This window comes from Triplophysa dalaica, chromosome 11 (genome assembly GCF_015846415.1).
Source record: "Triplophysa dalaica isolate WHDGS20190420 chromosome 11, ASM1584641v1, whole genome shotgun sequence".
Lineage (NCBI taxonomy): Eukaryota > Metazoa > Chordata > Actinopteri > Cypriniformes > Nemacheilidae > Triplophysa > Triplophysa dalaica.
This window is the reverse complement of record NC_079552.1, coordinates 22,531,801-22,675,979: the sequence shown is the minus strand read 5'-3', so window position 1 is coordinate 22,675,979 and position 144,179 is coordinate 22,531,801. Positions and strand designations below refer to the sequence as shown.

At 38.5% G+C, this 144,179-nt stretch overlaps 5 protein-coding genes across 7 annotated transcripts; 3 read left to right on the top strand and 2 right to left on the bottom strand.

Moving 5' to 3' along the window:
• Positions 1 to 2,199: 2,199 nt before the first annotated feature.
• fam120b (family with sequence similarity 120B) lies at positions 2,200 to 19,970 on the bottom strand. 2 transcript variants are annotated; one of them, XM_056761478.1, is made up of 11 exons: positions 19,834 to 19,970; positions 18,468 to 19,509; positions 17,919 to 18,099; positions 16,877 to 16,978; positions 14,085 to 14,257; positions 13,648 to 13,740; positions 10,047 to 10,253; positions 7,811 to 7,919; positions 6,187 to 6,297; positions 5,996 to 6,050; positions 2,200 to 5,068 (listed from the first exon to the last, which is right to left on the bottom strand). In XM_056761478.1, exons 2-11 carry the CDS (start codon positions 19,470 to 19,472, stop codon positions 5,047 to 5,049), a joined length of 2,058 nt encoding a protein of 685 aa, XP_056617456.1. In that variant the 5' UTR covers positions 19,473 to 19,509; positions 19,834 to 19,970; the 3' UTR covers positions 2,200 to 5,046. The 2 variants fall into 2 exon arrangements, with proteins under 2 accessions (XP_056617456.1, XP_056617457.1); XM_056761479.1 differs by lacking the exons at positions 2,200 to 5,068; positions 5,996 to 6,050; positions 6,187 to 6,297; positions 7,811 to 7,919; positions 10,047 to 10,253 and adding an exon at positions 12,737 to 13,290.
• A 3,064-nt stretch (positions 19,971 to 23,034) lies between these two features.
• On the top strand, positions 23,035 to 28,217 carry dld (deltaD). The gene is made up of 11 exons (XM_056760724.1): positions 23,035 to 23,686; positions 23,816 to 24,118; positions 24,489 to 24,549; positions 24,636 to 24,893; positions 25,494 to 25,554; positions 25,663 to 25,793; positions 25,881 to 26,050; positions 26,143 to 26,359; positions 26,449 to 27,250; positions 27,332 to 27,434; positions 27,525 to 28,217. The coding sequence occupies exons 1-11, from the start codon at positions 23,639 to 23,641 to the stop codon at positions 27,528 to 27,530; spliced, it is 2,160 nt and encodes a 719-aa protein (XP_056616702.1). The 5' UTR covers positions 23,035 to 23,638; the 3' UTR covers positions 27,531 to 28,217.
• A 25,760-nt stretch (positions 28,218 to 53,977) lies between these two features.
• Positions 53,978 to 64,244, bottom strand: phf10 (PHD finger protein 10). Its single transcript, XM_056761362.1, has 12 exons — positions 63,349 to 64,244; positions 62,895 to 63,001; positions 62,662 to 62,792; positions 62,498 to 62,581; positions 62,252 to 62,394; positions 61,933 to 62,082; positions 60,123 to 60,232; positions 58,350 to 58,500; positions 57,998 to 58,132; positions 54,723 to 54,831; positions 54,346 to 54,534; positions 53,978 to 54,239 (listed from the first exon to the last, which is right to left on the bottom strand). The coding sequence occupies exons 1-12, from the start codon at positions 63,427 to 63,429 to the stop codon at positions 54,154 to 54,156; spliced, it is 1,476 nt and encodes a 491-aa protein (XP_056617340.1). The 5' UTR covers positions 63,430 to 64,244; the 3' UTR covers positions 53,978 to 54,153.
• Positions 64,245 to 64,378: 134 nt separating this feature from the next.
• On the top strand, positions 64,379 to 84,352 carry actr2b (actin related protein 2b). Its single transcript, XM_056761363.1, has 9 exons — positions 64,379 to 64,527; positions 66,886 to 66,996; positions 75,705 to 75,920; positions 77,752 to 77,824; positions 77,978 to 78,114; positions 78,364 to 78,513; positions 79,548 to 79,693; positions 81,478 to 81,610; positions 82,690 to 84,352. The coding sequence occupies exons 1-9, from the start codon at positions 64,480 to 64,482 to the stop codon at positions 82,858 to 82,860; spliced, it is 1,185 nt and encodes a 394-aa protein (XP_056617341.1). The 5' UTR covers positions 64,379 to 64,479; the 3' UTR covers positions 82,861 to 84,352.
• A 1,921-nt stretch (positions 84,353 to 86,273) lies between these two features.
• Positions 86,274 to 115,087, top strand: spred2b (sprouty related EVH1 domain containing 2b). Of its 2 annotated transcripts, none has more exons than XM_056760642.1 (6): positions 86,274 to 86,776; positions 101,900 to 102,077; positions 102,255 to 102,423; positions 103,164 to 103,228; positions 110,018 to 110,158; positions 111,443 to 115,087. In XM_056760642.1, exons 1-6 carry the CDS (start codon positions 86,751 to 86,753, stop codon positions 112,106 to 112,108), a joined length of 1,245 nt encoding a protein of 414 aa, XP_056616620.1. In that variant the 5' UTR covers positions 86,274 to 86,750; the 3' UTR covers positions 112,109 to 115,087. The 2 variants fall into 2 exon arrangements, with proteins under 2 accessions (XP_056616620.1, XP_056616621.1); XM_056760643.1 differs by lacking the exon at positions 86,274 to 86,776 and adding an exon at positions 94,508 to 95,052.
• Positions 115,088 to 144,179: the final 29,092 nt, after the last annotated feature.

Below are 144,179 nucleotides of genomic sequence, written 5' to 3'. Positions count from 1 at the left end.
TAAATACTCAAGTGGTTCCGACCATGACCAATGCATTGTAATGCATTATAGCAAGAACAGTACCCCTCTATCTACTCTTCATTTGCTGTGGTATGATTCACTATACATGAAAAACTATGGTATGAAACACTATATATCCGCATTATAGCATCATCGAATACTACAGTTTACTTTAGTAAGTAATAAATATAGGCTACCACAGTATTTTTCATGTGGGGTGGCAGTTTTTTACTGCACTTAATCCACAATAAATTACAATTCACTTATTAATGCTACACATACATGCTTTGATGGTTGAATGTTTCACTTTAAGCTAAGAGGTGATGATAAATGGTTATATCACCTGTCAAACGCCTATTTGATAATTAGATTCAGTCCTTAACATTATTGTGGAGATGGTGGTCTAGTGGGTTAAACCACTGAACTGGTAAATCAAAGGTTGCTGGTTCGATCCCAGCAGCCACCACCAGTGTGTCCTTGAGCAAGACACTTTACTCCATGTTGCTCCAGGGGGATTGTCCCTGTAATAAGTGCACTGTAAGTCGCTTTGGATAAAAGCGTCTGCCAAATGACTAAATGTGATTGTTTAATTTTTAGGTTATTGCCCCCCAAATTTTTTGCACCAGCCTCCAATTTAATTTAAAACAGTACTAAAATTAAGTAGTAATTAAATCTACAGTACGTTACTGGCAAACCTGCTGCAAAATGACAGCAAAACTTTACAGTGTAGATGTATAGAAATATACACTGTAAAAAATTCAGTAACAAAAAAAATTGAGGCACCAGAAATAAACCGTTTTTCCTGTAAGATGACATGCTTTCCATGTATTTTTTGTAAATTGCAATTTTTATCTGTAATTTTTCGTTTTTCAAAAATACATGAAAAAACATGTTTCGTGACATTATACTTGGGAAAAGCTGAAAAAATATGTAAAATTATGTTTTATAGTGTATATATATAGAAAAACATTAAGAGTATGGAGTTGTAAAATGTAAATTGTAGAGGTAAAATAATCTGGATTTGAGTAAATTTGATGAGAAATGTTCATATTGAGAACTTCAATAATGCTGACTTTTGATTGCATACTTGACGAATCTAAGCTCAGTTTGAGACATTGTTGACATATCTACTGGAAACATTTGTGACATTTCTGTCTCTTTTTCTCATGAGAAATATCTGAGATGTGGAAGACTCAGATACAAAGTTTCCATTTTCTCTACATTTTATCTCATTGATGTCTAGAAGAAAAAATCAAGACTTTCAAGAGATCTCTTTTCGAGCAGATCACCTATCAACCAAAACAACTGATCACAGAATCTAGAATGTCACACCCATATGGTTTCTGTTTTTGTGGGTCTCTTTGCCCACAATCTCTCTTCTCCATCACAGCCGAGACCCAATGCAGACTCTGAACCCAAAGCATCAGCCCCGTCTGCCTTCAAATCCTTAAGGAAAAAGTAAAACATATTTCTGTGTGTGTGTATGTGTGAGAGACGGAGAGGCAGATAATCGTTGGCTCCGTCGTGCCTGCTGTTTCTCCATTAAGCTCTCTCGTGCTCTGTGAAGGAAATGGCGATGACAGGGTGCCAAAGTCTGGCTTCTTGTGGCAGCGTGCGTCTCAACCTCCACCCCACAGCGCCTGCTGCAACAAACACTGAGGCTGCGGAGACGACCGCCTCCCACCCATACCCGGCCGGCACGCTAGCTCCAGCGTCAGCCCGCAGAGCCATGACCGCACGGCCATGAGAATAGAGGCTATATTTACCATTAGCACACACACATTCGAATGTATGCTATAATTAAACAGATGAAAAGGACAATGTGCTGTAGTGTTGCTAATCTAGTGCTAGTATTTACTCAGTTTAAAAATGAACCGGGATACACAATCAGCATGCGGCCTGTGCCAAGACTGAGCTGTCTGAACAAACAGATTTAGAATTGAAGCAAAACACTACTGCGGTAATGATTGTGTACATTTATAAATAACTTCATTCAACATTATATTCGCATAGGACATCTCTTTACCTCGTCCTGTCCAGTTGCTTTAGGAAGTAAAGATCTTGTGAAATCAAAATGAGAGTTAGTTGGCTCTCTAAGTTTTTTGTTGAGGAATGCTAGTGCACTCCTTATACTTGACAACATATTGTTAGCTACTAAATAGCAGAATCATGCTTCAAAAGTGGAGCAAAAACATTAAAGTGGCCATAACTCAAGACAGTTTCTGCATATCTCGTGTTAATCTTGATTATTTACAGAAAAGTATCCCTTCAAGTATCCGTAGAGTCTTTAGTTTGATCACATTTATAAAAGACTGATACAGTTGTGCAATTATTTCCGAAAACATACAACGCATGCTGGAGGGATGGGGGGCATAACTAAAGCACATTGCCAACAAAACACAGATATATGACTTAGTTTCACTTACTGCATGTGTATCATGTCCGGCATCTTATAGTGGTAGGACAGCCCCATCTATCAGTTTCAAACGATCTCCAAAACCGTTAATATAACATACAACTCTTAAATGCCGTGGGCAAACAAACACATCTCAACTTCTCTCACTATGGCAAGAGTAACCAGCTCCAGCTTTGCCAATCTTGACACAGCGCAGCCAATCTTGATGGTAAGCGGGTCTTTTATCGCTCGTCGGTGACGCGTGGGGGGGCTATTTCTTTCCCCTTGCGGTGGGTGTGCTTTTCTGGGAGAATTGTCCAATAAGGGACTAAGAAAAGTCGTTACGAAACAGATTTTCATGTTCAAAAAATATATTCTGAAACCTATAAGAAACCCTGGGGGCGTGTATCGGGCACAGAAATACTACGTCATATGTCACAATCGTTTTTTGACAAGTTGACCATGTCAAGCAAGAGAAGACAGCTTTTAACATTGTAAATAACTAATAATGTATGAGACACCGTTTCATCACCCCTTTAATGAATCATCTAGCGCTTATTTGGCAATACACTTTTTAATGTACACAGCAAACATTTAAATATACATTATTGCGACCAGATACTCTAATAGTTTTGTAAACACTCTCCAAAAGGTAATGGCAATTTCAACCCATTACATCAATTGGCTATAAATAATACACAGATTGATGAGAACAGGTAGGGAATTTTGTTGATAATATATCCCAGATGTCAAACTTTAAAAAATCGAATAAAAGAAACTAATTTTCCGGCAGCTGGTCACTCGAAAAAACGTAAAATGACAGTTTTGACATGTTTTTCTTGAAAATTTGCAGTCTTTTTCTGTAATTTGGCGCTTTCTTTTTTACAGTATTCAACAAATATGTGAAAAATCTGTAAAAAAAAAAAATTATACATTTACATTATACCTGAAATGTATTTCTGTAAAAAAATGTTTTACAGTGAAGCTTTGATATTCATAGTATTTTGATAAAGCATAAGATCTATAGAACTAAAGATTCAATTCAAAGGCTGGGTTAATTTGTACAGTATTATAGATTTAGTAAGCACTAACTATTTAATTTGAGAAGAACACTGGCCTGGTTTCTTTAAATGATTTTTCTCAACTTTAACGCCTTTCGGAGTTTTGATGTTTTCCACAGTCACATTTGGCTGCTCATTGGTGGACTTATTGACAGCTATTAAAACACATATATTTCTTACTTTAATGTATTATGCAACTGATTAGCTGAATGTCATTTAATGACAATTATTAGTCGTAGTGTCATTTATGATTGACACATTGTTCTTCAGCGTGAAAATATTTTTTTGTGAGAAGCACTGTTAGAATAAAATTGTATTGATAACAATTCATTTGAAATTAGCCAATCATAATCAACTGGTTAAGTTCTATAGTATGTGCCTGAGCAGACTGAAGTTAAGCTTGGCCACAAATTGCTAATACACAAAAAAAAGATGGTTAAAACTGTTTTTATTTAATATAAATGCTGCATGTTATTGGTGTAAATATTATTCTGCTCTTATTTTGAATAAATCTTTTGTCTATTTCCTGCTATGCTTATACTCTATGCTGGCATCCCAAGCCAATTCATGTGTTTATCTATCACTGTTATTCATTCTTTGTAGATAAGGGGAAGAGCTGTGATTCGACCACTTAAGCTGTGGAGCTTTCTCCATATCCTATTTCCGCTCTTTAACAATACCCAACATAGGAACATATGGCCATATAGGTACAGAGAAGAACGACTCGACATCATACTAATAAAAGTGCTGAACATATAATAAGATACATTCATTACACGTTTCACAATTATGTTATCATTATAGGAAAGAGTCTAAGCTGATCAAGGTGTTTTTATATGAAACGAGACACTGACTGACGAAAGAATGAAGTTATTTATGACAGATTGACTAAATATCAATACAATCACGTTTATCATAGGAACATTTTGATCACAAGATGCCAAACCCACAATATTCTCCAGTCATCTCCACTGTTCTGACACAAACACATGTTACATTAATGCACATCTTATTGACTATCACTTAAATAATCTGTTGAGGCAGACGAATAGACTTTCAAATTGTGTTCAACTGGAGTCGACACCAAACCACAGTTGAAATGTAGGAGATCATCTGAGACTCAATAGGGTCTGGATGAATGTTTATCACGATTTTACATTTACATTTATTCATTTGGCAGACACTTTTATCCAAAGCGACTTACATTGCATTATACTATACATTTGTTTCTGAGTATGTGCAATCCCTGGGGTCGAACCCATGAGCTTGGGGTTACTAGCGCCACGATCTAACCACTGAGCTACAGGAAAGCATGGATGGGTTTGGTACATAGTTTTAGGATGCTGATTCATATCATCCGCACACATGAGGAGAAAGAAGACTATACAGCATAATTCAATTAAATAAATGGGTTATTATTGAGGAAAGGTGATGTTTAGGTGTAAACTGTTAAAAACCATAGGTCCATCATAGCGAATGATGTAACATGAATGACTTCATAAGATTTTTTTTCCCCGTAGATGACTGTTTCCATAGCTGTTTATACATGAAGATAGTTACTCACGACAGCAGCCACTGGAAAGCAGTTATTTAGTTTTGAGATTGAGGCCATCTATAACAAAATAAAGAAAAGGCAATACCGATGTCAAATTAAAACATTGATACTTTAAAATGACTAAAACTCAAATGACAATAGTAATGACAAAAGGAAAATAACAGTTCTGATGCTGGATGCTGATTGGTCAGTAGTATATTCACATTATAGCACAGCGAACATATCTTCATCTGTTTAAATGTGTGTCATCGTGCACCACCTAAAATGGACTATACTAAACTTTCAGTCACAATTCCCATGTCTTTCAATGACTACATTAACAATTCTAGTGACTTATTTAAAGAAACAGTCCACCCAAAAACAAAATGAGTATGTATTTGAGATTTCATTTCACGGATGCCAATGAGGAATGATTTTTGCATGTCACATGACCAATCGCATCATTCCAAGTTGAATATAAGATATTTAAAATGAGACATGAGATTTGAGGCAGAGATTATGATTATCATTGAACAATATATCATTTTGATAAGATATCGTATGACTTTGAGTTAGACGACTTTTATAATACTGTCACGGTGCTTTTATATAATTTTTAAACAATGAGCTTGATATTAATAATAATGATTGTTGATATCATGTTAATACTACACATATTATTATTACCATAAATAATTTGGCACCAGTATCTTGGTGAGATGTATGAGGTGGCGGTTTTGCACCTGTAATATTTGGTGTAAACAGTCACAACGGTCTCCCAACACATGTATTCTGAGTGTAATTCATTGGCCAAAAATGAAAAATGTTTTTAAAAAATTGTATTCGACTGATTGTCTCATTAATGTTAAGTTTTCAATAGACTGCAACAATACTGTTATCATGAAATGTTTTGGTCATAACAATCCTGATACCGTGGCAGCCCTATTATCTTTAAAAATGGATTCCAAAATACATATTAAGTTCAGTTGAACATGTCCAACTCACCTTGGTGCCAGATGATACCTTCCTCTATTTGAATGTCTTGGTCTTGACCTATAACCTATGGTAAAGATAAAATATCCAAACTTCATTAACATTTAGTAAAGTCTCAGATATTTATTTTTTGGAGCTTCCATAATTGCTCTTCCCTTTTATGTTAATATTGTGCAACTTGTGTCTTGTGTAATGTTCTTTACCTTGCTGGTAGCGTGCGGGACCTCCAGGCTGCTGGCTGAACTCCAGACGTGCGGCAGCTTGATGCTGGGGTCGTCTTTCTCCACGCAGATCATCAACATTCATAGGCCTCTCTGAGGGAACAGAAGAAATGTTTTAAGCAGTTTTAATTGAGGGTTTGACTCGCTCAGAATTAGTATTTGCAGCGGAGCATCACTGGAAACACAAAACGTGCAATTCTCTAAAGCACGAGCGTCACCGCCGCCGCATCCCCAGAAGACTGAGGCAATGATTACTGGCCAAGACGCAGACACAGACGCAAATTAAAACCAGACATTTTCATATGCCGTCCACCCCAGACATCATCCAGCAATTGACACTTTAGATTATTTGAGATTCAAAACAGTCCTCGAAGAGAAATAACAGGACAAATTAACTCTAAGATTAGTAAGTAGAAAAGATATAGAAAGAGAAAAACTAAGTGATCAGAATCACCAGCGGGAAACATAAGCTTTCATTTTCTCTGCTGGGCTTCGGTTACTGTCGGCATTGAAGAGGGACTGGGTTACTCACTCACTTAAATGTTATGAAGTTAAAAACTTGACAAAAAGCAAAAATACACAGAATACATTTCTGTTTTATTCTGTAAATAAAAACATAAGTATCGACCCACTCAGAGTCTATTTGCCTTTAAGACACAACATGAGCAGTTCATAAACTGTTCAACATCAAGGGGGGAAACCAGATGGAGACAATTTCACCATAAGGTCTCTTTTAATCTTAGGACAGAACCACAAAACTCTGCATGGCAGTAAAAAAGCAAAAGGGGCTCAAACGTTTGTAACAGTCACCACGTTATAATTTTGTTGTCTTGTTATGTTACTTAATATAGATCGCGTCCTATATAAAGCAACCCAGAATTATTCTTGTTATGACCAAGCATCTCCTCTATCTAAAACAGTGTGCCGGTCAGATTGTTTTCACTGTGACAGAGCAGATGGAGGTAGTTATGCTGGGTATTTATTTGTTTAGATGCAAGTAACCTGGACATCTCAGCGTGTCTTCCATGTCAGGGCCACACATAAACTGTGCCCACAAAAAAAAAACACTCAACTCAATGCCAGTCATGCACATATTTTTACATTTCCCCCATTGCTTGCGTTTCTTTATGAAATTCTGAAACACTTTTTATCATTTAACACACTTTACATTTCTAAATCAAAACAGAACATGTGCAAAAACATAGGGGTGGGACCCGATGTTATGGCAGTCAGGGCTTGGTCAATTTTTGGGAGTGTTTTTGGGGAGAAAACATGTTTGATAACAGTTATTATTTAAGCGATACTGTTTGCTAATGTTAGTGATGCAAAAAATTACATTTTTGGGCCATTTTTCTTATATAAAAAAGACTGGAAGGTGGAGAGAGATGAACGGGATCTGAAAAGGACTTTGAGTAAGGAATAGAACTTTAGCAGACAAACAAGGCTTCGGGCATAGACAGAAAAGTAACACGATTTTTAACAATTTTATTTAAAATACAGAATTTACTTTCTGTCCATTTCTCCAACTGTGACTGAAATTGAAAGTTTTGTCAAAACTCCATGTGACAGAAGTTAGTTTAGTGTTATGTAGTGTGTATGGCCGCACCCTGGCTGTCCTGTAGTCTGCCTGGTTGGCTGTGGATGGAGGTGCCGCGCCTCCTGCAGGCTTCCAGTACCACAGCTCGAATGGACACGAACAAAGACATCCAGGATGGCTAAAAGACAACACACAAAATACATTTAATAGACAGTGTATATAAGATATTTGGATGAGTGCTTGTAACCAAATGAGCATTCTTCCAAATATCTTTCTGTGTTCATCAGAACAAAGAAATGTGTACAGATTTGAAGCAACTTGTGTAATATTTATTTTGGGAAGAACTGTCCCTTTAAATATATAACTCACAGTCTCAATTCAACATGCTGGAGATTGTTTTGTACATTGTGTATTTACAATTTATTGAAAAACTTCAGAAGCACTTCAGAAGAATTTTAACATCTTTTCAAATACGGCATTCACATTTTAATTTATCTAAATGTACATTATAACATTATGATGCTCAAAATAATGACTCAAATGTATTTAGACAATTTGGCTCCGACCTAAAATTCTGCCATTAATTACTCGCCCTCAAGTACTTTAACATCTGTAAGGACCTCCAATTTCCCCAGAAACGCAAAAGTTCCCCTAAATTAAGGGTTCCCCTTTAAAATTTAAGTTCCCCTTTAACATGAACAGGGCACATAGAAAAGTCTTTTTTTATCATGTCTGCATTTTTATTACCTTTGTTTTACACAATTATTCAATCAACTATCCCAATTCATCATTTTTAAAAAGCTAAAACACTCCACATTTATGTTCTAAAGTTGTTTTTGCAATCAATAAAATGAAAAGAAAAGAATAGGGGCGTATATAAGAGGTTAAAACATGTACGTAAATTTGAACAAGGGATAAAATAATAAACAAATACAATAAAAATGGGGTAAGCGGTGGCATGTGGTATTGTGGCTTGGGGTGGGAAGTATCCTGTGGGATCAGGGCGGGGGTCTATCTCTGATACGCCATTGTGGCGTGATTTGTGCTGCAGCCGGGGGGGAGCCGAGACAGCATTATAATGATGTCTTATATTATTATTATCATTTCAGTAGATATCTTCTTATGTACCCCTTATCCAACTCTCCTATACTATTTAAACACCTACATATTTATATAACTATTTACTATTATTGTTATAACTGACAGTATTACTGTATTATCATACTCCGCGCGCACACGCGCACACACATGCACTTATACACTTACAAAACAGAAGGATCTTTCCTATGCTGGCTGTCAATATATATGCCTGTTTGTTTCATGTTAGGCACATGCAAGTAGTCACACACTATATGTTAAGTACATTTAAACAAAATCGCTTTCTATGTTTGCATTATATAAATATAAAAACATGTACGTGTACATGTATCGGACCTCATAAATGTACTTAAATCATCTTTATTAAAGTAAATTACTTTATTGTTTTCTCTTATGTTTGGATAAAAGGAACTGCTAAATGCTTAAACATAAATGAGCTGAGAGTTAAAAATGACAGAAGTGAACATAGCTCTGAGAAAATCTCTAGGAGTATTCGTTTTTTCATGACTCACTTAACTTTTTAGGTGTGGCTCGTGCCCAAATTCTTTATGGTTTAATAAAAATGAGTTCTTATTTGTTTTCACAGAGCGTCTTAATGAGAACGAGTGTTAACCATGGACATCTTTCTCTCAGTTATTTCCTGTTTGCATTATTGCAAAGCAGTGTTTATATGCATGGATTAAAAAAATGTATTTAGATGTTGTGGTCCTTGGGTTCTGCCAAAACATTACAGCAAAGTAAAACAAAAGAGATTCTCTAAATGTTTTCCGGTAATCCACGGGCTAGTAAACAACAGTAAAACAAAATTGAGTAAACAAAATATGTGTGGGCCATACAATGACGACCTGATTTTAATTAACTGTGTTAATAGTGTTTTTTCATTAAAGCTGTATAGTCCTTCATATTCAGAATGCCAAAATATTTAAGATCCAGTCACTCAACATTCATTCAGAAACGCACATTGATGGAGACCGGGGTTGTAAACTTTTCTGGGGAAAATACATATGGCTTTAAATATCATATAAATCTGAAAGGCTATACAAAAGCATACACAAAATATACAAATCCATGCTACACAATATCAAGTAGTCACAGTAGACACATCTGAGATGTTAACAGCAGGTGTAAACAGTAATCTGTCTGAGATGACCATTTGTGATCAGAGTATCCAAGTGTAAACAAAGCCAAGACGTTTTTCTGTTCTTACTTTGCCCTCCAGAAGTTTCTCATTCGAAAAGCCTGAGTTGGATTGCAGATATTTAGAATGGAAGAGCAGGCCATCAAAGGTCTTCCATGGCATCAGTTCATCCATTTTAAAAGGTAAACCGCAAGCGCTGTTGGCTGCGATGAGGTAAGTCAGACCTCGCACAAAGAGAGAGCCGAGCTGGACGGCTCTGGGATCAACAACAGGGGTCTGCATTAAGAGAGGCAATAAAAAATAAAGGATAGTAGTTTATAAATTTAATGTAGAAGCAGAAGCTCAAGTAACAAAAACCTGAAAACATGTAAAGAAAACAACTAAAACGTTCATTCACCCAAAAAGGCATTTGAATGAAATTCATTTTCTAAAACCTTCCATGATAAACAAAAAAAGAAGCGAAACAGTTTCACAGAATGTCATGGATGCTCTTTTAAACAATTAATGTACATTTTGTTTTGTTTAATTTACAAAGTTTTGTTTTGAATTTTCTATCTTGAAATCACCACAGTTTTTACAGTCGCCATGTTTCAGACTCATCATGCTGTAAATACCCATTGTGTATTTCACCAGGTGGGGAGGGAGGTCGGGTGTGACCCTGTAGAGCTCACCTGAAGTGGCAGTCCGGATAATGGTATGTTTACCCCCTCCGAGCCCCCACCTACCTCTCCGCTGGTCACCTGGTCCCCCACCCCCGCCGGCACGAGATAAGAAAGGGACTGATTAGCTTCCGTGACATCAAAACGTAAAATTGGCCTGCCACCTGCTCGGCTCTCAAACACAGCTTAGACTAAAGCAAACAAAAGGGAGGCTGGAGATAAAGCCGAGGTGACAGCAGCAGCCCGTTGCCCGCGCCTTCAAGGCGCACGGATTGAGACCCGGGCCGCCGTTTGAACCATTGCTGCGTTTGCGCAGGCGACTTCCACTTTGGTTTAACCAGAGCGTTTAATGGTATTCACTTTTATGCATAGGTTTTGAGAGCGGGGATTGCTTTGATGAAACACTTAAGAAGCCACGTAAAAGTCTTAGCACCTTTAAAGCCGCTAATTACTCGGCGTGGAAGTCAATAGGCCTCGGGACAATGCTGATGCCACCCCGCTGTAAAGGTATAGAGTGGGACAACAAACCAGAACAGCAGCTGCTCTCCAGCATTTCAACAGTGAACAATGGATGCAGCTCTTGCCAGATGCCTGAAGGACTCCTGCACCCCCTGAGGACACGGAGCTCAACGTTAATGGCCCATCCTCGGCCTTGCGATCGAGCTCTGCACCTGTGCTGTACCTTAATACACATCTGCTGAATGTTACTACTGTAAACAGTCATGCACGACAGGATAGGACTTGCCTAAATATTGGTGCAGCACTTAGAATTTGGATGGACTTTCATTTTTAGATAAATAATAAACAAAATGGAATGTATGTAAACCCTTAGTTCCAGAAATAATTGATTGAAACCTTTTTATGACAATTTTATAGTTATTACGGTTATGCAGTTTTTTGTTGTAAAATTGAAAATTCATTTTATTTTCATTCATTTAAGTTAGATTTTTTTGCATTTAGTAATTTGCTTTTGTCCTGTTATCATTTATTTGTTTGTTTTTTATATTGAAATTTAATGTAAAAATAGATATTTTCATGATCATAAAGTTATTTCTGAGGCAACAATTCTAATTGTATTTAATTGTTTTATTTGATTTCAATAAACAGTTAAGTTTTGACAACTATATTAACCTCGAATCTTATGATCATCTTTATGTTGTGTTTTCTTTGCTGGTCGCACATCAAACAATGAAAACGGACACACAAATCACAAACAAATTCAGTACCAGTTAGAAACATTTTTAGATTTGCGTTGATTTGAAATCAAAATGTGCTAAATAAGTGCTTAATCTGTTGAATATATTTAATCTGGCTAAAATGTGTTAAAGCGAGTTTGACTCAGTTATGGGCAACTAATCATGATCAAATTAGCTAAATTATTGAATAGGAACACACACACAAGGGGATGCGCCGAATGAGTTGATACGATTATGAAACATCATCTGATTCTCATCCTCAGCAGTTACAGATGCTGTGTTGTGGCATCCTCCGCTTCCATTTACATTCCCTTACTATGACAAAGCAGCACAGGGTGAACAGATTAGAGGGGGGTATCAGGCAGCCCCTGGAGACTCTCCTGCCATCTGTCTATCTCTTACAGCCTCCTAATACACCCCCCAGCCCTTTTCACATTTCAGGCAGATGTGACAGTGTAACTCCCGATGGGAGGCAACAATGGCGCGTGTAACAGGTGCTCCCGCCACTCTGTGGCACATGGGAGGCAGGAGAGCTTTACAAACTTTCATCTGGCCAGCGGCAGGCTGTCGCTGCCGCGCCCTGAGCACACACGCGTCTCTGGATCAGCCCGCAATCTAACACCTGTTGCTTCACGCACCCTCTAAACACACAATCCCTCAAAGCTCTCATTCATCGCCCGACATACTGCGGACAGCATAAACTGAGCCGTATCACTTCACTGAACCAAAATGTAAACACACTGGGCCATATAAAAATACTGGGGCCAAGTTCACAATGAAATGCCACAGGAAGATAAATAAACGTTTCGTCCAGATCTGTTTAAATATATTCCTAGAACAATATCCATTATTTGTGTATTTTTATTATTATGAGGGCATCATGCTGTTAGTTAAGCAATATTTTTAATCCAATATTTCAAACTAATATTTGTGCCGAGTTGTTTGAAGACCAAATGTTAACAAATTCAGGGGGCCTAAAATGACTAGCGGCACCCATAAAAAATAGGTACGTTAGGAGGCATCATATTTTACTAAACTGCCGACCTTTGGGGAAACCCTATGTGTTAGGACCTTTAAAATGCCCATGTGGACAACTCAAGAAGATTCTGGAACAAAGTTAAAAGAAAAAAAACTTTCCCTGTGAACCTTTTTAATGTAAATAAACAAAACAATCTGCACAATCACTACTTAATAGTGCATTTGTATTGTCAACAGAATGACAACAGGGTGCAGATAAGCATCTGTATCTGAATACAACAAACACAACGTCAGGGCAGACTAGAGGAATTCACACCAGATGGACTGTTGTAGCACAGGAGGATCCGTAAATTAGGAGGTGGCTTCCTAGATATCTCCCAAGAGGCTTTAATTTGTCTTTCTATCATCCATTATCTGTGCCGTGGGGAGGGCTCTCAATCCAAGCACTGCAAAACCACAGGCCGCCCTCGGCCGCCATGTCTGAAATAGCACACATAGACGGCTTAAATTAGGGTGGGAGCTGAAATAGCCCTGTGGTCGCCGGCGGGGACGACGCGGAGCCCGTCACCAGAGCATCGCTCTCAGGTTTACACCACAATTAAAGTAGTTTTTGGGTGGAATGTCGCAAAGCAACCAAAAAGGATCCCTCCGTCTCTTTGCCTATTTTCTCTATTTTATTTTTTGAATAGAGAAAGAATCTGATGCATGTCTTAAAAGGAAAGAGAACTTGTTTTGATACATCTCTACAATAGGACATTCATGACAACGGCTGTTTTGTGGAAGACTCCAATCTAACTCTAGTCAAAACAGGTGAAAGTGTCAAATGAAATGACTCACCTCGATCTGTTGCATTTCTGTGAAGGACTTGAATCTGACACAAACAGCTTGGCTTAGATATGCATCTATGTCTTCCAGAGAAAGGTGTCTCGCCTGGATCCAAGAACAAACAGTGTTTTTATTCTACACACACAGCGTGAAAATCAAACTCAAGTATACAAAACAAGCATCAACCGTTTAGAAATACACCACCACACATTTATGCACAATGCAAGGGTAGCTGAGTTGTGGTTGGGGACACAGCAATTCTCTGATAAGGACTACACACAATAAACAGTGTTCGAGATACACCATTAATCTCTTTTGACATGCAACGAGTCAACATCATTAATAAATATAGGTTAACAGAACACATGAGGCCGGGATGGACCCAAACAAAGCCATTTGTTTACATTCAAGTGAGTTGTGTGGCATCAACGATGAAAAGCTAAACACACCCGAGTGGCGATGTAGGTTACAAGACAAATCACAGCAATCAAAGGAGCGTCAAACTGCTGAAGGTCTTCAGTGAAGTCGTGCAGGTCAAAGACACCCAGCAGTGTTGATACTTGAACTCTTTTCACCTCTGGATCCGTCCTGAACCACAGAGCCATTAGATCAGGGGGCTCTTCTGTTGATACATACACAGCACACGTTTCATTTGAGGAGAATAATGTGAGAATAATTTTGAGATACTGTTGAACTTTTAATTATAGTTTAACATCCTATGAAAACTTTAAAACAAAATATTTGTTTAAGCTTGTTCACCCTGAAGTACAAAAGTTTGTACATCTTTTGAAAAATGATTTTGTGACTATTCTCATTTAAATGATGAATATTATGTTTACAAATTAATATCATGTGAATCATACAAATGCACTACTGGTCAAAGGTTTTTGAACACTGGAAGAAATGTTTCTTGCTGTCTCAAAAAGATAGATTTTTATGTCTGAAATTAGCTTTATAGAAAAAATCGAACTGTGCAAATATATACTTTTTTTGAGAAAACAATAACATTGTACAAATTCATGCAGTCACAAATTCACTAGCATGTAAAATAGTTACACACTGCCATGCAGTCCTAAAAATAGTTTTTTTGTGACTACTGTAAGGGGCAATTCACATTTCGCGTCTTAAACTGAGCAGTAAACATAAGCTGCACTGCTTGATCATGTGGTGCACGTGCGTAATTCTGAAAAGTTTAAATACTTTCAACTCGCTGTGGCACTGACGAGCCTAGAAAAACAGGAGCGTATTTAGGTGCGTGTCTTCATTTAAAATAGCGACCAATAGTGTGCACAAAAGACGCGAATGTGAATCGCCCCTAACCCTAGTGAAAGGTGAGTGAAAGGTGTACAAATGGTTGTTCAGCAAATGGACAAATCAAACCATTTGGTCTGATACAAGTAAATACAAAAGAGCAAACATTGACAATTATTAACAGTACAAACAGATCATTAGTCTTATACATTTGGAAAAGAACAGAATCATGTAGGGCTGCAACAACGAATCGATAAAATCGATAAAAATCGATTAGTAAAAAAGTTGTCAACGAATTTCATTATCGATTCGTTGTGTCGCGCGACGCGGAGACGTTTGGTTATAAAAAAAAGCTTTATTTGAGCGCGGAGCGAAGTAAAAACACTCGGTCTCTCTCGCGCACTGATGCTAGCAGAGTTCGGCGCCTCATATACAGGGCGGAGCAAAAATTAAAAAACGAGCGGAGGAAAGATACATGACGGAGGCAGAGAAATCAGCGCGACCCAAGTCATCATAGGTGCGGGAGCATTTCACACTAAATAAACAGAAAAACTGTGTTAACTACAAAATATGCAAACGCGACATGGCGGGAGCAACGCGGCAATGATCCAGCACCTGAAACTCAAACATGTTGGAGTCTGTGATGAGGAGGAAGGGAGTTCAACAGCAGGTTAAGTCACTACAGAATCCTACTTTTGTTCCGTTTCGAAGTGAAGAACGTGATGTCTCTGGTGCTGGTGTTTATTCGTTATCCAGATTGACAAGCATCACAAGTTAGCATTAGCTCGTTAATAACAGTATAATCAGGGGTGGTGTAGTTACTTTGCGCTTTGCATTGTAAGACTAAAAGCACGTTTTTATTCACTCGCCTTTTTTGGACCGTTCATTTATCAATCTGTTGTCATGTATAGCTACACTGCAAAACTTCCTTAGTAATTTTGTCTAATTTCCAGTCCAAATATCTAAAAAATCTTAAATCAAGATTACTAGACAAGAAAATTAATTGATGCTTAAAACTTCTGTTTGAAATTATATCTCATTAAGATTATTTTTGAACCCCATTGGCAGATAATTTTTCTTGCTTTAAGCAAACAATCACTTAATTTGAGGTGTTTTTTCAGAAAACAAGACATAATTTCTTATGCTTTTTCATGTGTCTAGTACATGTTTCTTGATATAAGATTTTTTTTTAAATTTGGACTGACAACAGGACAAAACTACTAAGTTAGAAAAGCAATTTTTGCAGTGTATATTCTGTGCTTTGTCCCATATAGGTTATTATTGACAAATATATTTGTGTGTGTTGTACTTTTTAATTTAATTTTAAAGTTCTTTTATAGCTCTTGGTCATCTTAAGCTTTGTTAAAATGTGGTGTATAAATGAAGCTTGCACTTACTACAATGATGGTAGTAATTGAATGAATAAGCTTCAAGTGAATTTGAGAGAGAGAGAGTGTGTGTGTGTGTGTCAGTGTTTGTCAGTGTGTGCGCGTTTGCGAGTGTGTGCATCTGCGAGTGTCTGTCTGCAGTGTAGTGTAGAGAACAAGTTCTTACATTCAAACAAATCCTGTTAAGTTTTCTGATTTGTATTGTTCTTTAGTTTTTATAAATTATTTATTGTTCTGGCAGCTCAGGTGGCACTTTTATTTAAAAAAAGTCTATATATTTGGCAGATGTAAAGCATACATGTGTATGTTTTTTGTGTTAGTCCATTTTTATTTGATTTTATTATTTTTATAACAGCTCAGGGATGTTCAAGGAGCAACATGCTTGTGCACTTTCTAAAGATTTTAGTTCTGTTTTTGAATAAAGGGTTGGAAATGAATGCTTTTCTTGGTTTTTGTTTTTATCCGATTCATCGATTAATCGGAAAAATTATTTACAGATTAATCGATTATTAAAATAATCGTTAGTTGCAGCCCTAGAATCATGTATTGTATGATGCTTACCAGCACCTGAAACAAAGTATACCTTGAACTTAAATCTGTACCTCGATGGCTGGGAGGCTTTGGAGTGACTTTAACTGGTTCCTTGAGAGGATTTCCGGGGAAGACAAACCATTCCTTGACTGAGAAACTGTTACTGGAACAATCTTTAATAAACAAAAAGTAAATAGAAACCAATATCAAAATAAACAGAGAAAAACAAACAAATAAAGCAAACAGAAAGCTGCACTGTAAGGGAATGGGTTGTATGTTATGCAATAATATGACTGGCAGACATAAGTTATACTAAAATTACACTGCACTTTACTGTTTGATATCTGATATGTTTGTCTCCTCATTTTCCAATAGCACGTTCACCACATTTGCCCAAACCACAAATACTGGACAAAAAAGGGATGATTCCCAGAATACTACAGAGACATGAAGAGTTATTTTATTATCTAAACAAGACAACCACGATTTCTAGACCTTAACTCAATGCCTACATTTAAGACGGGAGAAGAATAAATCATAAGGATAAAGCAAATAATAACCATCTGAACCTGTGTTCAGCCCCATAGTATTTAATATCCATTTAATAAGTGTTTTTAAATACTACTTAAATATAGCTGCTATACTTTTTAGAACAATTATTATTGAGCTTTTGTCTTTTGAATTTCCAAAAATATTGTTTTAAAGACTGCACTTAAAAAGAACACTTTCTAACAATAAAAACTATGACAAATATAAAGAAAAATATATTTATATATTTTAGGTAACACTTTACAATAAGGTGTTATTAGTAAATATTAGTAAGCGCATCAGCTAACAATGAACAAGTTAGTTTTTCAGCATTTATTAATCCTTGTCAATGTTAGTTCAGGTCAATACAGTTATTCATGTTAGTTCATGGTGCATTAACTAATGTTAACAGTTCAGATGTTTGATATTACTAAAGTATTGTTCATTGTTAGTTCATGTTGGCTAAAGCATTAACTATTATGTTAAGTATTCTGTTAAGTGTTACCATTTTTTTAGCTCTAGAAATCACAGCAGATTTAACTATAACAGATAAGCAACAGAAGAAACATTTCTCACGCAGCTCACCTGGCTGTGCCGGCAGCAACAAGCCGTAGATGCGTTCCCTCACAGACAGATATAAGATGGCCTGTGGTGGTAACTCAACTTCATCCTCATCTTCCAATGTGTTACTGCAATCCACGACTCCATCATATAACACATTAAAAACCATGTGACACTCGGCATGGATGTGCTTCTCTTTAGCTGCCTACGACATGGAACATCCGCCGTGAATGTAAAATCAATGTCACATCACTTATGGTTTCTGTCATCATGGAACAAAATCTGTGACCACTGGTGAAAATACTTCTTTGTTGCATTTATTAAAAATGTTTAGGATTACAAATAAAACTACCATCATTAGGACAACAATCATAATGAATGTTTTTTTTTATTGTTTTATACTGTCTGTTATGTTTGAAGTTAAAGTTGATTTGTGATTTAGAAACAGTGTCTTGAAAATATCACCTTCAAGATTTTCACTACACTATTGTTTTCGACCTTTTGCTTTCCCACAGTGTTTAAATAACAATTTTCAAAGGGGTCTCAGAACAGAACACCACTTTAATTTATTACCTGTAATATATCCCGGGGTATGAACTTCTCCATCAAGCACACTGACTCCGGAATGGTGGGACTGCACTTTAACCAAGGGGATGTTTGTCCAGGTAGCAGATATGTGCGCATTCCTTTTTCTAAAATCTCTTTCTCACTGCCGTGTATTGGAAGAAACGAAAGTCCAAATGCTCCCTCACTGGGGTGATAAGCATTGATGAAATCTGCAACAGCATAGATCTTGCCTCCCTGAACCTGCCTGTGTTTCTTTCTATACGATGCCAAAGCAATATTCCGGAGACGCTGCATTTGCTGCTCAGACACTATATCGTTACCTACCATACAGGCCAAGAGAGGCAGGTCGGTCATATGAAGCTTTAGGACCTGGCATAACCTCTCTCTGGAGAACAACACTGTTGTCATACTGCTTAGATTGAGTTTACTAATAGACATGTATGGGACTGTGTTGTAGATAACAAAATCTGTATCTTGACCCAGGATTCCCATGCAGTTGTGAGAGAGGGCATAGTCAGCAATCTCATAATCTCCTTCACGGACTGAGCACCATGTTTCTTGGCCGAGATTTTTGAGGGCAAATCTAGAGAAGGTTGCAATTCCAGAGGGAAGGCAGAAGAGATCTCTGCTGTTTGGCTGCTGATTGTGACTTTTAATGTGCTGAAATATTTTTGCTATGTCCTGGTTGACTCTCAGACGCCTCTTCACCCATTCGGCCCGTTTCTCTTCCTCAATCGTGCCATCAAAGATAAAGACTAAGCGTATACCTGCGGCTGTAAACGCAGTGATAAATTCCTCCAGGATGTGTATGTACTCTTGCCACTGACCGCCGTGGACCCAAGCTTGACAGCGGTACCAGTATCTCAAACAACCCATTCCATCCACTACAAGTGTAGCATTGCTGTCAGGATAGGCTTTGCTGTGATTCAGTGCCATCTGTTTCAGGTCAACAGACACAGAGGTATCTGGATGGCATACCTCCATGAAATACTGTAAGCCCTTTACACCCATATTCACTCACATATGTGTTTTACTAAATGTCACCGACCTGAAACACACAAGCAAAGCTATAAATAGTTTGTGAACAAAACGGCATCTTGAAAGAAAATGTTCATATTAACTTATATAAGCTTTCATGTGGTTCTGGTTCTTGCTTTATATCAGCTCGGGAGAATTATTGTAGGTATAAAAAATATAAAATGGTTAATATAAATGAACGATAGTGTGTATATTATTGTGACAGCGTGTTTGTGAGGGCTAGGAATTTCAGCACTAATGCTGCGGTGCTACCGGAAGAGATATAAAACGTAGTTTATCTGTAAATGTCACAAAAACTAACGTCATGCTTTAAAAGACACTGAAACGGACTCACTATTTAACAAGATGAGATGAACAATTAAACTGGATATATTAGAGTAAGCGCATATAGGACGCTAACTTGCGCTGCCTGGCTGCTACAGAGCAGTCGAAGCCGCTTTGTGTTTACATTGTTTACATCGCCCACTTCCGCGTCGGTGAGTGACAGGCTCAGCGCCCAATCGGAATAATCCTTTAAAAAAACAGCCGTAAAGAGATGCGAAAGATCACAAATTGAACACGGTAATACGGATTTATGTACGACGTTTTATGACTCTTTGATTACTCTGGTCAGTAATAAAACATAGTTTTAAAAGAAAATATGTATCTCATCCTCGTTTATCATGTGTATGTTTAGCGAAATAAAATATAAAAAAGTAGCTTTTCAGAAGAAATGGCAATAACACGTATTTTTTTTAAAAACAAGACTTAAATGCGTGCCTAATGATCTCTTAGACAATGCGTAAAATGAAGAATAAGAATAATAGCCTACAGTTAGAATACAAACAGTTCAATTAGTTGTGCACATAAAACATGAGATTGAGATTCAATGTTTTAAAACAGCCTTTTCCCACAATATAACGAGCTTTTTCATGCTATTAAATTAACAGATGTGTTTTCACATTTGTTAGATGGAGGAACCCAAGAGTTTAGTGTGTGAGGAGCACAGGTTTTTCTCTTTTGGTGAACTATTGATTTTTCTGCTGCTTTGAACCAAGTTTCTCTCATAAACAAAAGCACCCTAGGGAAAGGGGCAGATGTCCTCTAAAGGACGATGGCACGCGACAGTCCTCAAGCCTGTTGAAGAATTCACCCCTCCTGCTCTCTCTTTCTCTCTCACACATACGCACGCGCACCTACACACACACACACACGCACTTGGTAAAGTTTCATCACTACTCTTGATCAGCACATACACAATTGCTCGTCTTCGCTCATATCCACTACAAGCGAGGTGGATTTATTTCCAATAATTCGTAGACCGAATGCAGTTGCGTTTCATTTTGGTTCTCGCTTGTTGTTGCGAGTGCGCCACCCGAGCCATGCACGCGACACATCCTTTGTTATTTTAATCAGTACAAGTCTTTGCTGCGTCATGTTGAGGAACCTACTGTTATCTCTCGGCCAATGAAAAAAATAAACTAGTATGACGCATTACGCGTTATTTCACTTACATAGTAACGCGCGCTCTCTTTTTAACAGGACACTTAATGTAGGCTAACTTAAAATCAAAATGTCTTGTTTGCGCTCTACTTGGCCTGACATTTCTGTACGGATACTCAGACACGCACATGGGCCGTTACTCTGATCGTTATTGTGAAGACGTACACTGATGCTGTTCCCACGGCCACTTACTCCAGCTTCCCCAACCATATGGCCAAGCACCATTCATGCGATGGTTCTTTAGCATGCTTCCAGTAATTTGGAGGAAGTCTGCGTGTGCGCACTGCCCGGAGTGGCAGTAGAGACATGCAGTTGTGATGTGAAAAAACGCCATTTGGTTGGGAGCAGATGGTTGGCTTGGGGGGCTGTCCGCGTCTTCAGAGAGAATCCCCGAGGGCTCCCCTTGTATTCAGAATCAATGAAAATTAAAGCGCAAAGAAAAGATGAAGAGTCAGACCTCGAGTCCCGGCTTTGTTCGTCGCAGCTACTGGTGGGCAGGAGTTAAAGTACAACAGCCCCCTATAGAAACACTTAAGTTAAACAGTCTCCCCATAGTCCACCTTCAGAAAGGAGGAGGAATGCGAGAAAGGAGCTTTCTGCTTGATTTCACCAGGACAGAATCGCGTGGCATAAATTATGCTTGAAAAGAATGAGCGAAGTGGGCATAAATCTGAGGCTTTTCAGTTACGCTTTGCTGCCCTAATCGGGAAATGTGGGCAACGTCAGTGTGAAGAATTGTGAGCGAAAGTGTGATGATAGCTCCGTGACATGCTCCCACTCTTATTTATGGTCAACAGTTCAATAACTATCATGGTGGACGGGCAGATCGAGCGATTCCCAGAGTGTGTTGCAATGACACCTGTCGCCTGATAACATCGAGAATTGCTTTTTGATCGCGAAATGAATTTAAAAAAAAAATGCGTTTATTATGAATTAACCACGTATTTAACAAACAGGACTGACATACTTGTTACCGAAATTAATCATAAAAAAGAACTATAACCAAAACATGGGACAAGACATTATACACAGGATGACCCGAAGCATCGCACCGCGTAACTGTGTCATGGCACAGATGCTTGTTAATAAAGCTGAGCTTCCATATTCTTGCATTCCTCTGGATTTAATGAAGGCACTAATGAAGACTAGACCACCCTCATACATAGGCTACACAAACAAATGCTCATCCCATGCGTGAGCGCGCATACGGAGATGGGGCGCATGCACAATTAATTTAACAATATGAATGATTAAAAAATACGTCGGAAAGAGCCTAACACAACTTCCTCGTCAAATTAAACGCAAAATAATTGATAAAACACCAAAACAACAGTAGCTGTTAGGTACTTTTGTCAGAGATGGCGTGTAGAGAGGGGAGCTCTTTCTCCCTGCCACATTGTGAGGGGAGCAGGTGCTGTCTGAATTACCATACAGCTGAGAGCACAGAGAGAAAAAAAACTTCTTCTCCCCTCACACAATAACAAAGTGCCTTAATGACAGCCACGCGAACGACACACACCAGTTCAGCTTTTACAATCCAGCTTAAGGATAACTCTGAACTTATAGAGTCACCAAAACTTTAAACTGAAATGTAGTGTGGTTGAAAGAAAGCGACGAGGCTGGAAAATGAAAGAAAACTTTATCAACTTTGCAAATAACATAAATTACCTTTTTTGCCAAGCGCCAGCTAATTTTGCGCAAGTTCTCAACTTGCTCACATATAATAGGTAAACAATATATCAAATTACAAAGTTTAAATAAACATTACAAATAATTTATATTCACCCTAAAAGCCCAAGCTGTAAACGTTTTTAAATACTAACGGAGATGTTGTCAGTAAACAGTCTAACTGTACGACATTTGTCTCCATGATCAGGAATGCGCCATGCGCGGGCAATGTGTGATGTAATTTGAGGTTTTATGTCATAGTGGGATGTACAGGATTCTTAAGGTTTATTTTTCCTGTATGTAAATGAGTTTTTCTCTCTTCCACTCTCTCCCTTTTAGAACTGGCTAAGAGTTGCACATTTTACAGCTCAGTGACCATTTGCCGATTTTTTTCTTGGGGGGTTGGGGGTGGTGTGGATTGAAAAGTGTCCCCTTTGTGACAACTAGAGCCAGATTGGGGAGTAGCTCATTTGCATCTCATTACCCTAGCAGGGGCAGTCTGTATATAACTGGCTGCAGGAGGACTGGGACATTAAACACACACAGTCAGTCAATCTCTTACATGGAAACAAGAGTACAAGAGAAACATTTGGATCAGTAGTTTTGGATCATCTCAACGCCAATTGTGCAAACGGACAATAAGCAAGACCAGCTCAGATAACCCTATGACTGGGTTTTCTGATTTTTTTCAACTTTTTAGACAAACCGCAAGTGGACTGCAAACTTTTGACAACTTGGAGTAACTGTTTTTTTTGGAAGGAATTTTCTGTCAAGTCTCCGTTGGTTCCTCTTTATTGTCGTATTTGGAATTTAATTGCTTGAAAATTCAAGGAGGACTTTGATGGGCTTGCAGATAAAGTGAAGACGAGAGAGCATCAGCCAGAGCTCCCACTGAGTGGAGAACTTCGAGGCTCAATGATTTATTGAGACACGGTCTTATACCATTGCCTGGCCCGTGGAAGCTACACAACACAGAGCAGATCTTCACCATGGGACGATTTATAATAGCTGCTTTCCTTTGCGTCATGATAAACCAGGTAATGAAAATCAATGTTTGTTTTACTATTACGCGCAAGTATTTCTCTTACATGAAATATGTCTAAACACGAGGAGGGGGAATCGTATGATGGCAATTAGTGATTCATGTATTTTCCATTGTATTTCAGTGTTTATCTTCTGGGGTATTCCAGTTAAAACTGCAGGAGTTTCTCAACAAAAAAGGAGTGGCAGGCAACGCAAACTGCTGTAAAGGATCCGCGTCCGCAGACGGGATTCAGCAATGTGAATGCAAAACCTTTTTTAGGATTTGCCTTAAACATTACCAAGCCAACGTGTCTCCAGAGCCTCCGTGTACATACGGCGGTGCAGTCACCCCTGTGCTCGGATCAAACTCTTTCCAAGTGCCTGAAAACAGTCCTGACAGTTCATTCAACAACCCCATTCAGTTCTCGTTTGGATTTACATGGCCGGTGAGTATTTCATATTTTTTGGTAATATGGTGGTATATGTTTAGGTATCAAGACGACTTAAAAATAATAGCAGTGCGCAGGATTTAGTTTTTTAACGGTTTTGGTGGGATGGAAAAAGTAACATCCCCTCTGTTGGAATATCATTGTCAGCCCAGTGTGAAATTCCGAAACCTTTCATTTTAGTGCAATGAGTACGTGTGAAATCGGAGAAATGAGGCTTGAATCCCCAGTGCGATCACACCTTAAGCAATTCACATCTTCCGTGATATGTAAAACAGAGCGGAACCCACGCGTGAAGGAATGGGCACCTTGCCTATTGAATACCTTTGTCCATTCATGTTATTTTAACGCGTCTTTTCCGATGTTTCAGGGCACATTCTCGCTCATTATCGAAGCGTTGCACACCGACTCCAACGACGATCTGTCCACAGGTAAGACGAACTGAAATCCATGTAGTGAAATGACCGCATCACCCCTACTTGCACCTGAAGACTCATTACAACTTTTCTATAAACAGAAAGCCCAGAGCGTCTTATCAGTCGCATGACCACCCAGAGACATCTAACGGTCGGTGAAGAATGGTCTCAGGATCTTCAAGTTGGAGGGAGGGCAGAGCTGAAGTACTCGTATAGATTCGTCTGCGATGAACATTACTACGGCGAGGGCTGCTCGGTGTTTTGCCGTCCCCGCGACGACACCTTCGGTCACTTTACCTGCGGGGAGCGCGGAGAAATCACCTGCAACTCTGGATGGAAAGGACATTACTGCACTGAACGTGAGTGATGCTTATTTTCATCACATGTTTGTGTTGCACTTTTCTCGTGTGTTTATGCACGGCGGATGTGTCTCGGTATTCCACAAGAAAAACAACAACACATTTCATCACTATGGTTGCAACAGGCGTTTGTGTGATTCAAATGAGGGACGTTGGCCAAATAATGGCACGCGTGCCATAGATTAAATGTGACGCCTGATTGGTTACTTGGCAGTGTGCTCGATGCTGATTGGCTCAGCGCAGTGAGGTATTGTTGGAAGGGGGCAGCTGCACAGTGAAGGTAGACAATAGAGCAGCTGTCCTGCACTGGCACCATGTACACCAGCTGTCCACCCTTATCTGCCCCGACTCTGGGACGTTATGGGGAGGGGGGTGAACAGAGTGAAAAAAGGGACTTCTGACCCACAGTTAGGGAAAAAAAGGAGCTTTTGTTTGGGAAGCTTTGTACGAGTGCAACTGTGTTAACCACAGAGTCCTTCCAATACTAGTGAAGAGAGCTTTTTTTGGTAACCCACAAAGTAACCAGCTTGGTTAAAATAGCCCAGAATAATAATGTTCAGAAAGAGAACTGTTATTTAAAATATATATTTCTCTCTACAGCAATTTGTATGCCGGGCTGTGATGAAGACCATGGATTTTGTGACAAACCCGGTGAATGCAAGTAAGTGATGGAGACATTTATTTTCCTTTTGAGATTTTAAACAAACAAACAAACATTCTCGCTGTAGAGGTTGCCAACATACTAACCGGTCCTCTGTAATGTTTGTAGATGCCGAGTGGGATTTAGCGGAAAGTACTGCGATGACTGCATTCGTTATCCTGGATGTCTACACGGTACCTGCCAACAGCCATGGCAATGCAACTGCCAGGAGGGTTGGGGAGGCCTTTTCTGTAACCAAGGTGAGTTTTTGTCCAAGAAATAACTGAGGTGTATTTGCAGTTAAACGTTGCTCAATGACAGTGACTAACTTGAATATTGTTTTACAGATCTTAACTACTGCACACATCACAAACCATGTCAGAACGGCGCCACTTGCACCAACACCGGCCAGGGAAGCTACACCTGCGCCTGCAGACCTGGTTTCACTGGGGCCAGCTGTGAGATTGAGGTCAATGAATGCTCCGGCAATCCTTGCAGAAACGGCGGAAGCTGCACTGTGAGTATTTATTCATCTAAAAATGATGGCATAGTACGAGTTGACATCATCCGTGTGTTCAATGAAAACTAATGATTTCTTTGAATCCACAGGATCTTGAAAACACCTACAGCTGCACGTGTCCTCCCGGTTTCTACGGACGAAACTGTGAGCTGAGCGCCATGACTTGCGCCGACGGCCCCTGCTTCAACGATGGGCGCTGTGCTGATAACCCCGATGGTGGATACTTCTGCCAGTGTCCGACGGGCTTCGCCGGATTCAACTGTGAAAAGAAGATCGATCACTGCAGCTCCAACCCATGCTCAAATGGTACGTTGAACGCTCCAAGAACTACGATTCAAAGGGCTTGTCTAATCTGAATCTTTTGTCTAATGCATTTTATTGGCTTTCGTTTCTAGGTGCCCAGTGTCTGGATCTAGTGGATTCGTATCTCTGTCAGTGTCCTGACGGTTTCACCGGGACTCACTGTGAAGACAACATCAACGAGTGTGCTGCCTATCCCTGTCAAAACGGTGGCACATGCCAAGATGGCCTCAATGACTACACATGCACCTGCCCGCCTGGATACACCGGCAAGAACTGCACCTCTTTGGTCAACAAATGTGTGCACAACCCGTGCCACAACGGGGCCACTTGCCATGAGAGGGACAACCGTTACGTTTGCGCTTGCGTGCCGGGGTACGGTGGCCGTAACTGTCAGTTCCTGCTGCCGGAGGGACACGCCCTGGTGGAGGCGGCAGGGAAAAGGTACTCTTACGACGAGGACGACGAGGAGACCTTTCCTTGGGCAGCGGTTTGTGCTGGGATTATTTTGGTGCTTTTGGTCCTGGTTGGAGGTGCTGTGTTGGTGGTCTACATCCGTCTTAAAGTGCAGCAGAGGAGGCAGCATGAGGACACCCATAGTGAAATCGAGACCATGAACAATCTGACCAACAACCGCAGTCGTGAAAAAGACTTGTCTGTGAGCGTCATTGGAACCACGCAAGTGAAGAACATCAACAAGAAAGTGGACTTTCAGAGCGACAGCGCGGGCGGAGAAAAGAACGGATTCAAATCTCGATACTCTCTTGTGGATTACAATCTTGTTCACGAGTTGAAGCAGGAGGACTCGGTAAAGGAGGATTCGGAGAAGAGCGAAATGGCTAAATGCGATTCTCTAGATTTGGACTCGGAGGAGAAACATAGAAAACATTTAAAAAGGTAAATATTTAATAGTTTTTATTAGTCAAAAATGAGATGATTTTATACAGTACTAATGTCTTTCTCCTTGATCTTTTTCAGTGATGCTTCAGACAAATGTACAGAATCTTTGTGCAAAGACACAAAGTACCAGTCGGTCTTTGTTTTATCCGAGGAGAAGGATGAATGTATTATCGCAACCGAGGTGAGTCAAAATAAACCAGCGCTCGCAATCTTAACATCTCAACGTGCTTGATTTCCGAAAGCTAACCGTGTGCCGTTTTGTGTTTGGCAGGTGTAACGCCACAAAAGAGCCATAGCTCGTGTTGTTCTACGGGAGGTTTTACTCCGGTAATGCTGCTCAAACCAGAGGGAAGGTTTCCTCCTTCATGTGACTGCTGCTGTGAAACTCATGTTGAAGGTGATATTCAGAATGAGCTGGTTCTCAACTGAAGTAAACACAGTGACTGCAGGAAAGGACGTTGGGCCACACTGGCCCGGACTCTCAAAGTTTGTTTCCCAGGAACGTGCCAGATGGACTCGCTGCACTTCCTGTAGGGACGGTTTTACCTCATTGCACTATGATGGGTTGTATTTTATTGTATTTAAAAGACGAATGAATCGAATACTGTGTATACTTATGCACTGACTTTAGTGTGTATCTGTTTGCTCTCGGATCCATGATGTGGATCGGATGAGGAGAAACACTGCCATCAAATATGTTTGTAACTGATAAGTTGTATCTCTTTTATTTAAACATTATCTGTGATCACTGTGTTTGTGGTTTCTTTTTTATTTGTGTGAAGTTTGATGTAATTTAAAATCTTGTTCATTTTGCAAATTTGTCTATTGTAAATAAGGCACTTCGGGTCGATGTGACTGTTTTCTGATGTAAATGTATTTAAATTCGCTGTGGAAACATACAGGAGTTGTTGTATGATTGTTGTCCTTCAAGAGAATCACCTTAATATTTTTCCAAATAAATCCTGTATGAAATATTACGAAACTGGTCGGATGAGTTCATGAATGGCAAGCGAAGTGATGTGAAAAAAAGACCTTCTTTGAATCATTCTTTTCATATTGTAGCAATCGCCAGACTTACATCGCAAATGTATTTTATTTTCCTTTCGGTATAAGTGAGATAAATACACACCCGGTAATCACAAATTACAGCCTTTACTTTGATGGCAGGATATTTTTGGAACTCTTTGGCTCTTGACAAAAACACGAGAAACCACTTTTTGTAAATGGTTTGGTGAAAGTTTCTTTTTGGTGGAACATTTTATGTTAAAACTTTAGCCAAGCTCATTAAGTGACGTAAATAGAGCAAAGGGAAAAAGAGGAAAACACCCTCAGTATCTTAATATGAAGGAAATATGAAGCCCAACAGGAAAACTTATAGTATTCAAAACAATTTTTCTAGGATAAATAGGTGAACTTCACCTCAACAAAGCTGTCCTGAAACGTCATTCTCAAGCTAATCTTTATCTTCATCTTTGATAAAATGGTTTGAAAGAATGATGTTTTATTCGAGCAGATAAATAAATAAAGAAGATCTACTATCTAACATGGTTATCGGTGAGCACATGGGCACCTCAGCTCTGTAAAGCAGAGCCGTCTTTGGTTGTAAGTTTAGAGAGGATAGAGTGAAAAGTATTTGCTGGTATTACCCCACTGTTGGACAGTTGCTTTCACATACCACGTTAAGCTTTTAACGTAACTTTTCACTCACACAATAGGATTTCGCTGAGTCGGAAAATATCAGGAGACAGGCCTAAAGCACCCCTTTTGTTTTCTTCATTGACAGGCCGGTGGCACTGCTCAGTAGCCGGTGGCAAATATCTTCCATTAGATCGTTTTCCAGTTGTATGTTTGCAACAGTGTGCTTGCTTTGCTGTAACACTTTCCTTTCATTCAAAAAAGGCACATCAGGCACAGAATATAAAAAAAGTGTCCGTATAATCATACATGGTTCTTCGTGCTTAATAACGGGGTAGGTTCCTGTTAAGTCCGTTTTATTGATATTTTATTGTTTATGTGTATTGTATTTCTGTACAAAAAATGGTGTAGGCGATATATTTCTCTTAATGTTTTGTATAAATGAAAATTCTGCATCAGCATAACATTAAATGTAGGTGTTACCTTTAGCCTACTTCAGTGGACATTCCACAGGTCAAGATATTTTTGAAAGTCAACTTCAGTATTTACACAGAAATACACTTTAGAAGTACCCTGTAAGTTCACTCTGGTCCTAGCTCAAAAATAAAACGCACAACTATTGAACTATTGTTTCCAAATAGAGGGGCATGTTGTCACATTGTACGTAAGTTGAACCTTTACTGAACTATAAAGTATAAGTATATAACACATCAAAGTGGCCAAAAAATCATTTGTTTAAAAAAAAAACACATATCTCTTGAAAACCCTGAAAATGCAAAGATATTTTTCATATATGCATATAATATATTGGTTAGGTGTTAGGTAGGACACTGGAAAAATTGATTCTTGTTTAAGAATAGAATGAGCTTTATTGGCCAAGTTTCCACATACAAGGAATTTGTTATAGTGACAGAAGCTCCACAGTGCAACAGAAAGACAGTAACAGGACAAGAACACAGATGATAAAAGAATATTATAGAATAATATACAGATAGGCAATGTACAAAACAGCAAAAACACAATATACAATATAGTCAGTTATGAATGTACAGGTCTGATATGTGCAAATTTGGTGAATAAATAATGTAAAAAAGAGTTGTGTGTTCCACGTATAGTGTCAAGTGTACATAGAAGGTTGCCTACGGGAAGAAACTGTACCTGTGTCTGGTTGTTCTGGTGGTCAGAGCTCTGTAGCGTCGACCAGACGGTAACAGTTCAAAAAGCGAGTGTTAGAATGACCCACTTTTATCTTTCCTGTTAAGACAGCCTGATGTTATAATTTACTAATACATCTATCTATTAAACCTAGAATTAAATCCAATAACAAACTGAGCCCAACTCACAGTTAAGTTTCATTGGTCCAAAATCCTGTTTCTGTTTTTTTTTTTCTGTGAAGGGACCTTAAAAAACACACTTTATAATTTTACATGTAAGCGATTCAAGCACCTAAGGATTTTTCTTGTTTTCTTTTTGACCTCTTATGAGCGCCACAAACAAGTACCACTACTCAGTCACCCACACACATCCATCATACATTAGGTGGCGCTATAACAAGACCATAGCACACAGCTCAAGAAACACAAGTGCTAAGGGATCTCAAAGCTTAGAAAATGCATATCCATGTTGAAATTTCCACCATTTAAGGCATGTAAAGTTCTGTTGGCCAGTTGCCAACAGCTATTCAGATTCATTTTATATAGATATGATGTTAACTTGACATAGTTGGCCATACTTTCTGTCCGCCATTTTGAATTTCAATTTAAGTTGACTACTTTTGAACTACTCTAGGCCATCTAATTTGCCAACCACAGTCATGACACAGGTGTACAAATTTGATAACAAACACAGCAACATGGATACTACGCTGTATGTTTACAGTGCATGGGTTTTATTGAAACGGTGTGTGGTAGGCCTATGTGTTGCACCACATCCTGACTGCATGGTATTTTTGGTAGGTGATGTAAGTGCCTTTTAAAGGGTTTTTCATCAGCAGCAATGACATATACGGTATATACACCTGAACCTGGTGAGCGAATATTTCACTCTTCGTTGATTTACTTGAGTTTCTCCATTTTCCGTTTCAATGTGCTTTATTGTTTCCATGTGCTGTTTACACAGAGAAATTTCTTTCTGTTCAGGTTAATATGTCTTTTATCTGTGAGTCTACCGTGACAGCACAAGACGTTTCACGGTGAAGAACATTTACATGACAAGAGATTAATTTTAGCTGAGCTGAGCTGTTTAACTGTTTCCACATCAAGGGCCGCTCTCGTCACAGATTATACTCTCTCTCTTTCTGTCGTTTGCTTCCTTTATTCTTTGTTCTGGGACGCGATGAGAGATACCAGTGTATGACATGCCTCGGACTCGGCCTGTGTGCTGGATCTTACTTCTGCTTGGCGAGGTCCCTATAAAGCTATTTTCTGCTGCCAATCCCTTCAATGGCGAGTAAAATTTTGACAGATTGTGGCGAAAGTGGAACACGAGCTTCAGAAAAGGGATTTCGCCGCAGCAATGACCCAGCTTTTGTTCAGGCGTAGTGGTCACCTGTCAGCGCTCACAATGAAGGGCCGCCCCCTTTCAACTGTTGCAACCTGGACCCTCAGATCTCATTTGCTCCGGCAGAGGAGCGATTCAAAGTCCTGCAAGGGAAGTTTTGGGGAACAAAACTGTTCCATCCAGGACATTTGAATGCAAACAAAATGAAGTCAGTGGATGTACTTGCCTCTGATGGTACATAGAAGGTCAGTAAAATGGACATCTGGAAGAAGAGAAGAACTTGCATCTTATGCTATTAAATCAATTCACATTTGACACAACAAATAGTGCTCCAGAAAATCATGTCCTACCGTAAATCAACTGGAAGTAAAATTATATCAGTGATTAGATAGAATAGAGAACTTGTCCTTGTGCCGAATACTATGAACTGCAGAAGCATAATAGCTATGTATGTGAAGGTACATATCACAAAATACATTTCCTGGGTATTCTTTATTTGATATCAATGACTTACATTTTATTTATCAATGACTTTAAACTAATGTAACTGGCTATTGCTGGATAACTCATTTTATTATTTTCTCTTGTCAGTTGGAACTTCATAGGTTGATATTGAATCTAACTGTAAAAAAGTTTTAGTTTTTTGTGTTAGTTCAATTTAAAAATGCTTGCCTTAACATTTCAGTTAAACTCAAATATCAGTTAACTCAACGGTTTTCTCGTTGAGTTGACTATTCTGTTTTTAGTTAAGTTAACTCAACCAAATAACTTACTTTTTTTAATGGAACCAATGATTTTGTTTTACAGAAAGTTTGATTTCAATAATTCATTTTAACATTATTTCAAGTAATAGGTTATTCTGTGGCATTGTGAAGCACCTTTATTTGAAAAATTGTGTGTGTGTTTTTTTACAGAATGTTCTTTAGATTATGTAGGATAATTTAATTTCGAAAACCGTAAAGCAAAAAAGAGAAAAATAATTATTGAAAATTGTACAACTTTAATGTAACAAACAAACAAACAACTATCAAAATGTGATGGGATTGTGAGACATTTAACAAATGAAAGGAGTGTTCATTCTGACATTCAGGTAATTCAAATTCAAATCAAATTCCTTACACTTGTCCGGGTCACTGGCTTGGAGGTAAAAATCTTAAGGAATGCGTTTACATAAAAACATGTGGCTGTCCCATTGAGGACACAGGGAGGTCCATAGCATCTGACTTATCCATTGACACAGCAGTTAACCAAATAGACCTGTGATTTATACTTAAACAATCAGCAAAACCATTTCAAGTGTCAGGTATTTATGGAGATGATAATGGGTTAGTAGCAGAATCAGTTGTTTTCACAAGCACCGCAATGTTTTATTTATTTTAAAGAGAGATGTTTGTCTAAAGTGTTACACAGGTAGGTTTTGAGGACACCTCATGACCTTCTCCATTCTGTCCCAAAAGTGCCCCTTGACATTGCCCAGGAGAGACCACCCAGCCTGGAGAAGACAGTGCACCTCAGGCCCTGCAGATCATCAATCACTCTCCATCTCGATGAGGGACCTAAAGACCTCTTGACTGATGTGAACCCTTTTCCAAAATAAAGTCACTGATCTAGAGAGGGTGGCTTCTTTGTTTTTTTAAACACACCGAAAGACCAATGCTTGTCACGGCTGGAGAAAAAAAGGGCAATTCCAGAGTTATGGATGTGAAAGTTTCAGTCAAAACTTGAAATATAAATTCTGAGACAGTGTATTTATTTCCAATATGTCCAATCATCTGTATTCAGTATATTATACTAAACCCCTGATGAGACCCCTGCACAAGTTTTCTGTTTTAAAAGAGGGGAAATGAATGCGTTATGGATGTGATCAAAAGGGATGCACGTTATTAAGAGACAACATACTTTGTAGGATTTCTGTGAATTTAAATGCAAACCAAAAGCAATAATACCCAACAAATCGGCAAGAAAAAATAGAACATACATTTTTTGTAAATAATTTGTATGTGTCCATTTCCGAGGAATTTTGACAGTATTTATGTATATGTAATTATAGTAATTATGTATGTGACTTTCCGGTAAGGATGTGACAAAATGTACTTTAAAAACTTAAAGTAAGTTTTTCACATGGAAAAATACATAAGAGGCTTCACATGGGTATTTAATCCACCAAATATTGACATCCGACCTCTCTATATAGTGAAAACTTTCAGTACCGTGAAAGCCATGCAATTTTTATATAAAAAAAACAATTCTAACTATTTTTAATATGCAAGCTTGGGTTTTGGGTTTTTCTTTTCAAAGGAGCGTAAGTTTGAAAGATTGAGCAAAGTTTATTATTAACATCTGCTGTGTCTTCACAACCAATGGCACGGTAAGCTTCACTTGGGGCATTGTGGACATTGTTAGAAGATAATGGCCCGAAGTGTTTTTTCCCCCCACGTTCCTCTTTTTCCAAAGAGACTCCTGGAAGTCTCATCATGGACAGATATTTATAATGTTAATGGCTTGTGAGATATAAACCAAAGTTAATAATGTGCATCCTTGGCATTACGGTCCAATTCAAGTGCATTCCAACATTATTTTCCTGATTTAAGCAGCATCCCAAATCTTGTTGCAAGTTCCACTACCAAAATAGCAATCCCGTACATGATATTTCCAAGAACACACCGGTCATCTATGACGAGATGATCACTTCTGACAGTTTTTGTGTGGTAACAGGTCTGTAGGCATGGCAATAACTTCCTCAACATCGTGGGAACTACCCGTGGAAGACAATGATTGAATTCACAATGGTGCATACAAAGGCCACCTTTGGGAGAAACCATATCCCACGGCATGCTGGGAAAGAGGAGCAATAGCAGCAGATGTTGTGAAGACTATAAGCGACAGATGCCTCTAAAGCCAGCATTCAGCCAGGACGAGCCGAGCACACATCCCCGAGTACGACGTAAAAAAGAAGTAGAGAAGGGGGCGAACAGAACACGTAGGCAAATAATGGCAGAGGAGTTTCTCCCTAAAAAGAGAGACGGCGGTAAATTGTGAGGGGATAGATGTTTGTGTATTTATAATTGTTTCTGATTGTTCTAAACGTTCTTTGTGAACATCTCAGGGCACCAAAACATTTATTAAAGTTGGGCTGTTGTGACTGGCATAAATGTTTGGGTACACATTTAGGAACCAAATATTGCAGAAAATGGCATACTGTAAATTGTAGCAAATTTAATAAAACCTTAATAAACCTTAATAGATAGAAAAAAAATCGAAACAAAGACAATGCTGGATGTGACTATGCAGATGTGATGCTTGGACACCTGTGTGAGCTTAAAGGGACAGTTCAGCCAAAAATGAAAGTTCTGTCATTACTTATTCATCCGCATGTCATTCAAAACCTCTATATGGCTCTTTCTTCTGTAGAACACAAAAGAAGATATTTTGAGAAAAGTCTCAGAGGTTTTGTTTGGTTTCCAAAGACTTCGGAATATCTTCTTTTTTGTTCTGCAGAAGAAAGAAAGTCATACAGGTTTGAAATGATGTGAGGTTGACACGATTAAATCATTTTCATTTGTGGTTGAACTTTCCCTTTAAAAGGCGCTGCGTTCATGCATGCTCATTTGTTTGTGGTTTGATGTTTAACTATCCATCCAATGATAATCATAGTTTCATACATTTTTAAAAGTGGTATAAAAGTCCAAATACATTTTGAGGAAATTCATCAGGCCTCTTAAATTGGCTGAATGAACGTTTCGCAGCCCAAATTGTGGGTGATGTTCAGCTGGCCTTGGTGACATCTCCATTTGAAAGATTCTCATGGATCAAGAGCTAAATGACTTTAGGAGTGGATCACTTCAATGAGTCCACCAGTGCAGAAAGTATAAATATGCATTCACAATATGAATTCTTCCAAAAGAGCACAAAAGCCAGAGCGGAGACAGCAAGAAATGCAAATGAAGACCATTTGAAATATAGTTGTCACAAAGCGTTACTAGCTATTTATTCTTTATGGCTTTTATATGTTGACATTTGGCCTGTGTGAACCATACTCAGGAGTCGAATGCAGCTGCTGGTCTTGAATATGAAGATCCATCAGTGACCTGTGAAGGTCACAGCATAATGACTTAAAAAGACTTCAATTGACATAACTTTCAGGGTTCTCAGCCGATGGACCACAGGTGTCGCCCAAACATGAATCGCGTACAGTACGATTCCGACACATTGACTTTTCCACTCCGAATAAGCAGTAATGGGATTCTAGCTTGCGATTGGTTGTCGAGAAGGGGCGTAGATGTGCAACACTCTTTTGAGACGGCGTCGGGCGTGATGTGTGGGAATGGACAAGTGGACTGACGCCTGATTAATGACCACAAACTCTGAATGCTCCTCTCTCTTCACATGATAATGGTTTTCAATGCCAGATGGGGAAAGTTGAGGTTTGTAACTCTTAGGACAATGTCTGACAATTCTTCAGGGTCAGGGACAAAAGAGGGAAGCCGGCTAACAGGCTCTTGCACTACACTTGTATGAAACGGGTGGAAGAGAGATCTTTGTGTTTACAGAACGCGACCATACAGCAACATCTTGCTGTGATCCTCTTTATGCACACTTTGTTTGAATTCTTTCTGTGCTTATGAATAAATATTTGAATGGAACAAAGCCATAACAGGGGGATGATGGGGTAGCAGGGGACTCTTGGATACAAAAGTATGAACCAAGCTAGAGAAATAGTATAGACATAAATCATTGTTTGCAGAGGATACCATTATTTGACTCTTATTATAATTAAGGTGATATAACAAATTAAAAAAAATAAGGCGGCAAGCTGTATTATGGGTGAGTAAAATTAATGCTGTGCTAATTGAGTAACTGGCTCGCTTCCAAAACCTAGTCCATTGCATTTATGGGGATCATTAGATATGCTCTTGAAGTGAATGATATACAAAAAAATAAAGAAGCATAATTTGTAAGATTCATAAAACTTTACAGGAAAAGCAATCCCATAATGTTTTGTGACAAGTTCAATAAAATTCAAGATGTTAGAACAAATGGTTTATTAGAAATATACAAAGAATTATTTACGAATATATAATTTCTACTTAAAGGCACAATATGTACTTTTTATCACCAAAACGATAAGAAAGGTGATGCTGACATGCTTGGAACGAGATGTAGTCTTCATTTCAACCGCTGATGGAAATCTATCTGACAAGGCTCACAAATGAGGTTTATAGATGAGATTATGAAATTATTATGAAAGTTTATAATTGTTATATAAGCGTATAAGCGTAAGTATACTGTATAAAGTGCATGATAAAAATAATAGCAGTGGTGTTCCATTTTTTTCCATCCTACTGGTATTTTACAGTGTAGACATTACTACCTCTGCATTTTAATTTTCAAGAGACTCGCTGTTTTGCCATGACGGTGTTTGACTGCATGCAGCACTGCCCAGATTGGTCTGCGTATGACATAAAATTATTGCGAGAGTGACTCGACAGTACTGCTTTCGAATTGCTTTTGTGTAAGCCAATCAATCAGTGCAATGCCACATGAAGTCTTACATATTGTGCCTTTAAAGCTGCAATCCATTGACCTTTCTATCATCAATCATAAAATGACTGTTTCATTTTTGTATTTATCTTTACGTGGGTCAAATTACAAATTACATCAAACTGACATTCTCATTTTATTATAAGCTAACCATTGTGAATCGTTTAAGTTTTAACAGTTTTGAACATTGTTCTTTTTTACGTTCTTGCCTTATAATATAATTATTTAACACAATCTCATGGGAATTCGTAACAGTTTTATCAGGTGGCTAATTTGTAAGAATTCCTACAGTCTTATGCGTGCGGTTTGCTTTTGCAGCAGTGACGTTAGGTTTAGGGGTGGAGTTAGGGGAGGGGCTTCAGTGATGCTTTTTCAAACATTGTACAAATTAGCCACCACTAAGAATGCATACGAATTCCTATCAGATCAGGTTGGATTATTGTTGATTTTTATCCCCCCCCAAAAAGATTACGAATTGCAGCTTAATTCTAAAAAGGTTTTAATTTTTTGTGTATTATCTCATGTGTCAGTTAGTCCTCCAAGTCATAGACTATGCATAGTGTTCCAAGTCAGCCACTTCTGAGACTCGACGTCAGTTAGAGTTTCCTATGTGAGCAGCAGACAGCAGGAAGGCCCACTATAGTTTGGATCAGTATGTCTTGCAGGTCTCCAGGTATCTCCCGATCATCCACTGTGTGCACATTTAAGCTCATTTGATGGTGAAAGAAAAAGTGGAGACCTTTGGCTCCAGACTGCCTGCTTCGCAGTCCAGCCCACAGGTCTACAGACTGCTCCAGCATTGTGCCGAGCAGATGGTGAGCACTGCCCAATAATGGGATGACTAGCATCGCACCGTCTTTGCCCTGGTTACTGCTGGGCTGTGCTGGCATTTTCTCATCCTTAACCCCCCCCTAACAGTGATGGCAGCCCTAACACTCTCACTACTCGAGCATGTAAATAAGCTGACAGAGAAGAGCTGCTTTCATCTAAATATGAATAGAATGAGAAGAGGCCGCTCAGAGGGAGACAGAGAGCGAAAGGGGGGCAGGGCCCGGTCTCCGCTCCTCCCAACAGACTTCATTATGAAAACATTAGACTTCGAAAATGGTAAACATAGCTTTACAGTTTTCCCCAGGATGTTTATCAGGCCTGTAATGTTTGATGTTATTTTTGGTCAAACCAAAATGATTATGTATAATACCAATTGTACACCATGATCATTGATCACATGAATAACCTTATTCTGGGTGGATGGCACAATTGAATGTAAATTAAAACTAAGCTATGAGGACAAAAATGAGTTGTATTCCTGTTTTTTTTTTAATTCATGACTTTTTGAAAATACATTTAAAAAATAAGTAGGACTAAAGATCAAATGGTAACACTTTACATTAAGGTGCCCTTTACGAACCCTTTATAAATGTGTTCATTCATGATTAATAAGTTATTTACAAATGCTTTATTAAGCAGTTATAACTGCACGAATAAAAAGGGGATTTTAATGAAGTACATGCCAAATAGTGAGCAGGTATAAGAACAACATAGTACCCTACAGTCTCCATTCTGACAGCCTACATTGTAAACAACATCAATCAAATAATGAATCTGCTTTCGAGTCAAATAAATAATGAATAAATTCATTTAATTGGCATTTATGACGTGAGTTAAAATGTCTCACTATTTGTTAGCTATTTCGTTAGAATCCCCCTTTTTATTCACGAAGTTATAACTTCTTCATAATGCATTTGTAAATGACTTTAAAACATTCATGAACACATTTATAAATGCTTTGTAAAGGGAACCTTAATGTAGAGTGTTACCGAGCAAGTATTGTATCTGAAGCCAATTGCCATGTATATATGCTTTCTGTCTGACAGTTACATATTATTATCTAAATGGCATTCATAAATGGCCACCATAAAACAAGACACTACATTCAAATTTGATACGCCACATTTAATGCAATTACACAATAAATGTCAATGCATCAACACAGTCTATATTATGACTCTGAAGAACTTTATTGGCAACCATAAATGGCCTTTAGTTTGGTAATCTTGTGTATCGGACCTTTGACTGTGGATAAAGCGCTGGTGTTTTTATTGCAGCTCAAACTGGACAAGAACCGCCCACTTAGACAGCAAGAGACGTCTAACTGACATGTGAAGCCATCAATCAAACAGTGTTTTTTTATATGCCATTTAGGGGCGGAGTTATGTTAAATCACAATAATACACTGACATGAATAAAAAGTCAAACTGAAAAACTTTGTAAAACACATAGTATTTAAACAAACTGAAATTCATGTTGTGTCGTTTTATTCTTGACGCAAAGCGTTAGATATGCAGTAAAATATTAGGTTATGTATACAACAGCTCTTAAAGGGATACTCCACTCAAGAATGAAAATTCTGTCATGAATTACTCCCCACACCGAGTTGTTCCAAATCTTTTTTTCAGATTCAAATTTTGAGCTTAAAGTTGGCATTGAAGTTGCGATGGTGTGTTCTTCCCTATCGTGAAAAATAAGGGCTTCTGGAATGAGACAAAATGTAGGGCTGGGCTTAATTTTATCCTTAAATTAGGAGTCAATGGGAAGTTGTAAGCCTGGCTATTGGACAGTCAATTTATTTTACGTGCAACTTTTGTCGACACAAGTCTGCTCTTTAAAATGCCAGGTAACATGGAAAAAACTATGGCAGAGTCATATGAAAACCATTCTGCAAACCTCTTTCCAAACGTTACAGGGTGAAAGAAGAAGCTTCCAGGCAAACAGCAATGCTTCCTCTTGTGGTAGAATAACAGAGAGTTGCTGATTAAGATGGGTTTTGCTGAGGAGTGATAGCAGACGACCAATGTTAGAACAGCAGGAAACTCTGCCTGTTTCCTCCCTGGAGTCCCAGAAACAGAGTCAAAACAAAGCCATTGATTTGTTTATGGATTAGAAGATCATCGCTTACGCAGGGCTCGTTTCACACCTAAACACAATTTAAGTCATTTCTATGAACTTTTATTTTTCTTCGGTTAAGGTGTTATGCCAAAAACCCTGAAGAGAGCAGTGTGATGCGGAGGATCTACAATCACTAAACTTACAAACTAAGAGCAAACAAAAGCACCGAACTTTCTCTAATGGCAGGGGGCACCTTTTGGTATGCAACTCTTCCATGTGGTCAAAACAAACAGCTTAGAAAGCAACAGTGTCAGAGTAGATCATACAGGCACGTTCCCCAGCCCGGAGACCTCTGCTCGCTGTCAGGAGAGATAAACGTTAAAACTCTCAGAGGTTTTGAAAGGGCCACTGACAGGGCTGTTCTGCCTGCCATGCCTAATGGGCACTGGACCCGGGGAGAGTCGACGGGACGGGAGCCCCGCATGCCCGGATTTGTCATTTGCGAGATTTAATTTGTCCAAGAATGAGCCGGAGTCAGAGGTCAGTCGGTTGGAGAGCAGACCTGCTGGCAGGTTGAACATTCACGGGGGGCTAATGAGAGCGCTCGAGCCGATGAACGGAACAAAAGCAGACGGATTACATGGGCTCATGTGTTGACTGGAATCAATAACGCCCGGTCACTGGGACTCATAACTCCACCTATGCACCGGGGCGGTGCAGGACTTTATTCACCAAACGTCACGCACACACTTGCTTTTTTCACTTGGTGCAGGGACGACAGAGCACGCTGCAACAGGCGTCATCGATTTTGCAGATCTTTCCACTTGGGTTGCAGCATTGTTAATGTGTATGAGCAGAGTCGCCCTATGACAGGCGTTCATCATTTTCCACTCGTTCACTCACGTTTTGCTTTTTTTTGGCTACTCACCATTAATAATAGACAGACAGCTACTGAGTCAAGAGCAGTGGCCATATTCCAATTAAATACACTGCAAAAGATAAAGTTTGGTAAAAAAAAGATATTTAAAAAAATATATATGCGCTCAATAAATCTTGGCCATGCATGTTTCTACATTATTAACTCAGCATAGCGATATACTTTTTAAAATTAAATATTCATTATTCAAATGAATAAAAATAATGCACTTGAAATAATAAAAATGGATACATCATTTAAAAAATTATATTAACTTATTTTGATAATTTTTTATTAATCGGTAATAAAATATTATTTGAAGATATTCATCACTAGTCAAGACTTAAAATAGTAAGTTGTATACAAAAATTGTAATTCAACATAAACATATTTTAAACAGATTTATCACATGAATTTGCTGCGATTTGGTGTTTTTTAACAAATATTTTTAACTTGAATTAACTACATTTTAAGGAAGCCAGGAAACTTTATTTTCTAAGTTAAAACAACAAATCATTGTTACAGTGTTCATATTTCAAGCGCTCTTTTTAAATAGTTTAATTTCAATTTATTTGTATTTTATTTATTTTTCTGTACAGTTATGAAAAGGAATATCCAGAGATTCTGAGATTAATGAGAAATACAAAAAGAGAAGAAGAATCTACATGCTTAGTTAAAATGTCAATCCAAAACATCAAGAAAATGAGCAGATTCACAAAAACATATTCAGAATTATTGTCTTTATATCATAAAAAGGAAAGTCAGATTGAACATCTCAGTGTAAGTGTGTGTGTGAGGTTGTTCCAGCGGAATGCTTGTGATATTGTTGAGGCTGATGAGGTCTGGCTAAAAGTTTAACTGAGGAAGTGCATCAGGACCTGGAGGAAGCCCTTGCCAGCATCCGCCCTCTATCTGCTGCACATGGAAGGGGAAAAAGAAACGCTAATGTAAACAGAAGCACTGCCATAAACTGTCTGATTGAACCTGACACAATGTAGAGAGTGTTTACCTTTTCACTCATGGATGTTGATTGATTTTTATTTGCTTTTATGACGTCATTCGGTTTTCTCCTGTCGCTATCATGCTCTGAAACAAATGTTTATGAATCACACTTTAAAACTAGAAACAGTAAAAGTGAAGATGACATGCTATCAGGACCTTGTGAAGCAGGCTTATACCTCACAGCAGGGAGAGCTTTACCTATGCCAACATTGTGTGCAACGATTGTCAAAAGTGCCAGAAGAATTACTGCATATAAGAGCTGAAGAGTAGAACTAAATCAGGAGAAAAGATTGTGTGGTTTTGTTAAAAGTAAATAGCCTTCCCTTTAATGTTAAGAACACTTCTTAGACAAAACAAAACAAATGACACAATAAAAAGTATGATGCTTAATAAATTGTTAAGCCGTTAGAAGCGCAAAGGTCATGGGTTTGATTCCAGCAAAGACAGATAATGTGTTGTCCCTTTCAAAGCATCGGGCAAATGCATAAATATAAATGTGAATGACTGTAGATTTGCACAGTAACAGTTGACACGGTGCAGTCTTGTTTTTATTGTCAAATCTTTAAAAGTTACTTAGAATATACTTCGGGCAAAAACACAGATATCCACAACAATATATTCAGACAAATTTTCAAAGTTGAAAATAAAAAACCTGCTTTTTTGATGGACAGAAATACTACACACAAAATCTCAAGAATGATGTGATTCTGTACAGTTATTGAAGGACAAACACAGCCTTATTCTGGGATTATGTTTTTATCTGTTTTAGATAAACACAATGTTCAACAGCACATATAAACAAAACAAACTTTTTTTTACACTAAATGTGGAGTTCTCATTCAGAAAAAGCTGCAGAGTACACCATCGTAAAATGGAAGTCAACTGAACTACAGTAAGTGAAAACTGCACATTTTAACAGCACATGAAAAAAAACTAAAATTAATAATTCCACTTCTCTTAGACTCATATAAAATATGATCAATTTAAGTCTTACAAAACATGAGAAAACAATCCCAGTGTCGGGGAACAATAATAGTACAATAGTTACGTGTCTATCTAAAGACCCCTTCGGAATATGTATGCTGGTCCAGAAGAACTTCCTGTTTCAGTTTTTTATACGTTTGAATAAAATACAACCAAAAGTACATTTTGACTGACAGATCAAGCAACCAATCACATATCGTTTCATGCCGTTTCATGTCTATGGTTGTGGAAAGTCTATTCAATGAGTTTATGCCATGAAACTTGCATACTTTTAAGAAATCAGCGTTTAGTTGAGTGTGATGAATGTTCATTGACACCGAAGTAAACTTGATGTTTACAACATCACATTGTTTTCAGGTACCTTGTTTAAGAACCTGACATACACATTGGTGAGGCTGACTTGACTCAAAGCCACTAGCCTGCAACCTTTAGCCAAAAAAGTGTAATGGCTAATGCTTACGCCTTCAACGGTACGAAGGAAAGGATACCAGAGGCCATTTTTTTTAAATAGATGGCAATCTAATGGATGAAGTTAACAAATTGTAAGTGTTACAGACTCTTCTATATCCCTTCTATAGTAGCCTCTGCTTGACTTTTGGATCCGGTTTTGACAGGATGTCACAAGACGCGTCTTTGGCTAAATTATGCGGAAAATCTGCGACAATCTCAAATTTGGCAAGTTGCTGCAAATTTTGCAGAGTTTCTTTGAATACAGGTTCAATTCTGCGATCGCAAAATCCTGCAGGAACTGGGTAATACAACAATGCACATGCATAAATGTAAATGTTCTAATGGATCCCAAAAGTGCTTCTGGACCAGTTTTCACCTCTGGTCTACATATGCTGCGTTTATTCTAAAGCTAAATCTGCAGATTGGGCTTAAACATAGTAAAATTAGCACTTTACACTCTTAATGACATCTGAAAGGTGAATGTCGGAATTTGGCAAAGCTTTGTGTGGGGACAGATTCATTGGGGGTCAGGTTAAAGATGACAGACAACACAGTAATGAAGACTAAACTATCAGATGACCAAGTTACACAAGGAAAATGTTTCATGACAGGAGCAGATTCCAAGAAGGCATCTGAACCCTGTACTGTTACACACTTGAAAGCAGTCACTCTGCAAATGTGTGCAGAGATGTATGGCAGAGACCTCAGCCTTGTCTGAAAACCTTTTCTCTATCAGACGAGGGTCTGTCCAAATTATTAGTCAGGAACAAGACGGTTTCCTTGGAATCTGTGCCCATTTCCTATTTGACAGTCCAAAGAATGAGCTTTTCCTTACTGTGGCCATTTCCCCCTCACATCCGGAGACCACCCTTTCCATTCAGGACCGTTACACATTTAACTGTTTCAACATCAACTCCACGAACAAGCAACATTGCTCACAAATGATAGTAATAAAAATCAATCAATGCAGTGAATTCAGTCATGTAGTTAAGCTGTTCACTGTAAAAAATGATGTGTTGATTTTACCTTAAATATTTGTGCACCATTTTTGCAACATGGTTTTTAAATAAAAATAACAAGATAATCTTTGTTTCGTTTACACAATATATCAGTTCGCTTGACCATCTTTACTTAAAAAATTATATAGCACGAGTTCAATAAACTTACAGTGCTCATGTGGGCTGTATTTAAATATTTTATTCATTTACCGTAACGTTCATATAGAATATTGAAGTATATTATATTATAACAAGTAGTTTTGAAATAACTGATGACTGATTTGAGGTCAGTCATTGAATGATTCTCCACAGAAGCACACAACATACTGCATTTTCCTTATTGTGGTAAGAAATATGTTGGGTTAAACGGGGTCTATGCTTACTAAAGCAACCACTGAATGGTAACTTCACAGAAAGTGATTATTCACTTCAAAACAGCATCAATAATACTAAATATATATTAAACTTTGTTATACATCTAACTAATATCTATATAAATGCCCCAAAAGGGCTTTTCATTTTAAAAGCATGAATAATCAAACTTTTCAAGCACAAGGGCTTTTGGGTATCCCACACAGCATTTGGACTCTGTATTAAGTTCATTGCACTGGAAATGTATTGTTAGGTTTACTTAATTTTAACTGTAGTTTGCGGAACTCAAATATTTCCATTCACTTTATGTATACTTTTGAGCTTTTCTTGTCATTTATATTCTTGTGTTGCACGAACAAATGATTTTAAGTTAAGCTAGAAATGTTACAGATTTGTTTATTTTTAAGTTGATCTACTTAACATGTAACTTTTTTACAGTGTTGTTTAAGGAAAAATTAAAAAAGAAATGCACATGTTGATAAATCAAATTTGATCGCAAATAATCATGTAATTCAGAAACAGTATTACAAAGAGTTTTAATTTACACTGTAAAAAACTATTTGTTGGTTATTTTTTTTTGGTTAAACTTAAAACGGTTGCCTTACAATTTTAAGTTAATCAACTTGAAAATATTAGTTAACTCAAGTTGAATTAGCTAAAAACATTAAAGCAACCAGGTAAATTTTTTAAGTTGAACCAACAGTTTTGTTTACGAATACACACAAGTGCAAACATACATAGCAGTTAAGCACAATACACAAAATATATCACAAAAATGATTGAAAAAGAAAACAAATAATGAAATGGAGTACAATTCATGGAAATATAGATTGTTAGTACGAATGTAAATATTTTTTAAGAATGATATATTATTTACGGCCAGTGTTGAGTGTAACTAGTAACTAAGTAATTAGTTACTGATATTTAATTACTTTTCCCTCGAAAAAGTAAAGTAAGGGATTACTCTTATTTTTTCTGCTATTTTTTGATGTAATTAAACCAAATACTTTATGTGTGAGCGATAGTGGAATTGACATCAAAATTCAAAGTCTAACTTTAAAATCTGTGCTTTAACGTATTATTCTTACATTTGCATGCATTGGTCAGTTAATAAGAGTACTTAAGTAGTTTAATATGATTTATTTGAATGAATTAAATAAGCTTTTTCATGTCTATCCTCAAATCACACAACTAATCAAGGTTGATATAGGATACAGAAAGTAATTAATAATAAGTAATTTAATACTTTTAGGAGAGAGTCATTTGTACAGTAATCTTATTACTCTACTGAATATGTCATTAGTAACTAGTTATTCATTACTTTTTCAGAGTAACTTAACCAACACTGTTTACAGCACACACTAATATGACTTGTTGTAGGTGAGATTAAAAAGGTGTTACGAAGTCAGAGTACTTTCAGCAGAAACGGCCCAATGGGCAGCAAGGTTATCAAAAGTGCTTCCGGCGACCCGAGTTTAAGTCACACTGTAATAAGATTCAATTAGCAGGAAGGAAGGAAACGGGAACCGGCAAACATTTAAACATTTAATCAAATTATAAAAAAGTAAAAGACAGCCGCGGCAGCCCCTCACGGACCACTGCCGGTGAATAACAAACCACAACATAAACCCAGGCCTGGTCCTCTCTCATCGACGGTCCGGTCGCTCGTTCTCTTATGCTCCTGATCTCCTCTGTGATACTCGCCCCGCCTACTCCACTACACACACCTTGTGGTCTTTCCCCTCTCTGTAACCTTGTATGATTTCCTGTCCTCTCTTCACTGTCCAGTTGAATTAAAGCCCTCAAGAACAGAAAATCAAGTAAAATCTGAATAATTTTAATTCCCATATTAATAAACACAAATCTATTAGTCTTTTGAAAATGATTTGGGTTTAAGATTACAAAAAACCTGATATTACCAAGCAAACTCCACCCATTTGTTCATTCTCCAAATCCACTTGTCTTTGCTGGGTCATGGAGGGCGGGAAGCGTTCCCAGCATCTCGGGCCACAGGCAGGGCACACCCTGGATAGATGGCCAATCCAGCACCCAGCTAAACCAATTCCTTTTTATAATTAATGGATGAATAAATCACCAATTTGTGTAGTGAATGCATTAAATTGAGTTTTAACATAAAATTATTTTTTTAAACCAATAACAATAGCAGTTCACCTTTAAATAAACTCTCAACTAGGCCTGTCTAAAAAACTACAGAAAAGTTCAGCGACTAACTCGCAAAGTGGGCCATGCTGAGGCACAACATCTTTTGGACCCCGTCCCATGCACTCTCTGGTCAGTTTGATGGAGCCAGCTCATTGGCTTTATAAAGTGGAACGTTTAATGAAGTAGCCGGCGAGGGAATAGTGGGGACAGTTCTCTGTGCACAGATGGCTCTTTGTAACTCCTGACACCTGCCAGCTGCCTGCTCTTCAAAATGATGGTGCTGGGGGGAGAGAGGGGACACCCTCTCTTCTAAGCTGCCTACAGTGGCTGAGGTTGACCCCCTAACCCCTGGTGTCAGACAGGGCCAGCCAATGTTTTCTCTCCTCCCAGTGGGTCTCCAGCTCTTGTCTATAGCCCCTCACAATCCATGCAGTGGCCTGGGAGTCTGCCTGTTTTGGAAGTCCTTTGTAAATGTGCCGGGGATTAGATGCCCCATGTTTCTGAGTTCATTATGAACTCGATTAATCGGTTCTGGGCAAAGAAATATTGATACTGTTACAAACACACTACAATATATAGAACGGATAGTTTTGATTATGGATGCTGATTGGTCAGCTTTCCAGATGTGCTGAAACACAATAATGTAACATGTAATCCGCAGCTATGAAACTAAACAGCTGTGTACCAGCAAAACCCATTAACTTGTAAAAGTAAGTTACAGTGCATTAAAAGTAAGCAGCGTATAAGAGTATGATCTCTGGGGTTAAACCCATGACATCGTCTGGCCTGGTTGCCAACATGATGCATTTTAAAGGGCAATTCAGTGAAATGTATTGACATCTAGAGGTAAGGTTGCAAATTGCAACCAACGGCTCACACCAACATTCTCTTTCGAAGCACTGCGGAGGCTGACACAGATCAAAGATGTTGTCACGTGTTTGCTTCTTTGAAAAAGGAGATAAAGTGTTTACAAAACAGACTGTGTCGGACAGTTTGTCCGTTTAGGGCTACCGTAGAAACAACATGGTGAATTCCATGTAAGGGGACTCGCTGTGTGTATAGGTATAAATAGCTCAATCTAATATTATAAAACATAACACCTCATTATGTAAAGTCTTTATACACACAGTTATGTATATTATATTGCATTTCTGTCACCAGATCCTCCAGAAATGTACACACTGGACCTTTAAAATGTGCCAAGTATGCCACTTTCAAACATTACGGCAGCACTTTACATTGACCTCACGTTCATGTTGGCTTTGCTGGTGTAATCTTTCTTGAATTTGAAAGGAATTTGAGAAAACAGACAGCCGTACTAAAAGTGAAACAGTATGTTTAAGCTGTCAGTTTTGTCTGACAACTGTGATGGAGAAAGATGGATTGCCTCGTGCGATGTTAATTGGGTAATTGCACTAAATGGTACTAAATGTTTTCTTTGGCAAGTGTTTTTAGAGATTTGCTGAGGTTAGAAATGGTGAGTGTAATCATCTAGAAGAGTAAAGCTGAAAAAATTTGTTTGTAAGAGAATGCACATGTAGATTCATGTTGTTTTAAAGAAATAAAGTTAAATTGTAATAGATAATAGATCTCGATTAATCGTATCCATAATAAAAGTGTGTTTACGTAATACTCTGTAAGTGTTTATATTCATTTTGTATTTTCCACATCCATGTATGCATATTAAGGAAATATTTGCATATATTTGTTTATACGTATCAATCATTTAAATTATATTGATTATTGATTTTGAAATAAATAATAATACTAATATACATATAATCACTGTATTACAAAAGTCACAACAAGCATGGATTGTGGGGAAAGAATGTACACTTATATTTACTGCAAGGAAAATACCAACACAGTCTCACAGGAACTGTTTTAGGAGGTGGCTAATTCATTCAAAATGTAATTCAGACATTTGTCTTTTAAAGGTCCAGTGTGAAATTTTTGGAGGATCTATTGACAGAAATGTATATAGGCTAATATACATAAATATGTCTTCAGAGGTTTATTAAGACCTTGCATAATTTATTATCTTAGAATGAGCTATTTCTATCTACGTACATCTAAACGGACAAACTTTTTGACAAACGTTTTGTAAATCCATTATCTACCTCAGCAAAGGAACGAAAATGTGACGACATCTGCGTTCTGTGTCAGCCACCGTAGTGCTTCGAAAGGGAGGGGGGAGTGAGCCGCTGGTTGCAATTTGCAACCTCACCACTAGATGCTGCTAAATTTCAGACACTTGATTTTTAAACTATGAAATTCATTGCTGCTCAAAAGTGGCTGATTTACTGATAAAACTGACTTTCTTTCTTCTGCGGAAAACAAAATAAGATATTTTAGAGAAAGTTTGCAACGGAACAGCACTGGCCCCTATTGACTTACATTGTACGAACACAAAACCAATGTAAGGGAAAGGGTGCTCTTCAAAATGTCTTCTTTTGTGTTTTGCAAAAGAAAGTCATACAGGTTTGAAATGACAAGAGCTCGTGTAAATGATGACTGCACTTTTATTTTGGGGTGAACTATCACTTTAAGTACTGTATTAAAGGTAAAATATGTAAATGCATATTTATTTAGTAGTATTTTATATGCTTTATAAGTTGTGCATTCATTTTTTCCTAAGTTTAGTCGCTCTCAACAATTACATAGACTTAAAAAAGGACTTGAAAAATACTTTAAGACTACACATCTCTGTGTATTTGTGTGTATTTCCCTCAGAATCACACATGACCTTGGCATTGTTAGCACCACAATTTACTGTTCAAGCCTTCGAAAGAACAGCTTCAACACATCTTCACTTCAGAAACACACCACTGTTCTGGTTGAGTCCTGCAGGCCTGCGCTGGGATGTGCAACAGATGTCATTTTTAAGAGCATTTCTTAATAAGTGCTTTGATTGTGAAATAAATTATTATAAGAGTATTGAATCCAAATAACAAGATCGAAACAAAACGAAACATCTGGAAAGCAATCTTTTGCGATTGCTCAAATTGCTACACAGTATCTGCGTGTGTTGCAACTTTTAAATATTTACATAGACTGTGATTCTTTGGAAATGGCAAAAACATACTTCACTTAATCATGATCATCAATATTCGGGATACATTTTTGTATCCAGAGGAACGTTTTGTCACAACTCTATGGTTCACATTTCTACAAACACATTTTCCTATTGACACATCAGATGGGGTTAGATCCCACAGGATGGGTTAAGATCTCGAGTCTGTAAATACAAGCTACTTGAATTACATCTTTAGTGCATAGAAAGCCAGGAGGTGATTTCACTACAACAGCTGTCATGCCTGAGCAAAAGGAAACAGTAAAAGGGGGCTACAGGCGTAAGATTACCTCATTAAAGCATTTGATGCAACAAAAGTTTGAAACCCTCCAAACTGAACCAAAACCTTGGTGTTATGAGAATACAACAGTATAGACTGATTCATCAGACGTGCGAGCTTTGGCTAGTGTCTAATAATATAACTATTTATATTTAATACAATTTTTGTTCAAATTAATTTACTTTATTATTTTATTGTATAATTGTTGTATTAAATAAACGATATGTTGAATTTTGTTGTATGTTCATTTTATTATACAATTTTTTGAATGGGTCCTGTGCAGTTCGGTCGCATTTGGAGCTCGGTATCGTCGTCTAAATTAAAAATATAGGAGAGACACGTTTAGCGGTTTAGCCAAGTAAAGCTTCTTCTCGGTTTCTTTTGATTGTTAGAAATAATCTACAGGCATTCTATTGGATGTTAATGTGTACCGGAAGTTAATGTAAGGGCCTCACAAAAGTGTGCAGTAACGTTTGTTTATGTCGTTAAGATAAAACCGTCAATACAAATTCTACAAATACCAAAGACCAAAGTCGATGCAACTAAAGATCTTCAGAGCTGAATCTATCAATAACTGATCTTTTGTAGACCACCACCGCTCACAATGGTAGGAGATAAAAGTATGAGCGGTGAGTAATGGATGTGCCTGTCAGGCTCTTTGGCTTCTCTCAGAAGGGCGAACGTTTCATCATGAGCTCCCATAGTACTGCTGTGTATTGCCACAGCCAGCTGGCATGCTGCATCCTCTTCTGCAGATCCCATCATCTACTCACTGTGGGTCAGTGTAAATGAGTTCTCCCAGAGGTCAAAGGTGACGCTCCTCTTCCCAGGAGTCCACCCATCCAGAACAACATTCCCTTCAAACAGGAAGGGAGGGCATGGTGCATATGTTGCGCTCACTCAGAGGGGCACATGCAGACCCCTCGGGCTGTGACACTACAGATTAGGAACTGTGAGGTGTATGAATCTATACCATTTATGTGTTGTATCTGCATCTTGTAAGCTTTGTTGTCTTGAGGGCTGAGGTTCCAACAATGTGCAGGTGTTGTTTGGAGAGTGGGTGGCCACTGGTCAGTCTTGTTAGAAATATACATCTGTAGCCACTTGATCCAGATGAAGTTTAGCATCTGCACGTCCTTGTTTTGGTCTAAAGCAACAGCTGGTGTTTATACTCAGCAAGATGCTGTCGGTAAGTGTGTAGCTGTTGAACAACTGCTGCATCATATATTTTTATTTCAATATAGTTATCAAAGTAAATGGGACGCAGCCAATGGCCATACAATTATCTGGAGAAGATGGACCAGCACACGCTGCACACATCTCAGCATCCCAACAGCGCCGATGTGGAGTCCTTTCTATTGTGAGGAGACAGCAGGTGTGAGGCAGGTGCCCAAGTGTGAAGCCCGCCGCTGTTAAAAAAAACATGAGTTTCTCTATTGCTTAACTGCTGTTTAGTGGTTATACGGTTTAGTTGCATGGAAAAAGGAGGGAAAGTATGGTGTTTTTGTCTCTTGTTACCTAATCTTGCACTCCGTATGCGCGGAAGGTAGAAAAACGTTTCTTCAAAACTTGTAATTGTGGTTTTCAATTGCAGGTGGGTTTAATAATTTATTCCCAATACAAGCAGTACTGTGTTGTCTGACCACAGGTCAGTGTTGAACAAGAGGAGATCAGTAACCACAGTCCTGCTAACAGTTCAAAAGGACATCACCTGTAATAATTGTATTTAGGAGACTGACAGCTCGCAGTCATAGATGAAAGAAGGTCTGTTTTGTGTTAAAGTTTTGAGACTTCAATTAATTTTAAAAAAGACAGCTGGGTTATAACTGTTATTTTATGGATCTGTCATTTTGTACATTTTAAACTTTTAATTTAATACATTTAAAATGAAACATCTGTAAAATAGTCCATTGATGATACTCAATGCTAGCTACTGTTTAAAATTCACTTTTCCTAAAAAACAATCTCATTAAAAAACATCTGTCATCTTTGCTAAAGACACATTATAAACACTAGCAGGATAAAAAAATCCATGAGCATTAGTACAATATTACCCTTTCATAATTTTCACTGTAAATCTTTTCATCAAGTGATTGTTTACCCAAAAATGAAAATTCTGTCATTATTTACTCACCCTCATGTCATTCCAAACCTGCGACTTTTTATCTCCTGCAGAACACAAAAGAAGATATTTTGAAGAAAGTTGATAACCGAACAGCACTGGCCCCCACTCATATGCAAGTGATTGTATGCTGGTTAATAAAATTTGTAAAAAATATCTTCTTTTGTGTTCTGCAGAAGAAGAAAGTCATACAGGTTTGAAATGACAAGAAGGTGAGTAAATGACAACCAAATTTTCTTTTCAAAAAGACTGTTGCAACAAGTGATAAAAATTCTAAACAATTAAAAAATGTCAAACTATAATAAATGTTGAGTTAAGGTATGTTTTTTACAGTGCTGGAGGACGGACAATATGAATAAACATAAATAGGATATTTCTTTGTAAAGTTGTTATTTATTTAACTTGATGCATAGAATAACAACATTGGGTCAAAGAATTCGTTATTTAAAATGTAAAATATGTAATTTGTTCTGGTTGAAAATCATATTGTTTTTAAAATTTAAACATTCTAAATGTAATATTTCATCCTATTTTCAAGACAGAAGCCTATATGTTGGGAATGTTAGCCATTTTACATTGTAAACATTGAGCTGGAAAGTGGAGCTAAAGCGCCCCCGTGTGGCGGCTAAGAATATGCCAATTAAATTCATACAGTCACGAACAGTAATCGAGAAACACAAAATCTTATTGTAAATACACAAAACATACAATTGTCAATTTTTTATCATTGACATAACACGTAATATCGATCTACTGTTGATGAGTTAATGTGCAAAAACAGATAAAAAAACACAAATCATGTTTTTTGTAATAACATTCAAACTGCATAGTATTTAGAGACAAAATAGTACAGCAAGTTTCCTAACACATAGAAACCATGATACACAATAGAAGACATGTATCTATTTTTGCAATTTCAGGTTGATTTTAAAATGTAAAATTGTTAAAATATTACTTTTACAAAAACTCCTGTCAGTAATAAGACCAACTTATAAAACTGTATAAATGTCATTGCATCATTACATAATGACATAACTTATAAGATTTTCAAAACATTCCAAAAAGGTGCACACACTTCACAGGAGCTGTAAAGCCAATGAGCTATACACTCATGTATATACGTCATGTCTATCTTGTGAATAATTATCTCAATTGTAATAAGACATGTTATTAATCTCTTCATAAAAATTGCCCAAAACTACATATAGTGACTGCTGGCTGCACACGCCTCCTTTTATTTAGGCTGGTGTATCATTTTTCATATGAAGGGACTTTTGAAACGCGACCTGAAGACGATCAGATCCAGTTCCACAACACAAACTCCCAGCCGCCAGACATCACCCTTGGCTCGGTCAAAACAAACACTGACTACTCAATGGAAAGCTGCATCCTTTGTGTTGAGACTTTCACAAGTGTCTCTTTACCAAAGAGCAGGCTGGCGTGTCCATTGTGGCGCATACGCACCTATCAGGTGGCACAGCAGACGTCTAACATGCAGGTCGCCCCCACACCTGTTACCTGCTGCTTTTCCATCGACCTCCACGTGGCATCTGCTACAACACAATACAAAAAAATACAGTTCCCATTCAGTGGGCAGTGAAAGCCGAGACAACTGACTTGGGTCATTACGGTATGGTTTAAATAACACCCAACCCCTCCTTATGCCCCTCCCTCTGCTAATCATTTGATAACACATGCCGACATCAAAATGAGCTTTCAGTTAATGTGAAATATTACAGAAATATTACAATTTAGATGGAGGATCAATATAACAGTGAAAAGAAAAACAGTAAGACAAAATGTTTTCTTTATAACTTTATTTTAAACAACACAAAACTACAAGAAAACAAATATATGAAAAAAATTGGCGAAGAAAACTTTAATGCAACATACAAAACATTGTTTGGGCTTGTCGAGTAGTAAAAAATAGAAGTGAATAACAAAACTGTCAAAAAAAAAAACAAGGCTTTTGAAACCTATTTGGATTTTTTGGGTGTTTTTGTTGTTCCTTTTTTCTGAGGTGTGGATAACACTTTGTTGCATAAATCACAGACCCAGCAACCTGTTAAATAAGAAAAACAACATGAAAAAATATAATGACTGTTTAACAACATCAAGCCACACACATCCAATCAGATGAGAAATGTTGTGATCCGAAAGAGACTCACCTAGAGGAATGGATTCCATGCCCACACAGAAGGTATGGAAACCCCGATCACACTTATCACAGAACATCATCTCGTCCTCGTGATGAGGCTGCTCACAGACGGTGCATGTCTTGCATTCCATGCACTGCCACGGGTACATCTTGATCTGGGAAACCAAGTCCACGTTCATATCAAGACAGGACGGGTGACCTGCAGACAAAACAAGCCACTCTCAAGATCTCTACATACAAGCATACAACTGAGATGTTTCATCCAACATCATGACTTTCAGGATGTGACACTCAGGACACATTTAGGAATCATTTAAAGATGACACTGGGGAAATGATTCTAGTGTGCATTAAGTACTAAAGAGAATGTTTGAAAATGTTGACATACCGCTGTTTTGGCACTGGGAGCAGTGGATAAGGGCTTCTGGTTTGCCTCTCTTGTTGGCCTCCTTGCCCTTCTGACAAATGCCACATATAGCATTGGGAATGACCTTAGGCTGCAAGGGCAGAGTAATGCTATAAACGCCATGGCAACCAAGGTCATGTGACATAATTCTCGATAATTTCTAAAATGATTTTTGTATATAGATAAATATGAGACAGTAGACCAAAACATGACCAACAAGGACAAAGAAAAGTTTGAGCACATACTTATGTACAAATTATGCACATGTGACAAAGACATAATTAAAGAAAATTTTCCAATTCAAGATCTTTTAGGCAAGTGTCGTTTTGTTAAATTAATAAGTACAAAAGAAACGAGCAAGAACACAACAATGAATGTGCAACATTTCCTTAAAGGGACAGCTCACCCCAAAACAAAAATTTTGTCATCGTTCACTCACCCTCAGATTGTTTCATACTTGTACAAATGTATTTGTTCTGCGAACCAGAAAGGAAGATATTTGAAAGAATGTCAGTAACCAACAGCTCTCATCCCACATTGACTCTTGACTCTACAATGGCAGTAAACAGGGGATGAGATCTGTTTGGTTACTGACAGAACGAAGATGAGTAAATGATGACAGAGTCTTCATTTTCGGGCAAACTGTCACTTTTAATGTAATTTGGACAATTTCACAGTCACAAGCATTAAGAAATCCCTCTACAATCTAATTTCTTTAAAACCTCTTTATTCAGATGCTTAACTGTGACGTTACTCTATATACTGACATGTCAAAGGCCCTGCTATCAAACCATTACACTGAAAGAGCAGTGACAGCTGTATGAAAAACAAAAAAAAAGGCTAATGGAAAGAGGCTGGCCAGCTCAAATACACTGGTGTTCAGATGTTAGTGAAGCTCATCGCCTTCATTCTGTCACATCAACATAAAGAGAAACCATTTAACAGGATTCCATGTGTGTGAAGTTGAACTACAAACACTTTTAACAAGACAAAAGAAACGGAGGATAAAAACAAGCCAAAAACATACTGTACAATGAGAAGATCAACAGAAGTTGTACCTACCATACTGTAAAGAAATGAATGAATAACTCAAACACATTTAAATTAGATGAGTTTGATAACTGTGTGCAAAGTGTTACCAATATACTCAAATTGAATAAACACATAACATCACATTTTACATTTTGTAGGAAATTTGGGGGTTTGCAGGAAAAACAATCATCCCTGTAATACTCTAAAGGAGAAAAACATAAAAATAGTTTTTTTTATATAGAAGTACTTAGCAAACTGCATTGTGGGAGACACATTACATGCAATGTCCTCATCGTAGTGCACATTACGGTAAATGTGGCAGGTATAACATGCACACAAAAGACCTGCATACTTTGTACCGTATGCATACTGCAGTAACAGTGATTATAGTAGGGAAGCATGCTATTCTCAACATGACATGGGACTACTTACACTCGCTGTCTAAACTTCCTGAGACAAGATTACTACTTGGGAAACGAAACAAGAAATTAAGAAGAGCCTTTAGCTGGGGTGCATTGTTAAAATGTTGATATCAACTAGTTTGGTTAAAGGAAAAAGTAACAGATATCAAAAACTATTGCACAAAAATGTTTACTACCCACAAATACTGTCATTCCAAATGTTTGTTGTGGTATTCATTGGACAATATACAGTTATAAATGTATACATCCCTTTATCAAGGAATGAAGTATAATTATATATTATCATTTTAAATAACACTATTTAGCATTGCTGGTGTTAAAGGTCAACCTTTTGTTGATCCAGTAAGCATATTCTGACATGAAAATGCAAACACAAATGAACCAGGGGAACCCAAAAGAAACACTGATATCATGCATAAGGTGCACACAAAGCCAGTGAAGAAAACCACTGACGTTCCCTTTAACATAATTATTTTATATCAAACGATAGTTTGATGACCAGTAGATGTCTGAAAGGGAGTAATGCATCACTATTAAAGAGGATAAATCAAGTTTAAAGGTGCACTCAGTCGGTATGTGTGTACTGGCGTTTCGTTGACCCAGTGGTACTTGATTTATATTGATACAAAAAAAGATTTGTATATTAAAAAAAAATGTTTTCAAAAATTAGTTTTTACAAATAAACATAGCATTCTACATTATTACATGCGAGTGCCATTAAATTGTTATCTTGGAAATATAGCCATGTTATGTTATGATATGTCATGCTATGCTATACTATGTAATGTGTTATGTTGTGTTGCATGTTGTGTTATGGTATGTGTCATGTTATGTTACCTATGTGTTATGTTATGTTGTGCTATACTATGTTATGTTTTATGTTGTGTTGTGTGCTGTCTTATGCTATGTGTTATATTGTGCTATGTTAGGTTTTATTTTATGTTGTGTTACATTCTGATCTCTTACAACAATCAATCACATCTAAATATTATAATTTTTGTCACTTTATGCTTTGTTGTTAGATTAAGAATAGAATCAAATCTTTTTGAGCCATTCATTTAACTGGTGTTAAGGTTGTTCTTTTTGATGAGCAGAATGACAAAGAGAAAATTAAATGTCTTTTTGTAAACCACGTAATAAAGAAAATAAAATATATACATATAAAGTTATAACTTGTTAGATTTCAGGTCAATTCATGATACTGTATCTTATATCTTTTTAATAAAAGTCTTAAGTAAGTATCTTTAAAAGTGCTTTTCATTGCTTTCATATTTTAAATGGGGGAATACTGAGTGCACCTTTAACATTCCTTCAACTGTTTAAAATCTATGATCTAGAAGTTAAAGTAAAACACTATGCAGTGTTTAGCAGCCAAATAAAACTACTATTTGCCTTTCAATTTAACTGACAGGCAGACCATCAGGTAGACTCAGAGGTATTTTAAGCCATATAAAGTACTGTTCAATTAAAGTAAATAATATATATATCACAGCAAAAAGCCCTAAACTAACAGCAGTACCACAAAGGAAACGTTATTGCTCCGAAGGTCTGTGCAGGACAAAGAAACTGTCACTGGGTTTCCGGCACTGGAAAAATTTGTGCCACTATTAAAAAGATAAAGAGGTTCCATTGCCAAGTGCAGTCCCGATCTATGACCACCAGGGGGAGAGTGTCTGAGTGCATGTGTGTTTGATAAGAAAGAGGACATCTCTGCTGAAAGTGCTGGAAAAGAACGGTGTCGAGAAGGGGAGAAGAGAGATGTTGGGTTATTAAAAAAAAAGATCAGGGGCTTTTTTCTTCTACCTTGTACCCAGGGACAGATTTTTGTTGGATGGTTCGAGGCGTGGCATCTTTGCTCTGGGCTCCTTTGCTCTTGACTTTGGATTGAATTCCACTGTCTTGGCTGTCTCCATCTGATGTGTTTCCAGATGAACTGTCCTGAAAGTCAACAACAAATCAACCATTATGAACTTAATACATGTGATGACTCTTCCCCTACAGTCATGCCTGTTTCATATCATCTATTAGATGGATCAAATCAATTCTGTTATATGGAAGTGGACTTGTTATTGAGTTATTTGGACTTGTGCATCCTTGTTTTTGCGCAAGCATAATGTTCTACATTCTCCAAAAAGGTATATTCGAATCAACTTACAGAGGAACCTTTATTTTTCTTCCCGTCTTCTTTCCCCTCTTCTCCATCATCAGAGTCTCCATCACTGTCCAGAGCGGGCAGATCAGGGTCCAGTGGAGGCTCATATAATGCAGTGTTTAAGGGCAAGTAGCGGATTTCGTTTGGAGAATACCTACAGACATACATCATGACTTCAGTTTTTCATCTCACATCCGCAACTTTTTCTCAGGTGCACAGGATGATACATTATTAAAGGAACAGTTCACCCAAAAATGAAAATTCTGTCATTATTTATTGACTCTCATGTCATTTCATACATGCATAAATTAAATAAATAAATTTGATCTGATGAACACAGAGAAATATATTTGTAAGAATGTTAGTGATTTTAAGTCCAAGGATATCATTGACTACCATAGTTGGAAAACTTCAATGGTACTGTAGTCAAAGGTGCCCCAGAATTGTTTGTTTCCTAAATTCTTCAAAATATCCCATTTTGAGTTCAAAAGAACAAAAAAATACTAGTGGTGGGCCGTTAACGGGGTTAACGCCGTTAACGCAGTGAGACTCTTATCGCGCGATAAAAAAAATGTCGCCGTTAATCTATTCTCAAAGTTGGGTTGGGAGCTGGGTCTATACTACGCAAGCTATGATGACTTTCACCTTGATATTTTAGCGCGGATGTATACCAGCTTCACTGCACTGTACGGGGCGAGAATAAGATTTTTTAACTCGCGTGATTCGCGTCATTCGCGGAAGCAGAAGCCGCCTCATCATCTCATAACCAGGGCTTCATTCGCGCGATTCGCGCAGCAAGTAGGTCTATTGCCTCTTTGCATTAACATATAAATCACTCGCGCTTGACACACCATTCGCGTTTGGTCTGAACACAACATAACGTTACTGTGAAATTACCGCATCAAACGTGACGTGCTAACATGGATGCAGCTATGAAGCCGCCGGGTTTGCTTCAGGGAATATTAATTTTTAAGAAGCTTCCCAATAGAAACATCAACAAGACTAAGGTTGTTTGCACCTTGTGCAATGCGGAATTGGTTTAAAAAAAAAAACACTTTCTCTCAACAGGTAGTGGTCTAGCTTTAGTTGAAACCAGTAACTTTGTATTGAGATCTAATGTATTATGGCTCCTGTATGACATATCGCTTGTTGCTCCCTCACTCTTTGTAAGTCGCTTTGGATAAAGGCGTCTGCTAAATGACTAAATGTAAATGTACTGTAGGAGCTCTTCCAGTCTCAAGTACCACCTAAACGCAAATCATCCCTTAGCTAATGCGGAAGTAAACACAAGTTCATCTTATTGAACATAATTTATTTTTCATCACCAATTATCATAGTAGAACAGCTTTCTCAAGCAGTTTGTGATGCATTTTGGAAACAGGAGATGAGCCCCTGGTCTAATGCGCCACCTGGCTTGAGAAACCCGTTCTCAAAGACACATATTCTGAATGCCTTCGGCAGAATTCAAATGAGCCATTTTAATCTAGATTAATCTAGATTAAAAAAATTAATCTATGCCCACCACTAAAAAATACTCTTTTTTTCCTACTATTGTAATCAATGATGGTCCAGAACTAAAATTCCCTGAAATTCATCCAAATGTCTTTCACTGTCTTCATCGGAACAAAGAAATGTATACAGGTTTGAAACAAACCTTAGGGTGAGTAAATTAAGATTTTTATTTTCATTTTTGTGTGAACTAGCCCTTTAATGCTGCAGATAAACCTGAAACACTGATGAGTTTAAAAATGAGCAACAGATGAATTATTCATTTACCTTTTGTAGAACTCTTGGAACTGCCCAGGGATGAGGGCAACTGGGTATGGACCAGTCTTTGTTTTTTCTGGAGGGAGGACTTTGTATTTTCCTTGAGGTACCTGAATAATCTAAAAAAAGAAAAAGAGAGAAGTTGTAGGGATGTTGTTAAGCAGTTACAAGTGTGTTCTTACTGGTTGCTAGGTGTCACTAAACTGGTGGCTAGGATCCTATGGCTGGTTGATAATAGGCTTCAGTCACGAATTTCAAATATTCAATTAGTTTTTTTAATTATAGAATTTCGAATAGTGTTTGCGATCTTATAAAAAAGCTGGCTTATCATGGATCAACAACTATGATGCACAGCCCGAGTTTACTGTTCGTCTAGAAAAACGATCACTGCCAGACTGGAGAATTTTTTTCATGACAATGAAAATGAAAGCATTTTGAGCTATTAATTCATGAAATCGCTCCGAACTGTTAATAAATGCCGTCATTCGGTTAATATGTTTTAACTCGTGTTAAGTCTGGTCTAAAATCTTTATGGCTTTAATATATTTTCTTTGATCAATCACACTGTTTCTTAGCTGGTATAAATGTGCATGCTCATATTTTACAAGGAAATGTCGTAGTATTATGAGCGGTTGATGCTGATCGACGTACTGTAATAAGTGCCGTTATATTTCCTTTAAATGCCCATCCCTACTTGATAATGCAATAAAAGGGGTTTCCTGACACGTTTCCGTACTTTTTATCACTGCAGGTCATTCTTTTTTAATTCAATTCCCCTTTCATGAATAAAATCAGAAAATGCACTTCATCAGAGAAGGGCTGCCCTCTAGTGGTGATACCTCTATGATGATGTCAGTTTGGAGCCTGTCCTGAACGTCAGTTAACTCCAACCCTCAAACTGTTACGCCCCGTTCAGACCGCCAGTATCGTTTGTCTCTTGCTAGAGGTCGTTAGAAGGAGTTTCTAGCTTTGGTTGTACTAGAAACATTTATAAAATAACCCTGCAGTAACAGATGAGACACGGATGACGTGAGCACCGCTGCTGTACTCCTATTGATAGTCACTATCATTTTCATAAAGTTGAGCAAATGTCAACTTTGTCGAGTCGCAAGACACGCCCACTTCCTGTCACCAATTGTCACTGCCACTCGTGTCGCTGGATGTCGCTAGACTACCATTGCAATGAATGACATCGCCTGGCTTTGTCGCTGGGTATCGATTGCGGTCTGAACAGGGCTATAGTCTACTGCCAATTCAATTTCAAAACGAAACACCTGCTTTTATAAATCCAATCAATTTGCAGTGGAAAACAAGCCCGCCCACTGTTATCATTCAATATTAACTAGGAAATACATGATGATAATAGGGATGTAACAATATTATCGCTATCGTGTTATCGCAATAGCAAAATTGTCTCAATATTATGGAGGTCACATGACTGTATGAATCGATAGATACCCGGGCCTAAAAGAGAGAATGTTCGTAAAAATAATAGATGTTACCTTTGGCAAGGTCCATCTGGTGCAATTATTTTATTTTATAAAAGGGTCATAGACCCATCTCATACTTTAACTCATACCTCTAAGCAACCTCTTATGGCACGTTTCTGAGTCATCATCTGTCATTTTAATTATTGCAATAAATATAAAAAATTGGACTTTATACCGAGGTATTATCGTGCAGTGATATTTTGATATTGTTACATCCTTACACAATACTGAAGACGTTTACCCCTTCTGGTTCATGTGGACTTAAATTGCTATTGTACACATGCAGATTATTAATTTAATAAAAATGTAATTAATATAGCCCATCTTACATGTGTTTGTAGGTCGAAATAAGCTCTTCTCTCCTCCATTCGCTCTCGGTTGAAATTGCTGTTGAATTCAGCAGCTTTTTTAGCAGCTTTCTTTATGTACTCTGGCACTTTACTGGCCTCAACTTTTTGAGGATTTTGCTGCTGCATTTGCTAAAAAGACAATTAGAACACACGTCTTCACAAAGACCAAACACCAACCCCAAATCATTATTCCTGCATATTACTTTTTTACTTTTAACTATCAAAAAGCACATAAACGTGTGTATGTTAAAAAAACACCAGATAATGCTAGAATATAACCTAATATTATGGTACTCACTGCACTCAGTGTGCTCACAGAGTATTCTTTAGCAATCCTCTGCCGCTCTTTCTCTTGGAGTATGACAGAGTACTCGGCGTGTTTAGCAGGATACTCCTTTATCATCAGATCAATGACCTCATCACTGCGTAAGGCAGTAAGACCTGAGGAAGAAAAAAAGGAAGCAAAAATTTTAAGAATCTTACATTGTACTCAAAATAACTTACAGATGAAATTAAGCCTGAATGGACAAAAAAGACCTCTCACCTAATGTACACTGTGTTTCTGTAATGACATTCTGCTCTCTCAGATACAGTTTCTCTTTGTGAGATAAGTCTCTTCTTTCCAAATCTAGTGTCAAGTGAGAAGAAGGTTATGTGAGTGTTACACATTCATTTATTCATGTGTTGGATTCTGTTCAATATCAATACCTGGATATTTCCGTTTGAATGAGGTGACTCCTAAATATTCGCTGACTTGCTCTTGTAACATATAATACTCTCCTGTGTCATCTGGAGGCCATTTGTATTCTGTCAGATTTTCAGCAGGGAAATATGTTGGTCTGTAATAAAAAAACAGTAATACAACTTTTGTAACAATCGCTACTTACACAAGGACTTTTATAAGACTATTTATATGTTGACAGTGTGTTAAATGTGCTCACCCCAGCTCTTGGTTGGATGTGTCACAGCTCCTGGAACTGTCCCCTGAACCCATCCTGCGTCTCTTTGGAGCTTGACTGCCATCGCTGGAGTTCTCCTCAATGTCATCCTTAAAGATAATTATAAATAAACAAGAGTCTGTCAGTTACACCTCCGCAAAATACTAACGTAACATCATCCTGTCCTGTCACAACAGACTGACAATGGATATGCAAAAAAAAACATAGTTTTAAAACTATAAACGTTGTATACCTATCTTTTTCTACAGATGATACTCTGAGCATCACATACGCGATTATGTATGTTTATTATTGTCTTCACTGCGGCTAACAGGCTAACAGTAAATAAACAAAGGCGACTGTGCCGCATATTAACGTTAATGTGGAGTCCACAAATGGACACATTCATAATCAATAGTCTAAAATGTACGATATGTATCCATTAGCAGGCACAAACCTTCATAGACTGCGTCCCAGGAGTGGCTGGATTGCTGTCGCACGGTCTAGGCGACAATACAGCAGCCATGTTGATGTTCATTCTGCTAATGAAAGAGTGTCACGTTCCGACTGGAAAGCAAAAACGCGAACAAGAGTTCCGAACACAACACAAAAGTCCTAATGATGTCCTAACGTTACTCCCGTCGACGAGTAAAGAGCTCTTGATGTGTAAAGTTCATTGTATCTCTTAATAACCGTTAAAAATTCACTTGGCAAAATAAGCAATACAAATAAAATCATTTTCTCTTTAACGTTATCTGGAGTGAAGTTATTAACGGTGTCCCCTTCCCGAAGTGCCCTGTGGACGGCGATATATGTCGTATTGTTTCGCACCGACGGTTGCATTGGACGTACGCTCCTGGCCCGAAGCTAACTTCCGGTCTGTGTTTGTTTATCATTCTTGCCAGTGTGTATATGTCATTTTTTATTTAATTGATATAGATATTAGTTCATAATAACATTTTATTATACAAGTGGTATTAACTATATCATTTGTTGACCTTTACTGTGTGTTAATAAACAACTTATCAAAAAGGTTGTGTAACTTTGTCTTATTTAAGTATAGCCAATTAACGGTTCTTCTGCCGGTATCCCAAAATAATACTTTTAACTTGCTATCATGTATTTTAGTTGTTATTTATTTAGCTTGTTATCAGAAATAACCCACAGGGATTCTATTCTTTGCGGATGTATACCGGGACCACGAAAAGCAATATTATCTGAATATATCACAAGCTGATATTGTAATACATACGTCATAATTAGATTATTTGAATAGAAACTAATACGCATATTATATAAAAAGCGGCTAAAAAATACTTGAATACTTAAAATCTGAGGTCGGCAAATATGTGAAAACTACGTTATAAATAAAGCAATACTTAGAAATTAATAATATGATTTCACGATAGTATATTTTTTTCGTTCGATGTTTTCATTAAAATGCTGCGCGCGCAGTGCTTTGGCCAGCTTTGGTTAGACGCTCGCGCCGGTGTCAGTAACCGGAAGTGAAATCCGCTGCTGCTGCTGTGTGGGTGAAGCACTTTATTGAAAAGTTCGGCTGCCTCTGACGGCTCCTGGGCTTTGAGAAATGGACAGCCAGGGAAGGAAAGTGGTTGTGTGTGATAACGGAACAGGGGTACGTGCGAAAATGTATCAACTTGCATTTGTTTATTAACTCGCCTGGCTGTTGTGTAAAGTTTAATGCGAGTGAAACAGACAAACCTCAAACAGGAAGTCATGAAAGCTTAGCACAGCTCTGAGGAATGTCTGACAGCTGCATTGAATGCATTCACTCTGACCTCACATATTCTCCTCTACGTGTTATTCTATCGTGAAATGCTTCGTTTTCTCTGTATTTATTCCGTTTAGATAACGTTGTTGTCCATTCAGTGGTCGTCAGCTTTAACGTCTGGCTGCACAGTTCATATTTAACACTGTATAATTACGTGATACATGTCTGTATTATTGTTGTGATGATGATACAAATATAACTGCGATACACGGATTCAGTCTATTAAAAAAAACGATACGCTTATTCATACAACTAGATTTTAGCACTCATTATTTTACATTACATTTTTGGCACAAATTAGCAGACGCATTGTGTCATTATAAAAATTGTTATATGTCTTTTTCCTGGTCTATTCGTGAATGCTATATTTTGTAAAGCTTATAAGGTTTTATACATTGTAATGGTTGATACTCCCTCGCATTTAGAGTTGTTCTTGTAACTCGACGGAGATTTAGTCATTACATTTAATGTAACTGCATAATATTAGTTGCCCTGGAGTTTAGGGGCGTGGCCTTGCCTTTTGACTTCACCCAGAGACTTCACCTTGGGTTAAAGGGTGACGTAAACAGGTTCGAACTCTCGTTGATGCATCGTGGTAAAGCAAGATAAAAAGAGATGTGTTTGACTGATTGTGAATTATATCTGTGAGATGGCAGGTGGATATTTAGGAAGTGATGGAATGAGGAAGTCACAAACTAAAACCACAGCCAGCTCAAGTTAGATGACCAATAAATGAGTCTGAAGGTCTTAAGTCCATTTTTGGAAAAAAGTTGATGTGAGAAACAATGGTTTTACACCAGACAAAATTAGATGGGGGCAGTTCACTGTGGTTTATCTGAAACTGCAAGAAGTGTCTCTAGAGAAGCATAAGGTGCAGTGGTCAGCGGTTGTAATGCAGGATCATAGTTACTTTAACAGTTTTTTTTGACACAGCAAGTCTACTGAGCTTGATTGAAGTTAGGCAGTTCAATTGTTAATTTATTTCTGAACAGAGGAATATATTTAGGTTAATCAGAAGAATCTAAAGTAATTATAATACAAAACACATACACATAAAATAAGGAACACTTCTTTATCTTGGTTCTTGATTCAAAAGGACTTTGGTAGTAGATTAGTAACTATTGTTTCATTTTGGCTCAAATGTGTTTCTAAATGTAGGTGTCACAATGTACTGGTATGGACAATAACCATGACATTATTAACCATGATTATTGATGTTGTGTTAATACTACACATATGATAACAATGTTACGACTTAAAGGAACAGTTCACCCAAAATGAAAATTCTGTCATCATTCACTCACCCTCAGATTGTTCCAAACCTGTATAAATTTCTATATTTTGCTAAACACAAAGGAAGATATTTGGAAGAATGTCAGTAACCAAACAGATCTCATCCGCATTGAGTCCCATAGCATATATTTTCTCTACTATAGCAGTAAATAGGGGATGAGATCTGTTTGGTTACTGACTGTAGAGGAGTACGGGGGGCGAGACCGTGCTTAGAGATTGTTAATGAGCGCCAGCTGTGCACGCACCGTCGAAGAGAGAGGACCGGGCCCGAACATGTTTATGTTTGTATTTATGTTGTATTCGAATGTAGAGAGGTTCAGTAAAAGGAAGGAAGGAGACGGGAACCGTCAAACCTTTAATCCAACATAATCAAAAGTAAAAAGACAGCCGGCCGCCCCTCACGGTCGACGGCTGGAGAATACAACATAATTACAAATATAAACAGTTTCGGGCCCGGTCCTCTCTCTTCGACGGTCAGGTCGCTCGTTCTCTTATATGCTCCCGATTCGAGACCGGTGCGCGCACAGCTGGCGCTCATTAACAATTACTCAGCGGACTCGAACCACGGTCTCGCCCCGCCTTCTCCACTACACTGACATTCTGCTAAATATCTCCCTTTGTGTTGAACATAACAAAGAAATTAATCTATACACGGTTGAAACAACTTTAGGGAACTGATGACAAAGTTTTTATTTTTGGGTAAATTATCCCTTTGAAAGTTAATTTCTGGTCAAAACTTTCACATAATAGATGGTGGTTTTGGACCTATTTATAACTTTCTCAACATTTGTGTCAATGCCTCCCTACCATCGTAACGATTTGTGTTTTTAAACAATATTTCCTCAATTATATATGTATTTTTGTTCTTTTTATTAACTGGCTTTGGCCTTCTCTCTCTCATTTCTTTAGTTTGTCAAATGTGGCTATGCAGGATCCAACTTCCCCGAACACATCTTCCCAGCATTGGTGGGCAGACCCATCATCCGATCCACGGCCAAAGTGGGCAACATTGAGATTAAGGTGAGGTTTAGATTTTTCACTTAGCTTTGTATTTTATGAATGACAATATTACAAATTATATATGATCTCTTCAGTATGAATCTTATGCATTTAGTTGTTTTTATTGTTTTTAAGGAAAACCCCCTTCTCTTACGCCTTTTGACCTTCTTTTTCATACTTAAACTCTTTCCTTTGTTCTTCTCGTGGTGAAGTAGAATAACAAAAAGATGGTAAGTGCATTCCGGCGTGTAGTCTGTTTAACACTTGTCGCCTGCTGGGGAGACTGTTGCACCATGCAGTTTCTCAACAAATGTGTCCATACAGTTGCCTTTTAAGGGACTTTTTTTGCGTGTCTTGTGGTTTCTGATGAGGGCTGGGCAATAAAACCAGAAATCTCATATTTCTATAGACATATAGAACATATATATGTTTGAATGGTTGAAAAGCTTGTGTGTGTGATTTTTTTTTTTTTCAGAGGACGTTTGTTTCTACCAAATGGCTTTTGTAGCCAGTAAGAGTCAAGTGTAATGTGTACTGAAATTAGTAAATTTTAAATAATCCGTTTTTTATTTCACTAAATTAGTAGTAGAAAAATGATATTTAATGTTTATGTATATATTACATTGCAACATATTACACCATAGAGACAGTTTCATCGGACGCGCACTTGACCCCAAGTTAACTTCCGGACTTTGTTGGCTAGTGTCTAATAATATAACTTTTTATATTTAATTTAATTTATGTTAATATTTATTTATTGTTAAGACTGTGAGAAAGGACCCAAAAGCGAAATGCCAGAAAGAAGACTTTAATAAAGGTAAGCAACAGTCCAAAAAAACAGAAATCCTCTTCGGAGATAAATTCCAGCAACAGCCGTCAACACAATAAGGCTTATAAAAATATCCACATGACAAAAAACAAAAACTCAGCAAACGGAAAAGGTCTGGCGACGTGAAGCCTCAGTCTCTCCGGGGAGAGACAACACACGGCTGGCAGGTGGATAACTCAGGCTGGCAGACATCAGCAGGTAAACTGGACAGAGTACAAAAACAACCCGATGATCAGCAAACACAGGGTAAAAAATAGTACAGACCGGATCCAGACAGAACTCCGACTAGACAGGAACATAGACCGACGAGAAAGCCTCTGCATGGATGACTCTTGGAAATAATCCGGCAACGAAGCAGGAAAATGGGAAGCTAGAAGTAGCAAACACAATCAGAGGGAAAGGAGACCAGGTGTGAGAAAATTAACAAATGCTGATAGCAAACTAGAAACAGCTGAGAAGAGTGAAACCAGTAGAGGGAGACAAAGAAGGATACCAGAACCATAACAGTACCCCCTCCTTCAACGAGCGCCTCCTGGCGCTCCCAAAGGAGGAGCTTGGCGGGCACGGAGGAAATCATCAATGAGCGAGCGGTCCAGGATATCCCGGGAGGGAACCCAGCTTCTCTCCTCCGGGCCATACCCCTCCCAGTCCACTAAGAATTGGTGACCACGACCCCGGCGGCGCACATCAAGGAGTTTACGAACCCTGTAAACCGGGACTCCCTCGACACGAACGGAAGGCAGGGTGGGGCGAAGAGGAGCGCGTACGACAGGCTTGATGCACGACACGTGAAAGACCGGGTGGATACGACGTAGGTTGGGAGATAGTCTGAGTCTGACAGTAACTGGGTTGATAATCTTAACAATCCGAAACGGACCAATAAACCGGGGAGCCAATTTGCGGGAAACAGACTGGAGTGGCAAGTTGAGGGTGGAAAGCCACACTCTCTGACCACAAATGTACCTAGGGCTCTTGACACGTCGCTTGTTAGCGGTTCTTTGGGTACGGGCCTTAGTCTGACAGAGGGCTGACCTCACCCTTCTCCAAGTACGTTTACAACGTTGCATAAAAGCCTGGACGGACGGCACGTTAGATACAGTGTCCTGAGAAGAAAACAGGGGGGGTTGATACCCCAGGCAGCAATGAAACGGCAAAAGACCGGTGGCGGACGTGGGCAGGGAATTATGGGCATATTCTGCCCAGGGAAGCTGCTCAGCCCAGGACGCGGGGTTACGAAAAGCTAGGCTACGTAAGATACGACAGACAACCTGATTGGCTCGTTCCGCCTGACCATTAGTTTGTGGGTGAAAGCCCGACGAAAGACTGACAGAAGCAACGATCAAACGGCAATATTCCCTCCAAAACTGGAACGTGAATTGGGGACCCCTATCAGAAACCACGTCCGAGGGAAGACCGTGAAGCTTGAAAACCTGACTGACCATAATCTGAGCAGTCTCCTTGGCAGAGGGGAGTTTAGCAAGTGGAACGAAGTGAGCTGCCTTAGAAAAACGATCGACGACAGTAAGTATCACAGTATTACCCGCCGACGGAGGAAGATCAGTGATAAAATCAAGGGCGATGTGTGACCAAGGACGTGACGGGGAGAGGTCTGAGGAGACCCGCAGACGGAGAGTTACTAGGCTTATTCTGAGCACAAACGGCACAAGAGGCAACAAAGCGACGCGTCTCCCGTTCAAGTGTGGGCCACCAAAAACGTTGGCGAATACTAGCAAGGGTACCCCTAACGCCAGGATGGGTAGTCAATTTGGACGTGTGACCCCACTGAAGGACCGCTAAACGTGCAGAAACGGGAACGAAAAGGCGATCCTTTGGAACGTTACACGGAGAGGTGGAATGAGAAAGAGCATGCTTAACCAGTCTCTCGGTTCCCCAGATGGCAGCGCCAACCACGCGACCCTGAGGAATAATGACCTCCTGGGTCGAGGGGAGCTCAGAGGAATCGGAAAGAGCATCCGGCTTCACATTCTTGGAACCAGGGCGGTACGAAATAGAGAAATCGAAACGAGCAAAAAACAAAGCCCATCGGGCTTGGCGCGCATTTAGTCTCTTAGCGGAACGGATGTACTCTAAGTTCCTGTGGTCAGTCCAGACAATGAACGGAATGGCCGCCCCCTCCAACCACTGTCGCCATTCTCCCAAAGCTAAACGAATGGCGAGCAGTTCACGATTACCCACATCGTAATTACGCTCCGCGGGTGATAGGCGGTGAGAGAAGTAAGCGCAGGGGTGAACCCTCTCATCAGAGGAGGAGCGTTGAGAAAGAATGGCACCAACGCCCACCTCTAATGCGTCGACCTCGACTATGAACTGTTTAGAGACGTCGGGGGTCATAAGAATAGGAGCGGTAGAATAGCGAGTCTTAAGAAGATCAAAGGCCCTCTGGGCGGCCTCAGACCATCTAAAACAGGACTTGACCGAAGTGAGAGCTGTCAACGGCGCAACCACTTGGCTAAAGTTACGTATGAAACGTCGATAAAAATTAGCAAAGCCAAGGAAACGCTGAAGCGCAACGCGAGTGTCAGGGACTGGCCAATCAGTGACCACCTGAACCTTAGTAGAGTCCATGCTAATCCCCTTAGCCGAGATAACAGACCCGAGAAAAGTAACTGAGGGCGCGTGAAAAGTACACTTCTCAGCCTTAACAAAGAGTCGGTTCTCCAGAAGGCGCTGGAGGACCCGGCGTACGTGTAGTACGTGAACTTGGAGAGAGGGAGAAAAAAATCTAAATGTCATCAAGATACACAAAAACAAAAATATTAAGCATATCTCTAAGAACGTCGTTAATCAAAGCTTGAAAAACTGCGGGAGCATTGACAAGGCCGAACGGAAGGACACGATATTCAAAGTGTCCTAAAGGAGTATTAAATGCCGTCTTCCATTCGTCTCCCTCCCTAATGCGAACCAAATGGTAAGCATTGCGAAGATCCAACTTTGTGAAGACCTTTGCTCCCTGCAAGAGCTCAAAGGCTGATGACATAAGCGGCAACGGATAGCGATTCTTAACGGTTATGTCATTTAGCCCCCGATAATCAATACAGGGACGCAAAGAACCATCCTTCTTCACAAAGAAGAAACCCGCACCGGCGGGAGAGGAGGAAGGAACAATCGTGCCGGCCTCAAGGGAGTCGGAAAGATACCTCTCTAGCGCTTCTCGCTCAGGAGAGGACAAAGAGTATAGCCTGCCACGGGGGGGGTTGTGCCGGGAAAGAGCTCTATACCACAATCGTAGGGACGGTGGGGGGGAAGAGAAGTGGCCCGGGAACGACTGAACACTGCCCGCAGATCGAGATACTCCTCCGGAACCCCAGTCAAATCACCCGGTTCCTCCTGTAAAAAAGAGACAGAAGAGACAGGAGGGGCTGCGGACGTTAAACACTCGACATGACAGGACAAATTCCAAGAAAGAATAGTGCCCTTAGCCCAATTAATGTGAGGATTATCTCTTACTAGCCAAGGGTGCCCTAAAACTACAGGGAAGAAAGGAGAGTGAAAAATCAAAAAAGAAAGAATCTCGTGGTGGTTACCAGAAACAGTGAGAGATAAAGGGACGGATTCACAGAGTACCCGAGGAAGGGCGCTACCATCCAGGGCGAAAAGGGGTGTGGCCTCCTCACGTTCCGTCAAAGGAATACCTTGCTCCAGGGCCCATGCCTTATCGATGAAATTCCCCTCCGACCCCGAGTCAACCAAGGCGTGACACGAGACCGAGAAACCATAGGGATGGTAGTGCAGGATTTGGGGGGAGAGATCAGAGAAGTTGCGCTCGCCAGTAACCCCTCTACTGGCGAGCGTTGGCTTTTAACGGGCATGTAGGAACGAAGTGGCCGGCCGAGCCGCAATACATGCATAAACGGTTGACGATTCTGCGTCCACGTTCCTTAGCTGAGATGCGAAGACCCCCCAGCTGCATGGGCTCAAACTCAGAGCTGGCGGAGGTTGGCGCTGATGCGTCGGAAAGAGCGTGAAGTTGGGCGGTCTCCATGCCTCTGGACCGGCGGCGGAGATCAAAACGCTTCTCTATGCGAATGGCTAAGTCAACAAGAGGGTCAAGAAGCTTGGGTACCTCACGGGCTATAACCTCATCCTTAATGTCAGCGTTCAGTCCCTCCAGAAAGCGAGCGACCAGAGCAGGCACGTTCCAACCGCATGTGGCGGCTAGGGTGCGAAACTCAACAGAGAAGTCCGCGGCGGACCGTCTTCCCTGACGGAGGGTGGAAAGGATGCGGGATGCTTCGTCCCCGTGAGCAGAGCGATCAAATACGCGTATCATCTCCTCCTTAAACAGATCAAACTGATCAATGCACTCAGCCCCAGCCTCCCAGGTAGCAGAACCCCACTCACGTGCCCGTCCGGTAAGGAGCGAAATGAAGTAAGCGATCCGGGCTCGATCCCTTGAGTAAGTGGCTGGCTGGAGAGAGAAAACCACCTCGCATTGAGTCAAAAAGTAACGACACTCTGTTGGCTCACCAGCGTAACAAGGCGGGTTGTTTATTCTGGGCTCAGGAGTCTCTGGTGTTCTAGAATGAGTAGGTCGATCTTGATGAAGCTGAAACACTTGAATGGAAAGATCTGACTTCTGGGCGGCCAGGGTCTCTACGGCGTGTCTGGCAGCGGCTAGTTCGTCATTATGCCTTCCGAGAATCGCCCCCTGGAGTTCGACAGCCGTCTGAAGAGGGTTCTCATTTGCTGTGTCCATACTGGCCGGATTATTCTGTTAAGACTGTGAGAAAGGACCCAAAAGCAAAATGCCAGAAAGAAGACTTTAAAAAAAGGTAAGCAACAGTCCAAAAAAACAGAAATCCTCTTCGGAGATAAATTCCAGCAACAGCCGTCAACACAATAAGGCTTATAAAAATATCCACATGACAAAAAAACAAAAACTCAGCAAACGGAAAAGGTCTGGCGACGTGAAGCCTCAGTCTCTCCGGGGAGAGACAACACACGGCTGGCAGGTGGATAACTCAGGCTGGCAGACATCAGCAGGTAAACTGGACAGAGTACAAAAACAACCCGATGATCAGCAAACACAGGGTAAAAAATAGTACAGACCGGATCCAGACAGAACTCCGACTAGACAGGAACATAGACCGACGAAAGCCTCTGCATAGATGACTCTTGGAAATAATCCGGCAACGAAGCAGGAAAATGGGAAGCTAGAAGTAGCAAACACAATCAGAGGGAAAGGAGAACAGGTGTGAGAAAATTAACAAATGCTGATAGCAAACTAGAAACAGCTGAGAAGAGTGAAACCAGTAGAGGGAGACAAAGAAGGATACCAGAACCATAACATTTATATAACATTATTTTATTGTGTAACGATTGTATTAAATAAACAATTTGTTGAAATTTGTTGTATGTTCATTTTATTAAATAAACAATTTGTGGAGTGGGTCCTGTAGTTCGGTCGCATTTAAAGAAACTGTATGGTATATTGACATCTAGCGGTCGAGTTTGATATCGAAGTTTTAATAAAAAGTATTGGAGAGACAAGTGTTGGTTCTTGTCTGTTTATTTTGCTTGTTATCACGAATAATCTACAGGCACTCTATTGTTTGTGAATGTGTACCGGAAGTGCAGTTGGGGTCACAAAAGTGCGCACGGTGCAGTAACGTTTGTTTATGTTGTTAAGATGAAACCGTCTATACTAAAGTAAAGTAATAAGCAGCTATATTCCTTGCCTTTATGTATAATACATATGTTTCATAATCACGTAACATTTCTGATTTAAAGACATTATCTATCTTATAACACCCTCATAGGCGACAATAAAACTTTTGTGATTAATGCTGCGTTCATAATAAACGCAAATGAATCGTTAAGTGTGAGTGATTTACATGTTAAGTCAATGCAAACAGCGATACCCTGCGGTGCGATTCCCGCGAACGTCGCGTTTGGTATGAACACACAGTTACTCTTAAGGATAACTAATAGATGTAATTTTCACATTGAAATTGCAGTAAAACAATCCCCAAATTAATTCTGTGGCTTAATTTTGACATTCAAATAATTACTTATATATTGTAAATGTTATCAATATTGCCCAGCACTACCCTGATCTGTTTGTATGTATGTTTTTCTAAGTTGCAGTGTTGAATGAATCCGTTTCTCTAACATTTAGTTTTTTTTGTCCGGCTTAAAATGTATTTCTCTCTCAAATATTCACCACAGTGTAGTGCAGATTGAAAATCGTACACTGCATTTTGTCTTGAAATGTCTTTCACAGAAAATGGCAACCATTCAAAGCCGCACTAGACATTATAGCTGAAGTTACTGCCCCTCCCGTCTGAAATACATTTAGCAGAAGTTGACCTCAAGATGTATGGAAATGTTAATGTCTTTGCACGTTATGTCTTGCCACTCATTCTGTTTCTCTCGCTGTTAAATAGACACTGAAACCTAAAAATAATGTTTGGGGAACAAAGAAAGAACCAATAGAAAGGCTCGAATAGATTGTGATGTGTCATAAAGGATGCTGTTCATCAGATATTGTTTGTCTAAATGTGGTTACGTGCCGAATTGCGTTTGAAATGTTCTGTAAACACTCCCGCTTTCCCTTTTCAGGTTAATTTTGATGAAAGCGTGCTGTACACAGGAAATTATCCAAGACAGATTAATTTTAAGGACAGCACGGCTCCCTTAAAAACACATGGCGTCACCATAATACATACATTAAAGAGATAGTTCACCCCAAAATAAAAAAGATGTTTTCATTTATTCAACCCATGTAGTTTAAAACATGTACATGACTCTGTGGAACACAAAAGAAGATCTTTTGAGAAATTTCTCAGTGGTTCATACAAAGAAAGTCGTTTGAAGCCAGTGTTGTTTGGTTATCAACATTCTTCAAAATATCTTCTGTTGTGTTCTGCAGAAGAATGAAAATCAAACAGATGTGGAATGGCATGAGGATAAGTAAATAATGAAATTTCATTTTTGTGTGAACTATAGCCCTTTAACATCCAGTGTTATTTGTGGTGTTTGCAATGGAAAGTATTGTTCATACTTAAGCTTAGGAGTTATTTAAAGTATTAAACCTTGGTGGAAAACGTGTCCCACACTGTTTGTATTACGGTTGTGAATGATACCTCAAATTGTGTGACTTCTTGAGATGAGCTATAATATTATTTTAAGCGGTCAGACTTGTGATTTTTGCCGGGCTGACGGTAAATAGGAGAAAATGAGTGATGTGTCATAGACTAACGTAGAACAAGAGTTATATCTAGCAGGGTTTTTAGCTTTGCTTGGGATAGATGGCACTAGGCAGCTACTCCAATACCCTTGTTAACAGCTAGAAGTGCCTTAGCGACTACTAAGAATACCTTAGCAACCACATAGCAACACCCTGACATCTGAATGTTAAGCTATGCAGGAACATGCACCACTAGTATGCAGGATGCGTATTTTATAAGAATACTGGGACAGAATGAGATTGTGTGTGTTAAGTCCTGTGCTTTGAACTTTGTGACTAAGTGAATGTGTGTGAGGGATTTTATGGGTTAAAGGGTGTGCCAGAAAAGTGTGAATGAAAATGACTGACAATGTTTGGTGCATGGAGATTCTGTGCATGCTGAACTCACTTATAAGAGAGAAGCATCTGTCCGTTTGACCATTTCATCTCTGCGTACCGTGCTTGCCATCTTTATGAGCTGTACCAGAGGCTTCCCTGCCACATAACTCCAGTAAAAGCTTTGACTTAGAAAACCGTGGCTGATCTGGGTTGTAAGATACTCGTAGCTATGCATTTGTTGTGGAAATGCTGAGCTGCCACACTAGTGCTGTACATGCTAGATAAACAATGAATGATGAAAAAATATGTTTGGATTTGGTTCTTTAGTTGGGATCCACGATGGCTTTTCTAATTTTTTTCCTGATTCCCCAGGATTTGATGGTGGGAGATGAAGCAAGTGAGCTGCGCTCGATGCTGGAGGTGAACTATCCCATGGAGAACGGTATTGTCAGGAACTGGGATGACATGAAGCACCTGTGGGATTACACCTTTGGACCAGAGAAGCTCAACATCGACTCGCGCAACTGCAAGATCCTTCTCACAGAACCTCCAATGAACCCAACCAAAAACCGTGAGAAGATCATAGAGGTGTGTGTAGTTTGCCTGCAGTCAGATCCCATTTCAGCCTACAAGCAAATAAACATATGTAACACAACAGGGTTTTTACTTGATTAGAGTTAAAACTATAGAAGGAAAAATTATTTTAAAAAATCAGTATAAGTTTAAATCAGTATGAATAAAAAATACTTGATAAATACTTAGCAATTTAAATATTTGAATATTTCTCATGATATATACACTCACCTAAAGGATTATTAGGAACACCTGTTTAATTTCTCATTAATGCAATTATGGTGGTGGTGTAATGGTGTGGGGGATGTTTTCTTGGCAGACTTTAGGCCCCTTAGTGCCAATAGGGCATCGTTTAAATGCCACGGCCTACCTGAGCATTGTTTCTGACCATGTCCATCCCTTTATGACCACCATGTACCCATCCTATGATGGCTACTTCCAGCAGGATAATGTACCATGTCACAAAGCTCGAATCATTTCAAATTGGTTTCTTGAACATGACAATGAGTTCACTGTACTAAAATGGCCCCCACAGTCACCAGATCTCAACCCAATAGAGCATCTTTAGGATGTGGTGGAACGGGAGCTTCGTGCATCCCACAAATCTCCATCAACTTCAAGATGCTATCCTATCAATATGGGCCAACATTTCTAAAGAATTCTTTCAGCACCTTGTTGAATCAATGCCACGTAGAATTAAGGCAGTTCTGAAGGCGAAAGGGGGTCAAACACAGTATTAGTATGGTGTTCCTAATAATCCTTTAGGTGAGTGTATATAATGAATGTGAATATTATATTTAAAATTCACACATATTTGTTTATTGTGCATATTGTGTGTTGTTTTGATTAAGTAATAATAACAATAAAAGTTAATCATTTAAATAATAAATACTGCTAACAAACACAATAAAAACATGATAAAATAATAAAAATACTTAATTTTTTTACAGATTTGTTTTTGCAAATAAACTTTTAAATTATAATATAATATTATATAAAGTATATGATTAATATTTATATTTATTATATATTTTTATTATCATCACAAAATTGTTTTCTTTACAAGACATTTGAACATAATATGCACAGTAATATGCAAATAAAAAAAAGATTTTCTGATTTTTGAACTACCTGTGTGACACTTTGATGTCCATCACCATACATTAAAAAAGGTATTTTTTCCATGTTATTTAGAATGTATGTCCACACCAGCAGTGACAGTGATACGCGTCAAGCTACAATTGATTCTTAATGGCGGGATCAGCGATTTCTGAATTACAAATATTCGATACAAATATTTGAGCCAACATTCAAAACAGTATTGACTTGTTAGATTCATTTGTGAGTCACTTGTGAGATTCCCATAAGAATGAACATGCCTTTCAAACTGTCATGACTTTTCAATCAGCTTTTTAGAACAGTGCCAGTTTAGCAGATTCATGTGGTAGATGTTTGAACGCTTTGATGGTAGAAGTGCTGGCTTAATGGGAGGTCTATGAAGACCAGCAGCAGTGCAGTCACTTCATCAGCACATAGCAGAAGCCCATCATTAGAGTGACTCACAGATCTCTGTCTGTCTGCTTTAGTACAACACAGTCACGTCTTAAATCTGCAGGAGAACACAACCTTAAATCACTCACTGTCAGATGCTAAGTCATGTTTTAAAACCAGAGATAAAACCTTGATTTGTGTAGTTAGAGTATTTGAGGGATTTCAACAAACTTCTAAATATTTATTTGCAGTGCTTAAATCAGTACATTTGGAAAAGAGGCCTCTGTTACTCAAAAGAAAATGTTATAGGTCATTAAGTTAATCCGTGTTTGTCTTAAAACCCATGGTCCTTTAGGTCATGTTTGAAACGTACCAGTTTGCAGGCGTTTACATCGCCATCCAGGCTGTGCTAACACTGTATGCTCAAGGTGAGTGACTTCAGGCATGAACACAAGTTCCTATTCTTAACATTGCTGATTAACAAACCATCTATCTAGTGTACTCATACAAATCACTGAACCACTATCAGCTCACTACACCTGGGACATTGTATCAATGTTTGTCTTTTGGGCAACACCCAGGTCTTCTGACAGGGGTGGTGGTGGATTCGGGCGATGGCGTGACCCACATTTGCCCTGTGTACGAGGGATTTTCTCTGCCCCATCTGACGAGAAGATTGGACATCGCAGGACGAGACATTACACGGTATCTCATTAAGGTACAGCTCCTTCGTGGATTAATATTCAGACATGACTCCAAGTTGAACATTTGAAGGTTGATTTTTACAAAACTCCAAGACACAATGCATTTTACTTGCTTAAAAGTATGTACTTTGAACAAACGCCAGCATTGAATAGCATAGTGTATCCTGTCTAACATCCTTTATAAGTAAGCAGAATATAACAGTATTTTGTAATTATAATGCAACCTCAATAACAATAATATAAATATTCCTGTCGTCACACAGTTGCTCCTTCTGCGAGGTTACGCGTTCAACCACTCGGCAGATTTTGAGACCGTGCGCATGATGAAGGAGAATCTCTGCTACGTGGGATACAACATCGAGCAAGAGCAGAAGCTGGCTCTGGAGACCACCGTACTGGTGGAGTCTTACACGGTCAGTTTTATGTGACTCGGAGACATTTCATGAAGCGTTTTAACGCGGAGTTGAATTCTATAACGGTGTTAATGGCCTGCAGGGCAGTAGTATCCATCTCGCTGAAATGTCTGAGAGTTACAGTTCAAATGTCACAGTATGTGATGCAGGAGTTTTTTTGGCAGGAGTTTTTAGTGTGTGGTTTCACGGATTCCCCGCCGGGACACATGAGTATTCTGTGTTTCCATGGTAACGTTCTTTTTGGATGGGATTTAGCGGCAGGGAAGTTCTTCAGTCTACACGGTGACATCCTGTGAGTGAAACGGCACAGATAGCTCAGTCTCGATTGGCCGCTTGATGCGCGATTGCACAGGGTGACCTCAAGGGGGCAGCAGTGAGGCGACCTGTCTTTTAGCGGATTTCAAAAGTATGGCGATGGAACTTTCCTTTTTCTGTTAGCAGTCATGACAAACAAAGACTAAAACGAAACAAGGAACGCAGTGTGGTGTCTCCGTTGCTTAACCAGCATGTAACATCATTTCCTGCGCGGCCGCAGTCTTTCCCCAGGTGGGAAGCTGTGCATTTCCTCTGGACAGTGCTCAATGGGCTCTTTATATGCTCCCACACAGCCTGCTCCCATTTTCTCATTAGTCATCACTGTTAGGTTTGGCAGCGGGTTACTCTTCAAACCTGAGACTTTGCTCAGTCGAGCCCGTCGAACAGGAACATTCAATTATCAAGGCAGATTTAAAAAAGTGATGCATGTGATAAGCAACTGGCCAAATGTTGACACGAGGTGTGGTTATATAGAGCAGTATTTACCCAGGAGGTTTTATAGCTGGAATGCTCACTGTTCGGTTGCCATTGCTGATGTGTCATGAATGCAGATGAATCAATGAATGAGTGATGTAGATAAAATATTAATGAATGAAATAACACACACTAATGAACGGCAATATTTAGCATCAAAGTACATGGAAAAGATTCAATATAATTTAACGTTTAGTAAAACATTTTAGATTTGTAACATTAATTTACTCTCCGTGTGTACACAGCTTCCTGACGGTCGGATTATTAAGGTTGGGGGCGAGCGTTTCGAGGCTCCAGAAGCTCTGTTTCAGCCCCACCTCATTAATGTGGAAGGGGTCGGGGTGGCAGAACTTCTCTTCAACACCATTCATGCAGCAGATATTGATACAAGGTGAGTTCCGATTTCCAGTACACTACATGCATTTCATTTTTCACGGCCTTACAGCAGTTGTCTAAACTATAGATAAAGGAATGGTTCCCTCAGAAATGACAACGTGCACACCTTCATGTCATTGTAAACCTGTATGACTTCTGTAAAATAACGATATGTCAAAGTGCCTGCTTTCCAAACATTGGAAAGGATCATAAAAGTAATCCAAGTGTTTTCTATTCATATGATTAGCTTTGTGTGAGGAATAGGAAGGAATTTAATTGGTTATTACTGGTTGGTTAATTTAAAGGGATGGTTCATCCAAAAATGAGAGATCTTTCATCATTTACTTCCCCTCAGGTTGTTTCAAACCTGTATAAATGTATTTTTTCCAATGAACACAGAAAAAGATATTTTGATGAATATTAGCAATTTTCATTTCGGGAACATCATCCACTACCAAAGTAGGAAAAATGTTGTACACATAATGAGATATTTTGAAGAATTTACTAAATCAAAGAGTTCTCGGGCACCTTTGACTTCCATTTAATTCTTCCTACTGTGGTAGTCAATGATGTCCCAGAATTTCTAACATTCTTCCAAATATCTTTTTTTGTGTTTTATACAGGTATGAAATTACATGAGCGTGAGTAAATAATGACATAATTTTCATTTTTGGATGAACTATCCCTTTTATTGCAAATAATTGGTTATTATTGGTTGTAATTGGTATTGGTTGTAAAAAAGTTGTAAAAAAGTATTTAGTTTAGTTATTCACATGGCTTAAAGTTTTCCGGCACCGTGCTAGATCTCAGACTTGAGGCGTTTGACATCAGCAAAAAATATTTTCTTGAAAAAATATTACATTTAAAAAGCTTATTGATATCAGTTCGAGTTCATTAGTTCGCCTATCAATGGTATGAAAGAAACACTTCTATCACTCTCAACCAAACGCATTACTAGCCAATCAGAATTGAAATGGGGCGTGTCTTGGTTGCCGGAGTGGAGTGGTCACATTGGAGAGTACGTTAGCAAGCGAACAGTCGGCAGGATAGAGAGTAAGTTTATAAAGCCTGAGCGGGGATCAGCTTTTAATTCCATTATGACAAATATGACATACACAAATTGGAACCTGTGACATAAAGATTGATAACTTTGTGTTGTTTCGGCAAATCATCTAATCACACCTTCACTTCCACTTATGCGCGTCCACTTATGAAGTCTTATGCGCGCGCGCGCTAACTGCGATTGAGATATCAAGGATCGATTTCGGAAGCGTCTAAATCGTTTTCAAACTATTTCGCAGCTTATTGCACCTATCTCACAGAGTTAAGTCATAAACATGGTCGTTTTTGTCTGAAGTGAGCATAAAAAGTTGAGAAAGAAAACAGATATCAATACATTAGTGACAGCAGCCTCCTGCTATTCTATGTGGTTAATATGACTCAAAAAGTAAGTTCTTTCGAGTCATTCTGTGATCCAAACACATCAAAGTTTAAGAAACGTCTGTCTGAGACGCTCAAAAAACGCATGTTACTAGTTAGTTTCAAGGGAAATGATCTATACATAATGTTCTTTTTTGTTTGACAAATAACCCTGCAAAAAGAAAGTTCAGGCTCAGGATATTTTTTGCTTTAACCCCTGTATTCATTGTCTGGATGGGAAAAAAACATACATGTAAAGAGAACAAAGAAGATAAGTCCTCTTGTGTTGTTATTTTAGAAATGTCATACTTATAATATAATTGAACCTCACTATAAGTTTTATTTGTCCATTTGCCCCCTCTTGTTCTCTCTCTCTCTCAGGGCTGAGTTCTATAAACACATTGTTTTGTCAGGAGGATCCACCATGTATCCTGGTCTGCCCTCTCGATTAGAGAGGGAACTTAAACAGCTTTATCTCGAGCGGGTATTGAAGGGTGATGTCGACAAGCTCTCTGTAAGTTTGTCCGTCTGCATGCGACATACATTTATAAATCCCACTTATAATTTTAGTTAGGGTTGTTTTTGCTGCTGTGCCTTTTTATACATTGACTGTAATGTCTACACCTTCTTAGGATGAGAAATGAGTAACTCGCACTATGTCTGCTGTTGAAGGCAATATAGTTTTTATCGGCCCCAAATAAATCTGCAACACATAACAGGGCCAAAAACAATCTGCGCTGAAGCGTGGCAGGCAGACTGTTAAGATTGGTGATGAAATGATCAGGGTGATGAAATGTTAAAAATAAACTTCAGTCTCTCTTTCTATTACTGGATCCTTCAGTGAGACATGCAGGGCTCAATTGTGTTCATCTTTCTAGTTTCGGAAATTTTTATTTATTATTTGCAGCTCAGTTTTCCCATTCTTGCACTGGGAAGAAATGTTCTATTTATCTTTAAGGAAAATTGCATTCGTTAGGGCCACTTTAAAAGTCAAATGTGTGAAATGTAGTACATCCATGGCACCAACAGGTGGGGTTGCATCACCTCCTCCTGCACTCCGGTGTAAAAACAGGCCAGTCGAGCAATGTTAGTAGTCTGGATTACACACAGACAACCCAGCTGGGCTCCATCTCATTTAGATTCTGGCCATTGGCCTGGAAAAGCATTTTGGGGAGCCTTTGAGCCGGCCGCATGTCAGGCCACTATATCTATATAGATGATCAATTACAGATGGCATGCTCGATACGGACGAACAGCGTGTCTGTCTGCCTGTCCCGAAACTGAGTTTAAAACAAATTAAAAAGCCATTTACTTTACACGAAAGTCTCCACGAGAGCCTTTCAGCCACCTGCTTTAAGTCTGTTGGGTGTCTGAGAGTGGCCGAATGCAGATCGGCTCCAGAAGAGTTTGCATAAACTGTACACCTCATTATTCTCCAGTTAGGGTTCGCTTCTCAATTCACGATCGGACAGTGCGGCTTTTTATATGTCTTAAAGAGATCCATTCAAAGGGTTTTCTGGTATGTGGGTCAGTGTCCACGCTGTTACCCTCCTATGAAAGTCTGGTCACGCTGTCTATTTAATACCCCTATAGAAATTCAAGATCCGGATCGAGGACCCTCCCCGGCGCAAGCACATGGTGTTCCTGGGTGGGGCGGTGCTGGCAGACATCATGAAAGACAAGGACAACTTCTGGCTGACGCGGGAAGAGTATCAAGAAAAGGGCGTGCGCGTTCTGGAGAAGCTCGGCGTCACCGTCAGATAAACGCTTCCCGTAAGGCCACCTCGCTGACCCCCGCTTGTGCCGATCGATCTGTTTCATGTTGCTCATCTCTCTGTTGTTCAGCCTCTTCTGCCGCCGATTCATGTCATTGATGTGGATTGATGGGTTTGGATTGGGAAGGGTACTGGGGATATATAATCAGTTTCAATTTGTTGGTTTGGTCCTCTGCCCCCTGCTGAACGTACCAGTAAAGCAGTGATGTCATTTCAGTGTTTGTCACTGCTTGTGTCTGTTTGGATTGGGTCATTATTACTATGCAGTACATTTTCATGTTCCCATCATGCGTCTTAATATATTTGATAAACTATTAAAAGCATAGTTTTAAAAATAAGAAATGTATGACTTCTTTCATCACAAAATCACACTAAAGAAAAACCGGCTTTAAAGTATAGTAAAGAATTAACAAACCTCATTTTTCTTTATTGTTTCCTTTTCTAATTAAATATTTTTGTTTTGTAATAACTAGGTTAGTTAATGATGTCATCCTCTAGAAAGCAACATCATGTAAGTGGGAAAATAGCAACACAGACATCAGTGTTATCACTGAATTTTGTGTATTCTGTGATTGTCGTTTGAGGTGTCTGTTGGTTTGTCTTGCCCTCAACATTCCACCCTTTTACCGCAATCGGTATTAAAGTAAAAAAAAATGAACTACAATTTAACTTCATCATGCAAGAACTCCTAATCCTATAAGCCTCTTCTTGCCAGTGAATACTAAAGTTATTGGTTAGGTTAAATTAGATTAGATTAGGTACAGCATATACTCTTAAAAAATAAAAGCTCAGACTTACAAACAACATGTTCTATTTGTTTTAAAGGTACTGCATTAGGGGAATGATGCCATTAGTGATGAGAGCGAGTAACACACATGTAACACAAGAGTATTGAAGCGGTTAATGGCTATGACAGGTATGATCATCACTATTGCATTAGTGCAAACTGCCCGTTCAACACTGTTTACTGTGTGTCAGCCAGGTGAGTGAGGACCTGAACGCTTTATTGTCTTCAAATGCTCGTTTGTCAGTCTGAGCACAACTGAAAACGAGCAACCAAAATAAACCACATTATTTTAATTCCAGTGTGGTTATGAAGCTTTAACACTGTCTCTGTCCATCTCTGTCATAGCTGCCTGTTTTTGTCAAATGCTCATTCAGAAGAACAAGAGGGAATTTTTTTAAGAGTTTAATAGAGAGTGTGTGGGATTTTGACAGGGTGTTTAGCAAGCTGGCCAGTCTTTTGCTAGATTGCTATTGTATTTTAGAAGACTTCAACATACTGTTTCAGCAGTTGAGAACAGAGCTTTTATGTTGTTTATATATCGTATATACTGTATACATAAAGGAGAGGGAATTCATCCGCTTTTCTCAGCTGTCTTATTGTTGTTGTTATTTTTTTTATTTTTTTTTACTTCTCATCTTTTTTCTTCTGCAGTGCTGTGTCTGGCATAGAATAAAAGAATATTGTTTTCTATTGATCAGTTGGACGGTTTCTTCTATTTGATTTAAATAAATACAGGAAACTCTTGGGTTTTAAAATAACAAGGTTAGACAGTGAATCTGATGTGGTTATTTAATTATGTTTATGGACAATCATACACTACGTTACAAAAACGTTGATATTTGATTGTTCTGGCTGGCTCTGGTGTATAAAGACACCGCATATGTGTCCAATAATATTAAAATATATATTTTCATCCAGGACCAAGCACAGTTAAACTGGATTTTATCTCATTTTGTTTCATAGCATAACTGCCTAATGCTCTTCTCAACAATAACAAAACATTGAAAGAATGGTTTAAAACAATAAATAAAAATTATTATAGTTATGAGAGAGTTATGTTTAGCCTTGTTTTTTGTTGTTTAAATAAGGTAAATTTAACCTTCTGTAAATGTTTTTTTTCCTCACACTTCTGATAATCAAGTATTTTTCCCATCCAGCTAATTTAGGATTTAGTTCAAGGAGGATTGTTAAAGGAGCAAAACTGAAATTTTAGCGGCATCTAGTGGTGAGGTTCTACATTGCAACCAACAGCTTATTTCAAAGCACTACTGTGGCTGACATAGGATTAAGATGTCGTCAGGTTTTCGCTTCTTTGCTGACTCGCTATAGTTCAGTTTGTAAGGGCTACTGGAGAAACAACATGGTGAATTCCCTGTCAGAGAACCCACGGTGTATGTAGATAGAAATAGCTCATTCTAAGGTAATAAAAAGGTTGTAAGGACTTTATTAACATATGAAGACAGTTATGTATATTATGTTGCATTTCTGTCAATAGATCCTCCAGAAAATGACACACTGGACCTTTAAAATGTCACATGGTCAAAGAAGTACCAGAGGGAGAGATAACCAGAGCAGTTAACTTTTGCAAAGTGGCCATGAATGCAACATGAATAAGCTTCCTGATTATTTTATGGCATCTGAGATAGACTTTGATAAGATTTGCCGGTTGGTGCTCATGGACCAATTGTTAAGTCGCTAGCCGTAAAGTCATATAGTGTGTGTGTGTGTGTCTGAAAAGAAACTGATGAAGAATTCTTCTAAGGGAGCCCTGATTTAAAGTAATCAATAAGGAATTTGGACTGTCACTGGTGAACATACGCATTCTCTGCTCCCTTGATCAAAGCACGTCTAATCCTCGGCTTTACCTCCGAGTCAGGAGATACGCTGATAAAAACTCTGTTTTCCACCTTTGACCCCTGAATACACTCTTTGGAGGAAGTGGTGCACTAAAGTAGCACTTCAAACACCTTTGTTGTTGTTTAATTTAGTATTACTGGCCACGTAACATGCAAAACACATAAACTGTAAAAAAAAGATAACATCTTTGCAAGATGTATTATTCCTGCTGATACATTCTGGTTGATTCCATAGAGATCATTCCAATTGTTTTACTTTGGACAACTTTGTAACATTTCTTATGGACGCAGGTGTGTGGTGGCATGAATGTAAGACACACAGCAACACACATACCAAGGATCTATATATCAAATGATCTAAATACAAAGGTTACAGTTATATTGTTATACAAAAACAATGCAATAAATAATGCAAAAATAAAAACACGATATCCATATAAAAAGAAAAGAAAGAATAAACAAAAATTACACAATGTTCCTTTTTTATATTAAATTATTATGTTGATTGTGTCTGGTAGTTATAATGTCAAATGAAATGAAATATCTTGAAATATTACATAGGCTTTTACATACAATTACTACAATATAATTACATTGTAATATTAATTTATTACACTGGAATATATGGTATATGGTAACAAATGGTATACGGTAACTGGAATAAAATGTGCCTCAAGAGTGGTCTGAAGAATACATGCCATGGTAGCCCCCCTGCCCGCAACGTGACGTCATCGCTTCCGCCCTCTCTTTCTCCCTCCCCCCGCGCCGCAGTCGCTCGCGCTCTGGCTCGCGCTGCTGCTGCACAATAATCCAACATGGAGTGATCCGAGATGGGGCTCGTCGGGGCCACCCTCAGCAACATCAACGCACACTTCAACTAAGGGATTTGTTTCGGAAATACATTAAAGCGCGTTTAAACGTCCAAACTGTGGGAAATTATTCGGGCTTCTGTAGATCTGTATGTGCATGTTTTTATTCCAAGATCCTCCAACATCAGCAACTGGTTAGATCCAGTGAAGAAGAGAAACGAAAAACCCATCAAGACGAAGACGAAGAGAGAGAGAGAGAGAGAGAGAGAGAGAGAGCAAAACAATTCAACACCACAAAGAACAACAAAACACACTAACGTTATAGCTGAAGGAAATGTGAGGGATTATTTGGATGAGAGTGGCATAAAAATGAAGCACGACACGAGTGCACCCGCTGCGGGATTTTTTTGTAGGTGAATCGAGAAAAATGATTGAAGAAACACACCCAAACGAGTAAGTACCTGGGAAGTCTCCTCGGCTTTCTTATGCACAGTCGTGCTCGCGTTAAATACTGTGTGTCTTAAATCAATCTGATTGCGCCAGCAGACGGCGCGTGAAAAGTTTCGTCAAGTGTTTTACGTGGAAATGTTGAGTGGCATCGTCAATGGACGGGGGGGTCGGGCCCACGGACAGACTGCGGGAGGGAGGGGGGAAGATGGATTGGGGGTGGATCGGAAATATTTTGTAAAGGGATTTGGTGTTTTCCTTTAACATTCTCTGCGTGTGTACACGTCACATGTTGTTTTGCGCCCCGGGGCATTTGTGTGTGCTTATGTTCTGTTCAACGAAACACGTTCTCGTCCTTTAAAATGCTATTTGGGACGAAATGTTGTTTATGTAGTAAAGAAGTCTGTTGAAGCTGTCGGGAATATCCGCCGTTTGTTTGGTGTTTTTTGAATCGCTCTCATTTGCATACAGCGCTTCATTCATAAAAACACCATTTGACTCTGTTGGCACGATGACAATGCGTTTAATGCGCGAGAAAAATCTCCAATGGGCGTTTGCTGAGCGGGCTGTTTAGTCAGTTTAATCGACGTGAATGAACGTTAGGCCTGTAAAAGTGCAACATTTGTGACTCACAAATATTATGTCGCGTTTGAAGCGAACGTGTGCGGGCTTTAATGTGCTTTCACTCATGGTCGGGCAACATATTTTCGCGTATTTCGTCTCGAGGCCTTTATTTATTTGGATTTTTCGCAGTCTCGAGTCGACTGCATTAGGCCACGTCTTATTTGTCGTTACATCTTTGATGTCCTCCGGTGACGGAATTTCATAAGCATGGGCAGCACACGTTAACAATAGTGTATGAATAGAGTGAGTGTGGCAGCTCTTGTGAAGCGGAAGGGCGAAGGGCAGAGTTGTTGTTTGCGCTCATTCATAAAAGCTTTAACCTTCAGTCGCTCATTCATGATGACTGCGTTGACTCCGTCTCTCGTGCGATTACAAAACACTGAACATGTGTGCAATATAAAACCTGTACTATGCAAAACCTTTCTATTGAAAATAACAATAGAAACCAAAACAGATATTACATTTAATACTCGGAATTGCATTCGATTGTATTGTTTTTTAAATGGTCTATGTTGGTGTCCATTGTTAATGTGTTGTCAATAGTGCACAATTAAATCCTACTGGAAAACACATTACATAAAGGACATCTGTAATGGTTTTAATGGTAAACAGCTGATGGTTTATAAGGGCGTTTGTAATGGAAACCATTCCAATTTTTTCATCAGTTGGATAGTTTCACAGATGTTTTAATAACACCCAAAAAGTTATAAAAATGTGCAAGTACTGTTAGGTTATTTTGCTTTATTTTATCCACCCACGCATACGATTGTTACTAAAGAAGTGTTGGTACAATAACAACAACATTGTTATGACTAGGTATTAGCCGTCACTGACATCAGAAGCACAAAATTATTCTACACAAAGTGTCTCACACTACAAATTTAGATTTCACTGATGTAAGAATAATTGGAGGGACTATAATACTAGCAGCAGGTGGAGGATCTTGCCACTTATGATGTAATAGATGTTTGAAACAAACAAAACACGTCCGCACAAACACAAGCCGTCCGGTCATGTCGATGCTATTGATCTTAGTAACCATGTTACCAAACTAACACATTAGACTCTGCCAGTAAATAGTGCTGAAGACAACAATGTGAAATGAGAAGGTCACATTGGCCATTCCCAATCCCCAATGTCCTGTGCAGGAAGAATCGATTTTAGATCCGCATTTCCACTCTGACTCATAAAAACCCTGTGTACACACACTAAATTATACAATTTCTTTGTTTCTTATCATTATCTGCAGTTATTTCCGTGATAATAAATTACATTATTATCTATTCAAGATATTGTTAGTGTTTGTTTACTCTAGGCCTACTTTTCTGTTGTTGTGTTTTTTTGAGTTCCTAAGAAAGGTCATGTCAATTGACAGATTGTAGATAATACTTTTAGTCATTCCTTCCTCGCTTATTTTTTCGTCTGCGTGTCATTTGGTCGACGTGCTTGCTAGATCTACTGAAATTATTAACCCTAATGTCCTAAAATGATGAGTCCTCAATATACAGGGACAAGCTCAGCAGTTAAAGTCTTGTGCGTCTCCTTCCATTAATTTGATTTAATATTGATCATGTTGGCCATTTAATTCCTTCTAAGAGGATATGGAGCAGTATTAAGGGCTGCTATGATTTCCATATTTCTTTGGCTGGGAAAAATAGCTTTAGAGAAATCTGCTTATATTCTGAGGGATTGTGCTACTTGAAGTGAGATAAACCAGGGATTGACTATTAAACCACTATGACCAGACGTCGATTTGACTACTTGTGTTTATTTATTAGTAATAAGTTTTGTATTTGAATGAGCTTTTGATTGGTTTTCTGTTCTTTTTTGAAGTACAGAATATGGTTGGGATAAACTTATTATTGTGATAAAAGACTTAAAATTGATGAGCACGTTATTTTGCATCCAGAGGTCTACTATTAAAGGAAATTTAATTATGTTTAAGCTGATGTTAACACAAACAGTAGTTTTTCTTAAATTTGGTCTCATTCCTTGACATTTATTTCACACGCACCTTTGAAATCTGTAACTCTTGGAGAAATAGTTGAGTTTCAAAACCTGAAGCTGGGATAAACAAGTAAGTGTCAATAAAAAGCTTTGTGCTTTGCTTTTATTTTTCTTCCTTCCTGTGTTGGAAGTACACAGAGTCATACTGGTGTTATGTAACCGATGCATGAATATTGGAGCTGGCAAGAATTTCTGTTCACATAACAGCACAAGTTTAGTGAGATTTGTTTCTGTAGGATTCTAGATTGATTAACAATCCAGTAACATATTATTAAATGTACTTCGATACAATAACCATGTAAGCAAATATACAATCATCGCTTGTATTACAACCATTCTCAGAAATATCAGATGAAAAATAAAAAATACATTTTGCCATTTAGCTTTCAGATTTCCATTCGTAGATCAAATCCTGCTTTTCTTATTTCCCATTATCAATCATCCTGTTGTTCATATAAATGTGTTTCACATCCTGTGGAAAAGACGCATGGGCCAGATGCTTCTGTCCAACCTTCCCGGCTGTTAATTTTTTATTTAATTGTTTCCTTAAATGTTTTTTTCTGGTCAAGCCAAGTAATAAAACGTGGTGGTTTATTTGTTAAAGCCACTCTGCAGTTGTAAACCGGCTTGTCCAAACATAGCTGCCGGTCCTTGGGAGAATGAAAGCGTTGTCAACTTCTCACCCCTCTGTGGTCCTGCTGAGAAGGGAACACAGATAGCTCCTCGGTCACAGTCCAGACAGGAAGCCATTATCTGCGCTTTATTGAACCTGTTGTTCTTTTTCATTCAATACGCCCCTCCTGAAAAGCGTTGCAGAGCCAAATGAGGTCTTGCACATTTCCAAATGAGAGTACTGAAATTCACATGCATCCACTGCACGTCTAGTCAACTGCTTAGGTCCTTGTATTCAGACCACTTCCACAGTCCAGTGACCGGCCATTCAGATAGATAGAGCTGACGAATCTGCCAATACGGGGGATAAATCGGGCAAATGATTAAGCACAGTTTTGAATCCATATCTACGTTTCTCATTTCTAAAGCTGAAATTAATATGAACGGGAGACCTGGATATGGACAATAGCAGGGGTATTGCGTGTCTCGATTATTTAGTGCTCTTTGTGTCCCTTCTGGCCTTAAGGGATGGTTTTCCCCTTCTCGGATTGAGAATGTGGAGCATGATACTGACAGGAGCTCTATGGCTGAATAGGACTAGACTACATTCAAAGAGAGTTGCTTGTAGGTTATAGGCTAAATGATTTTTTGTCTGTGCATCTAGTCTTTTATACAGAACTATGTTACACATTGTATTTAGGAAATCAGAGCACCTGTAGACCTTCATTGGTGTGTGTAAGAAGGTCTCTTGCAAATATCTAATCCTTTTCTTTAGCATGACAAAGTAAATTAATGTTGTCAAATGGTGTAACTACAAGAGCATGAGATTACACCACTTGAAATCATCAAATCAAATGTTTTGTGGAAAATGGTGTATGTTTGTCAGAAAAACATGAAACCAACTGATGCCTTTCTAGTAGTACTTTAAAAATGAGACACTTTAGCTTTAAAGGTCCATTGTTTGAAATTTACCGGCATCTAGCGGTGAGGTTGCGAATTGCAACCAATGGCTCAATCCACCCTTCCCTTTTGAAGCACTACGGTGGCTGACACAGGACTAATATGTCGACACGTTTTCAATTCTTTGTTGAAGAAGATAACATATTTACGAAATGCACTCTGTAGGGCAGTTTGTCCATTTAGGGATACTGTAGAAACAACATGGTGAATTCTATTTAAGGGGCTTGCGGTGTATGCAGATAGGAATAGGTCATTATAAAAGAACAAAAACATAATTCTTTATTATGTTAGGTCTTTATGCACCTCTGAAAACACTGGATATTATATTGCATTTCTGTCAAAAGATCCTCCAACAAATTCCACACTAGACCCATAATATATCATATAAACTATCCAATAAAGCTCTTTAGCCCTAATTTTACTGCCTAAAGTATGCAATAAAAGCAGAGCTTTGTTATTCCGTGTGGCTCTGTTTTGAAGTTGGCTGTGACTAGGGCAGGGTTACAGGCCCGAGAGACCTTATCTTAGGAAGTAACAGTCTGCTCTTATCAGGTTTGGTGCAACTGTTTAACCCACCTGCCAAAAAGGGCGGAAACCACTCTATCCCACATATTCTATATTTGTTTTTCATTTCACACTTTTGGTTTCTTTCTATGTGTGTGTGCCTGCCCCTTGGGGTGCCGGAGGGCTTGGTTTTTAGAACAAATGAGTTAATAAACCACTCGGAGTATAAAGTCACGTTTATTTTTTGTATGAATGACTACCAGAGATTTTTGTGTGTGAATGAAATGTAAATATGAGCTCTAGCTTCACTATGAGGCCTGTGTTTTTGTGTCTGCAGGAGACATTGAGGGCTTAAATGAAAAGGATTGTTTAAACACACTCATGTGTTTTCACAGAATTTCTGCTGCTCTGTTCCTTACTAAAGCAGGACACTAAAACACTGTGTTGTTAAGCAAATATACTTTATTACTTGGTTTAAGAATAGTTTAATTATTTAAATAAATAGTTTTTTCAGTGTGCAACTTTCTTGACAGCCTATTTATCATCTGTAGTCTTATATTTCAGAATGAATTTCAGAATGAATTTCAGAATGAAATAAGAGTAAATGTGCATTACAAGGATGTTACCACAGTTAAAGGTCCAGTGTGTGATTTTTTTGGAAGATCTATTGGCACAAATGCAATATAATATAAATAACTAGTGTATGTTTTCAGAGGTGTGTAAGAGACTAGGGACTAAGGGATGCACCAATATGTACATTTTGGACGTTAACAATAAGCGAAAATTCGTTAACATTTGAAGACGATAACCGATATATTGGCCGATTTACAGTATCTACTCTAAAAATTAATATAACAATTTTTGAGACTGAAACAAAAGGCTGATAATTTATTGTGAATCGATATTTTTTATTTTTTCAGAATGAGCTATTTCTATCTACATACACCGCTGGTCGCCTTGCATCGAATTCACCATGTTCTTTCTACAGTAGCCCTAAACAGACAAACTGCACTACATGAAGTGTTTCGTCCGTTATGTCCTTCAGCAAAGAAGCGAAAATTAAAAAAACTATTCCCCTGTGTCTGCCACCATAGTGCTTTGAAAGGGAGGGGTGCCATTGGCTGCAATTTGCAACCTCACCACTAGATGGCGCTGAAATCTCCACATTGCTCCTTTAAAGGGTGTACGCATCGATCTTGCATATGAACACGCGTTGCTGACTATTATTGCATATTGCTTTAAAAAATTGTGTAAAATGTGTGTGTTGGTTAAATATTTGCTTATTGTCTTTGTATTAAGTTTTTCTATAGTTTGCCAAATAGTTGTAATGGGACTGATATGTTTTTAAGGAGTGGAGAGCACAACACACTGAAGCTGATGGTTGTGTACCATCCCCCAGACTTCACGTGTTTGCCCTTGAGAGAGAGAGAGAGAGAGAGAGAGAGGTGTTTCAACACTCATGTGATAAATGTCATGTGTTCATATGTCTACTGAAATAAGGGCTTAACATTAAGCATTGTCATGTGGTTGTCCTTCGTACAAGTAAATTTGTCATTCAATTGTCCAAGTACTAATATTACTTGTCTGAAGATAAAAAATTATATTTCATTTGACGTGTCAATATAATTGTTTTGGATCCTAATTGGTCAAGTTCACTTATAAGCGTTTTACCTAGGGTTGGCTGCGGCCCCCTAAATGTATTAAAAGTCTCCATGATTGCTAGGGAACGAAGGAAAGCAGTAATTATTATTAGTGGCAGGGCTGTACTTAAACCTAGAGGCCAAACAGTTGTAGCACAAGTATTGATCATCCGTTGTCATCATTAAAAAAATAAGTGCAGTTCATTAAATGAATAGGCAGGTAACTGACAAATGACATTAATGTTACATACAGAAGGCTAAAGTAGGGCCTTATCATATTTAGTATACCTATTTTTTTAACTATACAAAAGAGGTATATTTGTCCACATAAATTACTGAAGTATACTTTAGTGATATTTACTATAGTAAACTGCATTAAAATTCCTAGATGCTATAGTGTTTTCGAACCTTACTATGGTATAGTACAGTGTTTCTTACAGTTTATAAATTTACTACAAGGGTACTACAATATCCTTTAGGAAATACTACAGTAATTTTTGTGTTCAGGTTAAGGGGACTTTTATTTTGACGAGTCGTTGGGAAGATGCTTGAGTTTTAGTGTGTGCTTGACAACAGGGTTTTTGGAGTCGACTCCGATTCTCGATACGAATATAAAATCAATGAATGTAATTTCACAAGTTAATCTAACTCTGCATTTCAATTGTACAAAAACACAAAGTTGTTTTATCACAAGACAAAAGAATAAAATGGAGATAATTCCGTGATGATATTAGAGAGAATAACACATATGATTTTACGAGTAAATAATTGTTAAATACGCTTAGTCTAAGGGGATTGTTTTCCTCATGGCAGTATGTGACGTGCCGCTAACAGTTGAAGAAAATATTGATCATTATCAGTGATTGACACATTATGATGATGAAGAATGATGATTAAACGACTCCTTTATATATTCGGTAAATGTTCTGCATATTTCGACTCATTTGAAGTGCATGAACGAGAGGAGTTTTTCTTTTAAAGTCAAAGAAGACATTTCTCCATTCTTCCCTATAGATATAAATTGGTAGCTATGGTAACTGGAGTTTATCATCTTGTAGTCTGTAGTGCATACGTTACAGTAGCTCAGATGTCATGGGTTTGATCCCCATTTATCGTTTTGGGGAAAAGCATTATCCAAATGAATTTCCCCCTTGAAACCTTGTATGGACACAAAACCACTGAGACATTTCTCAAAATATCTTCTATTTTGTTCAACAGAAGATAAAATCCAGTGCAGGCTTTGAACGCCATGAGGGTAAAAAAATGATGAATTAAAATTTTGGGTCGATCTATCCCTTTAACCTAGAGGAATCGATTTAAAAAACCTGTCCATCATTGTACTTCAGTGTCTGTAGAAGCTTGAACCAGGTTGCACACAAACGCTTCCCTTTTAGCACTCAACTGGTCATTAGAAGCAGCACAGATGATTGATGGGAGAGAAGTAGGTGTTTACATAACGCATAGGCTCGGCGTGCGTGTAGGTGTGTTGTTTGATATAAAGGGGTACAGTAACAGCGCTGGTTCATGTGCGGCTAAGCCCACACCCTCTGTACGTGTGGGTGTACGTGGTCGTAGCTTTAGCTGGAGGTGTGGGCGAGCTGGAGTTTATGCTTGTTTGTAGGAGATTATATTCTCTGCATGTTGGGCTGCAAGAGAGAAAAGGCGAAGGGAGATTTCAGTGCTGTAGGCCGGGCAGCTCGGAGGAGAAATGGCTGCCTGCGGATGACTCATACCCCAGCATTCTGAGTGTTTGTCAAGGAGACTGAATCATACAGAGATTCGAGCTTTCTCTTCGATCAGATCGGACACCGTGCAGGACTGTGGGCATGCCGAGGCTGGTGGCACGGTTCGGTCTCCGTCCTTCTGAGACGGTCGCCACGCCGACGCTGTGAGCACTGATGCTGCTGGATACACAGAGATGACAGAGGACAGCCGGTAAGCCCGGTCAAGGCTGTTTTTTCTTGGATTGTTCTGCTCTTGCGTGTCTGTGTTATAATGCAGCGGTATCTACGGCTGCCTGATGTTTTTGTGCAAGCTGATACAAAACACTTCTTTGAATGGCAAAGGCTGGCGGTGTCTGTGTGGTATGTGTGAAGAACAATGTTTGACAGGCTACAAAATAGACTTCTACAGATCAGATTTGCATGAGAGATGTTGAATGTTGAAGTAAGCCATGAGAGGCCATGGGTTACTATGATTCAGGTGAAGGCCTTTGAAAAATCACACATGCTTGAGTGGATTATTGCTTTTATATCAGGATGTCAGCAACAATTTTATAAAACAGACCAATGTTTAGTGAATTCAGTCAGAAATAAAGTAAACAGACCTTATGTAAGTATATAATATGTAAGTCAATATTCTATCAATATGGTGTTTGTGGTTGCCTTGAAACAAAACAACTTGCTATGCTATAATAGTGTGTTTGTTTAACAGCATTTCACAAGGGCTTTCCGAATTCCGAATCAGATAATATTAAACAGTTCCTGCATGTGACGATATTGAATGAAAAATACAAAAATGTGTGTTCTTTTATGTGTAGTCTTGATATGTGCAGTCGCTTTGGATAAAGTGCCATATGCCTTTGTGGTAGTCATGCTCTCTCTCACACACACACAGTGTTTTTGGGTCACCTTTGTTGTAAATGTCTGGCACTTAACTGTTTTAAAATGTTAAAAATAAGATCAAAGCTTAGACTCAAAAGCATGAAATGTTCTAATAATTATATAAACGAATTCTCTGATAACATTCTTTGAGTTTTGTGGAACCGTTATTGTTTGCCTTTGTGGAAGATTCAGTCCCCTTTAAAATCCCAATAAAGTCTCCTTTAACTTAACATCATGTCTGATCAAATGACGTTAAGACATTTTGATATTTTACAGCATGCACCTGCATTAAAGGGATAGTTCACCCAAAAATAATAATGTGTCATCATTTACTCACTCTCCAGACCTGTATTATTTTATTTGTTATGTATGTAACGCAAAATAATACATTTTGAAGATTGTGTGAAACTGTACAGTTGAGGGGCACCATTGACCATTGAGAGTGGGTAAATGATGACAGAATTTACAATTTGGTGAACTGTTCTTTCAAGTTTTTTTTGTTAAAACTTGTGTGTGGGTTATGCTTATTAAACTAGCTAATTGGCTGTATGTATAGCTGGCTAATAACCTGTATGCTAAGCTAGTAGGCAAAATTGTCAGCTTGTCAACTGCAATTAACAAAAAATCCTTCATTTCAAAACTTTTAGCTTCAGTTATAATGTTATAAATGACATATTTGTACATTTAAGCATTTAGCAGGCACGTTTATCCAAAGTAATTGACAAAAATAAGGAAAAAACAAATGAAGTGAAATGAAGACGCAACATATTATTTGATAGACATTATTGATAAAAATCTTTATAGCTCTATTCAGTCAGTACAATCACTTAGGGGTTTAAAGTCCCAGTTAAATTAAAAATGACTAATTAGTTTTTTCATGAAATATTGCAGCATTTATAATAAATAGCTTATCAAAGTGGGTCAGTTTATTTTTAAAAATCATGTACCCTCATAATCTTCAGTTAAAATCTGAAAATGCACTTCCGCCCTGAAATGACTATCCATCTCAAATGACGTAAATTAGACAGCTTGGGCGGAGCATCCGTTAGCTCCTCCCCTTCAGCTGTCAATCTGCTGCCAGTTAAATTTCAAAATGCAACAGCTGTTTTACACATCCAATCAATTCGCAGTGAAAAACACCCACAAATGTTCTCCTTTGAAATTCCTTTCCACTCGGAAATGTGTCAGAATACGGAAGTAAAAACTATTGCAACTTGCATGTTCATCTTGTATTAAAAAAACTGACTCTGTACTTCTGCCTTCGTCAAGCGTGACCTCTTCAACGTAATAATGTATTTTTTGAAGTTATGAACGTGCATCGCAGAACAGAGCAAGGCGATCATTTGTGTTTATAAAGCATATCGATTTTTTTTTAAATGAGCGATGATTTCACTAGATAAGACCTTTATTCATCGTCTGGTATTGTTTAAAGTCCTTTGAAGCTGAACTGAAACTGTTATTTTGACCTTCAACCGTGTGGAGTCCATTGAAGTCACTATATGGAGAAAAATCCTGGAATGTTTTCATCAAAAACCTCCATTTCTTTTCGACTAAAGAAACAAACACATAAACATCTTTGATGACATGGGGGTGAGTAAATGTATTGTAAATGGGACCTGTAAGGGGGACCTGATTTGACCATTTTTTACATTATAATACCTTTTTGACACATAACATATAATTTTCCATGAAAACCATGTTATATGAATTGATAGTCATTCAGTAGCACATTGCCATGTAATTGCATCAGTATTCTTCTGTATGGTTTTAAGCTCTTATCCCATTTGTTGCCTGTATGTTTTGAATTAAATAAGCAAAAAACAATTATTCATATTTACTTGTTCGGTTGGAAATTCTTTGTGAATAACGTTTCAAGCATCTCGCTGTAACCAGGACCACCCAGGCTATATTTGCCCTCACAGGAGAAGATTGCGGATTGAATTCATTTGGAGCCATGCTGTCATAATTCTCTGACTTGTCCATTGTTGATCTCATTGAGACTCTGGGAAGAGTTGGCGACATATTATTTAAAGCCATTAGGATGCGGACAATTCCGCATTGTGCGGAAACCATTGTGCCCTATTGTAACGCCGGCGCCCCCTGATTGTAATCGAATAGACTAAACTATGAAAAATCTGTCTATGCACACTGACTTCACCACAGCCTGCCAGCCAGCACGTACACCCGAAACATCCCAGCAGGCGCTGGGCTTTTACTTTGTAAATCTGTATTTTTACAACTGTCTCTTTGAACAGCTTGCTGTTAGAGCCTCTATTGCTCTGTATGGTCTGTTCCTTTAACTTTAAGAATATCAAAGCGATAAGACGATAAGGTGAAAACACCTTTTTGTTGTTTTTACTAAATACGAGTCTGACACTCGTGTGCACGGGTGAGTGAATGTAGAAAGAGGATGGGGGAGGTTTCTCACTTTTCTTCGGTTGACTAGAACAAGATGCTTTCGAATGCAGGCTGGAATGCAGAAAGATGGATGTGTTCAGGTTGATATGATGTCTCACCTGCGCTGTGCTCAGCGACTCATTTCTTGGCTGGTTGTGTAATATGGGGTGTGACGCTGGATGGAAACCCACTGCCGCACAGATGGAAGAGAGGCCGCGCTGAGACGCCTTCCAGCCTGGGATGGCAGTGAGCAGAGGGAATCGTGGCTTTCCACGCCTTCGTACATTCTGTTGTGTGTGTGTGTGTGTGTGCGAGTGCAGGCTCCACATCGTGTCTGTTAAATGCCTTTAATTTTATGACCCTATTTTTTCCCGCTGAAGCCAGATGGTAGATGCACGCTAAAGAGGTTCTAAATGATCTCCGTTTGAAAAAGACGACCAGGTTGCCTCAATGCTAGAAGCCAAATATGAATAGGGTGAATTTGTAGAAGATACATATGTATTGATGTCGATGACTATGTAATTGTTTTTTAAAGTTAATGGAAATTAAAGTGGGAACCCTGACTGTACTGATGTTTGGTCATATTGGCCTCTTGACCCCGCTGTGCCCTCCTGCCCTCACCACAGTGTAAAGTTGAGAAGATCAAAGCATCTTTAAGCTATAGACGGAGGAAAAAAGCTGTTTTTTGTAAATTTCCACATCACAGATGGATGGTGTGACTCACTCTCTCACACACCCCGACATAAGCGCTCACACATACTTCAGTGACATTTTCACTCGCCTTTCTGCGCGTAACATCCAGGTTCTGTCATGCGTCCTCTTTTACATCCCTCATCTTTCATTGCGATCTGTGAAATGAGATCAGATGCATGCAAACAAAAATCTTTTTTTCAGGTATAACTTTTTTATTAACTATAAACCAATATATCATCCAGACCAGTTCACTGATATGTTAGTCCCTGTTAGAGGATATTAAAAACCACAATTATAGAAATCGTGTTGATTCGACATATATCGTGCACTCATTAAAAACTTCACCTCTCGCTGCTGCCTTCATACACTTTGTTTTAAGAGTGATTCATTCACCACATAACAGACAAAAGACAAAATAAAAAATGAATTTCACTGATGGTATCATTTATTTCTTTTTATAAAGATTTTGACAGATATCCAGATAATATTGTCGTTTTCTTTTTGATAATTGGATATCGTGAAAGCCCTAGTCCCTGTTTACCATTAGCTTTGACATGGATATAAATAATTTTCTTCATTAACATATTTTTTGTAAATATTCTGTTAAATATGTTTTAATCATGTCAGTCATCTGTATTATGGACAGCGAATGTCAAAGTCACATTTTCCCCAAAAATAATTAGGACAGAGACAGTAGTATGATTGCTTGAAGATAAAGCATACGTTTCTAAAAAAAAATGTACTCTGCAAAAAACTTTACTTGCAAAATCTGTTCATCAGTTTTAACATAAACATAATTGATAATTAATCATTTCAGTCACAGAAAACCAAGTTATTTTTGGGTACCATTGTGCTTTTTGTCCTGAATATATTCCTGTAAAAACAATCTCCTCTCCATAACCCCCAAACACCCGAGAGGACGTGTGATGTGACCACACGGCAGCTGCAGATGACAGAGGCATCAGCATCTCTCCAGTCAAACACCTTGTGTTATCAGGAGTTAGGTTTGATTTGATTTGAATTAGTTGTAGATATTGAATGACTCTTACTGTAAGTACATTAGACGCTGCTGCTCCCACAGGACGTCCTCACTCATTAATTCTAATCCCGCAGACGGTTTTTCTTTCCACACGAGGAGGCACAGAGCCAGTCACAGTGTCTAATAATTATAAATGCCTGATCTCAGTGCTTGCTTATATGGCCGCTTTGCTGTGGATCTGTGTTTTGTAGAGATATTTGTCTGTTGCCATTAACTGTCCAGTTTCTAAAGTGACATCACTTCCCAGAGGAACATGTTATTGGTTCAGCATTCATTGCTTAGGAAACTCAGTGTTTCAGAGTAGTTCACCTAAAAATTCTCTCATAATTACACATCCTCATACAATCCCAAACATTTATTAATTTTTGAATCTCATTGGATTCGTGTTACTAGTTGCCATATGCGTGTTTCTTCACGAGAACCAAGAGCCAGTGAGATTTTAAGTTTGTTTATGAATTAAAAATATATAATTTTGAATAATTTTAATCCACTGTAGCCATTTCAACCTTTTTGTAAAAACATATTATGGCATTTTAATATAAAAGTTTTTTTGTACCCAGTTGAAGTCATATAAAGTACATATGAAATAGTATGAGGGTGGGTGAACTATGACGAAAGCCATTTCTCCTAAATCCATAGAAATAGAAACAGATGAGACAATTGTTGTCTTAGTTAGGCAATAAGATACGTGTGTATTAGCTCGCATCCTTTTGTATGACTTCATATCAAAATTTGAAAAGTTTGAGAGCTCTAGGTGAGATCTTTTCTCAGTCTCTTGAGGAGACGCATGTGAGTCTTTTTCTCTGCAGTACAGAAACACACAACTTCAAATGAAAATTCTGTCATCAATTACTCCACCTCACGTTTTTTTAACGTGACTTTCTTTGAAGGCTTTCTTTCATCTTTACAACTCAAAAGGAGATGTTTTATGCACATGCAGAATGTCTGAACAGTTCTTTTATTCATAAAACTAGTGATTTGTGCAGTCAAGCTCCATGACCAAACACTCGTAAAGCACCGTTGATTCAAACACACTGTATAAAGTCAAAGGATAGGATGTTGAATTTTCAGTTTTGGCCTTTAATCTTAGTTGTTCTGGTGTTCTCCATTAAACCTCCAACCCGCTGTCTTGGAGAAACAATAGAGATATTAAAGCGAGCGATCTCATTTCTGGTATTTCCTTTAGTAGTAGTTTGTGATCCAAAAGATTGAGGCGCATTGTGTGTGTTTGACACGGACGTGAGTCTCTTCCTCAGGTTAAGTGTATTGATTTAGTGGCTCTCTGGTCTTGAGACGGGACTTCACCTCCTCAGACGTCCTCTCTGGTTAATTATTGAAGACACTGGTTCAGGTTACCATATAAGGCTGACTGCTGGCTTTCACAGCATTACAGAGGAAGAGCGCTCGAGTTCGTCTGAAAGTAAACCTGGCTCGGGCCTTGTGATAGTCTGCACGTGCCTCAAGGGAAGAGGTTTTTTTATAGAATTTACGGCGTTTGGACAAACATGTTGATGCTTTGTGTAACATAATTTTGTAAAGCCTAAAGACTTGAACACACTGGGACGATAATCGCATGCACTTATTATCAGAGTTTTTCAAGAGGTTTTTCGACAATTGTGCTTGAACTCTGCTTGAGTGCCACCAAGTCGTGTTTTACTGTAACTTCAGCAGCTCCCGGCTCGTGAACAAAAGTGGCAATCTCATTGGTCGGACAGTTTTTAACGCCCTGCCGTTTTGCACGTCAGTGTGCACACTCACATTGGCGATCACTGTTTAGTCATGAGGCGTTAAAAGACGACGATAAAAAAAAAATTCAAGGGATGTTTTTCACACTTTTCTCAAAATTTACGTTGGAATTATATTTAATTGATAGTTCACACAAAAATGTTTCTTTCTTCTGCATTTGACTCGATGTTTATTGTAATTTAATGTCAGTTCCCTTTTGTGAGGTAAAAACAAAATAAAATGTAATTGTACCTAGGTACATATGACAACAAAATAGTCATGAATCTTGAATCCACTCATGTGTCTCTTTCTCTCTTTTTCGCAGTGACAGTTACATCGTGCGCGTCAAAGCGGTGGTCATGACCCGAGATGACTCGAGCGGAGGCTGGCTGGCACAGGAAGGAGGGGGTCTCAGTCGGGTGGGTGTCTGTAAGGTGATGCCTGCAGAGCTGACCGGGCGCAGCGATTTCCTCATCCACGGCGAGCGCCTCAAAGACAAGCAGGTGTGGCACGAATACCCACAATCCTCAGCCACAGCACGGAAATCAACCTGATTTACAACATGAGCAGTTTTGCATGCTGAGGTCTTTTCCAGGAAAAACACGTCTGTGATTTGCTGACCTCTGTCAGTAGTGTTGTGGGCTCTGTCTCTGAAATGTCCCGTTTTTTTTGGCTGGCAGGTGATCTTGGAGTGTTTCGTGAGGAATGATCTCATCTATACAAAGGCCACGCCCACATTTCACCACTGGAAGGTCGACAATAAAAAATGTGGCTTAACGTTCCAGAGCCCCGCCGATGCCCGTGCCTTCGACAGGGGGGTGCGGAAAGCCCTGGAAGATTTAATGGAGGGTGAGAACAGTGCAGTTAGACAAACACCACGTTAGATTTGGCCTAAATTTAAGCTTCAAGGGTTAAAGGTAGTCGTATTTAATCCCTCTGAAAAATGTTTTACGTTCAGAAATGAATAGTGCTGTTATTGACAGGCATGATATACACAACAGTGGACCTCCTACAAATTTTCTGTGAGAGTGAATTATTTGTTCACAACATCAACGGCATGTAAAAACAAAATTGTTTGGTCACTTTACCCGACAGTCTGATGACTCTTCCCATTAAAGTGGTCATTTTTTGGCCAGCAAGCACTAGCTGCAGTCATAATTCCGAAGCTGTGAAACCAACTGCCATGTGATCACACACATTTTTACACACACCTAAAATAAAATTTCTAAATAACCTCTAGCCATTTCCAAAATTATTAATGCAACACAACAAGGTCATAGGACAATGTTGCATTTTACTGCCGTGTGAAGCTCTTGCTGTTATTTATTGCATTATGCATACAGTTTTAATAAAACAAATGTTCATTTTCAACACTTTTAGGGTGCTTTTTTCCCATTATGGATGTATCTTGTATTACGTATTACTGTGAAAACATTTGACAGTCAGTCAGTCTTCAGGGTCGTGCGACCAGGTTTGACTGTCTGCCTGTCAGCTTCCTTCTCTCTCCAGCCTCAAATACCACCATTAACCGACAGGATGTGTGAAGGTCTGCCGGCTCATGTCTCCTGTTTGCGTGTGTTTTATTTTAGGTTCCACAACTTCCTCTTCAACACTCCAAAATGAGGCTGAGCTCGGGGATGACGATGTGTTCACGGTAAGACCTTCTCTGATTTAACCCCTTCACAAGAAAGTCTATTTTTATGCATTATGTTCTCACAAATTTTCAATTTCAAGGTACTTTAAAATCAATTTGCATGGATTATGGAAATCATTTTAAAGTTATTAATTCTTCTTCTCTTTTAATTTCTCTTTTTTATGATACGTTTTTACTTGCATAATTTTGTTTTAAATAATGGGATATATCCCCTAACTTATGTCTCAATATTTCCATTACAATAATGCAAATAAACATCATTTTACAATGCAGTGCTTATGGGTTTTAAAGTACGCTTCATGTCTTTAAGCAAATTATTGTTTCATTCTCAATTTTGTCTATATTTTCGGGGTTTTGTGGTAAAGTATGACCCAGACATGTTCTTGACGGGTGAAGTTTCAGCGGTGCCTATTAAAAGTAATGTTTAGCTTCTTCCGCGTCCCTCCAGCGTTCATGTCTGCGGGTTTATTTGAGCATCCCAGAGAAGGCAGAGTCCTTGTGTTATTTTTACCCGCGAGGCCGCTGTGGGAAAGATGGGCCTTTGTTTTTGCGAAGATGTCGGACGCGATAACCGGCGCTTGTTTTTTGCCCACATACTGTCCTTTCGTGACAGTCACAGGAGACGGAGAGCAGCAGGCGGGGTCAAGAGATGACTTCCTGCTGCCCAGTAAATCATAGCAGCTGCTTCCTAGCTAACTGCCAACCTGATTTACTGCCGCCCCGGGTGGATGGAGGGGAGGGGGGCATGCACAGGGGAAGCCTCATGGCTCCTGTTTCACTCGCTGTCTGTCTCGCTTTCAGGCCAAAAGGGTAGACTGCTAAGCCAAGGACCCTGAGCTGTAAAGGAAACTTAATCCAGTGCTTCTTTCCGTCCTGGAATTTATGCTCCTCTTGTGCCGTCGGGTGCGTCCCTGCGTTCGGAAATCAGAGCGACATGTTAGATTTACTGCAGAGCGCTGGCTTGTTTGTTTTTTAAGTCACTTTTTCGTTTCCAGACGCACGTTTCCACGTGAGGTTGTTGGCACAGTTGTCGGGTCGGGGGGATTTGGGGGGTTGTGCGGTGTTGATGACCTTTCCATATATTGCTGTGCGAGGCAAGTGGCCGCAGACAGCAGCAATGCCGCTCTGGATTTACAGCTCGTCCGATTATGTGGAGGGGAGCTGTTCTCTGCTGGGATGGACATTCCTGCTGATGCTTCCTCGTGAGCTAAACTATACTTAACCTCAGCTGGTTTTAGCTCATTCAGACCTGGCAGAGGACTTGGTCTGCATCTCTAAATGCTGGGCATTTCGCAGGGTGTGTCCGGCCTCGTGCTGTTTCTGTTCGCGACACCTCCATTTACATCCAATTTGAAATGTCAAGCATAGCTCGGCTCCTCTTGCCTCAGCTGACCAAGAGATAGATGAACACCAAAACACCAGTGCAAAAGCATAGCAAAGTTTTTTTAAATATTGCACATGGGCCAGCGGTCTGTATGCTTGCCTCCCAAGTGTTACATCATTTGTGTCAATGGGCTGACACAGGACAGGACAGAAAGTTTAGCGTCCAGTGAGTCATCGGCACACTTCAGCAGAGCTCTCCACATCCGTCCTCCAGCGTAATGCTGACATAACCCCATCACAGCACCTTAACATGAGCAGCGCTCCCTGATGCTATCTAAAAATGTCATAATGCCTGTGATGAGTCATCACTTATTAAAGGAAATTAGTGTTTTATGATTGTGTAAGGACGAGCTCTGGTTGTACTCAATGTTTTAAAAAGCCCGGCTGATTGGATACGCCATTGACGAGGTTGTAAGCTCATTATTCAAATGAAATATTATTTACTAAAAAAAGCTGAAGACACACAAAAAGCATCATAAAATTGTTATTAAAGAAGTCTATGCGCTATTTGTAAAATGGTAAAATATAATGTAATGCAGCAATTGGTAACGTGGACTAACAATGAGCAGGATAGTGTTTTAATACTTATACATTTTTGTTGACGGCAATAAAAATGTTCATTGTTCGTTCATAAGAGTTCATTATGCATTAAGTAATGTTAACAGATGAAACATTTGATTTAAAAAAGATTAATAAATGCAGTAGAAGTATTGAATGTGTGCGAATATTTAGACATCAGTTATGCCAAGTAACTGGTGCTCACGTGTCATGTGACTAATCGTGACACTATAAATATAAATGTGTGCTGTTGCAAATAAGATCCGAGACCAGCAGAATTTCTGTGACAAACTTTTCTGTAACAAACTGTGTTTTACGCATACAAATCATATCGCATGGCTTTGGAAAACAGTCCACAAGTCATTTGAAGTACTATTATATGATATTTTTATGGTGCTCTTTGGAAGCTTGGTGGTACACATCACCATCTACGTTTGTTGGAAAATTGTTAAACGTTGTGGGTTGTAAAGTCTTATCACTATACTCATGGTAACGATGCATTTCTGACACTTAAACATATACCTGTTCCTGAAATATAAACTATTAAAATCCTCAAAATCATTTAAACTTTCTGATTTGAGCTCATGCAAAGCTGGCACTGTTTCTGTGTTCTGGCAAGGAGTCTGATTTATTCTTAATATAGCAGAGACATACTCTAGCCCTTTTAAAATAAGGGGTTTCGGACTATTTAGATCATGTGGTGTGTGAGTTGAGGGGAATTATATAAATGATAAAAAAGCCGCTTCCTGTGCAGCACTAGGCCAGGATAAGGGTTTAGCTGTATGGAGAGCTCACAGTCGGGACTCTAGGGGATGCTCAAGGGGAAGTGGGATGTGGAAGACTAACAGTTCTGGGAAGAGCAGAAAAAAATAAGGTGGAAGGAATCAATGCTTCTTTATGCTAGTGCTAGAGAGCCTTTATTTCTTTATTCTCTGCAGTCCTTAGCCGTACCGGGCACGTGTGTGTACGTAAAGGCTCTCAGGATTAATCACAGCAGTGGAAAAGGTGCCCTTCCACCCACCGGGCATCCCGCCTCAGACGCAAGGTGCCTAGTTATGGGCAATTTGACTTGGAGCGCAATTAGTTCCAGCATATTTTTCAATCCCCAGATTGTTGCATTGACAAACTGGAAAACCCTACAACTCTTGTTTTTTACAGAACGGCTGCTAGAACTACCCTGCCCAGATATCATCGAGGGTGCACGTAGCCATACACAGCCATGCACGTGGTAGGCATTTGGTGCGATCAAATGCAACCGCTTGAGGTCGACCTGAATGGCAGGAAAGCTTTTTTAACTCTAAATGTGTCCAAATCTACAATCTTACCTACACTTTGCCCTGTAAAGTCTCCAGTCCTTGAAGGACTGTTTTGACCACTTGTGCTCCTCAGCCTGGTCCTCTGTCAGCGGGTCCTATGGGGCCAAAATAAGCTGTGTCCGGTTCAAGCCGGTTTAATGCACAGACGTTACGACTGGCCCGCTTTGGATTGGTCTGGTGCGGATTCGTGCCTCGGGGTGGCCAGCCTGAATCCCAGACTTAATTAAGGGGGGCCCATTTGGGAAACTCTCTCCCCTCTCCCCTCATTATCTCTCTGCCCTCCCCCAGCGCGCCTCTGATTGCGTGTCATTAACGGTCCGGCATGGGCCCTGCTGCTGTGAAGGTATTCCTTTGAATTAGAGCCGGGCCACATGTGCCTTTGAACTCTCTGGTTATCTCTGCTACGCCACACACTTTAGAGCTTTTCGATAAGACGGCTGATTTCAAAGTATGGGCTTGTGATTTAGTTCAGTGTGCCCTGTCTTGTTTTTATACACTCTGTTCCAGAATCTAATGAGCTGATAGCCGTTTAGCTGTGTTACCAATTCGAATGCCATTTCATAAGATTTGAAGCATATTCATGCTAGTAAAGCAGTCATTTCTAAGAATAGCGAGAAAGCATTGTGAAGAAGGCAATCCCAGAAAGCATTGCAAAGTCCAAGAAGCAAGACCAATTTTAGATGTGGGTTACATTTTCATTCACTATTGAAAATTTATATAAACATGATAGACAAACAATTTACTGTCCAATTTTGTGTTGTTAGCTTAGCAATATGCTAATACCAAACTATTTAAGTTACTTGTGTTACTGTCTGAAAATGAAAATAGTCTTTTTTTTACCCAATATTTGTTTGCTATGTTTTTGTTTATTAAAATATAGCTATAGTATTTTAGGAATATGCTAATATTAAACTCCGTTGGAATTACTTGTGTTGCGGCTTGATTTCAGTCAGGTCTTTTCAATATTTAGGCATGCTTTGTATTTGTAATTTATATGTCATACCTTATTAGTTTAGTGATATGCTAATACAAAACTATTTCAAACTGTACTTCCTGAAAATAAAAATAGAATAGTTCACTCAGACTAAAATATTTTGTTGTATTTGAGATTTATGTATGCTATGTATGTTTATTTAGTTTTGCATTGTTAGCTTACTGTTACCAAACAATTGGAATCACTTGTGAGCTACCCTGAAAAAAACTAGTTCAGTCAGACAAAAAATGTTTAACCCATTTATTTGCTATACTGTATGTATTTTTTATGTAAATTAACGTTTTACATTGTTAGCCTAACAATATGCTAATAAAAGCGATTGAAATAAGTTACTGTCTGAAAATAAAACTAAACTTGCTCACTCTGATTAAAATGGTGTGTTTAACCAATATTTATGTATTTTTGTGCTATTAGTCTCGCATTATTAGCTATTTTTTATTTATACAACTATTTGAAACGGACTAAAATGGATTTTTATCTAATACTCAAGTCTGCTATGCATTTTTAAGTTTTTCTCAATGTTATTAGCAACATGTTAATACCAAACTCTATTGTAATCAGTTTCACATCATTCACTTGTAAGGTTAGGATGCTTAGAAGAAAACTGCCTATGTAGGCAGAAGATATTAAGGCAGCTCACTTATTTTATTCTCTGTTCGTCTCAAGTTTTAGGATGTGTGTTTTTTCGTCCTGCAGTGTAAACCTCAGAAATGATCTGTGTTTTTAATTATCTCCAGCAGTCAGGCCTCATCTATCCTATTCAACGTATTTTTGAATCAAGTCGGCTCAGGCTCTGTATTATTTTTGGCCGGCAGTTCTGAGATCTTTGTATGAACATGAAGGGTAAAGGAAGGGCTGGCCAGGCCGGATCGTGGCAGTTCGAGAGCTCAGGCCGGGGTGCAGAGGCACGGCCAGTTACCAGAGGCTTCTGTTCCGCTCGCCCAGCGGGAGTTTAGCCTCAAACATGGAAAAACAGGAAAAACTCTGTTTGAATGGCATTGCATTATCCAAACTCTGTGATCTAATCTCTGCTGCGACTCTGTACGGGTTGGATCTTCCAAGTGTTTGTTCGTGTGTTGATGTATTTTCAATTGAAAAAGGAAGTTTGGGTAGGACATTAATGCCGGTGGCTTTTCTTCTAGTTTCGAAGAATTGATTTGCTTTATTTAAGTTGGAGGGAGAGAGATATCTGTAAAATACTAGACAAAATTCTCATTCTAGATATCATTGTCGTAAACACATATTCGGTTACGCCTGTAGGTGCAAGATGAGTCATCAATATTTTTGGCCTGTTTTCCCAATATAACAAAAGATTGTAAAACTTAAACCCATTTGGTAAAAACACACCTCATATGAATCTTTCTAAATACACATATCAGTTAATAAAATCAAAAGTGTGTGTGTGCATGTGTGTGTTTGTTTAGACTCCACCTGGCAGGTGGTCATTGAAGGCATCCGGTTCAGGCAAAGGAAGGATCACTTCCAGACTCACAGCCTCTAATCGCTTCCTATCCACCCATCCGCCCTGCCTGCTGGCCTGTCTGTCTGTCTGTCTGCCTTTCGTTCTGTCTGTGTTCAGTCCACCTCCGCATGCAGCTGTCTACACACGCACCATTCTTGTGTCTTGCTGAAAGATCAGCTTAAACCAGCTTGACTGATCTTACATCCAAACCAGCTGAACGTGGCCTCGGCCAGCCAGAAAGATCTTAAACCAGCTGAGACCAGCAAACCTGTTGTTTTCCATTCCATTCCATTTTCTACCGCTTATCCGAACTACCTCGGGTCACGGGGACCTGTTGTTTTAAGTTCCTTTAAACAGGAATTAAGTGAAGCTACACACATATCCATTGAGTGCTAACTTCCACAGCATCCTTTTTACCTCACGAATGGAACTAGTCGATTGTTTATTCAATATAAATATGCACTATAAAACATGCACTGATATTGCAGTCTTTCTGTTATGAATCCTGCTCACTTCAGGATTCTTTTTTTACCGCAGCAGGATGAGAATATTTGGACTGCATGCCACAAGCTCTGGACCAATGTGGTGATGTTATGGACCAGAGCTGTTGGGTCTGTGTTTGATGGCCTATATCCCAGCATACTGGAATCATTTTGAGTTCCTCTAATAACAGGGAGACTTCAGAGGTTTTTTAGAAATCCTGCGGCCGGAGGCCTGATTTTTTTGTTTAATTGCACACTGAAGTAGAGCCACGTCACGTCGGATCGACTGCTCTTACGCGTGTAGGTCTGCGTGTTTGTGCGCATTAGACGGCCGGCCGTGTGTCTGGTGTATTATGTTTAGCTGTGAATCAATGCCAGTCGCCCATGAGGTCATGGAAAACCGTTTTCTCGGCGAAACACCTGCCTGTGATTGGGATGTCATCTTGACTTCTTGTCAAAAGACTGACCTCAATGTCCTGGACAGCACATGTACTGTTTCAATACTTTTTCTCGGGATACGTTTGGAGGAAAGGCGATGGAGATGGTGTTTTTTGCTGCAGATCTTGAGTGTTTCTCTGCGTCTCTGTTTTACAGACCGCCACTGATAGTTCTTCAAATTCGTCTCAGAAGAAAGAACATGCTACACAACTGGTGGCCACCTCCACGTTCTACGAGCCTCATCCGCATCGCTGCATCCTGCAGTACCGGCCGCCTGAGCGCTACAGTCTGGATCAGGTGCATGAATAATACAACCCTTTGCATTTATACTTGAGATGCCTAGATGAGCGTGTTCTAGATCAGGGGTGTCAAATTCAGTTGATTCGTTTTAGCAGGATGATTTTTTTGGGGAGATCTTGGTGTACTCATGAGGAGCACATGCACAACACATGCTCTTCTTGAGTTAATGAAGTCCAGGATCAACGTTATGCTGCTTTTACAACTGGATAAAACAAACAAGCATAAAGTATTATAATTGGCTACAGAAAAGCCTTTCGGTTGTTATTGGCTAAGAATAAAATATTTTGTGACATAATATAGGCCGAAATATATCGAGCAATGTTATAAACAGTGCTCAATTTATTAGGGCACCTAAAGAGAAAATACAAATATTATGAAATCTGTTAAAACATGTTTGAAATTAAAGATCGATTATTAAGAAAATAGCAAATAAAAATACTTTTTATTAGCATTTATACCCAAATCAGAGCTGGCATATTCAACTTCTCTCAGTAAAAGTAGGTCACAAATGAATCAGATGTAACATTCTACCATTAAAATGTATTTTTCTTTTAAGGGCTTCAAGTGAATAACTGTAACAGGGCATATAAATAAATAAAAAATCATTAAAAAAAAACAGGAATAATTTGGAAACTTATATTTATCACTTTCAATAACATTTTTGCCGTACATTCAACTTTTGATAGAACTGAAAACACTTAATGTTTGAACCTTCCTATATTAATGAATGCAAATTGAATGTCTGTCACTGAAAGTAAAACTGAGTTTCATCTTAAAATTTAAATTTAGAAAAGAATCAAGAAAGCCAAACTCTAAAGACAATAAGAGCAACAACACAAACAAATTAAAAGAAGATGACATAATAGTATGACTTCACACTACAATACATTTACACTACACTTTTAATTGTGTTTTTTCTATGTGAGTTTTCTGATAATCAAAACCATTACGCTTGCACTGCTACTGCAATTCTCAACCAGTCAAGCTGTAGGATTCATAAAACACTTACATAAACAAATGTTTTGTGGCCCAAACTACACTTCCAGTAAACCTATTGAGTAGTTATAATTTAATTTCATATAATTAATATACAATAAAATATTCATGTAAATTTAATTTAAAATAAACTGACTCCATGTATCTGATGAAACCTTATATAAAAAATACTCCTACACAACTGCACACTTATTGATTCAAGTATGTCATGAGAAAAAAGAATTGTCATGTGTTCATATATGATCGTGTCGTGTATCCGTGCTCATGTTTCCTTATCTCTTCCAGAAGTTCTCCAGGAACCTCTTTCCCTTCGAGGATGAGGAGATCGTCCGCATCAACCCGCGCGAGCGCTGGCTGATCACAGGCTACGAGGACTACCGATACGCTGCCGTACCAGACAAGATCGTCCAGGCCGAGGACTCGGACTCATACGTTCACATCGAAAAGAACGAACCCTTAAAGCACGACTACAACTACCCGTACGTGCCCAGCTCTGACTACAGCCAGTGCGACCTCAAGAGCCACTGCGCGGGCACAGAGGGTGGCGTAGTGGCCTCCCAGCCGAGGGCTTTTAAGCTCAAGGGCAAGCGGAGGAAAGAGGACGGCGAGCGCTCACGCTGCGTCTACTGCCGGGACATGTTCAACCACGAGGAGAACCGGCGCGGGCAGTGCCACGACGCGCCCGACCCTATACGGACCTGCATCCACCGGGTTAGCTTCATGTGGTGCGCGGACAGCATGCTCTACCACTGCATGTCCGACCCGGAGGGTGACTACTCCGACCCGTGCTCTTGCGACACCAGCGAGGAACGTTTCTGTCTGCGCTGGACGGCCCTGTTGGGTCTGTCGGTGCTGGCGCCCTGTCTGTGCTGCTACCCGCCGCTGCACATGTGCCACCGCTGCGGCGTGGCCTGCAGCTGCTGCGGGGGAAAGCACAAAGCCGTCGGCTGAGCCCCCGCTCCCCCCCTCCCTAACGAACCCTACGTAGGCTCCTCAGAACGTTAGCACTGAGGAGGTAAGGATGGAAATACCATACACGGGCGGCTCGGCAGAGTTTTTCTTTCATTTTTTTATTTTGGTTTTATATGAAAAATATATATATATATATATATAAATATATATATAAATATAAATATATGTTTATATATATGTGTTCTGTTCTTCCCCTTTTATTGTGGATGTTTCTTTGAATTCCTTGTAAACGAAATCGACCTTCTTGTCAGGTGGCTCCCTGAGCCCACGTGTCACGCATCACTTATGCAGGTACTTTATATTTTTTACACTGATTTTACTTTTCAAGAACTTGAATCGCTTGTCATTTTTGTGTTACGTGTCCTTGATTTTGCCATCCGTTGTTTCGATTTCATGTCGGTCCAGCAAAGGAAGGTGTTTATAGCTGTTTACCCTTCCCGAGCGGCTCCTTACGTGAACCGACACTTATATCCCAAGCCCTTTAACCATTAAGAACAATAACAATGAGATTAGCTTGAGACACTAAATCTGTAGTTGAGTGGACGGGTTCGAATGAGTTTTTAGTGCGTTCGATGGAGAGCGTGTCGATGCATGCGTGTGTGTGTGTGTGTCGTAAAGGAATGATAACATTTTATCACAGCATAGTATTGTTGTTATTATATTTAAGCCAAATTTACATAAGCTGCATTGAGAGTATATGTAAATACTGTATACTCGTATGTATATGTTTAAAAATCAAATTATTGTAATCATCTTCAACAGCCACTGCTGGTCTACAGTTTCCTTATTGTCGACGCAAGGGTGGCTTTTAAGTTTAAACCTATTTGATATCCAAAGATTATTTTTGTCATATTTATTTTCACCGTAAATTGAATCACCAGCCAAAGGGAGAGAAAAAACGTTGGGCAGAGACTCTCAGCCATATGGGAAAAGATGAGTTTCCAGCAAGCCCACACTGCTTACTCTGCAGAAATATCCTTTCCTCGTTCACTAGTTTTGTCTTGTTGTCCAGAAAGAATGTCTTAGCAAGAAACAAGGTTAAATTGTGCACATTTTTTATTCGCCCTTTAAAAGAAACTGTAGATAAAATGTCATTTTTCTTCAAAAAGATCTTATTTTAGTGATGTTCGGAAATGCAGAACGAGACAAAAATATTGATGAAGTAAAGGTTTTTTGCAGTCTATTCGATTTCATATACTCGAGAGGGAAACACTTTCTCCTTGCTGACAGATGGCTCATAATTTGTCTGTAGAAAAAAAAGGAAGGAAGGAATTGTTGTCTCAAAGATGTTTCAAACTCCAATCCTGTTCTCAGAGCAACGCAAACAGAAAAATAAGCTTGATTTTAGGGTGCTTCAAAGAGGGACGTTTGCCAAACCGATCTCCAGTTTCTTCGTTACAATAATGCTACTTAACGCCTTAATTTTGTCTCACGAAAGCGAGACCTTATGAGAGGACGGTAAAACGAATCAGTGCTGTTTCTCAAAGAAGTCAAAATATTTTTCTATCATATGAAAAGAGATACAAAGATCATGCTCCAGTGTGGGAGTCTAAAGGCATGGTACAATCTGTGAGACGGCTCGTATGGGTCGTCTCCGTCGCCTCACTTTATGGTTAACCAGTCACCTTCCCCGGTAGCGCTTTATGCTTTCTCGGAATAAATCATTGACCGACAGAGCATTACACTGCATAGATATTCAACCTGTATGTGAGCAGTCACATGAATGTACAGCGCGCGTCGAAAATGCCTAAAATCAGCCTCAAAATCATGTACTTTAAAATAAAGGTTCTTTACATTTTCTGTCATTGTAGTTTCAGAACCGCAGAGTTCTGGACCAGATGTTTTTTGGATTTGAAAGTTATATTTTATGTTCATGTTGGCTCTTGTTCTCATCTGTTTAAGTCGAAATCGACCACATTTACCTTCATAATGGACATTCCATATCACGCACGATTCCTCTGGGCATATTATAAAAAAAGTACAAAGTTGTGTCTTCGTAATCGAGCAAAATGTACTCCTTCCCTTCAACCACCTGACTTCTGGTATGCCTACTTTTCACAGTCTAATCAATTAAAAATAACAAATCCATATTTTTCTTGTTTTAAATCCTGTTTTGCTTTAACAGTAAAATTGCTGTTGACTTTAAAAGAGGAGCCCCCTTGAGTTCTTTGACAGGCCAGTACATTGAGGTCCAAAAGTCTGAAACCACCAGAGAAAATGTTGGTATGACAAAATCGGACATTTCGTACAAATCTGACGATTTATTTCGGGAACCTTTATTTTTAAGAGTGTAGAGAGGAAACTATGTGTTAGACATCTAATGCCTCTGTCATTCACTGGAGTCTGTATGTGATGGGCGGCAGAGAGGATGCAAACCTCTGCAATGATGTTTCAGCTGTCACTGTGTCCTTCACTCACCACGTGTCCTTTCTGTATCCGAATCTGTCAGCTTCTGCAATACCAGTGTCATCCAAGCTCAGAAAAGAGCCGAGTTTTATTTTTCTATCTGTGGTAATGGAACGTTAACCAAATGCATTCTGTATGAATGTCTGTCCTGGTGGATCATCCACACACATTTACCTGTTAAAAAGTGCCTGAAGCGTATTGTTAATCTATCTCATTGTATATTAAAAAACGATAAGAACCAGAAAAAGACGAAGATGAAACCCTGTTGTATTGATCAGTTTTGTTTTTTACGATCCACATTTTTACCTCTGTAAAAAGCAAAAAACGCTTAAAAAAATCTATATCAAGTGTATGATGTACATTTTTATTTCTATTTTTTTTAACCGTTTCTAACATGTACGATCGATGTAGCTCCTGCTTTTAGGAAAAGACGGGACGGGAAGAAAGGACTTTGTAAATACAAGTTGATCATATCAGAGCTACGTGACGGCCTGGCCGCTGTGTAGATCTACATGTTTGTCATAGGTCCCAATAAAAATGAAAGAAACCAGTTTTCAGGCCTTCGTTTATGATGTTTAAAGAGTGTTTAATCCATTCCTGAATCAAATTGTGTCATCCAGGCCACACCCACAGTTAAAAACATGAATGAACTTTACACGTGACTAAAAACACAAGTGAGTTTTGACTTTTATTTATATAAATCACCATCCACTTTTTCTAATGATTTTGGGTTTCGAATAAGAATACAAATAAAAGAGGGTTGGGTGGATATTGAAATTAGCACAGAATGACAAATTGTTCATTTTGTTTTTAGGGAAAGGAGGTGGGGGTTATTTAATGTACATTGGTATTACATCTTGAACTTAATATGGTGTAGGCCTATCCATTAATGCACATACTAAAAAGCTATTTTTAAAAAATCTGAAATAAGTAAAAAATGTAGATATGCACACTCAACTGCACACGTGGTGCTCTTAACATAATGCTTTAAGCCAGATGCTGTGACTTCAATGCTCGCATCTGGACCCAGAAGTCTTTGAGGCCCTTCTGTGGAGCCCAAACATGTGAAAGCCATACAGGACATTAAGCTGTTTCGCTCAAGATGTTTGTGAAGAAGCATATGGACGATTATCTTGCAAGAAAAAAAGGGGGTGGGGGGTGGAATGTCCCCAAAGGCTTGGCCTGCTATGCTGCTTGGTGACTGCAAATAGCATCAACCTCCACATGTGCAAACATTTAAGACGTATTTTCTCGTAATGAGGTCACTTTTCTTCTTGCTTTAAAAGAAAGGAAACAATTCTTTACCTCTGCTCACGGCACTTTTGCTTGTAGCGTTTGGAATTTTGATTTGGAGACCTATATCCACTAAATGTATTCTGTTTCCAGATCCTTTGATTTAAAGTCACCGCGAAATCAAACAGTGTTTTACACGGTGTTTCATTGATTATTATAAATGATTTATTTGTGCACACCATTATTTTTTTTATTCATTTGGACTTGTAATCTTTAATCAACAACATTAAGCTCCTCTCCCCCTCTCAACGACAACTCTTCAGCACATGACATCAGCAACAAAAAAGGGTAGGACTATACTGACTGTCCAATGGCAAGGCGTTTTTAGGCCCAACTTACAACAAACCAATCCACAATACGGAAACGAAGACTTCCGTTCCATGGGGACTTTAAAGGAACAGTTCAACCAAAAATGAGGAGAAGATGGGTTACTGATTATATTTGGGTATAACAACAATGGTACAGTGTGAAAAAACAATACCAAAGTCACATGGCATCCTTTTATAAAACTCGACGGTGTATTTTGGTGTTTTTTGAAGTTTGACAGATCCAGTTAAGGATTTTCATCAGCATTTCAATGCGGGCGGACAAATGCAGATTTTTTTTGGTGGGGGGGCTGTTCCATGAGCTACTGTTGACCACATGAATCCGCCATCCTGTTTATCTGTGAGCACAAAGCTGTTGGATCTGTGGCCGCTGGTTTCCTGTCTGGAGGCTGTGTGAGACAGCTGCTTCTGCTCTTTTCCTGTTTGCTTGTTTGGGCTTGTTTCCCCACCTGTTGTTTGTCTCCTGCTGTAGGTGTTGTTTTTAGAGTCAATCAGGCGCAGATACAGCTGCTCTTGTCTGGACTCATCAGTGTTGCAGTCATTGTTTGACTTCCTTACTGAACCTCAAGAAGCCGATATCAATGAAAAACATACTTGAGATCTTAACTTCTCAGTTATTTGAGCTGAAACCATGAGATTTAAAGGGTTGAACAAATGCAAACTTTTGCTTAAAGGGATACTTCCCCAAAAACTGAAAATGTTGTCACCATTTACTCACCTTCAAGTTGTTCCAAATCTGTGCAAATTTGCTTTTTTTCTGATGAACAAAGAGAAAGATTTTTGAAGGGATGCTTAGAACCTTACAGATTTTGCCCCATGTGGACTACCATAGTAGGAAAAATGAGAATGGTCTAAAGTGCCCCAGAACTGTTTGCTGTCCTACCTTCTTCAAAATGTCTTCTTTTGTGTTCAACAGAATAAAACCTTTTTTAGAAAGTAATGTTTACTACTATGGGAGACAATGGGTGTTGAGATCTGTTTGGTTATAAACATTCTTCCAAATATCTTAATTTATACAGATATGGAACAACTCGAAGGTGAGTAAATGATGATAGAATTTTCATTTTTGTTTGAACTATCACTTTAAATCGTAGCTGTGTCCAATATTTCTCCCAAGAGAGACAAGAATCTCACAAATGTCTCAATTAGAGTTTCAGAAGAGATCTCAACAGTGTCACAAACTGAGCTCCGATTGATCAAGTCTGCAATCAAGTCAATAAATATTTCAATATCAAAATTTAGATTTCTCATAACCAAATCCAGATTATTTTGCCTTACAAGTACAGTACAGTAAATTTATTTTACACTTCCGAACTCTTCGCGTATCATTTATTTTCTAATCAATTCAGTAAAATATCAAATCATACCGACCTCAAACCAAGTGTTTGTTTTTGCCAACCCCTCATTCCTAAATATTTTTGCATTCTATTGTTTTGCAATTATTATTAATCTCACTGATGATTTTCAATAAAATGTTTAGTTTGTCATATGCAATAATTTTTTGAAATAAACATTTTAAAAACCAGCAGAAATTATATTTAATATTAATAATAAATAATTCAACTTAAATAAAATAACTTAAATAGTAAATTATTAAAACTTTCGATAATTGTATATAAAATAGGTTAAATAGGTTAACGTAAAATTACAAAAACATCAACTATGATGTAAACTGTACATAAACTATACTATATACTATTATATATATTTTTAGATTAAAAAATATTGCTTCTACTTGCATTTCAGAAAATAAAAACTGGAGTAACAGGTGAAAATAATAGAAAAGATGCTCTGTATTTTTCCAGACTTCAAATACTGCATTGAAGACAAGTTAGTATTCACTTTTAATCAATAAAACAGTAATATTTCTACATGTATTTAGGAAAATTTAAAAACATATTTATTAATGTGAAAACCTGGATTTTTCTCAGAGTTTTTATGTGTCTGGTCATGCTGTCAGTCTTTCACATTGCTGTTGGATGACTTTATGTCACTCCTAAGGTTTGATTTTATTGAAATTCAACAGACACTTGACTGGAATGACCACAATAGATCTAGAAACGCTGATGTAAAATGAAAATCTGGAATTGTCTCTTTTACTGTGGCTGTATATATAACCTGTTAAATATATATAAACTCAATATTTTCAATTATAGCAGTAGTTTATCATTTATTTTATTTTGCATGATATTAATGATTAGGGCTGCTTAGCTGTCATGTAAAAATGTCACAATTCACAATCTATTGCCGTAAGACTTCATCAAGCAAAATGTGACTTCTCAATCTCTTTTAATACATAAATATAGTCATTTCAGACCGTCATTGATACATTCATAAAAGAGCTTTTTGTCTCTTTGTTGATGAGATTGGATGTTTCCAACCTTGACCTCAGTAAATATCTCTCAAACAACCCCGCCTCTTGTTTGTACCGACTATTATTTGTGTCTCACTTCCTCTGCTCTGAACATTGTGGTACATGTATCAGGATGTTATTGTGAGCAGATAACAGCCTTGAGTCTACACATCCTCTGACTGGACAGGGAGGGGTGATCACTTTCCCACACTGGCCAGCCGAGGAAAAGCCATAGTGGGCATTGTGTCAGTCACGGTCTGCCTCTCTCCGCTGCTGTTCTTCTGTGGTCACTGGCTCATACGCTGAATGAAAGGAGGGACCTGAGCCTTTTCGACTTCAAGCCATCACATATTTTTACACAGACGAGCATCACCTAGCAACCACCCAGAATACCCTAACAACACAATTGGAACTCAGAACACCTTAGCAACCGCATGGAAATGCCCTGACGACCAATCACAACACACTGGCATCGTAGTGTTGTGTTATGCATGGCCAAGCAATACTCAAATTTCCTCAATAAAATCCAGCTATTAACGTTTAGGGCATGTCACAAAACAAGGTTACAATGTGGCAGTTGTGTTTTGTTTCTATGCAGTCAGCTGCAAAAAAGAAAAAAAAACGTTCATTGAGTAAGACGTGTTGGAATTGTTTACTTAAGCCTGTCTCAGCTTGTTGCCAAGGACAGGAAGTAAAAAGTGTCCAGACCCTGATGAAACTTTCATCCCAAGGGGAGTAAAGCTGGACTCCATGTGCTGTCCTAATAATGTTCTTCCTCTGCAAGCTCCCTTTGTCTCTTACTTCATGAACTGGATTACTTTTTGGAGTCATATCATACTTTTTAATTTATCATTGGTAAATACAAATACATATTTTATACACCATGGTCCACTTTTAATGTTATATTTTACGGATAGGTGTTTCCACCCTCTCTGAAAGGTATAGATTAATAAAAAGTCTGTCATTGTTTATTAACCATCATGAAGTTCAAAAGCTGTATATTTAAATGATCCAATCCTGTAACTTTCTTTAGTGGAACACAAAAGAAGATATTTTGAGAAATTTCTCAGCTGTTTTGTGTCCATACATTTGAAGTCAATAGTTGTCAATGTTGTTCGCTTACAAACATTCTTCAAAATAATTTCGTCTGAGTTCTGCAGAAGAAAGAAAGGCATACAGGTTCAGAATGACATGAAGGTGATTAAAAGATTAAAGAAATTTAATTATTCATAGAAGCCTTTGAAACTTTCTCTGTAGTATCTTACCAAGAAGGGGTGGGACCAAATTTCTGCACAGCCAACAGACATCACTGACATGTTTAAGCATTTTTAGAAAGTCATGAAAGTTCAGAAGGATTTTTTTTATTAGACTCCACTTTGTCACTAGGAAAGATGTTTCAGTATGTTTTAATAGTCCAATAATCTGTTAAAAATAAAAAGAACCATCTGATTCCTCACAAACCACAACAAAACTGCAACACATTCTTAACTAAGTGAGGTGTTTGTCAGGTCGATCATTTTAAGTGGATCAAATCAAAGATGATGATGCAGGCTGTGTGTTAAACTCCCTCTCCTCGCTCCCACACTGCTTAGAATGTATGATATCATTTTTGGGACCGTAGAAGCCGTGCTGCATCTGAGTGCTCGCTCCCCATTTCCTTTAATGTGTGTGTGTATGGGTTCCATTCCCTCCCACCCACCAAAGCTCAGCTCTGTCTTCCATCCCAAACCAGGGAATGATTATTAAAACAAAAATAATTGTTATAGGGACCGAACTCGTAGACCATCAAAGGACTGCTTTTGATTCGATTTGGGCTTTGCGAGAAGCTCTGGGCTTGCGGATTTGACAGATCTTATTGGGGCCTAATTTAAACGGGCCCCAGCGTGTCTGCCTGCCTCCCTTTGTTTACATGGTTGAAATCTGAAACAAATGTGAACATGACACTCCCTGTCCTTTGTGCAGCTTCTCGCACAGTTAGTCTGTGTGTGCATGTGTTTCACTGCTCGACAAACACAAGCGCGACTGTGGAACAGCGTATTTACCGTCTCTCTGACCCAATGCTTACTCTGTGGAGTGGACTGTATACAAGACGTGATTGAGATAGTCTCTACATAAAGACATGGTGTGCTTTTTTTTCTCTGTTTCACAATCGTGCCTCCCAACAGCGATGAGTAAAGATTAAACATTTTTATATGGGTCATTCTACCTGTTACAGAAAATCCAGGACATACTTCACCCCAAAACCTAAGGAAGAAAATTAGCTCTTAACATTTGAAATTAAACATAATAATATATTACATTTAATAATCTTTTTTAAATGTATAGTATATTAATTTAACATTAATATAATATAAATTATTATTTTTTATATTATATTATTTTAAATTTATGTAAAATTACATTATTGCTATTCTCATTTTGATAAAGAAAAACCAAAAAGTGTACCCATGTTACTCATTTGGTTTATCAATAGGCCTTATTTTGTTTTGTTTTTCAGAAAAAAATCTTCTTTAGGCTTGAGGATTTTTTTATCATTAACAGTAATAAAGTGAGTACAAGAAAAAAGTTGCTTATTTTTCAAATATGATTACATTGCATTTTTATTAGAAATGACATTATTATAAAATCACACGCTAAAATATATTCAAACAGTCTGAAATCATGAAAATTTGATAATCAAATATTTTCAAATGCATTCACACATAAACATCTAATCCGAAACTATTACACAATGTTTTCATTGAGTAGGCCTATTAAAACCCATTTCTACACATTTATTTGATTTTAGTTGTGAGAAAGAGAGTTACGGTCTCATATGTCCAGTATGAAGTCAACTAATTTGGTAATTTTGGTTTTATTTGTGATATAAAGACAGACTTCCGTGTGACAGACGGCCATGAAGAAACATTTTCGATGTTTTCTCAGCTCTATCTCTATTCCAGGCACGGAAATTGTGTCTCTTCCTCTGATGGTTCCTCTCTCCCCTGCCACATTTACATTTCCTTATGCTTTGTCCGTCTGCCTTTGTTTTCTTTTTTACAAACTCCCTCCTCTTTTTCCCCTTTTTTTCCAGAGGCCTTTTCTGTTTTTGTTCTGAAAATGACTTCCTTCCTTCCTTTACAAGCAGCCCCCCTGGGGCCGAGGGGAGGTGTGTTTGACAGTCTGGTATGTAATTACGGCCCCCTTCTCTGTCTCTCATCTCAAACCTCATGGACATTCAAGACATCTTTGTTGTTTCTTGTCAACACTTTATTTAAAATATGTTACATTTCCTCTATGTTTACAGCATGTGTATCTTGCTTGATCTTTTGAACTCAAACTAAAAATGTAGGAATTCGTCAAAAGGTTGGACACACTGGAATTTCCATATAAAGATATCTAGTTGAAAGAAGCCAACTTTATGAGGTACATCATGGGATGCTTCCAAAACAACATGCATGCTCAACATAGTAATGTAGACAACTAGTTTAAAGCAATGCAGAATCTAAGCATTTAGATTTTTAGACCATAAAGGAAAAAACGAATTAAAATGACTTAGAATTCAAATAAATACAATCCTCATGCAAACCCAGAAACTTCTTTAGCTTTGTTTCGGGCATGCAGACAGCAGTGAGATGTCCTTGGGCGAGCTGTTGGGCTTGAGCTGTTGCTCAGGAGACCAGAGGAACATCTGTGTGGAATTCAGTACAGATCTGCCACATCAAAGACTCTGGTGCCTCTGCTTTAATAATGATCTGCTCTTAGCTCAGTCCACGCTCAACAGATGCACACACATTTCCATTTGTTATTTCCCAAATTATTCCTCAAAGACCAATGCCATGTGTAGGGAACATTGTTTTTTATTTTACTTGCATTAATGTGAGTAGTATGAGCAACATGTAATGTTGAAAATGTATGTTTCTGCACAGGAACATACATTTTCAACATAATATGTCAATCTTATTTTAAGATATTTTAAAGATGATAACCATTTGCCTCAGATTATAATGACCAAAATGTACCGTTATTTGTATAAAATACTTTATTACAAAGAAACATCTGTTATTTCTTTTAATCTTTTATATATCAGGCAGTAAAATTATCTTAATGTGTTGAAACGTGTTTTTTCTTTCAAATAATTTTTTTTCTTTGAATTTAGGGTGATATGAAGATGTTTTAGAATTTTTTTGCCCTCCACGTATGCCCTCCTTGACTTAATCCGTGTTCTGTAGCGCCACCCAGTGGACAACCTTACATGTTGCAACAAATGCAGAAACATCGATTGAAATTGCTCTATGAGAAATATTAAAAAGTCCAAAGTAATTACCAATAAAATATTTTAAATAATTCACATTGTTATTATTTGCAATGTTGCTATTTTAAGTAATGAATTATTATACCAACAACAATAAAAGAATGCATTTTTTTACAAAGATTGTCAAACATTTTCCTACGTGAACATAAAGAAACATTTTAGCATATTTATATTTCATTTTATTCTGGTTGCCACAAGTAATTCCAAGTAAAACCTTTTAGATGTATATTTTTCATGTGTAAAAATGAGGACAATTTATTTGAGCTGAATATATGTTAAAGAGCAGTTAAAGGAAAGTACACATTCATGATGAACTGACACTGAGGCTGTTGTTATGTGAGGACTGGAGGATAGCTGTGTGTAATGTATAATTACACTTGGAGTCGCCCGCGGGGCAGTGAAGAGCTGCTGGAAATATGTCGTTTGACTGGTCCCATGGCAACAGTTGGGTCATAGAGGACATATTTTTTGTTTAAGCCTTTTGAAGGAAGAAAAGAAAGCTGCTTTGAGAGGGAACTGCCAGGAGTCACAGCGTGCTATCACATGAAGGAGTGCTTCATTACACAAGTGCAGTGGGCTGAACACTAACAGTAACCTTTGAAAGGAGCACTATAACCTATTGACTTTCTAATGCACCCTTGTGGGCCTGTTTCTTACATACACTGGAATGTTGCTGAAGGATTTCTGATCGAATTCCTCACCACAAAACAAAAAGAAAAGCGTGACAAAAACAATTACACATTAAAGCTAAATGTGTTTTTAAGTAGAGAGACCGAGAGCAACATTGCAAATGTCTTGTTATAAATTATCCTTGATCTATGATTTGATTAAATATTAGAATATTTAAACCAGTTTAAAATGATATAATATTTAATATCTGGACTTTTTTGACACCAGTTTTATGAAAGATGAAGGATCACAAGAAAGATGACACCTTTACCACACACAGCTGTTACAAAATGACATGGTGCTGCTCTCAGCTGAGAAGAGCTCAATTTCAATATGCATAAATTGCCCCTGATGCTCTTCACTTGTTTATGAGGCTGGTGTGGAAATTCAATTTGGTCTCCAGTCCATGAGATTCATGTAGTGGAAAAAGATGGAGGCAAGGGGAAACTTGACCTTGTTTACAGCTGTCTGCTGCTAATCCGGCTGTAAATAATGGGTGATTTATTTAATTATACTGATAAAATCATCACATTCATCACACATTTGGAAGACACTTTCATCCAAAGCAACTTGCATTCAAGGGAAACAAACCCACAACCTTTGCTAGATACATGATGCGATATTTGAGCTGAAACTCTAATACAAATATACAATCATAGGATATTATGAAGTCCATGGTGTTTTGCAAATATCAAAATAAACATAGTATACAGAGCTCTTTTTTTCTCGAATGTTTAAGGTTTATGTCCATGTGTTCGTATAGTGGATGATTGTTATAGAAGCATACCGCCCAATCCAAGCATGACCAGAACATAACCATGTCATAGGTCGAAATTTAAGGAGAAAGAGAGAATAATAAAGGTAACAAATTATAGTACACGTCGCCATTCCATCAATAAAACGTGAGACATATAAATGCAAATGAACGCTGCACATCCTAAGTGTGACCAACAGGGGGAGACAGAGACTATGCAACAAATAGAAAATCTATTATTCAGGGACTTTACAAAACTCATAAGAAAGTCTTATTTTAAGATCTAAACAGTTTAACATGTCTTACTAAACAGTTTATATATGGCTCTGAGTTAGGTCAAACAACTTGAATTTACAAAACTACGATGTATAAATGAGACGACATGCAAAGATATTTTTGTGTTATGCATGGTGTCATTTTGAAGACAATCTATGGAAAAGTCGAGCCTCAATGTTTTGTTGAACATCTTCTGTTTCCCCAAAAGAAAGGCTTTACGGTGGGTGACTCAAATGACACATTTTAATTTTACGTCGACTGTTCTTTGTCTTTCAATGCATTCATTTCATAAACCAGAAGGTTCTTATAAACGTTTCTGTTTTCTCAGGGAGTATTTAGTCGTGTTGTCTTGTAGTAATACAAGCTGATGTATCTATCACTTAAATATGCGCGATTTATTTGTAAAGTACATTAGACCTCATCAGTTGTCAATGTCCAAACATATTTTACCTAAAGCGTCATGTGAATGTCGCCTGCGGTCACTGATGTGTGATGATTGACGTCTTGGCTTGTTGATGTGAACATATCTGTCACGAGCGCATCTCAGGAATGTTGCATCTCGAGAGTTTTTTTGAGCACGGGAGTTGCGAAAGAGTTATAATAACACGAGCTTTGAGGTCAACGGGTTTATTCACTGTCATTCTCATAGACCTGTCAAGATACAAAGACATGGTGAACAAAAAAATGTCTATTTAGGAGGATTTGTGGTGACCAAAAATTGTTTATTCGACATGGCCGAACACGGTCTCATCGGACGCATGCGCACGGCCCGAAGTATTTCATATTAACATTTTACAGTGTAGGCCTATTAATTGTATTACATTAAAACTAAACAGTTACTGATTCTCTGCGGAGGTCTACTAGAAGTAACGTTTGGTCCACACAACATTTGTTTATGTTGTTGCCACTGAAGCCGAACTTTTATTATCATATTTCCTTCTTCCATTGTTTTTCTACCGTTTATCTCTTTTTTAAAAGGCTAGTATGTACTGTTCAGTAAATTTGTCAAAATTTTCAAGGACTGTGTTGATATACAGCTATTTCCCACAATGCAGTGCCGTCAACCTGACTTCCTGTTTCCAGTTTGACAAATGAACAGAATAATTCACAAAATCCCCTTAAAAACAAAATAAAACTTAGAAAACAAATAAGACTTCTGTTGAGTATTTGTCTTTGCACAGAAAAGGGACTTATATACTTCTCATATAAAATATGAATCTAATATAATAGCACATGCATTAGCCTTCTCATTCATCTTTATGGCTGTTTTTCGGATAAGCCCATTCAACCCTGAAAGTGTGTGACCTGTTATCTTTGCTTCGCTTCTGGAAACATTTTTGAGCCAATCAAAAGTCTGTTTCTTGCTGGTAAGAGCCGTCCTAAAATATCCTCCGGAGAATGGGAGTGAATAATATTTTTGCTTGCGAAAACATTATTTCAGCAAAGCCCTTTAAAAATATGTGTATATCCACGCACTTCTGACCATTTTAGCAGAATGTACATTTATCAATTTATGGTTTGAGCTTAAAAGAATTTCCCTTCTGCGCTGTGGCCTTCAAATGACAAACAAATCTGTCTGCATCGCCACCCGAATTAAGCCGGAGACAGTGAAGCGTTTTGAAAAGAATCCACTGAGACGACGACCTTCCTTTAAGATCCTATTTAGAGGTGGGTTTGTGAGGATTAAAGGGTGTTTCTCTAGTTTTTATCTAGTGTTTGAGCACTTGATCAGAGAGGCGTGCCGTAATCCTGACATCAATACGGCCTCATCAACGCAATGGCTGGAAGTGACAATGGACCACCAGCTTCTTTGGGGTCTGCTGTGTGTGTGCTATTAAAGTTCCTGGCTGCTCGCTTTGATAGCTCTTGTCAAACGTCTAATCTGATCAAATTCACCCATCTCTGAAGTAAACGCTGCCTCGATAAAGATTACATGAGGGACGTTTTTGTTTTGTGAAGATTAGGTTAGGTTGGTTGAACATCAATAGGTTTGCTTATATGTATTAGTCAGAGCTTATTTTTAGTGTAGGATTTTAAATTCTGGTTTACAGATAAGGATTATTGGTGGGCACATTCTGAACACAACGTCAGGATCAGATCTTGAAAAGATAGAAAGACCTCAAGCATGACTGAAATAGGATTTTGACAAGGATGTGTACAGATTCCTAAACTTCAGTTGCAAGTTTGGTTGATGTAAATAGAAATAAAAATGATGGTTTGGTGTAAAACCTTTCGATCAACATAATGACTAGTTGTGACCAACATGACAGGCGTGTGAATCTGTGTATGACAAAGACCAGATGCTGGTTATCTTCCTGTGGGAGAGCGAGTTGTGTTTCAGGCGTTTGTTCTTGTTGTTTGTAACGGGGGCCAGAGCTGTTTCGAGGTTGATCTGGACTCGAGACTCAATCAGTCTTTGGGCTGTCAGAATAAAAATTCATGGCTAGCGGGGATACGTTTATCTTTCAGGTTGAATGTGGTCATGGCGGCATATCCACTTATGGGCGATGCCCAACGGTTTAAAACTGTTAAAACCTTTCATGTGTCTTATGGAATGACATGGCAAAAAATAAATAAAGAAAAACTAACAAGGACGATGAATCGCTCTTATGCTATTTTATCATGTAAATATGAATCATCTAAAACAATATATTATTAAAAGTTTGTTTTCAAAATGTTTGTCTTCACACCAAATGACACATGTTCGGTTTATTTGTTAACTACCAAGTTATATATAATCAAGCGGTGTTTTCCACACCATTTTAACTAAATAGACATAAGAAAAGTGAGATTGATCACATTTATATGTACTATTAAAACGGTTATTAGAAATAAACAGCAGTATTTACAAACCTTTGTTGCTAAATCCCATTAACCTTATTAAACAGTCCTGAATGATGACAAAATAAAATATTGATTATATATTCTTATAAAAGAAACCTGTTTTTAAGTGTTTACATGCATATCAATAAACTGGCTACGCAGGTTTACAGGTTTACATTACCTCGCACAGTATTACTCTGATTATGCTTAATAAGCTGATAATTTGTATGTAAACGCACTCTTTGATTCAGATTTGGAACTGATTTAATGGAAGATTAAACTGCTTCATGAATATCATTGAAACATTCCAACTTTTATGTTGTTTTAATACTACAGTTTATATCAGATGCAAGAAAAAACATCTTTCAGATGACTTGTGTATGGTTTTGTCAGTCACATGGCGCTAGATAATTCCCTTGTTCATAGTAATTATCAGTGAAATGACTGTTTTCTCAGGGAGGTCAGGGGCCGGCGGCCCACAGGGCTGCAGGTTTGTCCCTTTGGTGATCTTTAAAGACGAACCACGCTCTTTTTTTAATTCTTGGGAAACCTCTGTCATATACACAAGGTTACGAGGGGGTTTGCGGTGGAGACGGAGGCTGTCCCAAGAGTTCATTACTGCAGTGCCATAGTCTGATGGTGGGGGGTGGGAGGGTTTGTGAAAAGTGGCCAGGTCAGCAGTAGGGTCAGTATTGTTTAGTCTATAGGTTGGTTCCCCCACAGGAGAGGAGGCACCAGTTTTCCGTTTCTAAATCCCTTAGATTTATGTACAGGACTTCCAGTCTGTGAGATCACACGGTCTCAGGCTCCAGAAGTTCAGATTGACCCCTACCTCTCAGTTTTTGAAAAAAAAAATCCACAATCGCATCTAATCATTTTTAGAATAAAAGTGGTTGTTTACATAATATTTGTGGGTGTACTGTGTATAGTAATTATGTGAATAAAAACACACACATGCACTCTAAAGAATAAATGTGCTTAAAATGTTCTTCACAGCGATGCCATAGAACAGGGTTACTCAAATCTTACCCTGGAGGTCCGGAGCACTGCAGAGTTTAGCTCCAACCCTGATCAAACTTGCATACCTGTGATTTTCTAGTGATACTGAACAACTTGATTAGCTTGCTCAGGTGTGTTTGATCAGGGCTGGAGCTAAACTCTGCAGTGCTCCGGACCTCCAGGGTAAGATTCGAGTAACCCTGCCATAGAAGCACCATAATTGGTTCTTTGAAGAAACATCTCTTTCTTACTTTTCTGTATCCTGAAAAGCCCTTTTTTCACCACAAATAATGTTTTGTGAAACAGAAAGCTTCTTCAGATGTTAAAAGTTCTTTATGGTACCAAAAGGTTCTTCTGTGGCATCGAAGAACCTTTTGAAGGACTTTTTTTAAGTTGTGTTTTTCCGGCTGGTACAGCCAGTTTTTATTGGTCGCACTGATGCGACTGCCAAACTGATCATCAATGTATATCATTTTTGTGCATTGTTAATTTAATGCGCAGAAATGTTATATTGGTTTAAAGGATGCTTTTAATGCTATTGATGATGAAGCGGAAGGAACGACAGAGCGGAGCTAAAATAACTACGTTTAGCCTGCAGAATGCAATAATTTCCCCGGCTAAGGTACAAAACAGCAACGAAAACAAATTGTGTTGCCTGCATTATGTGCAGAAAACATGTGTTTAAACATGCACGCCCAGAGAGTGCAAACGACTAAACTGAGTTCTCTTTCACATCTTCTTACTCTAAAACAAACTCATAAACACAAAATTACACAATATTAGCAAGGATCCTTTTATAAAAGTAGTCTGTTTCATGAACGTAGCGGTTGGGAAACAAAACGCATGTGTCATTAGATCTGTATATCCGTATACTCGCAAACAAATATCCTTAAAGGGGCAGCAGCGTAATTAAGATCTCTTTATAATGTTCATCAAACAACAAAGGACGGGCCCAAAACACTGGAATTGTGTTTTCCTTATTAGAGTTGTTAAGATAAAGAAAAAGATTGCATACAACAATTTAGTTGTTAAAGATGTGCTTTAAATACACTTTACACTTTGTTTTCAACCGTGTTGAAAGAGTTTATGAACAGTATAAAAAATAGAATTAACAATCATTATATCATAAACAATTATTTGTATTAATATGCAATTGATTTATTATTGTATTAAGCATGTTTGGATGTAGTTTAAGTGTGTTTTTTATGCCTTACCCCACGGCTCTGACGCTACCAAATTAAGTGCTGATGCCACCAACTGTATAACTTGCTACCACCACTGCCACCTCTCTGAAATGTTAGTCTAGATTCTAGAGCCCTACAATGTTACATACACATGGAGAAATTAGGGCCATAGCTAGTTTACCTAAATTTTTCTATGTTCTGTGTTTTTCATTTTTAACTATACTGTAGTGGTATATTTGTACACACACAAACAAGCACAACGACAAACGCACTTCACACAAACACAGTGCTCTGTCTAATGCACATGTTCTTATTATTCTACATATATGTCGCACTGTACAGCCCTGAGTGTTATTTTTTTCAAATTACTTGTGCAGTCGGGCAAGTAAACTTCTCTCTCACTTGCACATAGAAAATATTCACTTGTGGCTGACAAGCGGAAAAGCCCTATAGTATGTAAAGCATGCATACTATATATACTGACTGTATGTCAAATATTTTAATGTAATTTAAAAAGGTTTTTACAAATGTTTGTATCATTATGTTGCATAATGCATTGTTTGCAAATTATCACATATCATTTTTTTACACATTTAGGATACAAAAATCTAAATGATGACATTTTTAAAGCATGCTTTTTTTTTAGATCTGATAGATGAAATGAGCAGGTATTTGATGTTTGATGGACTTGACAAAAACTCATTGATTTATACTGCAGGATGGACTCAAGCCATATTGATGTGTAGGAACCACATAACAAAACCCTTGCTACCACAAGGAACACCCTAGCACTATGGTCAGTTTTACATTCTCAAAAAACACAAAACAATGTAATATTTGAGCCATGAGCGGTTGAGAGTACAGGGTTGAGAACCGAGAAGAAAATCAAGAATGAAATCATGTAATTTCGTAAATCACCCATATCGTTAGCTAAAAGCCTAAATATACAATCTTAACAATACGTCATAATGCGATTAATTGATGTTGAAGATGAGATCTAATGCATGTCGGAGTTGACTCGGCTCATGTGGCGGGGAGAAATCAAAGAGAGCAATCAGTTTTTACTCATGCATTGATGTTGATAGCCAACATACGTGATGCTTGACTTACAAGGAAAACAATCAGCTTTGAGATAATAGGGTGTGTTCAGAGTTAGGTGAATTATCAGTAGTTATAATCTTAAAGACTATAGTTGTCTGAATAATTCGCCCATGTTGCTCCAATCTGGTAACATGATTAGATGTTGTTTTATTTTAAAGCCAGGAGGAATCAATCAGTGATTCAATCTCCCATATTGTGTTTGTTTTGGCCCTTTTCAAGCAAACCTCCAGCTGGACCGTAAAGGTAAAATGAGGCTTGTGTTTCAAAACAAAACAGAACTTCAAATTCTATTGCTTGTTTAATAACAAATCTGACGATGGGCAATTTTCAAGTGTTGTTTCGTGGTTGAATGCCCAACTGAAATCCCATCCTGTTGCTTTGACGTTTTTACTCACATCGAAACCAGAATCTAAAACCAGTTTCAAACTTGTGCCGCTTCTGTTTCTCAGCTCACACGAAACTCTCTGCTTATTAGAACAGACATCTCGATCGACTTGATGTATTGTAAAGCTACATGCAATTCGAACAATCTCTTTAGTGAAGGATTAAAGGGACAGTTTACCCAAAAATATAAATCTGTCATCATTTACTCACCTTGGAGTTGTTCCAAATCTGTATACATTTCTTTGTACAGAGAAAGTTGTTTGGACTTATGCTTGTAGCCAAACATTTCTGGGTCACCTTTGACTCCCATAGTAGGAAAGATAACTTTATACATTTTTTGTTCTGTAGAACACAAGAGAAGATATTTTGAAGAATGTGGGAAAGCAAACAGTTCTGGGAACTTTTGATTACCGTTTCATTTTTCCTACAATTATAGTCAATGGGGTCCAAAAACTTTGGTTAAAAGCATTCTTCCAAATATCTTTCTCTGTGTTTAACCAAACAAAGACATTTCTACATGTTTGGAACAACTAGAGGGTGAGTAATTCATGAACTGTCCCTTTAATGCCTTACTTTTGCATTTATGTATAAGGGTAAATTGTGTAGGTTTATTTGAGTGTTATTGTTTTTCTTAAGTTTTTGTGATCTGTCATAAGACATGTTTGATAAGCAAAGATAGCTTTTGTAAAGCACCCTTCCAAAGTGGATACAGTTTAAAACACTATTTTCCAAACACTGCAACATGGAAACAATATAAATTCAACTGACAAAAATTCCATAGAGAAGATAAGCTTTGAATGTCTGTGAGCAATTTGACTATTTTCTTTCTTAAGACCTGTAACCTGTTATACCTGTACTAGCAAATTATGGTGTATTTTAAATAGCAGCATTGCCGTTGGGATATGTTATTAACGCCCTGAAATTAATTCTGTGCCGCACTACTATACAAATCTGATCACAAATATATTGTCTTTGAAAATAAAATGTTAATATATTTTGACACAGAGTCTGTTTTATTTCCAATAAAAATGTACATTTTGGTTGGAAAGCGTTTGTAAATGATGTATAATATCACAATTATCAATGCATGAATAAAAGTTGCACATAATGCTGAAGTTTTTAATATATTTGTATGCATAATTATTTTCATATGTTTATATATTCATGAGACAAATGCTTTAAAACGGTGCAAATCAAGCATTCAGAGTTACAATAACTGGCCTGTCATGCAGTCTCACAGGAGATGATGAAGCACATGAGCTCTACATGCATTCATTTCTCATCCACTAGTGTCATTGGTTAATGTTCAACCTGTAGGCTGTAACGAAATGTTCTGTACCCACATATCAGGACTGTAGAACAGGATCAATTGTTCATTTATTTGTTAACGTGAAAGACAACTGTTGGTGAACAAGTATTGTATTCTGTCTGGTGGGATGATGAACCTATAGTGTAATTATAACGCATCTGTGATGTTAAAAGGCAACTTGATATTTCCCAATAGATTTCAGTGTGATTAACCGAAACACTCGCCTGTTTGATATTCAAGCAACAAATTAAGGAGGCGCAGATATTCGCCTTTTTTTTTTAAAATCTGCCCCAAGCTCCCGCGAGCTGAATACATAAAACATCTTGTTCCCTTGTGTCAGCACAATTAGCTGCTAAATAAAATGCCACTCTCTGTTGTGTGTGCTGTTTTAATTATACAAACTGGGTGAATTAGTGCCCCATTTAAGTGAAATAAACAGCCATGTTTGCCAAGACAAAATTTCCCCTGAGAAGTGTTGAAAGAGGGCAAATTAGCTCAGGAAATTCAAAATATCACCACATTATCTAGGAGGTGAATAAAGACCAGATCTGTTTACAGTTTTCAAGCCCAAATCAATATGACATCGGTACCCAGAAGAAATCACTCGGGGTTTGCTCAGGAGACTTTATGATGTTTTTATGTTGCATTCAAGGAATTCCATAAAAGAATTACAACCAAATAAGATATATAGAAGTTACCATGAAACATACCATGTGTTCAGGTGTCTGGCTTAGATTGCAGGATTTTTAGAGATTCAGAGACTTTTTGCAGATTTTAGATAAATTAAGAGATTTAATAAAAAAGATTGTTTGAAGATTACTAGGAAAAAGTCTTATGTGGGATTTTTTTTTCAATTCTAGCAGGCAAATTTAAAAACACTTGCAGTGTGTTATGTTTGTGTATAGGCTCTTAAACAGCCTTAAACAGTTTATTTTTACGGTCGTGTAAATGATTAAAAATGGTACAAATATGTTAAAAATTGTAATTTATGTAATTTCAAGATATGTATATAGATTTATTTATACTCGCCAGTATAACAATATATTGTAATAAACCTCAAAAATGAAGTGCATACATAAAGGTGTTACTAACAATAAAAGACAAATGTCACACAGATATTTTTTTACTTTTTTAACAGTGCAAATAAATCTGAAATCATAATCGATTCATTAAAGTTGCCCACTTGAACTGACCTGAAATCTAGGGGCGTGTTTATATTTATAGTTCAGTTCTTTAGGTCCGTACCAAAATAATAAACACTCTTTTATGTAACCAAATCACTTGATTTTCGGGTCGTATATTGTTACCACTTGGTTCGATGCCTTTGGTCCGCGTTGCGTTGATAATTAAATCGAACCGCGTCAGAGTTTGTTTGAAAGTGACCCATCTTTTCAGCGGCCACGGTCTGCTTGTTTGGTGCGCACCGGGGTTTGGGTTAATCATACCAAACTTGGCAAATGTGAACACACCCCTAAAGAGGTGTAAGTTTACTATAACAACATTTGGTCACACTTCAGTACAGGGGGCATATCTCGCTATTTCCAAAAGCATTAACTATGACATTCCCCCCATAAACTCTTAATTTGTTGCTTATTTATAGTTAGTAAGGTAGTTGTTAGGTTAAGGTATTGGGTAGGATTAGGGATGTAGAGTATGGTCATGTAGAATACTGTATGTGCTTTATAAGGACAAATATACAGCCAATATGCCAATTTGCCCCCTATGCTGAAGTGTTATCAAACATTTTTGTCTTAAATGTTCTTGAAAATACAAATAAAAAGTGTGTCAGGATCATAGCAATAATCACAATGCTACCTTATTTCATACCAAAAAACAAAATTATTGCGAACACATAGAAACTATATCAGAAAGCATATCAGCATTTCAGACATAAGAATGACGTTGTTTAGCGATGCTCAGATAAAGAACAAACACACACACACACACACACACAAACTGTACTGTCATCAACACGTTTAGATTTCACACTGATCCTCTCAGGCATCCACACACTGACATGGCCTGTTTGTGCTGCAGGGAAATCAGCTTTCTTGCAAAGACCCGTCTCTCGCAACCACAAGCTTCAACCAATTCCTTCCCACAAAAAACAAGAAAATCCATAGCCGGAGAAAAGAGAAACGCTACGCTCTTAGAACCCAGACGGACTACATTCCTTTCCTTCATCACTGCCAAACACATCTTCAGCGTCTCCCCCCAAAAATGGCACCGGTTTCTTTTTCTCCCCTGAGCTTTACCAAGCAGCGCTCAGCGTGGCTCAATCTGCGTCACGCACATTTTCTTCTTTTGGACAGTCTCTGGCGTTATATTCACATATCTGAATAGTTTACGCTTTATTGGCATAGCACGTACTAATGAGATTTCTCCCTGGCAGTGATGTGCTTCTCTCTGGCAGCTCAGCCGTTTCCCCTTCAGTCTGCTGGAAGAGAGAAACACTCCCTGCCTGCTGCTACACGTCCCATTGCAGTGTTGTCATTGCTCTCTGTACTGTATGTTCTTCAAATGATATAAATAAAAGAAATGAAGTCATCATGTGTTTTTATACAGAATTAATAGAAGCAAATATATCTTCAGGAATTCAACATTGTCTGTCATTGATGTTTTATTAGTGGTGTATTTTTTACATTAGCGTCATCAGTAAGTCATCATACGTCTTTTTGTTTGCCGCCCAAACGGCATAATAGTGTTTTTTTCTTGGACAAACCAACTAAGATGTAAAGCATCTACTGGACAAAAAAAAGATCACGATCATTAACATTATCTTTTTGTTCACTAGCCACAGTTGCTAGTGTTTTTCCAAAGTTACAAGCTACTCAGCATTTAACTGACCACAATTTTGTCGTTGGGAAAATACATTTTATACATTTATGTTGAACCTGGCATGCTTAAATGACTTGATTTAGAGTTATTTGATTTGATTTAGCTAGATTTAAAACCCATTTAAATGCACATTAACCACCCAAATTAAAACGAAATACACAATACATACTCGCACATCCACATGTAGTCCCTGAAGGGTCGACATTTCTTTCCTATAGCGTGTGTTCGCATTTCGAAAGTTGCATCCTCTGGAAGTCACATCTGTCGACCGCATACATCATCAAGGTTGTCTCCTTTCATGTAAAAACATTATTTAATTTACATTTATTTCCCTCAAGAGCAGGAATCATTATAGTTTCATTCTTACCTTGAAATGCAACGGTTGCCTTCTTGAAACAAATCCTAAAATTATAAAGCTTGATGACGTATACAGGCGACAAATGTGACCTCCGGAAAAAGATATTTGGAAGAATGCTTGTAACCAAACAGTTCTTGGGCACCATTGATTACCATAGTAGGAAATATGCCAATGATTGTCGATTGACTTTCCTACATTCTTCAAAAGATCTTCTTTTGTTTTCAACAGAACAAAGACATTTATCCGATTTGGAGCTACTCGAGGGAAAGTAAATAAAGACAGAATTTTCATTGTTTCTTTAAGGATATAAACTAGTGTGATTTAAAACATTGACGAAATTCACATTTCTACGATTGTTGTGACAACATTTTGCACTTCAACTTCCCGTCAAAATATTCGGACCAAAAAATTCTCTGAAATGTAGAGAATATAGAGTGTGTTCTCATTATTGGTTATTTTAAAGGGCAGGGACCACTCAACATGTCTCGCACTAATTTCCTGTTTCAGAGGAAATTACACGGACGCATTGATAAAAGTTGCAGGTTTCAGCCATTTCAGTTTGTCTTTAAGTCTGTTTTGATGCTTAGCTGCCTCATAATTGGCAATTGGCTCTGTTTCTAACTCAACGTCAATATCAGCCCACCATTAAATGTGGGCCAACCATTATATGTCAGGGCAAGAATCAATAACAAAATGGCTCGTATTTCGAGTCAGGGGTTTGTTTATATCCCAAAGCATTTAACTTGTAACTCTTTGCACATCTTTTCTAAAAATCAGTCCTACATTTTATGAGGTGGACCGAATACAGATCACGAAATTCCACAGACCAAAAAAAATATAATAACCGGGCAGTGTAGGCTATCTTATAGCATGTCTCAAATGATATTATCTATTTGGGTCATGTAGTGTTAAAAATAGTCTTAAATTAATATTTTATTGGTCGCCCAGCTGCAGTCAAGCTCTTGGCGGACACGTTTGTCTTTTGCAAACAGCCTATAGGGGTCTAGCACCCCACATGAGAATTCTGCTTCCTCTTACTGTCCCTGGCATTCCCAGGCTGACAATCACTGGCACACATGCTCATGATATCATGCCACGCCTGGCATGACTTATCAGCCCATGTCACTTTCCATCCCCATCGCGTTGTCTAAAGTGCTGCGGCCAACATGTCAAAACATATCTGCCTCCCCGCGGTGCGATCATGATGACACAATCGTTTGCTCGAGGAGACAAGAGGCTTAAAGAGGCGGTCGCCGCAGCTACATTTCCCCGTCAGAGGTCGCGACCCTCACGCAGAGCTACGGTCCTGTGGGCAAATAAAGGGCCGGCCCTGCGTTTCCTGTGACCGTACCGGCAGTCGAGCCGTCCCTGGTGCCGCTCACGAAGGGTGGCCGCTGTTAGCTCGAGGGAAACGCATGCTTTGTGTATACTGTCATAATTTGCATTCTACTTTTTGTGTTCATTTACACGGCGTTAGCTGGCGTTCCTAGCACTCGCATCGCCTGGGGCTTCCTGCACTGTGTGACACTCTCTGTATGTTTGTGTGTGTAGAGTGTGTGAAACTGTTACTTTTGTATTTCTCGGTTTCTCATGGAATGTGTGTGGGTTTGTTTTTCTTTTTGTGAAGCTTTATCTCGTGTGTGTGAAATTGTTTTAGACGTCACACTGGGCCCACGGTTAAAGAACAGGTTGTGCTACAGTCCATATAGAGAATTTCTTAACTGCTGGTTTTATTACGTCCCTGTTTGTCATGGAATCGTGTCGCAACATCTTTCTGCACATTTACTTGTGTTGATAATACTTGTTGTCTTATTATTCTTATCTACTGCAAAAAATAATGGAGATGTGTGCACATATTCACACTTTATAAAAACAACTGCTTTTTTATGGTTAAACCAATTGACATTATTTTAATCAAAACTGTAAATAAATATAAATGTTCAAACCAGAATAGCAACGCAAACACAAGCATTACAAACGTCCTTAAGTAGATTTTAAGATTTGACTCTTTGACTTCTCGGACATCCCTGACCCCTAATATTGAGTGTCTTTTATTGCAGGCAGGTGCCAGGTGACGCTCTTGAAATAAAGCAGACGGCGTTTCTCTAGAATACGCTGTCAGTAATATTTTAGGGTGGATGTCATGACTGTATTCGCCTTTGGTTCGACTCTGAGCTTCAAAGACCGGCTTATTTTATAGGTTACCATCATAAAGCCAGAGGAGTTTTACCTGCACACATGGATGACGTTGGGGAATTCATGGTTCCCTGCAGGTGGAAGGGTTGGACAGGGTTCAGGGGCTCGACTGGAATGTTTCTGTGTTGGCCCCGAGAGGAAGCCGTTTCGCACTAGGATCAAAATTTACAACTGCCAGCATTAACATTACCAGAACACAGAGAAACAAACAGATCTTTGGTTACAATAAGAGAGAGAGAGTTCTGCCAATGGAAGTCCAAAACACTGGAGCGTCACGTGATTCATGGAGCCTTCAGATAGTTCCAGGAAGTTATGTTTTCTCTTTAAATGCTTTATTTCTTTCATTTTTTTATTCATTAAATGTCTTTTGTCTTTAAATGGGTTAAAAGTTTACCTCAGTTGGTCTGTTTAGTCGCAGCTCCATGCGCTACTAGTAACTCCTGGGAACTATTGAGAGCCTCCATGAACCTGTTCCATTTGAGTCAACGACATGGACGCGACTCTCTCTCTCAATAGCTCTGATTACAACATAGCAAACTAATTAGCTTTTATTAGAGGATAGTGTAGCATAGACACACAGCAAAACATTTCACAAAAAGATGAAACAGATATAACACGTATATACTGTTTAAAAATAAGCTGGACTGGCTGTCACACATTAGGTCCGTAGTTCATAGGTCCAACATGTCTATAATTAATATAATGAATAACATCTGTAGTAATACCTGTTTTGTGCAAAAAAATCCCTGTGCTCAGCTGGGGGAAAAATATTTGATTATTTTGACAGCTTGTGTTTTTGATGAGCTGATTTTTTTTAGCTTTCTGTCCTGTGGCCAGAGAACCAACTAACTCAGCGAGACAGACCTCTTCATCAAATCTTCATTCTTCTCCTTCGGTTCAAGAAATTAAATGTAAGGTGACTACAGGTACATAGACCAGAAGGGTTAAAACACAATATACAAATACAAATTTTGACCATAAACACAAAATGCTTCACAAGTAAAACAATCCCATGCTGCCCTTGGTTGATGTTCCTGTTTTGAGCACTGGATGGCAGTATCAACCTTACAGTTAGGCAGGAGTCAATGGTTTTCACTGGAGAGGAGTGAATGTGTTGTGTGTTCTGTCCAGTATAGTGATGACTGGTCCTCCTGACACTTGTTGTAACAAAGCGTTATTTGGGGGAAACGTCTATCCCGATAAGAAGGGCTGACACAACTAATGTAGACGGGCAGTGATACAGTAGCTACACATGTGACCAAATGTATTAGGAAACACAACAGAACTGTTCCCTCCTGAGTCTGATGTTGTGAATCCTGTAAAACCCATTGAGAACCTATTTTAAAGTAAGATAATAATATTTTGTTTATAGAAAATGAATTCTCGTTGTAAAATCATTATGATTTCGTTGATCGTGACATTTATTACATTTACGCACATACCTCATTTTTGTACTTAAATGGATTATTAAAGAAAAATATGGTAACACTTTACAATAAGGTGCTATTTGTTAACAGTAAGTTAATGCATTAGCTAACATGAACAAACAATAACAATACTTCTACACATTTATTTATATTAATTCATATTCAGTTCAGCATTTACTAATACATTATTAAAATCAAACTTTGTCACTGTTAATATTAGTTAATGCACCATGAATCAATATGACTTACTGTATTGACATGAACTAACATTAACAAGGATTAATAAATGCTGAAAGACTAAAATGTTTATTGTTAGGTAATGTTAGCTATTGCGTTTAGTAATGTTAACTAATAGCACCCTTATTGTAAAGTGTTACCATTAAATGTATATATTCAATAATTCGATTTCACAAACGAGATCATAAGAAAAATAACTTTAAATCAAAAGAATAACTTGGGCTTTATTTTCTCTATGCCTCTTTTTCTTTTGAGCTGAAATGTGACCTGTACGTGCCTCATTGTTTGTAAAATCTCAAATGACATGAACTGCTGTTGATCCTTTCTCTCAGCGGTCAATAAGTTGGAAATATCTGATTAACTGACAATAATGTGCAGTAATTCCCTGAACAGCATCAGACGCTATTCTGCGAATGCATTGCCTCTGCACCTTTCAGATGTGTATTGACCACTGTTAAAATCAATGTTATACATTTCAAAGAGGACAGATTTATTTTTATTACACAATGATTTAGGCATGTCAAATGCCCACGGCAGCTTCTGTAGAAATAAGATACACGTAGCATAAGAGCGAAGAATACAGAGACATAAAAGACCAATCACAGAAATGTTTGATTCCAGTTCAGACAAATGATGCTTAAGTCTGATGCATTAATAAAGGGGTGGCAGATGGGTCCCTGGAGCACCGTGTGTGTGTGTCACGAAGACCCTTAAAAAAGATCATTACGGTTGCCCGAGATTAGAAAATAGCAAGGTGTGTAGCATGAGGCATAACTGCATGAATAAAATATGAACATCTCTCTGTGCTTACAGCTTAGGGGTCATTATCATCTTCATGAGGAGCATCAGCTTCATGCCAGACTGGGCCTTATGTTGTCATTCAGACTCCTTTAATCTGAACTGTGTTTTTTGAGAGCCAATTAACTACAGGCTCTGTTCCAAAACAGCATTCAGTCTGTTCCACAAGTTAAACACAACCGGTGATAACAACCGAGATACCTTTATGTACCTTTAACAGAGAAGTCAATCCTGTATTGCATTGTGATACGCTCAGAGAAAAAAATCTTCCCAAATAGGATCCACTTTTTTATTACATCCATATATCCAACTATCAAAAAACAATGAGTAATATTGTCAATCATTTATTCTGTGAGAAACACAAAAGCAGATGTTTTGAGAAATGTCTCGGTGGTTTTGCGTCCATACACTGGAAGTCAATGGGGTTCAGTGTTGTTTGGTTACAGATATTCTTCGAAATATCTTCTTTTGTGTTTTGCGAAAGAAAGTTATACAGGTTTGGAGTGACATGCGGATGAGTAAGCGATGAAGGGCTTTTCATTTTCGGCTGAGACTCCATTGACACACAGTTGGGTTATTTAATGGTGCCTTTAGGCTCAAGGTTTGTGGGTAATCCTTAGCCTGATAGTGAACAATAGTAACAGAAACAGCGAGTAGGGTAAACAGTCCAAAGCTATTGCCCCAAATGCACACATTTATTCTCCACTTCTTCAAGGAATGCTGGGAGTTCTGAGGTAGCGTGTAGCTCATGCCTGTGTTTTTTGCTCATGCTCGCTGGAATGCATTGATCACATCAAATGCAATGTAAGTGCCAATTAAGAGATTAAACGTGGTAATGCCTGAATGATAAATGAGAAAGTATGAAAATACTTTTATTTTATTGCATGACAGCTGGAGTTTAACACAATGCATCTGCCCCACTATTTTAGTCTCGTCTCCTTCTCTCAGTCTGAATAATTCAACAAGTTTCACGTTGTGTAATGCTGCACGTCAGGTTTAGCCGCATGAGACGTCAAGGCGCACGAGGGTGCTGTATAAACAGAGCCCACGACCGTCTCAAACTTCAGCTGTGACTGAATCTAAAGGAGAGGCACAGGTCTGCTGTTTGTCTTACAAATGCGAACGCAGCAACCGGACCCTCGGCTTTTCCCGCCCTGCCGAACATGCCAACAGGCAGCATGGTTGGAGGGGATGTTTATTTATTCATTTCCCTGCGGCTCTGTGGTTTCAGGAGACAGAGCTACACTCGGCCAGGCCCTTCTCCCCTGACCCATTCTCACCATGCCCCTGCCAAACCCTTTAGATCACAAACTCACACATGTGAACATGTAAAGCACCTCCTCGGATTCATTTTAATGCAAGCTGTTTATCACCACAGTCTGTTGCATGAAATTCATACGTGTCTAACTAAAACCCGAAGATTGAGTTGCAAACGACAGCAATACTCCTCCAGCGCTATATTTCAGGTGTATTTTTACGGCTCCGTGACCAAATGTGAATTGAAGAGACGTTTGACAGCGACAGTGTTCTCAGCTGGTCTTCGCCGAGGGTTTGTGTGGTGGTCTCGCAGGTCAGAATGCATCGCTGTGCCTGTAAAGCAGAACACGTCTCTGTGATGCAATCCTATTCACACCTCCATATCCATTCACAAGCGCAACTCACTTTCTTCTCACAGGGTCGTCCTCACAGGACACGCGCCATTTACAAACCCGCACATGCTATCAAGATGCTTTTATTTAAACCTATATTTAGACCTCTGTAAAACTCAAGAGCCTCAAGAAGTTTAATTTGAGGAGATGTTCTGGTTTTCAAGTAAACCATAGGCATGGAATCTAAAGATCCACAGAAAATTATTTCAACATGTCACTCAGCTTGTCTAAATAAAAGCAGGATTGGATTTATGGTATTGAACAATGGAGCCTTTTCACAAGACTTTGATGACAAGTTCAACGGTCATCAGCATCATCAATACTCCAAAGTTTTTATATATTCATTTTTTTACATGTATTCGACTACATGCGGTAAAGTTGACATCCTTCTCTCTTTTAACTGCCGTTATTAGGAGTCGATCAGACAGAACGTGTTTTTTATACTATACGCGCCTCTTTTGAATTGTTTTCAGTTGGCAGGGAGCGTTTTGTTGATAGCAGTGAAGACACTTTCTATCAGTTTTTCCTTTTGCCATTTGAGCAAATATGAATGCAAAATATGATGTTCTCCCATTCACCGCTATATATAGTAAGTTTACCCAACTATGAAGACTTCCACTGATTAAAAGCCCGGAAACGTGAAAAGGCCCACAAAACTAGCTCAACGACCTCATTTGTACTACAAAAAAACCCATGCACAACTTTAACCCGTGGAACAAAAACCCCATCGGAAGCAGTTTAAATGTCGCCCAATTCTGAGGGAAAACCATGGAGTTGGCAACCCGGTGTGAAGGTTAAAGCAAATATGTGATGATTGCATTAAAGGTGTAGATTTTGTCTAATTTTGTAAGTGTCAGATATATTTGCATAGAAAAGTATAATAAGCAATTTCAGTATAAATAGTATTGTGATATATGTTTTAGCTCAAATGTTTTTTCTGGTCTTGCCCCATAGACATCTATTGCAAGAACATAACTATGAAAACCATTTTTGGTATTGTTTGGGATTTTTATGATACCCGTGCCAAATTAATACCTTTAAAACAGTCCCAGGGCCTAAATCAATACTTTTGTATTACAATTATGGACTTTTTATGTCTTTATTATGACGGGATAGTAGAGAGCGGACAGGAAAGTGTTGGCTGGAGTGGTATGGGCAAAGGACCCTCGGAGACGTGATTGGATCTCGGGCCGCCGCGAACGCACTGGCACAATATATTCGCTGCATGGACCCTTCAAAGTCACTTTCTTGAGGTCATAAACAGTATACAGGGGTATGTCAGGGGATCAAGATCTCATATTAAACCCATAGCATTCCTTCAAATTAAGAAACTCAACTCTGTCTCTTTCATGCCTTGTTTATTAATGCGTTTATTTATTAATATAATTAAATGTAAAAGTGATGGACATATAATAGGATATAAATACACAGTCAGTTTTGCTTCATACTTAAATGCTTATAGGCGGGAAAATATAAAAACATTTGGAAATTGGTCAAACTCTCAGATGTCTCGTCAGACCTTATCAATACTTTATCTCAGTAGACTCTCATGCACACTTACCTGTAGGGCTCTTTCAGTTCAAAACCATACAGAAATATCCCAGTGATGCATATTTTAAAGGCTTCACAGAGATGTTCATGTGCTAGTATTTTGCTCTCACTGCCGGCTGTCAGCGTGTAAAACTTTGCTCACATATCTGTTCAAAGCAACTGCTTTATTTGGCTATTAGCAGATAAACAAAGTGAAAAATGGCACTGAAACCACAGGACAGTTACATAGTCAACAGCTGATGCCACCATGTTTTTGCTGTGTTGTTTTGTATGAATTATTTTGGCAGAATATACGGATTCTTCTGAATGCCTGTCTATGGAAAGCAGTTAGCCATTGGATCTCGGCATACTGCAATGTCAAAATTATCTTTTTATACCACAAACCCTTTCTATTATTTCTGAAAAAGTTGACACCACACTCTTAGATTGTGATCGCTTACACCCTACTACAGAATAATAGTATTTAATGCATTTTGTAATGCAGTTTACCATGTGTGTCTAACCTTTGGAAATCATTGTATTTGCATTGTTCTCTGATGTGACTCTAGTGTGTACAGTAGGTGGTCTTATCTGAAATCCACACGGAAAGCACACGGTATGCAAATAGCAGCAATAATCTCTGGTTCCAGTCTGTAGTTAAGCTTGTACACAGTCGGTTGCACTCACATGTACCCTTTGTATTCCCCCATCACATGACCTGCCTCTGATAATCAGTCCCTGGTGTGAGAGTATTGATTTGTGAAGCATAGATAGATGAAGATATAAAACCTTTTGTGTTCTTCATTGGGCTTCGGTGTTCAGATGTGCTTGAGATCAATGGGAGAA

Excerpts from the sequence above, each read along its gene's own strand:
- fam120b (XM_056761478.1), bottom strand. The coding sequence starts at position 19,472 with ATGGGTGTAAAGGGCTTACAGTATTTCATGGAGGTATGCCATCCAGAT. Across the intron at positions 18,100-18,467 it reads TACCCCGGGATATATTACAG|GCAGCTAAAGAGAAGCACAT; the intron begins GTAATAAATTAA and ends TCCATGTCGTAG. Across the intron at positions 10,254-13,647 it reads CAGAAATGCAACAGATCGAG|ACCCCTGTTGTTGATCCCAG; the intron begins GTGAGTCATTTC and ends CTCTTAATGCAG.
- spred2b (XM_056760642.1), top strand. The coding sequence starts at position 86,751 with ATGATTGAAGAAACACACCCAAACGA. Across the intron at positions 102,078-102,254 it reads AGCGCCTCAAAGACAAGCAG|GTGATCTTGGAGTGTTTCGT; the intron begins GTGTGGCACGAA and ends TTTGGCTGGCAG. Across the intron at positions 102,424-103,163 it reads CCTGGAAGATTTAATGGAGG|GTTCCACAACTTCCTCTTCA; the intron begins GTGAGAACAGTG and ends GTTTTATTTTAG.
- dld (XM_056760724.1), top strand. The coding sequence starts at position 23,639 with ATGGGACGATTTATAATAGCTGCTTTCCTTTGCGTCATGATAAACCAG. Across the intron at positions 24,894-25,493 it reads AGGACATTACTGCACTGAAC|CAATTTGTATGCCGGGCTGT; the intron begins GTGAGTGATGCT and ends TTCTCTCTACAG. Across the intron at positions 25,555-25,662 it reads GACAAACCCGGTGAATGCAA|ATGCCGAGTGGGATTTAGCG; the intron begins GTAAGTGATGGA and ends TAATGTTTGTAG.
- phf10 (XM_056761362.1), bottom strand. The coding sequence starts at position 63,429 with ATGAACATCAACATGGCTGCTGTATTGTCGCCTAGACCGTGCGACAGC. Across the intron at positions 60,233-61,932 it reads ATTTCGACCTACAAACACAT|ATTATTCAGGTACCTCAAGG; the intron begins GTAAGATGGGCT and ends TTCTTTTTTTAG. Across the intron at positions 54,240-54,345 it reads CATGGAATCCATTCCTCTAG|GTTGCTGGGTCTGTGATTTA; the intron begins GTGAGTCTCTTT and ends CTTATTTAACAG.
- actr2b (XM_056761363.1), top strand. The coding sequence starts at position 64,480 with ATGGACAGCCAGGGAAGGAAAGTGGTTGTGTGTGATAACGGAACAGGG. Across the intron at positions 77,825-77,977 it reads GCTAACACTGTATGCTCAAG|GTCTTCTGACAGGGGTGGTG; the intron begins GTGAGTGACTTC and ends GGCAACACCCAG. Across the intron at positions 79,694-81,477 it reads GCAGCAGATATTGATACAAG|GGCTGAGTTCTATAAACACA; the intron begins GTGAGTTCCGAT and ends TCTCTCTCTCAG.